General features: G+C 52.3%; 10 protein-coding genes across 10 annotated transcripts in view; 9 read left to right on the top strand and 1 right to left on the bottom strand.

The window, feature by feature from the left end:
* The window catches only part of LOC137160052 (B-cell receptor CD22-like), a 10,008-nt gene extending 233 nt beyond the window's left edge, over positions 1-9,775 (top strand). The window contains 12 exon segments of the mRNA XM_067558504.1: positions 319-717; positions 1,527-1,823; positions 2,245-2,505; positions 3,624-3,887; positions 4,434-4,697; positions 6,324-6,587; positions 6,768-7,031; positions 7,191-7,290; positions 7,476-7,539; positions 8,011-8,150; positions 8,799-8,892; positions 9,517-9,775. Of these exon segments, the coding sequence (XP_067414605.1) occupies positions 319-717; positions 1,527-1,823; positions 2,245-2,505; positions 3,624-3,887; positions 4,434-4,697; positions 6,324-6,587; positions 6,768-7,031; positions 7,191-7,290; positions 7,476-7,539; positions 8,011-8,150; positions 8,799-8,892; positions 9,517-9,690 (2,585 nt within the window). The 3' untranslated portion in view covers positions 9,691-9,775.
* Positions 9,776-12,819: 3,044 nt separating this feature from the next.
* Positions 12,820-13,806, top strand: LOC137160051 (free fatty acid receptor 1-like). Its single transcript, XM_067558503.1, has one exon. It carries the CDS (start codon positions 12,820-12,822, stop codon positions 13,804-13,806), a length of 987 nt encoding a protein of 328 aa, XP_067414604.1.
* Positions 13,807-20,327: 6,521 nt separating this feature from the next.
* LOC137160060 (free fatty acid receptor 3-like) lies at positions 20,328-21,287 on the top strand. The gene has a single exon (XM_067558511.1). It carries the CDS (start codon positions 20,328-20,330, stop codon positions 21,285-21,287), a length of 960 nt encoding a protein of 319 aa, XP_067414612.1.
* Positions 21,288-29,333: 8,046 nt separating this feature from the next.
* LOC137160059 (free fatty acid receptor 2-like) lies at positions 29,334-30,371 on the top strand. The gene has a single exon (XM_067558510.1). The coding sequence runs from the start codon at positions 29,334-29,336 to the stop codon at positions 30,369-30,371; it is 1,038 nt and encodes a 345-aa protein (XP_067414611.1).
* Positions 30,372-34,004: 3,633 nt separating this feature from the next.
* On the top strand, positions 34,005-35,039 carry LOC137160050 (free fatty acid receptor 2-like). The gene has a single exon (XM_067558502.1). The coding sequence runs from the start codon at positions 34,005-34,007 to the stop codon at positions 35,037-35,039; it is 1,035 nt and encodes a 344-aa protein (XP_067414603.1).
* A 3,657-nt stretch (positions 35,040-38,696) lies between these two features.
* LOC137160049 (free fatty acid receptor 2-like) lies at positions 38,697-39,731 on the top strand. The gene has a single exon (XM_067558501.1). It carries the CDS (start codon positions 38,697-38,699, stop codon positions 39,729-39,731), a length of 1,035 nt encoding a protein of 344 aa, XP_067414602.1.
* A 1,772-nt stretch (positions 39,732-41,503) lies between these two features.
* On the top strand, positions 41,504-42,541 carry LOC137160058 (free fatty acid receptor 2-like). Its single transcript, XM_067558509.1, has one exon. The coding sequence runs from the start codon at positions 41,504-41,506 to the stop codon at positions 42,539-42,541; it is 1,038 nt and encodes a 345-aa protein (XP_067414610.1).
* Positions 42,542-65,443: 22,902 nt separating this feature from the next.
* LOC137160048 (free fatty acid receptor 3-like) lies at positions 65,444-66,457 on the top strand. The gene has a single exon (XM_067558500.1). It carries the CDS (start codon positions 65,444-65,446, stop codon positions 66,455-66,457), a length of 1,014 nt encoding a protein of 337 aa, XP_067414601.1.
* A 15,959-nt stretch (positions 66,458-82,416) lies between these two features.
* Positions 82,417-84,184, bottom strand: LOC137160047 (hepcidin-like). The gene is made up of 3 exons (XM_067558499.1): positions 84,055-84,184; positions 83,525-83,590; positions 82,417-82,657 (listed from the first exon to the last, which is right to left on the bottom strand). The coding sequence occupies exons 1-3, from the start codon at positions 84,136-84,138 to the stop codon at positions 82,574-82,576; spliced, it is 234 nt and encodes a 77-aa protein (XP_067414600.1). The 5' UTR covers positions 84,139-84,184; the 3' UTR covers positions 82,417-82,573.
* Positions 84,185-90,654: 6,470 nt separating this feature from the next.
* On the top strand, positions 90,655-91,687 carry LOC137160046 (hepcidin-like). Its single transcript, XM_067558497.1, has 3 exons — positions 90,655-90,763; positions 91,227-91,292; positions 91,447-91,687. The coding sequence occupies exons 1-3, from the start codon at positions 90,680-90,682 to the stop codon at positions 91,528-91,530; spliced, it is 234 nt and encodes a 77-aa protein (XP_067414598.1). The 5' UTR covers positions 90,655-90,679; the 3' UTR covers positions 91,531-91,687.
* The last annotated feature ends 49,023 nt before the right edge of the window (positions 91,688-140,710 follow it).

Here is a 140,710-nt window from a genome sequence, read left to right as displayed (position 1 = left end):
AGATTTACTTCACTTGCAGCAAATCAATGGGATCTAGTGATATGGGGGGGAGCTGGGAGCCAGGAATCCTGGGTTCTATCCCCGGCTCTGGGAGTGGAGTCTAGTGGTTAGAGCAGAGGCAGTTGGTAGCCAGGAATCCTGGGTTCTCCCCATTGTACAGATGGGGAAACTGAGGCCCAGAGCCACACCATGAGTTGAACAGGGTGTTTTGTGCTGGGAATCAAACCCCGATCTCCTACGTCTCCGTTCACCACCGGCAGCGCCTCACCAGCCTGCCCCTCGCTGCCACCTCTGTCACTCTCTGCTTCCACCTTCCAGGCATCCTGAGTCAGTGCAGCACACCCGTTGCGGTCCCCGAGTCCCTGATCGCTTGGAGGGGGGCCTGTCTGTCCATCCCGTGCCACTATAAACCCTGCCTCTGGTCCAGCGGAGTCCAACCCAACTCAATCAAATCCCTGGTCTGGTACCTGAACCCTGTGTATGACGCTGAGAAGAAAGATTTCAATGGCACCGTCCTGTATGAACACAACACCGCCAACAGCCCGGCCTTCAATGGGCGCGTGAGCTTCCTGGGGGACCTGGAGAGACGTTGCAGCCTGCAAGTGTCTGACCTCCAGGCCAGCGAGGACGGCTCCTACGGGCTGAGGTTGAAAGCCTCTGGCCAAAAGCAGAAGGAGCCGCTCAAGTGGATGACTGAGATCAGAGTGAACATAGCAGGTAAGAGCTGGGAGGGCGAGTCCTGGATTTCCTTGTAAAAACTGATTGACGACTCATAGACGCCCCTGCTCTAACCACTAGACCCCACTCCCCCCGAGAGCTGGGGAGAAAACTCCAGAGTCCTGGTTCCCAGTTCCCCCAACTCTAGCCCTAAACCTCACTCTGGTAGCAGCCGTCCCAGGCGATGCAGCTTGATGTGCCTGTGATGACATCCAGGCTGGCAGATCCTATTTTCACATTAGCAAGAATTGAACTGCCCCTCTTTGTCGCCACAGCACAGGGGCTCTGCCACACGAGCTAAGGTATATGGGCCTTGAAGGAGTGGAAGTAGAAGGTTGTTATCCTCCATGCTGTTCAGCAGCACCTCTAGAAAAAGAAAACAATGGGTGGAAAATTTCAAAGTTGTTTCCATTTTATGATGTTTTTCCAAATTTGTCCTGAAATATTTTACCCCCAAATTTTGAATTTTAGAATTCCATTTTTCCACTCCCTTTTCACCCCGAGTGCAGCGCGAGGAAGGTTATTGGGGACTGGGCTTTGTTATTTCACATTTTCCTTTTCCCCCATGTGCCTCAGAGTAAGTCGATTCATTGCACTGTGCCTCAGTTTCCCCACCTGAAAAAAAGGGAGAATAATCCTTTGTCTAGTTCCACTATGGTCTCTTTGGGGCAGGGACTGTCTCCAGCTGTGTGTCTGTGCAGCGCCTGGCACAATGGGCCTGATCTCAGCTGCGGCAGGGACTCGACCATATTGCACCTAATAATCAGGTATTTTCCTTAACAACTTTCCCCTTCATCCCCCTGACACAGATTCGCCTCCAGCGCCTCAGATCCAAGCACCCAGTGAGTTCAGGGAATCAGACCGGGACAGTGTGGTTTGCTCCGTTGCCTATCACTGCCCTGACCACCCCGTAACCCTCACCTGGGGGGGTTTGGAGCATAGAACCCCTGAGATCTCCATGAGGAGCACTTACGAGAGTGGAATGACCAAGAACACGCTGACTTTCACACCCACCTGGCAGGACCATGGAGCCAATTTAACCTGCCGGCTCAGCACCCCGGATGAGACACAGCACTCCGAGAGCAGATTGGTGCTGGACGTGAAATGTGAGTGGAGGGATCTGAACCGGGAGGCTCTGGGTCTGACAGCACCTGCCCCCCGAACTCAGGATACAACAGCAGCAGGGCCAATGTTGGCCCATAAACCACTGGGGGGCGCCAGGGAGGTGGGCTGCAATCAAGGTGGGAGAAGCAGATTGGCCAACGGGGCGGGTGCTCATGGCACTTTGAAGGAAGAGTGGGGACATCCCACTGGGCAGGGGATGGGCACAAGGATCGGAGCCAGCGCCCCCTAGAGGGGAAAGGCCCCAGTTCCCATTCCCCACTCCCCAAAGCCAGCCAGTCCCCCACTCTGGGGCCAGGGGAAGCCGGCGCCCCCTAGAGGGGAAAGGCTGCATGGCCCAGTCCCTGCCCCACGTCCAGACAGGGTCCGTATCTCAGCTGTTCACCCGTGTGTTGTTTGCTCCAGTTGCCCCTAAGAACGTCCAGTTGAACGTGACACCCAACCAGACCATCCAAGAAGGGGGCAGACTTGTGCTGGCCTGCGTGACCCAGAACAGCAACCCCCCCGTCTCCACGTACCAGTTGTATAAGGACGGAGAGTGGCTGCACACGGAGCAGATGCTGGAGCTTGACGCCAAGGGGGATGAGCATTCTGGCTCCTATCACTGCGAAGCCAGCAATGAAATAGGCACCATCTCTTCCCAACTGCTGTGGATAGATGTCCAGTGTGAGTGTGTGGGCTGGGGCCAGAAGGGAAGGCAGGGTCTGTGGAACTACCCGAGACTAGATAGCTCTGCTGAGTGCAAGGAGAGAGGCTCTGTCTTTTGGAGGGGCTTTATTCCAGTCCCCTGGACACTTGTGATGTGGTCTGCAGAGGAGGTGAAATAACCAGGGCTTGTGGTTTCAGAAAAGACAGGCCCTGAAATTAAAGGGGAATCTCCAAGAACTCTTAGCAGTACATGGCCTCTAACACACAGTGAGGCAGTTCTGGTTCCAGCCAGCAGAGGGCAACGTGCATAGACTCTCACACACACATACAAAGGTGGATCTGACCCATTCCCTCCAACAGGGGCAATGCTAAAACACACAGAGATGCACACAGAGCAGGGCTCAACCCCTCCAGCAGAGGGCAGCAGGGACACACGCGCACACACATCCACACCCACACGCATGCATCGTTGTGGCGGGGAACAAACCCCAAACCCTAGAACGATTTATTTATCTTGTTGCTCTCAGTGGAAAAAGAAGAAAAACAAAACATTTGTCATTTCAAAAATGTGACATTCTTCCTTTCCTCCCCCCCCCCCCCAAATCGTCCCATTTCGAAGCAGAAACAACTTGCACATTTCAAACGTATACATTTTTTTTCAATCCAAATGAATACGTTGGGTCACACGCTTCGTCCATAGCACATGCAGAAAACTACGTGTCACGCAAGAGGAAGATTCACTTTTGTTTTTGGGAGGTTTTTTTTGTTGACAAAAACGCCCCAAAATATATTCAGGGTTTTGAACTCTTCCCGAGACCAGAAAATGATTTTTTCCACGGGAAACGTCTGGGAACTTTTCGTTGAAAATGTGATCATTTCAAATGTAACCCTTCAAAATTTCCTGAGACAAATAATGGCCATTTTCTCAAATTTGGCAGGGCTGTGTATTGACACTGCCTCGGTTACCCCACCCTACCTCTAGAGAAAGGATTGCTCCATGGATCAGGTGTTCACTGGAGAACTAAAGTCGGTTCATTCTCTGCTACTGGACTCTCAGGGTGACCTTGATCAAGTCACTTAGGGTTTCCCATGGAATAGTCCAGACCCACGTGAATCAGGGCCTTTTGATTCCCCAGATGCCCCAAAGGACGCTCGTGTTGAGCTGGTGATCAGCTCTTGGATCCAGGAGGGGACCACGGTTGTGCTCAGTTGTTCCTGCAGGGCTCACCCATCTGTCAGTAGATACACGTGGTACAGAAATGGCCAGAGCATCCCAGCCCAAATCGAGAAGGAGCTGCACTTCGACAAGATCCGTCCTGACCAGTCCGGTTCCTACCACTGCAAGCCTCAGAACAGCATCAGAGCATCAGAATCGCCGGCCCTTACGGTTGACGTGAAGTGTGAGTAGCCAGGGACCAGCAGGGGGCGCCACAGCTGGGTGGGGTATTGTACCCAGAGGTGATCTGGGATCTGCAGCCCAGCTTGGTATGGCAGAGCCTCCCCCGACTGAATCCCAAATGGGCAGGAGCTGTAGCCTCCCATGGGGCCTCCTTCCTCCTTGTCAGAGAGGCATTGGTGTGAGCGATGGGATCCCAGCATGTACCCAGCATTCAGGATGTCCATGCACAGGAGCACTCTCCCCTCCTGCCTTATAGAGCCCCTAGCTGGGGCACTGGGACTCAGCACAGCAGGCTTGGAGGCTAAAACCCCATTGGGATGATTCCCCCCTCTCAGAGCGATGGGCTCAGGCTCTTGGCAGACTCAGGCAGCGTCATTGCGGTGGTCACACTCAGGGCAGCTCCATCCTCTCCCAGCAAGAGGCTCAGGCTCTCTGCAGACTCAAGCAGGCACCGGCTACATTCAGGGCATCTCCCTCCTTTTTATTTCCCGGTTATTACCCCCACCCGCGATCACTGAAACACACCCCGACCTCGGTTCTTTTCCAGATGGCCCCAAGGAGGTAAGACTCACCCTCGAAAACCCCCAGCGCATCCTGGAAGGCGACTCTGTGACACTGAACTGCTCCGTGGGCAGCAGTAACCCCCTGGTGACCAAGTATACGTGGTACAAGGATGACAGCTGTGATCAGGTGACCACGGAGAGCATCCTGACCTTCCCTGCTACAGATGAGCGGTCCGGTACCTACAGGTGTCAGGCTGAGAATGCGGTCAGCTATACGCAGTCTTCACCTGTCTCTGTGAACGTGCTCTGTAAGTAATAACTTCTTGTCCTCTCAGACAACGTTTTCTTTTACTTTCCCACTGCAAAATTTTGAGGAAAATAAATAATTTCGTTTTTCCGTCTTGAAATTTTTATTCCATTTTTGCTTTTCGAAGAGCAAAAAAAAATCAATTTTCTCCCATTAGAAAAACGTTCTGTCTTTCATTAGTTAGCCCTTCAAATTCTTTTCATACTTTTCTAATGAGCAAAGTGACTTAAAAAAACCTTTTTTTCCTCCTTTGATTATCTAATACAAAAGTAGGGGTAAAAAAGTGATACAAATTGTGCTTTTGTTGCATGATTTAGCCTTTTTATTATTTTAAAAAAACTTTTTCACATTTTCCAGTGAGAAAATGACCTTTTTAAAAAACTTTACCTGCTTTATTATCCACTAGAAAATTGAGAAAAAATGTTTTAAAAGCTTAGGTTTTTTCTCACTATTTAGCCTTTTAAAATAATAATTTTTTCATGATTTTTCATGGCTTTTTCCATTTTATTTCTCACTGAAAAAGTGTGTGAAAGTTTTTGAATGTGTTATTTACTTTCACAATTTAGTCTTTTATTTAAAAAAATCTTTTCATGCTTTTTCATGGCTTAATTCACTTAATTTTTCACTATATAAGAAAATTTTTTAGAAGTTTTATTTTGTCTCACTATATAGCTTTATTTTTTAAAAAAACAACTTTTTCATACTTTCCCAGTGGAAGAAAGTGACAGTTTAGATGTTGTTCCACTGAAAAAACTGGGGGAAAGCTTTTAAAAATGTTTAGCAATGAGAAGAAAGTGTTTTCCCGCCCATTTCTCCCCACTTTTTACCCCTTCCCAGCTTTTTCCTGTAAATAACTAAATAATTTATAACTAAATAACCACAATCAACATTTGTCCAAAATCATTAAAAAAAAGATTCCTCTCCCCCCCCAAAAATGTTATATTTAGAATATTTTTTCCAAACAATTAATTTTTTTGGTCAGAAATAATCATTGTTCCCTGTGAGACAAATCATTTGGGGTGAAACCCCAGTTTTCTGGGGGGGGAAAAATCTGTTGAAAGAAACAACTTGCAGGAGTGCTGGGGCTAGGGGTTGTTGAAGCTAAGCAGTGCTACTTTGGGATGCCCCTTGGAGAGGAGACCACTTTGGGAAGTGTTCACAAAAACAGAGCCAGGAGGAAATGAGCTTTAGTGGACTCTTGCCCCATATCTCGGGCCAAATGACCTCAGGGCCGCACCGTCCGTCCACGGAAACGAGATGTTTTCCGGTGATGGGCCTAGAAAAATAAAGGCGCAGAGAACTGGTTTATTGTCCCACCTATAAAGCTAAGCAGGGAGAGGCTGGGCCAAGCGGCTGCTTGGTCCCCGAGTCACGCGGCTCTAGTTCTGTCTCTGGAGCTGGGCCGGGACCGACGGGGCCAGGGGCTAGAAGGGAACCTAGCAGGCAAAGTCCTTCCCGGTATTGAAATATAATAACCAGAGGAGTGTTATGGGCTGGACTTTAAAATCCATGGCGTGTCAGCTCCCAGCAGGCGTCAACGGGCCCTGGCGTCACTGGGGCCAGATCCCAGCTGGTCGATCAGCCGTGGCTCCACCGGGCGGTCAGGGCGCTGTGTGTCTCTCTGCAGATGGGCCCAAGGGCGTCTCCGTGGTGCGGCAGCCGATGAGGTCCCTCAAGGAGGGCGACGCCGTGACCCTGAAATGCTCCGTGACCAGGGCCCAGCCCCAGGCCCTCCAGTTCGCCTGGTACAAGGACGACGCCCTGCAGGGCGAGGGCTCCCAGATGCTGCACCTGCCGGCCGTGGCGTCGACCGATTCGGGCTGGTACCTCTGTGAGGCTCGGAACGCCGTGGGCACCACCCGTGCCAAGGCCATCGTGCTGGACGTCTGGTGTAAGTAGCCAACCTCCAGACCTTTCCCAGAGCCAGGGAGAGAACCCAGGAGTCCTGGCTCCCAGCCCCCCTTATTCTAACCACTAGACCCCACTTCCCTCCCAAAGCGGGGGAGAGAACCCAGGAGTCCTGGCTCCCAGCCTCCACTGCTCTAACCACTGGCTCTGACTCTCTTCCCAGATGCCCCCCGGGATGTACAGATGTCCGTGGCCCCGTGGGGGTGGATCGTGGAGGGGATGGAGGTGCAGCTGCAATGCCAGGCCAACGCCCACCCGCCCGTGCTGCACTACGACTGGTACCGGGACGACCAATTGCAGGAGCGCCAGACCCAGGCCACGCTGCTCATCCCGGACGTGAAAGTCGTGGCGTCCGGCCGCTACCACTGCAGGGCCAGAAACCAGATCGCCTACAGGAACTCCCCGCCCGTCACCCTCACCATCTACTGTAAGGGGCCGTGTGCTGCGACCCCTCCCTCCCTCCCGACCCGCAGCCCCCTGGAATCCCCACCCCCACAGCTCTGCTGGTGCCCATCATACCCGAGCTGCTCTAACCACTAGTCCCCACTCCCGTGCACCCCATTCCTTGCTCTGTGTTGTTTTGCAGACAGCTCGATGACGATAGTCAAGAACTCGGTTCTAGGGGTCGGCGTGGCCTTAGCGTTTCTCCTCCTGCTGGGCGTGCTGGTCTTCACCCTTAAGCGCTGGTAAGCAGAACCCTCCCCTCACCCCCACCCGGCCACCCCTAACCCCCCGAAATCAGCTGCCCATGGAGCCAGGCCTGGAAACTCCCCCCCCCCCCGCCCTAACCACTAGACCCCACTCCCCTCTGCGTGTTGGGGATAGAACCCAGAGTTCCGGCTCTTTACCTTACTCCACATTGTCGTTGTAGGAGGAAGCGGAGTTTTCCCGAGGTGGTTCTGGCACCTGTGGGCAGCAGGAGGAGATCGTTCTTTGTGAGGCATTTTTTATAGAGGGTGCTGGGCTGCGGGAGGAAGGGGGGCTCCCCCCCGGCAGTCAGGGCTAGCCCCGATGCCTCAGAGCAGCGCGAGGGGGCCTGTGCTGCAGGGAGTTGCCCTATAGCAACTGAGCCTTGGGGTCATTAAAGATTCCTGAGACCGTTCCCTAAAATTTGGGACGTCAAACCTGGCATGCAGGTGAAACCCCAGCGTGGGAAATTCTGTTCTGCCTCTGCGAATCCCTCTTAGAAGTTACAAGAAGAAAGGAATTTTCTTCACTTCCAATCCTAAACACTGTGCAGCTGTTCCCCACCCCAGAGGTGGCTGCATCTCAGCCCTGTTTGAGCCATCCCATTGTGGTGTTATGTGCTGCTGTTCCCCAGCTGCCCCACCCCAGAGCTGGCTGCATCTTGGCCCGGGGGCAAGCCATCCCCGTGCAATCAATGGAATGTTTTGTCTCTCTCTCAGCCTAGGAGGCAGGAAGCTTTTACCACCCAGCGTCCCATCAGCTCCGGGGGGTGCCCAGATGGAAGCTCTGAAAACACTGTCAATTATGCTTCACTTCAGTTCCCTCCTAGCCACGCCTCGGGGCCAGCTGCCCCTGCCAGGTACAAAGGAAAGGAACTGGGGGAACGGAAATGGGTTACCCTGCCTTCAATATGGAATCCTGGCTTCTAGCCCCCTCTGCTCCCCCAACCACTCCCCCCACCCCTGGGCCAGGGACAGAACCCAGGAGTCCTGGCTCCCGGCCCCCGCTGCTCTAATCCAGCGTCTCTCCACCTGTCCAGACCACTGTACCCCTTTCAGGAGTCTGATTTGTCTTGCGTACCCCCAAGTTTCACCTCACATCAAAGCTACTTGCTCACACAATCAGACATAAAAATACAGCCGGGTCACAGCCTGCTGGTCCTGAGCAAGTGCTGACTTCCTCATTTTTACCCCTAATTATAAATGAACTCAGCTGGGCGATAAATATGGCCCTTACGTTTCCGTCTACAGTACACAGAGCAGCATAAACACGTCACTGGCTGGAGGAAACGGGCTGCTTTCGCGGGGGCTTTTTATGCCGCCTGTTGTAAACCTAAGCACCGCTCTGCATGAGCTGATGTACCTCTGTGTAGCCCTGGTGGAGAATCAGCGCCCAAACCCCCTAGAGCCTCCTCCCAGAGCTGGGGAGATCCCAGGAGTCCTCCCAGAGCTGGGGAGATCCCAGGAGTCCTGGCTGCTTCTAATCAGATCTGTTGATCTCCTCCCAGGGTGCCGGAAAAGTCGAGGCAGCGAGCGGACCTGGCGGGTCCGGACGAGGGCGTTATTTACAGTGTGGTGAAGAAACCCAACCTGCTGCCCAAGGTACCAGCTCGGGGTTACCCTGAGTCCCCCCAGAGCCCAGGCACTTCTGAGGCTGTGTCACCCAGGCCCCTTTAACTGGGGTCCTGGCAGTGACGCGTGGGCAATGCCCGGATGTGGTTGAATGAGGGGAACCCAGGGCCGGGCTAGCAGGGGGCTGCAGGTCGGGGTTGAGGGGCACTGGGAGCGGGGAGCCCAGGGCCGGGCTGGCAGGGGTTACGGGGCTGTATCTCCCTGAATATACGGCTAAGACACCCAGGTATAGGGCTGGGCAGGTTGTTTTTCTGAGCCGAGTTCTCCTTTCCGTGTCTCCCACGTGATTTAGAATAATTTTTTTGCTCTTTAAATAAAATTATTTGTCAAGATAAGATAAAAATAGCTCCCCCTTGCCCAGAGCAGATGGGATCTAAACCAACCAGAAAACACCCTGGGGAGCCTGCAATTTACCTGCTACGCGTGCTGCATCTTCACTGAACCTCAGACCTCCTCTGGGGTGGGAGAGCCCAGGGCTGGGCTAGCCGGGGGCTGCGGGCTGGGAGCGGGAGGGCTTGGGGGGGGGGTCTCTGCAGAGGGTGCTGGGGCTGGTGTTTGTAGCTGCCCCTCTCTGACCCCTGCCTCCCTCCCCAGAGCGATGTGAAGGGCGACTACGAGAACGTGGGGCCCCCGCCGGCGGAGGAGGAACTGAACTACTGCACCCTGGTGCTGCCCAGCCGCTGCCCCCGCGCCCCACGCAGCCAGTGGGAGACCGACTCGGACTCGGAGTCGGAGGAGAGCCTGCAGTACGCAACCTTGCGGCACTGAGCCCCTCCCTGCCGGCCATGGAGCCCGGCCACTGGACCCAGGGGGCCTGGCCCCAAACCTAAGGGCCCCAGACCCACAGAGCCGGTCCCGGCCCATTCTGGACTCTCGGCCCTATCTGAACTCTGGCCCCACGTGGAGACCCAGCCCCTGGGGGGTTCAGTGGCTCTAGCGCTGGGTCTGGACAGGGGAGCAGAGCGGGGGGAGAAGGGGAGCAGGGGGGGCAGAGTCTGTTCAGCTAGAGATAAACAATTCCCTCCAGCAGGGGGCAGCAGTGACACACACACACACGGCGCAGGGCCCATCCCCTCCAGCAGGGGGCAGCAGTGACACACACACACACACACACACACACACACACACACTTCCCCAGCTGGCTGTAAGACCCTCCAGTCTGCATCAGGGGGCGCTTTCCCTCCTACCAACCCCCATCTATCCCCCTGGCTCTCCAGGTGCTGCCCCCTGTGGGTTCTGCCCCTGAGCACGGCGCCCCCCTAGGACACAGGCTGTGGGTGACTCCCCCAGAAGCAGAGCCTGGTTTAGCCCAGTCCCACTCCTCTGCCCCTGCATGATAGGGGACCCCCCCGGGGAAAGGGACCCCACACCTATCGCACAAGGGCAGGATCACCCTGCTGTAGCTTTTCCAGTCTGCTATGGGGAGGAGCGGGGAGCCAGGACTCCTGGGTTCTATTCCAGTGTAACCCTCCTTGATCGGTGCCTCAGCTCTCCACATGCCGGTGGGGTTGGGAGACTCACTTCCCTGTGTCTGAGCAGTCTCCGTCTGACATCACACAGCGAGGCCACACAGGGCCGGCGCTGGGATGCAGCCACCTCTGGGGAACAGCCGCACGCCAGCACTCAGCGCTTCCCTTTCTGAGCAGCGAGCGCTTCTCCCCCTCTCGCCCCCCCCCCCACCCAGCTGGCCTAGCATGCGCCAGGCACGGGGAATCAGGGATGTAATTGGCATCTCTTCCCCGCCGTAGGATCCGCAATAAAAGCACTTTGCAGGGTATTAACCGCAGCAGGGGCTGGTCAAAGAGCAAGTCAATAAACAGCTTGAAAGCCTTGGCGCGTTCGGCCCCCCGCCGCCCGCAGGAAGCTGGCGCAGCTGCTGCAGCAGGCGGAGAAATAAATTGATCCATGAGTGTTTGCCAGGATCTGTGTTTATCAGAGGGTCCTGCAAGTCCTGTGGGAGGGGGTGCAATGCCCCTGGGCGGCGCTAGGGGGCGCTGTGCTGTCGGGAGTGGGGCTTGGGGGGGGGGTCTCCCCCGGCAGCCAGGGCTGGCCCCCATCTCAATGCAAGTTTGCTGGGGTTAGAGCAAGGGAGGCAGGACTTCTGCGTTCCCCTCCGTTCTGCCCTTGCCTAAGCCGCGCCTCAGTTTCCTGCTGATTTCCTGGTATCATGTGGGTGTGAGTGACTTCACGTCCCTGTGCGGTGGGGCCTCTGGGAACCAGCCAGAGTCCAGTGATGCTGCACGGGCCTGGTTTGATCGACTCCAAGATGCAGCCATCTCTGGGGTGGGGCAGCTGGGGACGAGCCTCACGTAACGTCGCACGGGCACAGCTTGCCCACGGCCGAGATGCAGCCAGCTCTCTCATGGGGTCATGCCGGGGGGTTTCCTGCAGCATCACTTTGGAGGCAGCGAGTTGCTCTTGCAATCTGACCGGCCCTCCTGTGTCTCTAAAGCCACCTTATCTCTCCCAGCGGAAATAACACGCAGTCAACAGAAACATACAGAGTGACATGGATCTTGGGGTAGTTCTCCCATGGGGCTTTTTATTGGCCATTGAAATGACAGGCCCGGACAGCTGAAGGGCTAGCTCCTGTTTACTGAGGCCAAGTAGGAGAAAAGAAATATCAGCGGGGGTCACTGGGAGCCAGGACTCCTGGGTTCTCTCCCCGGCTGTGGTGGCAGGAGAAGCCACTCTCTTGGAAATTGGGCAGAGCGTGCCAGTAGCACACACGCGGGCCCAGCTTCTCTGCTCCTGAGGCACAAGGGGCGCCTGCAGGTTCCCCAAGAAATGCGGCTGGCTCTGGGGTGGGGCAGCTGGGAAGCAGCTGCCTGGGAAGCAGTGAGCGGCAGCTGCCTCTGAAATGGGGGACAATCTCCTCCCGGGATGAGGAGGTGAGTCCCATTTATCAGGGCACGTTGGCAGGGGGCTCTGGGGCTCTGGCCTGCTTCGGGGTCCCAGCTCTGGGGCCACACAGAGGGATCCGGTCCCCATGGGAGATAGTCCAGCCATGCCCCCACCTCGGCTCTCAGCTTCTCCCTCGTTCCAGCTGGGGGGGCACGAGGCAGAAGAGCCTGAGGGACAGAGCGGCCCCCAACGCCTCCCCAGGCTTTTATGGCTTTATGGCCCAGCCACGTAGCTGGGGCCCAAAGCTGACCTCACTGAGCAATTTCTTCTGGGCAATTTCATCCCAGCTGGGAGCGGGTGGCTCCACGTCCCCAGCAAACGCTGGCACAGCAGCTCGCCACAGCCCCCGAGCCTGGCCAGATGGGAGCACAGGTGCGGGCAGCTGAGCCAGAGAGGTAGGATCTGGGAATGCGGCGATGGGGCGGGGATGGGGGGATTGATGTAGGGGACACGGGTGGGGCAGGGATGGGGGATGGATCTAGGGGACGTGGTGATGGGGCAGAGATGGGGGTGGATCTAGGGGACGTGGTGATGGGGCAGAGATGGGGGTGGATATAGGGGACGTGGTGATGGGGCACAGATGGGGATGGATCTAGGGGATGTGGTGATGGGGCAGAGATGGGGGTGGATATAGGGGACGTGGTGATGGGGTAGGGACGGGGCTGGATCTAGGGGACGTGGTGGTGGGGCAGAGATGGGGCTGGATCTAGGGGACGTGGTGATGGGGCAGGGACGGGGCTGGATCTAGGGGACGTGGTGATGGGGCAGAGATGGGGCTGGATATAGGGGACGTGGTGATGGGGCAGGGGATCTAGGGGATGCGGTGATGGGGCAGGGACGGGGCTGGATCTAGGGGACGTGGTGATGGGGCAGAGATGGGGGTGGATCTAGGGGACGTGGCGGAGAGGGCTCATCCCTGTCATCGTTCCAGCCCCAACCGTCTTGGCCCCACCTGAGATGCCTCCATCCTCCACCCCCCATTGAGCCGGCACCATGAGCCCACTGGACACCCTGGCCCTGGCCGTCTACTCCATCACCATCCTGCTGGGCTTGCCCGCCAACACCTTGGTGCTGTACATCTTCTACCGCCGCGCCCGCGCCCGCCTCACCCCCAGCCTCATCTACATGATCAACCTCTGCCTCTCGGACCTGGCCTTCGTCCTCTTCCTGCCGCTGAAGATCCTGGAGGTGGCTGTGCCCGACTGGTCCCCGCCCAGCGTCCTCTGCCCTCTCTACAACCTGGCCCACTTCGGCACGCTCTACGCCAGCGCCTGCTTCCTGACGGCGGTCAGCGTCGGGCGCTACCTGGGCGCCGCCTTCCCCATCCGCTACCAGCTCTGCAAGAAGCCCCTTTACTCCTGCCTGGTCTGCCTGGCCATCTGGACCCTGGTGAGCTGCCACGGCGTCCTGCTGCTCGTCTTGGAGACGTCGCTGGGCGCCAACGCCTCCCTCTTCACCGGCAACGGCTCCGCCTGCTACCAGGAGTTCAGCCCGGAACAGCTGGCCCTGCTGGCTCCTGTCCGCTTGGAGCTCTCCGTGACCCTGTTTTTCCTGCCTTTGGGGATCACGGCCTTCTGCTACGTCAGCTGCATCCACGTCCTCATGAAGTCCCGTCTCCACGAGCAGAAGAAGCGCCGGGCGGTGCGGCTGGCCTTGGCCACGCTCGCCGTCTTCGTGCTCTGCTTCGGGCCCTACAACCTGTCGCACGTGGTGGGCTACGTCCGTGGCGAGGACCTCTGGTGGCGCAGGGTGGCCCTGCTGCCCGGCGCTTGCAACGCCTTCCTGGACCCGCTCATCTTCTACTTCCTCTCCTCGGGCACGGAGCATGGCCTGGCCCAGGTGTGGCGCTCGGTGGAGCAAGGTTGCAGCTCCTTCCAGCGGAAGATGACCATGGGTCACAGGGAGGCGGGCAAAGGGCAGCGTGAGAAGGGGGCTGCGTCGCAGAGGAGTACGGACCCCGGCGTAGGGAGCTCCAAGTGACCATGGGACAGAGAGACACCAAACTCCAGTGGGCCAGGATTCGGAGAGAGATTGGCGAGCTTGGATGGGCTCTGGGACCTGGCTGCTCATGTGCGTTAAAAATTCCCCATGGGGCTGGGGGGCCTCCAATCTTGTATGGGATGTGTACGACCAAGGACTGGGAAATTCATGGCCATTACACATCCCTTATGGGACGAGCAGCCACCACGCTTGGACAGCACCTGGAGATCCATGTGTCAAAGAGCTGGACATTGATGATCATTACAGATTCCCCATGGGACTTGCAGCGTCCAACCTTGGATGGGATGTGACACCAAGAACTGGGGAATTTATGATCGTTACAGATTCCCCATGGGACCCGGGACCTCTGATCTTGGATAGGACGTAAGACCAAGGACTGGGAAATTCCTGATCATTACAGATTCCCCATGGGACAAGTAGTCTCCAACCTTGGATGGCATGTGAGTCCAAGAAGCTTGCCTATCCATGGGTCAGTGCACATCCCCCTTGGAACAAGGAGGCTTCTGGTTTTGATGGGACTAGGTGGTGAAGTAGCCATTTTCCACTGAGATATGAGTGTATGGTCCTGACCTTAACCATTGGTGGTCATGGAGGACCCTATAGGATGGGGACATCCCAGACTTAGCTGGGACTGGGGTTGGGGAGATGCCAGGTGGGATGTGATGGCAGAGTCCAGATGTCTCATGGTCATTATGTACCCCTACAGGATGGATCCTGCCATGGGAGAACTGGATGTAGAGGATGATCCCACCCCCCACCCCAAAAAGGTGAAATAGACTGTATGGGACAATCCCGCTACTGGGGGAATAAACTAAACTCTGTCCTGTGGGTCTGCATTAGGCAAGCCATCCCCATGCAGCGTCGCTGTGGGGCTGTTGCCCAGCTGCCCCACCCCAGAGGTGGCTGCATTTTGGCCCTGAGGCCATAATTCTTACCCTTTGGAGAAGGAAGGCCCTAGTGAAAGGTCTGAGGTCACCGTGATGTCTATGCAACTTGGATGTGGAAATATTCCAACTCACAGTTCAGTGGCAATCATAAACCTCCGGGCAATGCAAATCCCAGCTCTCAGAGCTGGGATGTTTGTATAAACACCTGCAAGCCTCTGGGAGAGATTAAAGCCAGGAATATCCCAGGACGGATCAATGAGTTAGTAGGAACGGAGTCAATGGGGCCAGACCCCCAGCTGGTATCAATTGGGATCGTCCAGGGGTCTCCCCATTCCTGCCTAGCACTGACTGTTTTGCCCAGTGGGTGTAAATTGCATTCCGTCTGTGTTGATTTAATAAATAAAGTTTTCCCAGATCCAATGGGGTCGTTATTATTAATATTGATATTGTAATTATCATTCGACTAAGATCAAGTCCCCACTGACCTGGGTGCTCTGCACTCCCGGCACAATGGGGCTGGGAGCCAGGACTCCTGGGTTCTAACTAGGCTCTGGGAGGGGAGGGGGATCTAGTTGTTAGAGTAGGTGGGGGTTGGAAGCCAGGACTCCTGGGTTTTATTCCTAGCTGCCTGTGTTACTCTGCCTCACTCTGTGCCTCAGTTTCCCTCTGTCTAAATGGGGAGAACGACACATTGGGAAGTGGAGCTGACGCAGCCTCTTTCCCTTCCAAGTGCCATTTCCCTCTCAACTGCCCCATTCGGTCTCTGAGCCCCTCGGACGCTCTCTCTGCCTGCATTTGGCACTGCCCCGTCCAGGGTACCCAGGCAGGTGAGCATCAATGACCGCACCCTCTGGTCTGCCCCTTGCCAGTCTCCCATAGACAGGGGCATTTCTTCTGCTGGCAGCTGTGCTGAGCTCTGCAGCAGGCCAGGCCGATCCCTGCCCTCCCCCATTTTGGTTTCACTTTCGGCTGGGGGCGAAAGCAGAAGTTGCTTGAAACTACCCAATGTCCCTGCGGTTTGGAGGCGAGGCTGGAAACCTGCCCGGACCCTGCTAGAAACTGCCACAGGAGGGGACGCTGGGCACCTCGAAACTGTCCAGAGCATGAACTGGGGTTCCGAGGAACTCCTAGGAGTGGAAGCTGAGCTGGGTTCCTAGAAACTGTCCGGCTGAGGCAAGGGCTTCTTAGAAATCACTAGGGGGAAAACTGGGCTCCCTGGAAATGATCACAGAGGGCTCAGGGTTCCCTCAAAACTGTCATGGGGGGCTCCAGGCACCCTGCGAACATCAGGGTTATCTCTAGGGTCCCTAGAAACCATCAAGGGAGCTCAGAGCTCCCTCGAAACTCTTATGGGTGGGCTCTGGGTTCCTTGAAACCGTCGCAGCTCCCCAGGAGCTACCGGATGCTCCCCTCCCCCCAATTTCCCTCTCCACCTAAGCGTTATAGCCAGCTGCGGTTGACAAGGGGTCAGAGTTTGGGGAGGAGGGAAGGGGGATTGGGGTACCAGGGAGGAGCTGTGCACTGGGGACCCCGGAACCAGCAACCCCCACTCAGATCCAGTTGCTCAGGTCTTCCCTGGCAGCCCCATGTGTCGCTGTCTGTCCACATCCGCGAACGAGCAGGAAGGCGGTTTCCCAGGGCCCAAAGCAGTGGTCCCCAAACTGTGGGGCGGGGGGCACATAGGAACATTCAGGGCGGCGCAGTGGGGCCCGGGCCAGACCTCACAGTGGGGCAGGAGGGAGCGCCGCTCTGCCCCCAGCTCTGCCCCTGGCCCCGACTGCGGCCCAGACACAGTTCCGCTTCCGGCCCCCACTCCCAGCCCCGCCCCCCCAGACTCAGCCCCTGGCTCCCAGCCCTAACTGCTGCCCCACTCCGAGTCGCAGCTCCAGCCCCAGCTCCTGGAGGTGGGGTGGGGTGGCCTGGACAGGGGCAAGGGGGGTGGGGGCGACTCAGTGTAAAAAGTTTGGAGATCACTGGCCCAGAAATTCTTCACGACCTGGGACAGAGGCAGGGGGAGGGACAGCTGCTCTCTGAGCCACTGGAGCAAAACTAGAGAGGAACGGCCCCAGGTGCCATGCCCTGCCTGCCCCAGACCTGCCAGTCTCCCACCCTGGGGCTAGATTGGAGCTGGTACCCCCTAAAAAAGGGAAAGGCCCCATGCCCCATTTCCTACCATCTCTAAGCCTTCCAAGTTCATGGTGCGCATCTCTTAGATGTGCACAGGGTGTCCAGGCAGTGCCAGGCAAAGTGGGCCCCGATTCTGGTCAGGGGGAGGGGGTCTATGCAGTGTCAAGAGCCCAGCTCCCAGCCCTCCATCCGGAACCAGTGGCTGGCTGGACGGGGATACTGGGCTAGCTGGCTGATCTGGCATCAGGAGAGCTGAGAGTGTGAGGGACTGTGCTCCAGTGAGGAGGAAAAGGAACTAGGGAAAAGGAGACCTGGGTTCTGTTCCTACAGCGCAGGAGATGTGCTGTTAGTTGGAAGAGAGCGAGGGCGGGGTGTCAGGACTCCTGGGTTCTATCCGTGGTGCTGGCAGGGGAGTGGGCTCTAGTGGCTGAATAGTTGGATTCTCCCTATTCTGAGGGGTAGTTTCTCTCAGTGGATGTCAGTGGTGGCTACAAAGATCTGGGGGTCTATTTTGGTGCTTCGATCACCGCTTCGTGCTCAACTTTTGCTGCCCGAGGTATCCACACCGGTGTTTATTTTGAGTTCCAAAGTGTCATCTCTATCAGCTATCACATCGACCCAGCCCTTGACAGGAAACTGATTTACCCAGCCAGAGCACAAGGAGGAGATCATCTGTGCTGCGAGAATCAGTCTGGGAGAGAATCGGAGATGGAGATGGGGTAAGGGACTGCAGTGAAGTTATCTGTCTGTCTATCCCCATCCACCCCTCTATCCATCCACCCATCCCCATGCACCCCATCTAAATATCTATCTATCCATCCACCTTTCTATCCATCCATTCCTCTATCCATCCATCTATCCCCACACAGCCCCATCTATCTATCTACCCTGGTAGGTTTTTTAGATCAGGAAGAAAGCTGTGAATTAACAGCTCAGAGGTGATACAGGTAGGGAATGGGACGGGGGGCCTTTCCCCTATAGGGGGCCCCAGCTCCGATCCAGCTGCAATCCCTGGATCAGATCCCACGGTGGGGGATGACTGGCTCTGGGCACGTCCCCCCCGGCCCAGGCTCCGTTCCCCATAACCCAGGGGCCAGCTCAGTGTTGTGGTTTCTCAGAGAACTCCGGAGTTTTGGTTTCTCAATCCGCCTGGGTGGCGGCTCCAGACTTGGTGGTCACAGGGCGTCTGTCTGCCCTTGATCTGCTGTCTGGACTCAACCACTAAACCCCATGGCCCCCTGAGGGCTCCCCAGCTTCCCCCCCCCTCCTGGGAACAGCTCGATGCACATGGAGCACTGGGCATCTCTGTCTGTTGCTTTGCCCTGCAGGGCTATGACCAGGGATGAGTGTGGATGTGGTGGAAATCCAGGCACAGACGGTCTCCGGGAGGGGCGTGAGTGGGGGCTGGTGGTTAAGTGCAGCGGAGACCAGGGTGACTGGCTTCCCACTGTGGCTCACAGGTGGAGTCCTTCGAAGTGCACTCTGTGGGGTTCGGACCAAGCCTAGCAGCTGGTGTATTGCAGCTGTGATAACAGGGAACATTAGGCAGTGCTGTAGCTGGCATGAATCTGTCACCAGGGCCATAAACACAGCCAGCCCTGAACGCAAGTCTCACAGGTGTTTGTCTGGGTCCTCAGAGCCCTGGGACTTGTGCTACTTGGAGAAAGCTAGAGAGCAACCGGATTCAGGACCCCCAAATTCCTCATGCCCCTCCCAGAGCTGGGGATAGCATCCAGGAGTCCTGGCTCCTAGTCCCCTGCTCTAACTGCTAGATCCTACTCCCTCCCAGAGCGAGGGATCGAACCCAGGAGTCCTGGCTCCTAGCCCCCTGCTCTAACTGCTAGATCCTACTCCCTCCCAGAGCCAGGGATAGAACCCAGGCATCCTGGCTCCTAGCCCCCTGCTCTAACTGCTAGATCCTACTCCCTCCCAGAGCCAGGGATAGAACCCAGGCATCCTGGCTCCTGGCTCTAACTGCTAGATCCTACTCCCTCCCAGAGCCAGGGATAGAACCCAGGCGTCCTGGCTCCTAGCCGCCTGCTCTAACCACTAGATACCACTTCCTCCCAGAACCAGAGATCAAACCCAGGAGTTCTGAGTTAGCAGAGCCTGCCAGAGGCAAGACATATGGGGGTGGAACACGCAATATTCCTGCCATACCACGGTGGGGGGAGGCATGAAGCTACTGGGCTAGGTGGATTTAGAGCGGCTCATGGGGAACACGAACAGTTGTACTCCAGGCCAGTAACTATGTAAACATCTTAGAGTGCTGGAACGGAGATGAAAGGCGGGGTCACGAGGGAGTGAGGCTCCATGGGGCACTGGGTCCAGGAACCGGATGCCTCAGCGGGGGAGTGAAAGTGTTTCTATTCCCCATTTTCACTCACTGTTTTAATTTCACCTCCCACTCTTTTTGGGGTGGGGAAAATAAAAAGAGGGGGAGGCTGAGACAGAGGGTGGGGGCTGCTTTTCGGTATTTTCTCCTTATTCTTCGGGAAAAATAATCAAAACTCGCATTCAGAAAACAAAGTTTCGAGTGAAGGGGGTGGGCCAGGGCTTTTGAAAAATTTCAACCACATGGAATTATTATTAATAGTCTTATCTGTATTGTGATAGGATCTAGGAGCCTCCAGTCATGGGAGAGGACCTCCTTGCGCTAGGTGCTGTACATTATTAGTGCAATTTATTAGATGTATACGGTATCACACAGGGCTTCAGTGCACCAGGTGCTGTACCTTATTAGTGCTATTTCTTAGGTGTGTTATAGTATCGCCCAGGTCCCCCCAGTGCTGGCCCAGGACCCATTTGCACCAAGTGCTGTATATTGTTAGTGCTGTTATTAGATGCATTACAGCATTGCCCAGGCACCCCAATTCTGGCCCAGGACCCTGGGGTGCCAGGCGCTGTACATTATTAATGCTATTTATTTGATGTATTACAGTATCGCCCAGGACCCCAAGGCACCAGATGCTGTACGTCATTAGTGCTATTTATTACGTGCGTTATGGTATCGCCCAGGTGCCCCAGGACCCCACGGCGCCAGGCGCTGCACAGACAAAAGGACGCCCCTGGCTCCAGGGAGTTCACCATCTAACGGACTGATCTTGAAGGAGGCTCACTAACCCCACCTGCAGGGCCCAAGCATAATTTTTCCGGGCCCAGAACAAAAGTGTAACACGGGCCCCCTCCCACACACATACCACAATCCCTCGGCCCAGACATACAAACTTATGAGCCATGACAATTTTTTTTCTCCTAGTAATGGGGGTTGCAGCCTGGGCCGGGCCCCCCAGGGCCTCTGGGCCCTGGTAAAGTGTACCTTCCCCCCCCATGTGGGGGCCCTGCTCACCTGTCTCTCCTCTCTCTGCAGTGAATGAACCTTCCTGGGACCCCAGCTGCCATGGCAACCCCGCACTACCTCCAGCCCCAGCTCAAGGCCTAGAGGCTCCCTGGTTACTATTGGCGACCCACCTCCTTCCTCCCGCCATGTATCCCATCAGCAGCCACCAGCTCTCCCTGGCCGTCTTCGTGGTGACCTTCGTGACGGGCCTGCCCCTCAACCTGCTGGCCTTCTGCACCTTCGTGGTGAAAGCCCGGCGGCGCCTGCTGCCAGCCGACGTCCTGCTCCTCAACCTGACGGTGGCCGACCTGCTGCTGCTGGCCTTCCTGCCCGTCCGCATGGCCGAGGCCTCCTGGGAGATGACGTGGAGGATGCTGGATTTCCTCTGCCCCCTTTTTAACCTCCTCTTCTACAGCAGCATCTACCTCACCACACTCTCGCTCATGGGCGTCAGCATCGACCGCTACCTCAGCGTGGCCTTCCCCCTCCGCTACAAGGCGGGGCGCCGGCCGGCCTACGCCATGCTGGCCGTCGCCTTATTCTGGGTGCTTGCCTTCTCCCACTGCAGCGTGATCTACGTGGTCCAGTACCAGGGCAGAGGCAATGACACAGAAGGGAACCTCACCCGCTGCTACGCCACCTTCACCGATGACCAGCTGGCCGTCTTGTTGCCCGTCCGCCTGGAGATGTTTCTGGTCCTCTTCTGCCTCCCGCTGGGCATCACCGCCTTCTGCTATGCCCGATTCGTCACCATCATACGCTCCCTGCCGCTGGTGAGCCGTGGGAGGAAGCGCCGGGCCGTTGGGCTGGTGGTCGCCACGTTTCTCATCTTTGTGGTCTGCTTCGCCCCCTTCAACATCTCCCACGTGGTGGGCTACGTGGAGAAGAAAAGCCCTGAGTGGAGAAGCTATGCCCTGCTCCTCAGCACCTTCAATGCCAGCTTAGATCCCATCATCTTCTACTTCTCCTCCTCGTCTTTCCAGAAGATCTCCCTGGAGTGTCTGCAGGCTGTCTGGGAGAAGCTGCAGCTCAGCCGGGTCTGCCCTTGCGTCTGGTTGGAGTCCCCGGAGAAGGTGGCCACAGAGGATTCGCAGATTCTGCAGTGAGATGGGTGGGGTGGGGAACCACAGCTCCATCTCCATCCGGTCTGGGACATATCATGGTTCCTGCCAGCCCTGAACTGAAGGCGGGGAAGGAATATTCCCCAAATGAGGGTTTGTTTATGCTTGCAAGTTATTTCAGCTTCAATGTTTCCAATTCAATCAGGGATAACGCGCCCAAAGTTAGGTGTACACACTGGCTTGTGCCCGCTTATGCTACTTCCCCTTTGAGTCACGGTGTCCACACAGCCCCGCGCTCTGATGAAATAACCACACAGCCTCCGAGGAAAACGTCCTTTGATGCAACGTCCCGCCATTCGCCTCTGTGCATCCGGAGATTTCTCGCACGTTGGGATGCCACTGGAATTCTGGGACGTGGGGCTGAGCTAACATCTGCCCCTGACGTCTCATGGGTCCTCTGGTTTTGGCCCGCCAACTCCATTTCCAAAGCGCTGGCTAGGCTGAGCGCCGGGATCCTGATACAAATGGGCTGATGCCCATGTATCGGGTGTCACATAGCCGGAAGGCCCTGGGGACAGCCACAATGATATAGACAGAGGAGGAGATCAAGCAGCTACTAGTGCGCATGGACTCCCCTGGGAGCGACTTTGCTTGGTGGACCAGCTAGTGGAGCAGGACTATCAGTCCTGGGATGACCAGCAGTGAACTTCAGGACATTAAACCAGTTCCCTAGAGATCTGTGCAGAGCTCACCCTGGAGCTGCGGGGGGGGGAATACCTACATGAGACCATGGCCCATCGCCATCTGGAAATTCGTCACCCACAACTGCTGCTGGTCAAGAGTTAATCAGTTTGGGGTTGGTAGATTAACCACTGGGGCTGTTGTCATGCAGGTGCGTGCTCCTATCAGGAGGGCACTGATCCCCTGCATCACAAAATTCAGGAGGTTATTGATGGTTTGGCATGCAGAGGGTTCCTGAATTGGGGCCATTGAGGGGACCCACCTGCCTGTTATTTGCTTCCCATGACAAGCCTCAGAGTTCACCAAGACAGGGTCTCTCTTCAGGGGTCTCCAAGACGTGGCAGATCTCCATGGCAGATCTACCATATTGGGGTGGGCTGGACGCTGGGATCTTTAGAAACTTAGCCTCGCTTGCAATGAGCAATGGACCCAGGACGGGAAGGGTGAAGCGACTTCTCCTGTGGTTCCAGGAGGCCCAGCCAGTGGCGTACTGAGGGGGCCGCGGAGGGTGGGGCCAAGCCCCTGGGCTCCAGCCAGGCCCTCGGAGGAGGAGCTGCCCTCTGTCACAGGCAGGTGACAGAGCATCCTCCTGGCCCCTCCGCCCCTGCACTGGGCACAAGGAGGGAGCTGCGGGGACCCCCAGAGCCCGTCACACCCCTCCCCCACCAGCTGCCGAGCAGCCCCTGCCGCCCCACAGCGGGGGGGGGAGCGGGAAACTGGTCCATGGATGCACCCCCTGTGGGGCGCTGCTGACGCTGCTGCTGCCACTGACCAGGGGGGCGGTGGTGGGGGAGAGCGGGACACAGCCCACAGACCCCCCCCCCACGTGGAGCACTGCTGCCAACGGTGGGGGGACGTGGGGGGGAGTAGGACATGGGCTGCAGACCTCCCCCCCCATGGGGCGCTGCCTCCGGGGGGGTGGGTGCCAATGTAAGTATGGCCCCCCGCGTGCCAGAGACCCACAGTACCCCGCTGGACCCAGCTTCTCTGCTCCCCCCGGCTGATGAGACCTTCCACCGGACGCTCGGACTGGAGAAAGGAGCCCGCCCTGTGCGGCTGCAGAACCAGAGCGGTGCGTGCACCAGGAAGGCGGAGGCGACGCGAAGCTGCTGAGCAATACTGCCCTTGTGTTCCAGCCGCTTTGCTGCGTTTCACACCACCGCGGAGGCAGGGCCTCGCCGGCGGCCCGGGGAATGTCAGGAATGGCCCCCGAGACACCCTCTGCTCAGCCGCAGCACTTGAGCGGAGCTATGGGATCAGGGGCCTGGGGCTTGGTCTCTCCCCGGGGGCACAGGGTTTAGTCCAGCGAGGACAGGAGTGTTGTAGTCCAACTGGAGTTTTGGGGCTTCTCACAGGGGGAGCGGCCCTTTAAAGGGAGACGGGGGGCCCAGCCCCACCAGCAACACGGCCAACAGGCCTCCCTAGATGATGAAGAGGCCTCAGCAGCGAGATGTGAGGCAGGCAGAGATTTCTGGGTGGCCTGGAGAAGGCTCCTGCAGGAGGTCCTCAGAATCCAGGCGGGTAAAGATTCCAGCTAGGGAGGGCTGAGTCGCTTCCCAAGTCGGGGGCTGGACGAAGAGCCGGCAGGACAAACATCTGCACAGCGAGGACTTTATCTTCAAGGCTGTGTGAGCTCAAACCAGGAGGGGGTGAGCCGCTGAGACAAAAGCCAGGGTGCAGTTTGTTGAGAAGCCCTGAAAAGAGTCAGAGCAGAGCCGACCCTGTGCCAGCAGAGGGAGCCCTGGAGGCGGCAATCCTGTCCCCCGGCTTAATGTGGGTGATTTAGGGAGCCGGCGTCCCTTCGGGCTTTAAATTCTATGCCCCGGGGGCTGGTGCAGAAAACCATCCCCGTCCCCAGACGGGGCCCTTTGCTCACGAGGATTTTCATGACCCTTTCGTGCAACGTTCTGATGTGATTTTTTCCCCAGCCGGCTCGTAAAGAAATAATAAACCCAGGCGTCAATCATTTAAAAAACAAACCCCCACCCCTAAACCATTGACAGAACATAACGTGGGGTGAATGTGCGCTGCGGGGGGCCGGGGCACACGTGGCCCTGCCAATGAGGCCACCGCCGTGAATAAGGTTCGCCGCGTCTTGGGGCGGGGAGGGAAGGGTCTGTTTCTCAGGGCTGGGGAAAGGAAGGGTGGGGGGCACGGCGTGCTCGGTGTTGGGGTCCTTGCACATAGACCCCGCTATGTTCTCCAGCGGGGCCGGCTTGCCTCCGTGCCATGGCCTGCAGCCGGGCGCCTTCCCCAGCCTCCTGGGGTCGTGGCGAAGGCAGGGGTGTGACGTGAGAGCTTGGGAAACAGTGGGGCCCAGTGGGTTAGAGCTGGGGGGCTGGGAGTTGGGACAGGCAGGGGAACAGAGGGGGCGTTCAGGGCCAGCCCCGCCCTCTGGCACTCGCTGGCTAAATACTCCCCACGAAACCCCTCGTGATTCCCCTCTCTGTGTCCTATTTCCTCCCTCCCCACAGCCAGCCAGTCCCCCGCCTTGGGGCTGGATGGGAGCTGGCACCCCTAGAGTGGAAAGACCTCGGTCCCATTCCCCACACACGAGCCGGCCAGCTCCCTGTCCTGGAGCTGGATCAGAGCCAACACCCCTTAGAGGAGATCTGTGGAAATTTCTTGAGCAGAAGCGTGTGAGCTTCCCTTTTTGATTTCCCAGAAGTCTGGGTGCTGGGAAGGGGGAAAGAAGGGGGGAGGCCACCTACCATGATGGGGCAGGCAAGATTCGGCTCCTCTGCTTGGGGGGTCTAGTGGCTAGAACTGGGGAGGGGACTGGGAGCCAGGACAGCTGGGTTCTCTCCCCAGCTCTTGGAAGGGAGTGGGGTCTAGTGGTTGGAGCAGGGGGAGGGGGGAGGCTGGGAGTCAGGCTATCACGGCTGAAGGGGCATAGGGTAGGTGCTAAGGGCATACCTTGCAGTGAGAAACGCCCCACCTGAAACCCGTCTCCCCTCTGGAAGGACAAATGAGCCAGCCTGGCTGAAAATCCCTCCGTCCATCTTTGCACGCGCCAGGAGGACAGGAGCCCAGGACGTCACCACCTTTGTTTCACAGCGTGGTTGCTATCAGAACTATGCAAATAGTAACCTCTGCGGTACTCCGAGGGTGGGGTGTACGGTCTGCATTGATGGTTCACTCGCCCCCCCCCCCCCCCCAAAAGCAAGGGCATGAGGGGAGGGGTCAAGACGAGGGCCCCTCTCACCCCACCCCTTTAGCCAGGATGCCTTGGGGTAGCTTGCAAAGTCTTGGGATGTCTCATTGTTTTCCCAGCACTGGCCCGTCGCCATCAGAGAGTCCCTCCCCGCCCCCAACGCTACACCACATCTGACCTGGGGATTCCATCAACTCTGGGGTCCTGGCTATGGCTATGAAGCGACAGCCCATTGACCCCAGCTGGGGGTCTGGCCCCATTGACTCCAGTGGAGCGATGGCAGATTCCCAGCAGGTGGGGAACTGGCCCCATTGCTTCTGTCTGTAGCAGTGCCGGGAGTTAGGATTCCCCCCCCCGCTCAGCTGTCGTTGCTATGCATCTGGCTGTGCTTGGTGCAGGGATTTTCCACATCCCGCGCGAAGAAATATGCACTAGGATTTGCTTGTTTAGTTAATACCGCATGTCTGAGAGAAGCTGCGGCTCGGGACATCAAAGACACAACCATAAATCCAGCACACTAGATCCCACTGCACTCCCAGAGCAGGGGATAGAACCCAGAAGTCCTGGCTCCCAGCCCCCCCTGCTCTAACCACTAGACCCCGCTCCTCTCACTGAGGAGCGTAGAATCATAGAAAATTAGAGTTGGAAGGGACCTCAAGAGGTCATCTAGCCCAACCCCCTGCTCAAAACAGGATCAACCCCAACTAAATCATGCCAGACAGGGATAGACAGGAGTCCTGACTCCCGACTCCCAGCTCCCCCAGCTCCGATCTCTCCTACTGGGCCCCAATCCCCCCCCCAGATCCTGGCCCCCAACAGGGTGCAGTAGCTGACGAGGGAGGGCAATCACCCCCCCCTCCCGGATGTGACAGCTCAAACGTCCCACGGGTCATGAGAGCATCTATCACCCTTTCTGCGTGAATTTCCGAGGAGTGGGGCCAGCTGGGTTTCCTCCTTGGGGCACAGCCACAGACTCAACCACAACTTAAGAGCTGCCCTGGGCTTCAGAAAACTCACTACCCAGCCTGGTCGTGGGTGATCAGCCACCAGCTATTCCCTGACCGCGCCCCGGCCCGGATTCCTGGGTTCCATCTCTTCTGAAGACTTTTGGCTGCTGGAGAGGTGAGAACGGGTTCTCTAGCTGCCTGGGTCGTGTCGCATAAGGAGGGGGAGGGAGTCTAATGGTTAGAGCAGAGGGGCTGGGAGCTAGGACTCCTGGGTTCCATACCCACCCCTGATGGGTGCGCATTTGCCTTTATCAGTCATGTCCAGGCCTCTGTGCAATGTTTAGTTTTGTTTTTAAGAAATTAAAAAACAAACAAGCAACAAAGTAAAAGGGAAGTAACTGTTTCAGCTGACCACTGGGCTCTGTGCCCGGCTCTGGGCGGGGAGTGGGGTCTAGTGGTTAGAGCAGGGAGCCAGGATTCCTCCGTTCTTTTGCCAGCAGGGCCTTCTCCTTTCCCTGCTCTGACTCTCTGTTCTTCCACCCGTAAAATGGGGTTGAAGGTTGGTGACCTACTTTTGCAAAGCGCTCACCCATCACTGGGCAATCAGGGCTGAGCGAAGTTGGCTGGTGGGGGGATCAGCGGGAATTGAAATTTCTCTAGCTCAGCTGAATGAGCGCACAGTGGGACAGGGGATCCCAAGAGAGGAGAAAACAGCACAGGGGTCCACATCCTGGCGGCATCCAGCACTGGCATGGGAGGTGCCAGTCAGAATGTGTGTCGTGGTCTTTACATCCCCCACGGGAATGGGTCCCACACTCGGAGGAAAAGACTGGAGGGGACAATCTCCCTCCGCTTGGTGGCTCCATCACCCAGGGTTCTGGGGACTCGACCGTCGGTTTCGGTCTCATCTTGGTTCTACATCATCCCACCACATCTGAGCTGAGAGCGGTCGGAGGGGAAGCGGGTTTTCCTCTGAAAGCGGAAGGACTGGTGCTTTCTAACTGCGGGAGGGATGTTCTAACTTGTGGAGAGATGTGCTGGCTGTCACATACACCCTGCCTTATTTCTAGAACCCAGGAGTCCTAGCTTCCATCCCCCCCGCACTGATCACTCAACCCCACTCCCCTTCCAGTGCCAGGGAGAGAACCAGGACTCCCAGCCCCCTGCTCTGATCACTAGACCTCACTCCCCTTCCACAGCTAAGGCGAGAACCCAGCAGTCCTGGCTCCCAGACCTCCCACTCTAACCACTAGACCCCACTGCCCTCCCCGTACCAGGGATGGAACCCAGGAGTCTTGGCTTCTGTCTCCCAGTCCCCTGCTTTAACCCATTAGACCCTACTCCCCACAGAGCTGGGGATAGAACCCAGGAGTCCTGGCTCCCCAGAATTATCTCAGAGTGAAAACAAGCCAGCCAAGCCACATAACAGGATCTCTGCAGGAGGTTAGACCAGCCCTGCGCTGAAGGCACCTGATTTTACGAGCTGGCTGAAATGACAGGGGCAAAGGATGTATTTCCATTCGAGGCGGGGGTTCTGGTTATACGGCCTCTCAGACGTCGCTGGGTGAATGACTGGCAATCCCGTCCTGCCGCCGAGATCTGACTTGGGCAAAGAGCCGGGAGCCACAGGTTTAGGGGTGCGGGGGCAGTGGGAACCAGCCTAGCTGGGATTCAAACTGGTGGCTTGGCCTGGCGCCTCTTGAACAGAGCTGGGGCGAGTGAGTGCAGTATGGGGTTGTGGACACTAGGGGGAGATGCGGGCAAGAGAAAGGCATGGGGTAGGATAGATATACTGCTGTTAAGAGACATGGATGGGTGTCTATGGGGCTGGATGGGGGCCTGGATAGCGAGGTGAGGGGGTGCATATGGGGAAAGAGGGATAGATGGTCGGGGTGGGGGGGATGAGTATGGAGAAAGATGGATAGAAGGGTCTGGGTGGATGGATGGATAAAGGGACAGCTCCACTTTCTTTCCATCCATTCCCATGTGCCCTGTCCTCCAGAACCCAGCAGTCCTGGCTCCCAGCCCCCACCCCTGCTCTAACCACTAGGTCCTGCTCCGCTCCCAGAGCTGGAGATAGAATCCAGGAGGAGTCCTGACTTCCAGGCCCCTCCCCTCCCCGTCCCCCCCCACCCCAGCCATTGATAAGGGAGCCATGGACAATGACTACAGGGAGCAGAATGACTGGCCGGGCCCTGGGCAATCGTTTACTTTATGGGAGAGGTTTATTAACGTCTCCTTAGTGAGGATATTTAACCAGTGATTCCCCAGAGTGAGGAGGCAGGGATTAGCGCAGCCTGCACCCCAGGTAGGGAGGGGCCAATCTCAGGGGCAATGGCACTCACAGCCCATCTGGAGCAAGGGTGCAAGACGCCCCTAGGAAAGCTGGTGGGCCGCTCTTCAGAGTCAGTGGGATGGATCAGTGGCTAGAGGGGGGAGCCAGGACGCCTGGGTTCTCTCCCCACTCTGGGAGGAGAGTGGGGGCTAGTGGTTAGAGCAGAGGGGCTGGGACCACCTTCTCAGAACCAAGGATAGAACCCAGGAGTCCTAGCTCCCAGGCCCCGCCCCTGTAATAACCCACTAGGTCCCACTCCCCTCCCAGAGCTGGGGATAGAACCCAGGAATCCTTGCTTCCAGCCCCTCCCCCCCATAACCACTAGACCCGACTTCCCTCCACCGTAGAGGATGATATTTCTGAAAATTTCCCAATGAGTAACAGCCACTTCCCTGTGTATGAGCTGCCCGATTAGTTCCCATCAGCCCTGATTGTTGGCTCACGCAATCTCGTGCATCCCAGCCCCTCCGATCTCTGTGCCACTGCCCCCCCCCCCCCTGCTGCTGCACCCGCCACAGCTAAACAGGAAACCAAGTTAAATAAATACAGGAGCGGGCGGGCTACATCAATTCCAGTCATATATCAAGCGTCAGCTAATACTAGGGGAGCCTTGAGATCGTTTTAAATGGCTACAGGTAAGGAGGGCTGGAAGCCAGGACCCCTGGGTTCTGCCCCCACCTCTGGGAGGACCTGGGGGGTCTGGTGGGTTATAGCAGGGGGGGCTGAGAGTCTGGACTCCTGGGTTCTATCCCCGTGCCTGGGGGAAGTGCGGGCGTTTGGTGGGTCACAGTGGGGGAGAGGGCTGGGAGGCCACACTCCTAGGTTCTTCTATCCCCATATCTGGGGGGTGGGGGGCTAGTGCGTTAGAGCGAGGGTGCCGGAGAGCACGGACTCCTGAGTTCCTTAGGCAGTTGATGACTCCATGCTCCTCTCTAGAAGTCAAGACGATGGATGTGAGCATTTTCTGCAAGCTGGTTCTCGCCGTCTACATCTTCACCTTCCTGATCGGTCTCCCGTCCAACCTCCTGGCCTTCTACACCTTCCTGGTGAAGGTCCGCCAGACACCCACCCCCATCGACGTCCTGCTCCTCAACCTCACCATCTCCGACATCTTCCTCCTCATCTTCCTCCCTTTCAAGATGGTGGAGGCCACCTCAGACTCGAAGTGGACCTTGCCCGCTTTCCTCTGCCCGCTCACCAGCTTCTTCTTTTACAGTAGCATCTACACCAGCAGCCTCTTCCTCATGGCCGTCAGCATTGAGCGCTACCTGGGGGTGGCCTTCCCCATCAAATACAAGCTACGGCGCCGGCCAGTCTATGCTGTCGCCGCCTCCGTGATCTTCTGGGTGGTGTCCTGCGCCCACTGCAGCATCGTCTACATCGTCCAGTACCATGTTCGGACACCCAATGAGACCGTGCAGCTCAACGAGACTCCCCACTGCTACGAAAACTTCACCCAGGAGCAGCTCCAGATTCTCCTCCCCGTCCGGCTGGAGCTCTTCCTCGTCCTCTTCTGCCTCCCCTTCACTGTCACCGTCTTCTGCTACGTCAACTTCGTCCGCATCCTCGTGGCCTTGCCCAACATCCCGGCCCGGAAGAAGCAGCGGGCCGTGGGCCTGGCCGTGGCCACCTTGTTCACCTTCGTGGTCTGCTTCGCCCCCTACAACCTGTCCCACGTGGTGGGCTTTGTCCAGAACCAGAGCCCCACCTGGAGGGTGTATGCCCTTCTCCCCAGCACCCTGAACACCGCCTTTGACCCCGCCATATTCTACTTCTCCTCCACCGCCGTCCAACGGACCTTCGCCAACTGCCTGGCCAGCCTGAGGTGCAAACTCAGAGCGACCGTGACTTGGTGCTCTCTGCCCTGCTTGACTCGCTGCGGGGAAGGGGAGAGAAAGGTGGAGGTGCCCAGCAGGGACGAGACTGAGGGGACGACATGTGGACTGCCATGATGAGATCGCTTCTTTGCTTCCCCCACAGAGCCTTCCTTGTCCCATGCTGCGCAGAAGCAAGAGATCCCCACTTGAGCGGAAAGAGCATCTCCTGTCCTTCCCTGCACCTCCAGAGAGGGCTGTAGGCCTTTCTTAGACGCCAGCATGTGGCAAGGCCTAGAGTTGGTGCCAACTTCTACAAGGCTTTGGCCTACTTGAGCTTCAGAGTGGTTGGCCAAACTTGCACAGGGCTTTGGCTGACCTCAACGCCGGGGTCACCAAGGGATCAAGGGCCTTACTTTGCCGCTGCCAGGCCACAAGCGGATGGTCAAGCACCCACCAGACTTCAGCCTACTTCAGTTTTGGCGAGAGTGGCCCAAGTTCGTTAAGGATCCGGCCTCCCAAGGTCGCCATGGCTTCAATGGCCTTCCTTTGCTGCTGCTGGCTCACGAGTGATTGGCTGAACATAGACCGAGTTCAGCTTCAAGGTCCCCCTGGCACCATCCACCTACTCGTGGTCTCTCCTTCTCCCTGGGTTAGGCCCACAGGCAAGCAAGCGACTACGGGCCGCAACTGCATGGGGGGAGCCAAGCGCGGTTGCTTGAGGGAAGGTAAACAGGCCAGGCTGAGCGTGTCTCCTTTCATGGCAACCATTTCATGGCAGATAAACAAGGGCCAGGCCCCGGGAGGGGCACGGAGCCCCGAGTTTGCCCTTGTTGAGCTGTGGAGAGCTCCTCTTCTTTGGCCACCCGTATCAGTGCCTGTTGGAGGTGTCTGCTGTCGAAATGCAGCTACTGCCTCGGTGGGATCGGAACTCAAGACGCGGCAGCCCAGAGCTCTGCTGCTTCAGCTAACGGAGCAGTGTTGTGTGTTGGTGGCAGTAGTAAGGCTGTTAGCGGCTATGTGGACGGGAAAGGTTTGGACTCTGGAGCTTCACCATCAAGGCACAGCTCTCCACACTAGCTGAAGGGCCTGCGCCGCTTGGTAGCAATGGTGGGAATGCTGTAACTAAGTAGGATCTGAACACGGGACGTCCAGAACCATTGTGAAGGGCTTGTGTGATGTAAAGGTCTTTTGCACTGTTAATAGGAGACGGACGTTTGGCAGGAACATGTACAATGGACACTGGTCCCCGTGGGTCTGTTCCAGGTCCGGACGTGCAGCTGAGATCTCCCTCCAGCAATTTCCTGAACTTCCTGCCTTTGCTGCCCCCCTGGGGCAGTGGCTTTAACTGCACATTAAATACAATTAGTTATTTATTATCCTGTCATTGTGATATTTTTCTTAGTATTCTTCAAGGCTGGAGTAGAGTCTAGTGGTTAAAGAAGGAGGAGCTGGTAGACAGAACTCTTGGGTTCTAGCCCTGACCCTGGGAGGGAAGCAGGTCATATGTCTACTTCATTAATAGCCCAAAGTCATTTAAAAACTAGCCAGATCTGTTTATCGGGCTGCTAGTCCTAACATAGTCCAATCCATTTATTGAAACAAAGTTTTTTATTAACACATTGGTCCACGCACCGAATAACAAATGAAGGCTTTCATTAGTTACCTAATACAGAGCAGATTTTAAAAAAGTATTAATTAAAAAATTCAAAACCAACATTATTATGTATTTATTTTTAATTGTATTCAAAGATGGTCATCAATGTCCTTTATTCTTCTGCACAATATTTGGGGAGATCTTTCTAATCCATCGTGAAAGAAATTTTCTGCTCAAGGGTTGTAATCTGATCTTTCACCACTAACAGAAATGAGCGGATGCTAAACTACAGGGGTTAAGATGATACACAATTATCAGTTTGTCAAGGAGGAAAGTAGTAGAAGAGAGAAAGTATGTGCATTAATTAGCAAGTGAACGGGGGATGCAATTAACGATGGATCACTGAGATACCAAAGTTAAAAAAAAAATCTCAAAAACATCACTATTTGGAGTGTGATTAAATGCTAGATGTCAGCAGGACGGATCTATAATGAACTCATTTTGGCAGCCAAATCTTACAAATTGTTCAGACTGGCTTGGGTTCAGGTGCACGGAAGGGTTTATAAAATAGTCATCATACATACAAAGGATTACGTTGGAAGGAGGCTTCTAGCGTGTTGCTGTAAGAATTTGAGGGAGTAAACATCACCGCAATGAACGTCACAGAAGGTCCTCACGCTGGTGGGACTCCGCCCCTCTCAGAAATACTAAAGCGCAAGTATAAGGGAGCTGGAAGAGGACAGACGGCGCAGCAGACACACAGCTGCAAAATGGCTGTGTGGGGGCAGCAGCTCCCGCCTGTGTCTGCACATATAAAGGACCAGCAGCTCCTCAAAGGGTTTTTCGGGAAGAAGGTCCCAGAAAAGTGCAACCCTGGGGAGTGTTAGATCAAAGCGTTCACAGAGGAATCAGTGTTACTGGGTCACAGCCCACCTGGACCGACCTGGTAACCTGACAAAGCCCATTGTAGGCAAAGGAAAGGTTCTCACGGACAACTGGGACTAACTGGCAGAATAAATGGCCACCCTGGGGGTCCTGCCACTCACAAGAAATCAGAGCGTTGGAACAAAGGGGGAACGATTTCAGTGTGATGTCAACAATAGTGGTGGTGGTGACAGCACGTGCTTGTTTCCTCACAGCAGGGCAGGATTCCCGGTGGCGGTTCTGCGGCGCGGCTCTTGCAGACTCCAGCTTCCAAAGCTGGGCTGGCTGTGAGGAAAATGAACCGGGGCCCAAACGTGCTGGGGGCAGCAGCCCCAAAGCCTTGTCCCGGTCGCTCTCATGTGGGGAGGGGCGTGCTCTGCCCGCCTGGGCACACGGTGGACAGGAGAGGGACACCCTGAGATCAGCCACTGCCGCCTGGCTCTGCCTAGACTAGGAGCCTCCCGGTCTGGAGCAGGTGCGAGCAGCAGGGCAAAAACAGCCTCAAATAGCTCACCCCGCACCTGCTAACAAACCCCACAGCGGTCTGTTAGAAATAGCACAACTGGGCAGGATAACCACATACCTGGGTACTATTTCTTCCCTATTTTAACCACAAAATTACAGCTGCAGAATCAGGAATAGAACCCAGGTGTCCTATTTCCCACCTCTGTCCCTGCTCTAACCACTGGACACCACTCCCCTCTGCCTTTGATAATGATATTTATGAAAATTTCAAAGCCACCTGCTGACAGCTCCTCCTTCTCCACTCCTGCCCCACCCCAACCTGCCTGTGCCTGCCCCTGGTTAAACTGCAACCAGAATAAATATCGGAGCGGGCGACATAAACTCCATATATGTAGTGTCAACTAAAGGAACAGGATCCCTGCTTGCCGGCATGGCTACGGGTAAGGAGGGCGGGAAGCCAGGACTCCTGGGTTCCCTCTCCAGGCCTGGGAGTAGGAGAGGACTGTCTGGTGGGTTACAGCGGCGGGGATGGGACTTCAGATTCCTGGGTTACATCCGCACTCCTGGGTTGGGATGGGGCTCCAAAGGATAGCACAGGGGTTTGGGTCTCGGAGCCAGGACTCCTGGGTTCTATCCCCCAGGGAAGTGGAGTGTACAGAGTTAGAGACAGAGGCTATGGATGCAGGTGTGGGGTGAGGGATCCTGGGTTCTATCCTCCAGCTCTGGCAAAGGATTAGACCCTCCTGTGGCTGGACACAAGGACTTCTGGGTTTCCCCAGCAGCTAATGACCCCTTTCTTCTCTCTAGGAGCGAAGACCAAGAAGATGAGTTCGGACATTTACAGCCAGCTGGTTCTCGCCGTCTATATATTCACCTTCCTGACCGGCCTCCCGTCCAACCTCCTGGCCTTCTACACCTTCCTGGTGAAGGTCCGTCACAGGCCCACCCCCATTGACATCCTCCTCCTCAACCTCACCATCTCCGACATCTTCCTCCTCATCTTCCTCCCTTTCAAGATGGTGGAGGCCGCCTCAGACATGAAGTGGCCCTTGCCTGCTTTCCTCTGTCCACTCACCAACTTCTTCTACTACTGTAGCATCTACACCAGCAGCCTCTTCCTCATGGCCGTCAGCATTGAGCGCTACCTGGGGGTGGCCTTCCCCATCAAGTACAAGCTACGGCGCCGGCCAGTCTATGCTGTTGCTGCCTCTGTGATCTTCTGGGTGTTGTCCTGCGCCCAATGCAGCATCGTCTACATCGTCCAGTACCAGGTCCAGAGCCCCAACGGGACAGCGCGCTCCATAAACGCGTCCCACTGCTACGAGGAATTCTCCCCCAGTCAGCTTCAGATTCTCCTCCCCGTCCGGCTGCAGGCCTTCCTCTGCCTCTTCTGCCTCCCTTTCACCATCACCATCTTCTGCTATGTCAACTTCGTCCGCATCCTCGTGGCCTTACCCAAAATCCCGGCCCGGAAGAAGCAGCGGGCCGTGGGCCTGGCCGTGGCAACCTTGTTCACCTTCATGGTCTGCTTCGCCCCCTACAACCTGTCCCACGTGGTGAGCTTTGTCCAGAAAAAAAGCCCCACCTGGAGGGTGTATGCCCTTCTCCCCAGCACCCTGAACGCCTCCTTTGACCCCGCCATATTCTACTTCTCCTCCACCGCCGTCCAACGGACCTTCGCCAACTGCCTGGCCAGCCTGAGGTGCAAACTCAGAGCTGTTGTGGCCTGGTGCTCTCTGCCCTGCTTGACTCGCTGCAGGAAAGGGGACAGTGAGGTGGAGGCGGCCAGCAGGGATGAGACTGAGGGGTCGACGACTTGACCCCCTTAATGGGATCGTTTCTCTGCTTCCCCCACAGAGCCTTCCTTGTCCCATGCTCGGCAGAAGCAGGAGATCCTCCACTTGGGCCAGGGAGAGCATCTCCTGTCCTTCCCTGCACCTCCGGACAGGGCCCTAGGCCTTCCTTACGGTCTTGGAGCTGGTGCCAACTTCCACAGGGCTTTGGCCTACTTGAGCTTCAGAGTGGTTCGCAAAACTTGCACAGGGCCTTGGCCGACCTCAAGCTGGGGTCGCCATGGCGTCAAGGGCCTTCCTTTGCCGCTGCTGGCTCACGAGTGATTGGCTGAACTTAGGCCGACTTCAGCTTCAGTGTCTCCCTGGCTTTATCCACCTACTCATGGTCTCTCCTTCTCTGTGCTTGGGCCCACGGGCAAGCAAGCGACTACGGGCCGTAACTGCATGGGGGGAGCCAAGCGGGGTTGCTTGAGGGAAGGCAAACAGGCCAGGCTGAGCGTGTCTCATTTCATGGGAACTGTTTTCGTAGCAGATAAACAAGGGCCAGGCCCCGGGAGGGGCACGGAGCCCCGAGTTTGCCCTTGTTGAGCTGTGGAGAGCTCCTCTTCTTTGGCCACCCGTATCAGTGCCTGTTGCAGGTGGCTTCTGTCGAAATGCAGCTACTGCCTTGGTGGGATTGGAACTCAAGACGCGGCAGCCCAGAGCTTGAGCTAAAGGAGCAGTGTTGTGTGTTGGTGGCAGTAGTAAGGCTGTTATCCACCATGTGGACGGGAAAGGTTTGGACTCTGAAGCTTCACCATCAAGGCACGGCTCTCCACACTAGCTGAAGGGCCTGCGCCGCTTGGTAGCAATGGTGGGAATGCTTTAACTGAGTAGGATCTGAACACGGGACTTCTAGGACCATTGCGAAGGGCTCGCGTGAGCTAAAGGTCGTTTGCACTGTTAATAGGAGATAGGCATTTGGCAGAACCACGTACAATGGAGACTGGTCCCCACGGGTGTGTTCCAGGTCTGAACAGACAGCTGAGATCTCTCTCGTGCAATGTGCTGAACCTCCTGATTTTGGTGGTGGAATTGGTGCCCCACAGGGCCAGTGCCTTTAACTGCGCATTAAATACAATTAGTTATTTATTATCCTGTCGTGATTTTTATCTTAGGATTCTTCAAGGCTGGAGTGGGGTCTAGTGGTTAGAGCAGGCAGCTCTGGGAGCCATGACTCTTGGGTTCTAGCCCTGACCCTGGGAGAGGAGCAGGTCATGTATCTACTACATTAATAGATCAAAGTCACTTAAAAATTATCTAAATCTGTTTATCGGGCTGCTAGTCCTAACGTAGTCCAAACCATTTATTGAAACAAAGTTTTTTATTAACACATTGGTCCACGCACCGAATAACAAATGAAGGCTTTCATTAGTTACCTAATACAGAGCAGATTTTAAAAAAGTATTAATTAAAAAATTCAAAACCAACATTATTATGTATTTATTTCTAATTCTATTCAAAGATGGTCATCAATGTCCTTTATTCTTCTGCATGATATTTTGGGAGATCTTTCTAATCCATCGTGAAAGAAATTTTCCGCTCATGGGTTGTAATCTGATCTTTCACCACTAACAGAAATGAGCGGATGCTAAACTACAGGGGTTAAGATGATACACAATTATCAGTTTGTCAAGGAGGAAAGTAGTAGAAGGGAGAAAGTATGTGCATTAATTAGCAAGTGAACGGGGGGATGCAATTAACGATGGATCACTGAGATACCAAAGTTAAAAAAAAAAATCTCAAAAACATCACTATTTGGAGTGTGATTAAATGCTAGATGTCAGCAGGACGGATCTATAATGAACTCATTTTGGCAGCCAAATCTTACAAATTGTTCAGACTGGCTTGGGTTCAGGTGCACGGAAGGGTTTATAAAATAGTCATCATACATACAAAGGATTACGTTGGAAGGAGGCTTCTAGCGTGTTGCTGTAAGAATTTGAGGGAGTAAACATCACCGCAATGAACGTCACAGAAGGTCCTCACGCTGGTGGGACTCCGCCCCTCTCAGAAATACTAAAGCGCAAGTATAAGGGAGCTGAGATGACTTACCAGCTGGAAGAGGACAGACGGCGCAGCAGACACACAGCTGCAAAATGGCTGTGTGGGGGCAGCAGCTCCCGCCTGTGTCTGCACATATAAAGGACCAGCAGCTCCTCAAAGGGCTTTTCGGGAAGAAGGTCCCAGAAAAGTGCAACCCTGGGGAGTGTTAGATCAAGGCGTTCACAGAGGAATCAGTGTTACTGGGTCACAGCCCACATGGACTGACTAACTGGCAGAATAAATGGCCACCCTGGGGGTCCTGCCACTCACAAGAAATCAGAGCGTTGGAACAAAGGGGGAACGATTTCAGTGTGATGTCAACAATAGTGGTGGTGGTGACAGCACGTGCTTGTTTCCTCACAGCAGGGCAGGATTCCCGGTGGCGGTTCTGTGGCGCGGCTCTTGCAGACTCCAGCTTCCAAAGCTGGGCTGGCTGGGAGGAAAATGAACCGGGGCCCAAATGTGCTGGGGGCAGCAGCCCCAAAGCCTTGTCCCGGTCGCTCTCATGTGGGGAGGGGCGTGCTCTGCCCGCCTGGGCACACGGTGGACAGGAGAGGGACACCCTGAGATCAGCCACTGCCGCCTGGCTCTGCCTAGACTAGGAGCCGCCCGGTCCGGAGCAGGTGCGAGCAGCAGGGCAAAAACAGCCCCAGATAGCTCACCCTGCAGCTGCTAACGAACCCCACAGTGGTCTGTTAGAAATCGCACAATTGGGCAGGATAACCGCATACCTGGATACCATTTCTTCCCTATTTTAACCACAAAGCCACCCCTCCAGAATCAGGAATAGAACCCAGGTGTCCTAACTCCCACTCCTGTCCCTGCTCTAACCACTAGACCCCACTCCCCACCCAGTGTCCAGGATAGAACCCAGGAGTCCTGACTCCCAGCCCCACCCCATTCAAGTCACTAAACCCCACTGCCCGCCTAGATCCTGGCTCCCAACCCCTCGGCTAACCCACTAGACCCTGCTTCTTTCCAGAGCGGGGTATAGAACCCCGGAGTCCTGGCTCCAGGGCTGCCACTCTAACCACTGGACACCACTCCCCTCTGCCTTTGATAACGATATTTATGAAAATTTCAAAGCCACCTGGTGACAGCCCCTCCTCCCCCCGCTCCTGCCCCACCCCAACCTGCCTGTCCCTGCCCCTGGCTAAACTGGAACCAGAATAAATATAGGAGCAGGCGACATAAATTCCATATATCTAGTATCAGCTAAAGCGACGGGATCCCTGCTTGCTTGCATGGTTACGGGTAAGGAAGGCGGGAAGCCAGGACTCCTGGGTTCTATCCCTAAGCCTGGGAGGAGGAGAGGACTGTCTGGTGGGTTACAGCGGCGGGGCTGGGACTTCAGATTCCTGGGTTACATTCGCACTCCTGGGTTGGGATGGGGCTCCAAAGGATAGCACAGGGGTTTGGGTCTCGGAGCCAGGACTCCTGGGTTCTATCCCCCAGGGAAGTGGAGTGTAGAGAGTTAGAGACAGAGGCTTTGGATGCGGGTGTGGGGTGAGGGATCCTGGGTTTTATCCTCCAGCCCTTGCAGGGGATTAGACCCTCCTCCGGCTGGCCACAAGGAGTTCTGGGTTCTGTTAGCAGTTAATGGCCCCATTCTCCTTTCCAGGAGCGAAGACCGCGAAGATGAGTTTGGACATTTACAGCCAGCTGGTTCTCGCCATCTACATCTTCACCTTCCTGATCGGCCTCCCATCCAACCTCCTGGCCTTCTACACCTTCCTGGTGAAGGTCTGCCAGACACCCACCCCCATTGACATCCTGCTCCTCAACCTCACCATCTCCGACATCTTCCTCCTCATCTTCCTCCCTTTCAAGATGGTGGAGGCCGCCTCAGACTCAAAGTGGACCTTGCCTGCTTTCCTCTGCCCACTCACCAACTTCTTCTACTACAGTAGCATCTACACCAGCAGCCTCTTCCTCATGGCCGTCAGCATTGAGCGCTACCTGCGGGTGGCCTTCCCCATCAAGTACAAGCTATGGCGCCGGCCGGTCTATGCTGTCACTGCCTCTGTGATCTTCTGGATGGTGTCCTGCGCCCACTGCAGCATCGTCTACATCGTCCAGTACCAGGTCCAGAGCCCGAACGGGACAGCACACGCCATCAACTCGTCCAACTGCTATGAAGAGTTCTCCCCCAGTCAGCTCCAGATTCTCCTCCCCGTCCGGCTGGAGCTCTTCCTCTTCCCCTTCTGCCTTCCCTTCACTGTCACCGTCTTCTGCTATGTCAACTTCGTCCGCATCTTCGTAGCATTGCCCAAAATCCCGGCCCGGAAGAAGCAGCGGGCCGTGGGCCTGGCCGTGGTCACCTTGTTCACCTTCGTGGTCTGCTTCGCACCCTACAACCTGTCCCACGTGGTGGGCTTTGTCCAGAACCAGAGCCCCACATGGAGGGTTTATGTTCTTCTCCCCAGCACCCTGAACGCCTCCTTTGACCCCGTCATATTCTACTTCTCCTCCACCGCCGTCCAACGGGCCTTCTCCGACTGCCTGGCCAGCCTGAGGTGCAAACTCAGAGCGATCGTGACCTGGTGCTCTCTGTCCTGCTTGACTCGCTGCAGGAAAGGGGACAGTGAGGTGGAGGCGGCCAGCAGGGATGAGGCTGATGGTTTGACGACTTGACCCCCTTAATGGGATCGTTTCTCTGCTTCCCCCACAGAGCCTTTCTTGTCCCATGCTCGGCAGAAGCAGGAGATCCTCCACTTGGGCCAGGGAGAGCATCTCCTGTCCTTCCCTGCACCTCCGGACAGGGCCCTAGGCCTTCCTTACGGTCTTGGAGCTGGTGCCAACTTCCACAGGGCTTTGGCCTACTTGAGCTTCAGAGTGGTTCGCAAAACTTGCACAGGGCCTTGGCCGACCTCAAGCTGGGTCGCCATGGCGTCAAGGGCCTTCCTTTGCTGCTGCTGGCTCACGAGTGATTGGCTGAACTTAGGCCGACTTCAGCTTCAGTGTCTCCCTAGTGCCCTCCACCTACTCATGGTCTTTCCTTCTCTGTGCTTGGGTCTACGGGCAAGGATGTGAATACGGGCCATAACTGCATGGGGGGACCAAGCGGGGTTGCTTGAGGGAAGGCAAACAGGCCAGGTTGAGCTTGTCCCATTTCATGGGAACCGTTTTAGTTGCAGATAAACAAGGACCAGGCCCCGGGGTCCCCAAGTTTGCTTTTGTTGAGCTGTGGAGAGCGTCTCTTCTTTGGCCACTGGTATCAGTGCTTGTTGGAGGTGGCTTCTGTCGAAATGCAGTTACCGTCTCAGTGAGATCGGAACTCAAGACTCTGCAGCCCAGAGCTCTGCTGCTAGAGCTAAAGGAGCAGTGCCGTGTGTTGGTGGCAGTAGTAAGGCTGTTATCCACCATGCAGATGGGAAGGGTTTGGACTCTGGAGCTCCACCATCAACACTTGGCGCGCTATGCAAGGTGAAGGGGATGCATCGCCTGATAGCAGTGGTGGGAAGGCAGTTACTGAGTAGGACTTGAACACGGGACTTCTAGCACCACAGCAAAGGGCTCACGTGATCTTAAGGCAGAGTGCCTTTTGCAGCAGTAGGAGGGCTGTTATCCTCCAGGCACACTGTTGGGGGGGACGGCATTTTGTGGGCACGTTCAAAGGACACTGGTCCCTGCAGCTCTTTTCCAGGTCCAGACACAGAGCTGAGATCAGCCTCGCGCAACGTCCTGAACCGCCTGCCTTCACTCGTGGATCTGGCGCCCCTCTGGGGCAGTGGCTTTAACTGCATTTGAAAATAAAATGATATATTTATTATCTAGTCACTGTGATTACTTTCTTATTATTCTTCAGGTCTAGTGGCTAGAACATGGGGGGTGGATGTCAGGACTCCTGGGTCCTATCCCTGGTCCTGGGAGGGGAGAAGGTCAAATGGGTTGAGTGGACTGAAGGGTCAAGACTCCTGAGTTTTGTTTCCTAGTTCTAATACAAATTGACTCCGTATTCCCTATTTAAACCACAAAAATCCCTCCGCAGAACCAGGGATAGAACCCAAGAGTCCCGGCTCCCCTTCCCCTTCATTCTAACCACTGGACACTGCCCCCCTCCACCTTTGATAATGATATTTAGGCAAATTGCTTCTGAGGAAAAGCCACTTTCCTGTTGTCTAAGCTGTCTCCTCAGGCTCCCACCCCACCCCCATAGCTGCGGCAACCGCTAGTTAAACAGGAAACTGAGATAAGCAAATATGCTGCAGGTCTACACAAATTCCAGTCATTTGTTTAGTGTCAGTTAATGCAAAGAGAGCCCTGAGCTTGAATGGTTACAGGTAAGGATAACTGGAAACCAGGACTCCTGGGTTCTATACCCACACCTGGAAGGGGGTGGAGGGGTCTAGTGGGTTAGAGTGGGGTAGCTGGCCACCAGAACTCCTGGGTTCCTTCAGCAGGTGATGACCCTTTTCTCCTCTGTAGGAAGTGAGAAAATGGGTTTCAAAGCTTACAGCCAGCTGGTTCTCGCCGTCTACATCTTCACCTTCCTGACCGGCCTCCCGTCCAACCTCCTGGCCTTCTACACCTTCCTGGTGAAGGTCCACCAGAGACCCACCCCCGTCGACATCCTCCTCCTCAACCTCACCATCTCCGACATCTTCCTCCTCATCTTCCTCCCTTTCAAGATGGTGGAGGCCATCTCAGATTCGAAGTGGACCTTGCCCGCTTTCCTATGTCCGCTCACCAGCTTCTTCTTTTACAGTAGCATCTACACCAGCAGCCTCTTCCTCATGGCCGTCAGCATTGAGCGCTACCTGGGGGTGGCCTTCCCCATCAAATACAAGCTCTGGCGCCGGTCGGCCTATGCTGTCGCCGCCTCCATGATCTTCTGGGTCGTGTCCTGCGCCCACTGCAGCATCGTCTACATCGTCCAGTACCAGGTCCAGAGCCCCAATGGGACAGCGCGCTCCAACGATACGTCCCACTGCTACAAAAACTTCACCCAGGAGCAGCTCCAGGTCCTCCTCCCCGTCCGGCTGGAGCTCTTCCTCGTCCTCTTCTGCCTCCCCTTCACTGTCACCGTCTTCTGCTACGTCAACTTCGTCCGCATCCTCGTGGCCTTGCCCAACATCCCGGCCCGGAAGAAGCAGCGGGCCGTGGGCCTGGCCGTGGCCACCTTGTTCACCTTCGTGGTCTGCTTCGCCCCCTACAACCTGTCCCACGTGGTGGGCTTTGTCCAGAACCAGAGCCCCACCTGGAGGGTGTATGCCCTTCTCCCCAGCACCCTGAATGCCTCCTTTGACCCCGCCATATTCTACTTCTCCTCCACCGCCGTCCAACGGACCTTCGCCAGGTGCCTGGCCAGCCTGAGGTGCAAACTCAGAGCGACCGTGACCTGGTGCTCTCTGCCCTGCTTGACTTGCTGTGGGGAAGATGACAGAAAGGTGGAGGTGGCCAGCAGGGACGAGACTGAGGGGACGACATGTGGACTGCCATGATGAGATTGCTTCTTTGCTTCCCTCACAGAGCCTTCCTTGCCCCATGCTCTGCAGAAGCAAGAGATCCCCACTTGAGCGGAAAGGGCATCTCCTATCCTTCCCTGCACCTCCAGAGAGGGCTGTAGGCCTTTCTTAGATGCCAGTATGTGGCGAGGCCTAGAGTTGGTGCCAACTTCTACAAGGCTTTGGCCTACTTGAGCTTCAGAGTGGTTGGCCAAACTTGCACAGGGCTTTGGCTGACCTCAACGCCGGGGTCACCAAGGGATCAAGGGCCTTACTTTGCCGCTGCCAGGCCACAAGCGGATGGTCAAGCACCCACCAGACTTCAGCCTACTTCAGTTTTGCAGAGGGTGGCCCAAGTTCCTCAACGATCCGGCCTCCCAAAGTCGCCATAGTGTCAAGGGCCTTTGCCGCTGCTGGCTCATGAGTGATTGGCTGAACACAGGCCGAGTTCAGCTTCAAGGTCCCCCTGGCACCATCCACCTGCTCATGGTCTTTCCTTCTCCCTGGGTTGGGCCCACGGGCAAGCAAGCGACGACGGGCCGCAATTGCATGGGGGGAGCCAAGCGCGATTGCTTGAGGGAAGTCAAACAGGCCAGTCTGAGCGTGTCTCATGTCATGGGAACCGTTTAGTTGCAGATAAACAAGGGCCAGGCCCCGGGAGGGACCCGGAGCCCCGAGTTTGCCCTTGTTGAGCTGTGGAGAGCTCCTCTTCTTTGGCCACCCGTATCAGTGCCTGTTGGAGGTGGCTTCTGCTGAAATGCAGCTACTGCCTCGGTGAGATCGGAACTCAAGACTCGGCAGCCCAGAGCTCTGCTGCTTCAGCTAACGGAGCAGTGTTGTGTGTTGGTGGCAGTAGTAAGGCTCTTATCCACCATGTGGACGGGAAAGATTTGGACTCTGGAACTTCACCGTCCACTCACGGCGCGCTACACAAGGTGAAGGGGCTGCGCCGCTTGGTTGCAGTGGTGGGACAGCTGCTACTCAGTAGGATTCGAACCCGGGACTTCTAGCAGCACAGCGAAGGGCTCACATGATCTAAAGGCAAAGTGCCTTTTGCAGCGGGAGAAGGCTGTTATCCTCCATGCGTACTATTGGGGGGATGGGCATTTAGTGGGAACACATACAATGGATACTGGTCCCTGCGGGTCTGTTCCAGGTCCAGACGTAGAGCTGAGATCCACCTCGTGCAACGTCCTGAACCTCCTGCTTTTGCTGGTGGATCTGGTGCCCCCCTAGGACAGTGGCTTTAACTGCGCATTAAATAAAATAATTTATTTTTTATCAAGTCAGTGTGATTATTTTCTTATTGTTTAGGGTTGGGGTGGGGTTTAAGGGTTTAGTAGGTTAGTATCGGCGGTGGGGGTGGGGGTGGTCTGGAAGCCAGGACTCCTGGGTTTTATCCCTGGCCATGGGAGGGGAGTGCGGTCCAGGGGAGTGTGGTCTAGTGGTTAGAGCAGGGGCGGCTGGGACTCAGGACTCCTGGTTTCTATCCAGGGGAGAGGACCATCACTAGGAAGTAGGACATACACATATTGTTGCTGGTGTCTTTTAATTAACTGCAGGGTGTGAATCGGGAGCCACAAGTCAGCAAACAGCGTCTCCGTGGAGCGGATATTAACCAGGGGTTAATGGATAACTGGGCCCGGCAGAGCCTCAAGCAGGCAGCTGAGGGGAACCACTGGGTCTCAGGCCACGGGCTGCTGTCATGGAGCTAACTTCCCCACTCCTGGCTTCCCCAGCACACAAGCCCCCCTTCCCCCACAGTGCCCCCTGTAAACACACACACACACACACACACACACCCCTCCCCTTGGCTCAGTCACGGTGGCCTGTGGAGCTGTTGGGATAGGAGTGGTGCTAGGTGCAGTTCGCCTCCTGCTACGAACTGGGCTGAGACCCAGCAAATCTCATTACACAGCGAGCTTCCCCAGAGCAGCTGTGCGTGAAAACCCAAACCCGCCGAGCACAGCACGGACACGCACAGAGTCAGCGTGCCCCACTCCTCCCACCCCAGACTGCATTGCAACCCCCCCCCCCCCACACACACACACACACACATCCCGCATGCACAGAGGCAGCAGAGAGGAGAGCTGTGGGGGGGGGGAGGGGGCAGAGCCCAGGGCTAGAGAGTAACACTGACCACAACAATTGACATTAGGGGCTCGCTCTTCCTTGGACGCCAGTTCCCATCCTGGCACTGGGGAGGGTAGGAGGAGGCGGTGCAGCTGGCTGCACGGGTGTGTGTGTGTGTGTGTGTGTGGCAGAGATTGCTGTGCGCCAGTGGAATTTGGGGGGGGGAAGGAGTGTGGGGGGGGGCTGACGGGGAGGGAAGTGTGTCTGTTTACACAGCACGCACGCACACAGCAGGGCTCATCCTTTCCAGCTGGGGCAGCAGGGACGCACACACACACACACGCACACACACACGCACACAGCTGCACAAAACCTCTCCCCACAGTAACATGCTCCCTTGCTAACACACCCATTAGACATTCACACGCCGCATGCTCACAACCCTGGCAATATGGAACAGGGTGTGTGCGCTCGGCGAGGGGTGGGGGCAGGGGGAATCACTGCTGCGCCCAGGGTGGCACTAGGGGGCGCTGTGCTGCAGGGGGCGGGGTGGGGGGGCTCTCCCCTGGCTGTCAGAGCTGACCCTGATGCCCTAGGGTGGCACTAGGGGGCGCTGTGCTGCAGGGGGCTGGTGGGGGGCTCTCCCCTGGCCGTCAGGGCTGACCCTGATGCACTCGGGGGGCACTCGGGGGGCGCTGTGCTGCCGGGGGCGGGTGGAGGGCTCTCCCCTGGCTGTCAAGGCCAGCCCCAGGCTGGCTACACCCATGGTTTATCAGCTACAATCTGCCCTCATTTGCAACTGGGGATTTCTTCCCTGCACTTCGGCACGTAGCCCTAAATCTCCGGGGCCATCTGGCGGCTAGCGGTTGAGAGGAGACTGATGCCTGTTTGCTTCTGTTTAGCGGCGACGATGCCTCCACGAGCCGCACGGCTGGCCTAGAGCGTCCCAAATCGTCCCATTACATCGGAGCACCGGCAGAGCCGGGGGGAGCGCAGGGCTGGGCTCGCCGGGGGCTGCGGGTCGGGAGTGACGGGCACTGGAACAGCTGTGTGTCAGGACCAGTGCCAGAAACTGCGACCTGGCAGAATTTGCCAAAATAGTGTGTGCGGGGAGAGGAACTTTTTTGTTTCCCCTCTCCCAGGACATTCCCTGGCCTTCCCGCCTGGGTTTTTAAAGGCACAGGGCATCCAATGCCTAGACACGGGCCGCGCCTCTCCAGCTGATATAATGTGCTGAGCGGCTAGAAGAGGCTTGATTCAGTGAGACGTGTTATATGCACCCTCTCAAAAACAATGTGCCCCACACCTCAAGTATTTCAAAGAACCCCTTCTCTGTGTCTGTCTCTGCGTCAAATCTCCTACCAGATCACACATTCTTATCTGCGGTGATCGCCGGAATTGCAGCCTTTCCTCCTCATCCATTTCAAGTACAGTTTCGCTCCTTTTAAAATGTTATTTTTATTACTCTCACCACTTCCCCATTTACCTTTGCGATCATTGCACGGCTGCATGTCACGGTGCTATTTCATTTTTTATTTTAATAGCAAATACTCATCGAAAACACGTATAAGTAAATAGGTGGTGTTCATTTTAGCAATGAGATCTGTGTTTCTATTGCAGCGCTTGCTAGGGTGTTTGCTGTGATTCTTCATTTGGGATGATCAATTCTAACTTTTACTTCTTATTTTTATAGCACAAGTTTTTCTGTTGGCTCGTGTGATTTCCAGGCTGACTCATGTCCTGGCCTGGAATCAAAACTTCATTTGCATTTGCTCCCCCAATGAGGATTACCTTTTCCGACTGTTATTTTTGCCTCACAATCCGCCCCTTAGTGCTTTTCACACTGTGACCCAGCCGTGCCTAGGGCAGCCCACCTGACAATGCCAAGGTCCGGGCAGGCTGCACAAGGAGAGCAGATTCTCCCAGAATTGGTGGGTAACATTGACATTAGACTCCCCAACCAGTCACAGACAGGGTTTCTGATCCCTCGCACAGGTTATCAAGAAGCTAAAAACAAGAAGCTACCCAACCTCACCCCTGATTGCATTTCAGTCTCAGGCTCCCAATCAGCCCCTATGTCCAGTAAAGGGATAAGTGATTAAAACACTATTCCCTTTACCAAAACGTTCTCCTGACCCCGAAGGGTCAGCCACATTGCCAGGTCAACAAAAGTTTGGATCTTACCCAAAATACCACACTGGCAGCCAATCCTTTAGTAACTAAAAGTGAGGTTTATTATAAACGGAAAGAAACAAACGGGACAAGAGCTGTTAAATGGTCAAAGCCATCAGATATATACAAATGACTGTAAAGTCCATATATAGCCAAGTCTCAGTAGAGTTGTGGTGTTTGCAGGCTGGTGCGGTCCCTCTTGTGGACAGTCCTTTGTTTCACAGCTTCAGCTGTAGATGAGTTGATCCAGAGGTAGGAAGCAGGAACGAAGACAAGATGGGGATGGCGCAGCTGCCTTTTATGTCCTTCACCACGTGCCTTCTTCCAAACACAGCCACACAGCACATGGCCTGGAAAATCCCGACAGAGTCCCCTGTCCGTCGGCATGTTCTTACGTGCCCCGGTGATTCATAAGGAGCAGTCTCTGGGTTCTCTCCCTACCTTTGAGTTCCCTTGATGGGCCATTAAGTAGGCTAGTGAGTGCTGCAGTCTGCGCTGACCTTGGCATTTTCCAGTGGGCTATTCCGTCTGGGGTGTCACCCAGAGACACAGTGCAAGTGTTTGGATATCACAGATTTAGCACTCAATACAACACCGACAAGAAGCTATGAACGTGCTTATCAATCTTAGAGAATTATAACCTCTCCATGGATGCATGGCAGAGTTCACACAAATGACTATTGTAATTGTGCAATATGGATATCAATCAGATTATGACTGGTCAGTCATATTCCACCCCGCATCACGGAAGGATCTGAAATACTGTAGCTGATTGTCTGAGTGAGTTTTGCTTTTTATTACAGTTTCTAGCCATGTGTAGTACTCCTTTCTCTCTCTCTTCACTAAATAGTTGCAATGACTTAGTTCTCATATATATATATACAGGGGGTTTCCTATTATCGTTTCAGTCTTACGCTATGTATCACTTGATGGGCTACGCCCCATCTCGCTAACAGCACCTTCTGAAGGAAAATAATTGTTTGCTTGACCACAGTTACTCCATTTTAGTTTCTTTAAGTGTTCTGCTCTCTGTTGAAATCACCCACCCCCTTTTTTCTTTTATCCTTACAGTGCTTATCTTGGGCCAGGAACGGAGAAAGGTTTCCTAGAAGAGGCAAGGAGACACCCCCAACTGGTTTTAATTGGTTACACAGCCTTGGGAGATAGATCAGACAACTTTGACAGATAAGCTGAAATCTTCTGTTAACATGTTATCTGTTACGCATACCTTTATAATTAGTAAAAGTAGAAAAGTATAAGCCAATAGCAATAGTAGTAGTAATTTGAATATACCTATAAGCATTAAGAATCTATGCATATGTAATTTCTTTGTCTTGTTTGTATAAATATGCAAAAGAGCATGCCTTCGAGATCTCACACTGACCACTTGCTGGGAAGTGTTTGACCTCTGCAGAAATAAAGCTTGGAGACTGCCCAACTACCTGCGTGGATCTCTTTTCTATCTGGTGCAGGGTAAACGAACCTCATTTGGAATCTTTTTTTTCCAACACTTCTCACTCATGCTACATGCTACTCAACAATGAAGTAGAAACAAGCCACATGGCAATCCACTATAAAAGGCAGCTGCACCACGTTGTCTTGTCTTCTGCTTCCTCCCTCTGGATCAACTCATCTGCTGTGAAACAAAAGACTGAGGCCCATCCAGGTACTGGGTGTCCACCAGAGGGACTGTACCAGCCTGCAAACGCCACAATTCTAAAGAGAAACTGATACATTTGGACTTTCAAATCATTTGCGTGCATCTGATGGCTTTAATCGTATAACACCTCTCACATTGTTTGTTTCTTTCCTTTTATAATAAACCTCACTTTTAGTTACTAAAGGATTGGCTGCCAGTGTGGTATTTTGGGTAAGATCCAAACTTTTGTTGACCTGGCAATGTGGCTGACCCTTCGGGGTCAGGAGAACGTTTTGGTAAAGGGAATAGTGTTTTAATCACTTATCCCTTTACTGGACCTAGTGGCTGATTGGGAGCCTGAGACTGAAATGCAATCAGGGGTGAGGTTGGGTAGCTTCTTGTTTTTAGCTTCTTGATAACCTGTGCGGGGGATCAGAAACCCTGTCTGTGACTGGTTGGGGAGTCTAACGTCAATGTTACCCACCAATTCTGGGAGAATCTGCTCTCCTTGTGCAGCCTGCCCGGACCTTGGCATTGTCAGGTGGGCTGCCCTAGGCACGGCTGGGTCACAGTGTGAAAAGCACTAAGGGGTGGATTGTGAGGCAAAAATAACAGTCGCAAAAGGTAATCCTCATTGGGGGAGCAAATGCAAACGCAAACGAAGTTTTGACTCCAGGCCAGGACATCAGTCAGCCTGGAAATCACACGAGCCAACAGAAAAACTTGTGCTATAAAAATAAGAAGAAAAAGTTAGAATTGATCATCCCAAATGAAGAATCACAGCAAACACCCTAGCAAGCGCTGCAATAGAAACACAGATCTCATTGCTAAAATGAACACCACCTATTTACTTATACGTGTTTTCGATGAGTATTTGCTATTAAAATAAAAAATGAAATAGCACCGTGACATGCAGCCGTGCAATGATCACAAAGGTAAATGGGGAAGTGGTGAGAGTAATAAAAATAACATTTTAAAAGGAGCGAAACTGTACTTGAAATGGATGAGGAGGAAAGGCTGCAATTCCGGCGATCACCGCAGATAAGACGAACACGTATTAAGAGAAATATTTGTGTTTTCTTGGAATAACACTTCTGGAATATAAATGAGAAATAGAGAAGCTTAATTTTTCTGTTCATTTAAATAGAGGAAAAAAATGTTAATAACTCTGTATCTCTATATATGTTCATTTAGACGCTTGTTTCTGAAGAAACGTTGGAACAAAAAATAAACCGTTCTTGCTTAGATACCTGGTTACAATAATACATTTTTTAAATTTTGAAAAAATACCTCTCTTTATTGTTGTAATAGGCATAACAGAAACTTGGTGGAGTGAGGATAATCAATGGGACACAGTAATATTAGGGGACAAAATATATCGGAAGGCCAGAATAGGTCATCCTGGTGGGGGAGTTGCACCATATGTGAAAGAAAGCAAGCATAGTCAAATGTAGTAAAAATCTTAAATGAACCAAAATGTAACATGGCATATTTCTGGATAGTAATTCCATGCTTGAATAATAAGTATATAGCAGTAGGGACACACTGCCGATCACCTGCCCAGAATGGTGAGAGTGGCTGTGAAATGTTCATAGAGATTAAAGAGACGATAAAAATAAACAAGTCAATAATATGGGGGGATTTCAGCTCTCCCCATATGGACTGGGTCCATGTCACCTCAGGACAGGATGCAGAGAGAAAATTTCTAGACACCTTAAATGACTGTTTCTTGGAGCAGCCAGTCCTGGAACGCACCAGAGCAGAGGCAATTCCTGATTTAGTCGGAAGTGGAGCACAGGATCTGGTGTGAGACGTGACTACAGCTGAACCACTTCATAATAGCGACCAGAACCGAATCAAATTTAACATCGGTGTGGGGAGGAAAAGAGAAAAGCAGCCCACTGTAAGGCTTGAGGCTGTTTTCAGCTAACAAGCTGTAAATTGAAACTCATTTAAATGGCTAACGAGCATATCTGAGCCTCAAGGACAATGGCTAGTTTAAGCATCCGATGGCTCAGGAAGCCAGGTGTCCTCTGAGTGATTCTAATTCCAATGAGAACAGCACATTTGCTTTTAGAATTTCTGTCTGTCTGCCACCTATCTGTAAGGACCCCCCCTCTTCTTCTTCCTCCATCCCACCCCGAGTGTAACCCTAGCATCCTGGATGTAAGTAGGGTGATTAAAGTGTCTCTGCATGTATGTAACCACCATTATCACTGTTCTCTCCGGATGGGACAATGTCTGTATTTGTAAGTGACTAGATAAAGAATTTAAAAGGTACCATGTAATTGATAAGAAAGCGTCTATAACTGACCACTGTGACACCATGAAACTGAAGCTGATTTCTCAGCCTTCCCGGTATCGTGAATAAACCTCTTCAGTATTGTCTGTGCTGCCTGATTCTTGGAGAAAGAATCCTTCGTGCTTTACACCACAACGGTAGCGTTTCATTTCAGAAAGGGGAACTACACAAAAACGAGGAAGTTAGTTAAACCAGAATTAAAAAGCGCAGTGCCGAAAGTGAAATCCCGGCAAGCTGCATGGAAACTTTTTCAAGACACCGTAACAGAGGTTGGGTTTAAATGTATGCCCCAAACTAAAAACCAGAGAAAGAGGATCAAAAGAGTGCCACCGTGGCTAAACGAGAAAGTGAACGGAGCAGTGAGAGGCAAAAAGGCATCCTTTAAAAAGGGGAAGTTAAATCCTATTGAGGAAATACGAAAGGAGCAGAAACGCTGGCAAGTGAAGTGTAAACATGTACCAGAAAAGGATTTGCAGAGCAGCTGGCCAGAGACTCAAAAAATACCCGGGAAAATGTTGGGCCGTACATCAGAAGGAGGAACATCTGTGCGGTGAGGTAGCACTTTGTGAGAGAGGAACCCCACCCGTCGGAATGTGCTACCCCGGGACCACTGGAAAGGGAGCAAATTCTGAAAGGGCAGCAAAAAAAGAGCATCTTTCCGTGCCAGAAACTGCTAGGGGAGCAAAATCTGCCGGTAGCTGTTTCTGGCACTACCCGGGCTAGGCCGGGACGGTGGAGGCGAGGTGCGGGAGCCTGGGAAAGGAGGTCGGCAGGCCGGGGGCAATGTGGTGGGGGGCTGGGGGGAGTCAGGATCTCCTTGGAAGGTGTCACTCAATTCTGGCACTCGTCAGCTTTTCCCAGCAAGGCCCGGAGCCGCCCCCTAAGCATTGCAAGAGGATGGACCCTATGAAGGCACTGCCTGTCCTAGCTACGTACTAGGGCCTGCACTCCATGGACAGACCTCGGGCTGCCATATGCCCCCCCCTCCACCATGTCGCCTCCCACCCCCTGACTGGCTCCCCCCTTTGGAGAGCCACGCCGCCCCACCCCTCAAATTTCCTAAATCCTGCAAAAAAACCCAGAATTCGCTGTGCCCACCGGAGGGCGCCACCACCTCACACCTGAGCCCCAGGAGGCTGGGGGCGGGGGATGGACTGGAGGGGACAGTCCCACCGCACCTGTTCAGAGGCTGCAATGGGAAGGGGGCCCCTGGGGGGTGGTTAGTGGGGGACACACGTGCCCTGGAGCTGCCACAGGCAGGATATCTGGGTTTCCAGGATCCTTGGCACTGTGGGTGGTGGGGGGGGGAGGGGGAGGAGAGGAGTAATCAGGTAATGTCCCAGCCACGCCGGGGGCGCCAAGCCAGAACCGCCGGCCCAGAGCGGTCCCCGTCTCCCTGCCCCCGAGGTGCACAGATACCGGAAGGAAACCAAAAACCGGTGGCGGCTGGTGGGAGGAAGCCACCAAAATTCTCCAGCACCTACTTCACTGTGTGGCCTTGGGGGTTTTTTAAACTACATTCAAAGCCCGGATGAGTCCAGCCATTACGGACCCGCCGGTCCCAAGAAAGCGAAGGGCAGAGAGGGCGTCGCAGCGCAATCCACGGACACAGTTTTACCGGGGCCTTTTGCTTTTCATTTGATTGCTCCACTGCTTCCAGGGGAGCAAGAAACCACCGCGGCCTTTTGCTCTGAATTTTGTACTAAATTCTGCACATGGTATCAGTGTTTAGGTCTAAGCACTCACCACCACCACATTTTTATCCATTTAAATTTTCAGTCGTGGGAAATTACAGGGGATCAGACCATCGGGGGGAGGAGGTGTGGAGGGGGAGAGGGTCAGCCTATAATTTGTAACGACACAGATTCAAGACGTTAAAGCTCGCTAACCATTAAACCACCAGTTGTCAATGTCACCTGTCAAAATGGACAACGTCAACAGCCTTAAATCAAACTCTGCTCCTTCTCAAGGCGGAGCTTTTCTTGCTCTGACTGGCTGTCAATTTCGATTGCTATCCATGGAAATGTTTTTGCCATCGGTTTGTGCGCCTGTGCAGCGAAAGTGACACTGACTGATAAAAATCTAATTCTTCCAAGCCGACACAGCAACAATCGGCTGACACAATCTGAAACAAGGCAAAAAGAAACCCAGTCAAAGGGCAAAGTATTTTTATCTTTAGGGCCCTAGAATTTTGTGGCTGAAATGGAAAGACGTGGGCTTCGATCGCTTCTCTGCTAGAAGGTGATAGCTGCTAGAAAGTTTTCTTTATGGGCAAAGAAAGAAAAAGACCACCCCTTCTTTGACACACAAGGGCCTTAGCCAGTTTCCTCAGCCCTAGATTTGCCCAGAGGCTGCTGGGAAGGGGGCAGACGGCGCAAGCATGGCACACAAGCCGATCTGCTTCTCGGACAATACGAGGACGAGAAGTGTGAGTATCAATCAGTATTCTGCTGCTCCGACAGCTGCTGGCAAAGAAGGCAGAAAAACTGAACCTGTTATGTCTGATCTGGGCACAGAACTTCTGTCCTATCTGTCTTCTCTGAGAGACAAGCACCTTTTGGAGGGGGGGAGTTGTCTCCCGTTTCGAAAACATTTGACAAGCGTTTCATTCACTACATTACAACTCTTGATGACTAACGTCAAGGAAAATCCAGTCACCGTGACATAAGGGGCTGGGAGAAGGAGAAGCTGGCTTTATATAGGACGTAGCCCGTCAGGTAGAAGCCAGTGAGTCTCATCTCCAGCAGGTGGCAGTGTTGCCCTGAAGTCTGCAAAGTCTAGGCCCAAACAGTGACAGGATGAAATAGTGGAAGGATGAAATAATTGAAGGATGAATATTGTAACCGTCTGTGGCAGACCATTGGGACTGCAGAGGTCTGAACGGCAGGCTCAGATGCAGGAAGTAATTGCGATGGCAGCCAGACAGAGCCCCAGGGGGGATATTTTGAACCCTGGTTTAGATAACAAAGAAATGATTTAACTGATTCTGAACAGGACAGAGCAGCTTGGCTTCGCTGACGGGGGGAAACCAGCAAAGAAACTGACCCAGGGATCTTCAGACTGATAGAATAGTGGCAATGTGGACTAGCCTGTCTCCCCACAAAGAGACCAAGGGCAAATCTAGGGAAGGAGGAGGACGGAACTAGAAGAGCTCAAGTCTGCACAGTCAGACCGGTGCGGTGGAGGGAAATGCCCCACGAAGTGTGCTTATTTCTGAACCTAACTGTGGTAGATTTGAAGATCTACAGTGTAGAAGGTTCCCACCTACTGGAGCTTGTCCTCCAGGATGCGCCCAAAACTTGGCGACTGGTTATCATCAAGCGAGGATGTCATGATGCAGCATGGGTGCTACGTGAGGACCCTCCCCCCTCAATATTTGTGGGACTCCATAATATCCTGCAGGAGGCAGAACTGTGCACCAAATACACAACATCCAGGTGTGGATGGCTGGTGACACTAGGGTGTTGATAAATCGGAGCTGCTACCCTAGAATTGAAGGAAGTGTTGATGGAGCTAATCACAGCCATATTGTGTGCATTCACCCACTTGAATTAATAAAACAGAACACCACATTGTTAAAGGTTAATGGGACAGGTAGAGCTTTCGGAGTCAAGGGCAAATACTAGCTGCAGGCTGGCAGTTTCAGCGAATCAGAACGGGAGAAGGGGAGAAAAGAGTCAACACCTTATGAGACTGAAAGAAAATAAGTAGATGGAAACCCTGAGTCTGGAAGCCTTTGATACAGAAGCTTATTAGGGCTAAGATTATTAGGAATGTTTTGTTGATCAGTAGTTTATTGACGGTAGGAGAAGTGATGATCCTGTAGGGGTCACTGTGTTTTGTAAAAGCTAGTTATAAAAAGACAGGACGATAGAGTGTACTTTTGAGCAGTTCTCTGAAGCTATCCTGGGAATCTTTTTCCTGACACCTTTACTCCCCAGCGGGAAAGCGACCAGCCAATGCTGACCTGCTAATTACTCAATATCATCTCAGATTTTAGCTAATTAGTTGGGATGTTCTAAACCTATTGTTTATGTCTGTGTATGCCTAAATCCAATAAATCGTAGTTTTAGATAAGACTTTATTATTTGTATCAATCTTTCATCAGCTGGAAGTGCTGCGTTTCTATTGATTTATTCTTGACACTGCCTGGAGTGAAACAGTTCAGTTACCACGGCTTTGGGTTCTAATACCCCAGGTTACCAGGGATCAGAGAAGAGCCACGAGAAGGATTAAAGGATTAGACAATCTGCATTTCAGAGAGAGACTCAGGACACTCTGTCTGTTTAGTTTAGCAAAGAGAAGGTGAAGGGGTGACTTGATCCCAGGGCCTCAAATGCTTAAGTGGGGAACAAATATTTAACAATGGGATCATCAGTCTAGCTGAAGAAAGGCTGAGCTGATCCGGTGACTGGAAGTTTAATCTGGCTAAATTCAGACTGGGAATAAGGCATGGCGCTGGCCTCCACTACAGAGTTAGGGCAACGCAAGGCAGCTTGTGCCAGCCTAACTCTGGAAGTGTCTACACTAAGATTTCACTCCCGCTGATGTAACCCGCCTGCTACACCGCCACATAACGCCACCTCCCCGAGCAGCATAGCGTCAACGTCGGCGTCATTCGGTCAACGTTGCTTATGTCGACTCTCACTGGGGCTCAGGAGCCGTCCTATAATGCCCCACACTGGTGGTACAATCAGTGCCAGTGCTTCTGGTGAGGACACGCACCGCTGACGCAAGAAGCAAAGTGTAGACGCACCCAAGCAATGTAATTCCGGTGGCGGCTGTATGCCGAGGTACGTTCGGTCACCTTCATTTTGTAGTGAGGACATTTGTCACAGTGAGAGTCGTTAATCATTGGAACAATTTACCCAGGAGTCTGGGGCTTTCTCTATCACTGGCAATTTTTAAATCAGGATTGTCTGGGTTTCGAACAGCTCGGATCTAATGGTTATTTGCGGGACGTTCTCTGGCCTGTGGATGTAGGTGGTCTGGATTGTGGCTGGCTCTGTTCAGGGCCCCGTCAAAAACAAGCCCCATTGGAAGGTTTTATTTATCAAAGGATGAATATAAACAAACAACACAAGTATGCAGGGACAAAATTAGAAAGGCCAAGGCACAAAACGAGATTCAACTAGCTAGAGACATAAAGGGTAACAAGAAAACATTCTACAAATACATTAGAAGGAAGAGGAAGACCAAGGATAGGGTAGGACCGTTACTCAATGAGGGGGGAAGCAATAACAGAAAATGTGGAAATGGCAGGGTGCTAAATGACTTCTTTGTTTCGGTTTTCACCAAGAAGGCTGGTGGCAATTGGACATCTAACACAGCGAATGCCAGAGAAAACGAGGCAGGATCAGAACTAAAATAGGGACAGAACAAGTTAAAAATGACTTAGACAAGTTAGATGTCTGCAGTTCACCAGAGCCTGATGAAATGCATCCTAGAATACGCAAGGCGCTGAATGCGGAGATAGCTGAGCCGGTAGCGATTGTCTTTGAAAAGTCTTGGAAGACAGGAGAGATTCCAGAAGTGGAAAAGGGCAGATCTAGAGTGCCCGTCTACAAAACGGGAAATAAGGACACCCCGGGGAATTACAGACCAGTCAGCGTCACTTCGGTACCCGGAAAGATAATGGAGCAAATAAGGAAGCAATCAATTTGCAAACAGCTAGAAGATAGTAAAGTGATAAGTAACAGTCAGCATGGATTTGTCAAAAACAACTCGTGTCAAACCAGCCTGCCAGCTTTCTCTCACCAGGCAGATGTGGGATAGCTTTCTCTCACAGGGTAACAAGCCTCGTGGATGGGGGGAGGCGGTAGATGTGGTGTATCTTGACTTTAGTAAGGCTTTTGATACTGTCCGGCATGCCCTTCTCTTAAACAAACTAGGGAAATACAACCTCAATGGAGCCACTATAAGGTGGGTGCAAAACTGGTTGGAAAACTGTTCCCAGGGAGTCGTTATCAGCGGTTCACAGTCGTGCTGGAAGGGCAGAACAAGTGAGATGCTGCAGGGCTCAGTTCTGGGTCCGGTTCTGTTCAATATTTTCATCAGTGATTTAGATAATGGCACAGAGTACACACTTAGTAAGTCTGCGGACGATACCAAGCTGGGAGGGGTTTCAAGTGCTTTGGAGGAGAGGATTATACTTCAGAATGAGCTGGACAAACTGGAGAATTGGTCTGAGGAAAATAGGATGAAATTCAATCAGGACAAATGCAAAGTGCTCCACTTCGGTAGGAACAATCGGTTGCACACGTACAACACGGGCAATGACTGCCCAGGAAGGAGCTCTGCGGGAAGGGCTCTGGGGGTCAAGATGGACCACAAACAAAATATGAGTCAACAGCGTAACACTGCTGCAAAACAAGGGAACATGCTTCTGGGCTGTCTCAGCAGGAGTGTTGTAAGTAAGACACGAGCAGTGATTCTTCCGCTCTGCTCCGCGCTGATTAGGCCTCAGCTGGAGCATTGTGTCCAGTTCTGGGCGCCACATTTCAGGAAAGATGTGGACAAACTGGAGAAAGTCCAGAGAAGAGCAACACAAATGACTGAAGGTCTAGAAAACATGAGCTCTGAGTCACATCTGAAAGAACCGGGTTTGTTTAGCTTGGAGAAGAGACGACTGAGAGGGGACGTGATAACAGCTTTCAAGTACATGAAAGGTTGTGACAAGGAGGAGGGAGAAAAATTGTTCTTCTTGGCCTCTGAGGACAGGACACGAAGCAATGGGCTTAAACTGCAGCAGGGGAGGCTTAGGTTGGACATTGGGAAAAACTTCCTAGCTGTCAGGGGGGTTCATAAATTGCCTGGGGAGGTTGTGGAATCTCCCTCAGTGGAGATTTTTAAGAGCAGGTTAGACAAACCCCTGTCAGGGATGGTCTAGATATCCCTTAGTCCTGCCATGGGTGCAGGCGACTGGACTAGATGTCCTCTCGAGGTCCCCTCCAGCCCTCGGATTCTATGATTTTGCCCTGTCACTCCAAAGAAAGGAGAGAGTGAAAAAGGAAACAGTTTCCTCCCCCCACCCTTCCAAATTGAAACTAAGGGTAAAGATGGCGCTTGCCCACCAATCCTGCAAGTGGGCGTGAGGGCGATATACCGCCCAGCGCTTTGCCTGTGGCATGATGCAGAGTAGGATCCAGCCGGCACACTGTACGCGGCAGGACACAGAGGGGGACCTGGCGAGCACGCTGCCCATGCTACAGTGCAGAGGGGGAATCAGCTGGCACCCTGCCCACGGTACGATGCAGCGTGGGACTTGGCTGGCACCCTGCCCATGGCAGGACACAGAGGGGGACTTGGCTGGCACCCTGCCCACGGTACAACACAGGGGGGAACTGGCTGGCACCCTGCCCATGGTACGACGCAGAGGGGGACCTGGAGGTGGCTACATCTTGGCGCTGAGATGTTTAAGGAAGGAAATCATGAGGAGAATTGGGAATTTACAGTCTGAGCGCACATTTTGTCTACGAGTCTGAGTCCTCACAGGGGCAGGGATGGCAGGATTCGCTTGGGTCCAGATTGGTTCCCATTGACTCAATCGCTTGTTTACATTGTGTCATTAATTCTCCAGGCAGCGGCCAGGGGTCAAGGGAAGAGGAGAGACAGGCAGGGATGAAAGGCGAGAGCCGCCGTCTGCGGCAGGATTTTATTGGGGAAGTCGTTGGACGTAATAAAAGGGTTGGATATGAAATGGCAAACACAGAGAGAGCGGTCCAGCAGGCAATTAATAAACAGGGAATTAATAACGATCTGCAGGGGAGAAATCCCAACCCACAGCCCCCTGCCATCCCAGCCCCGGGGTCCCCCTTCACCCCAGCTCTGCCGGCGCCCCTCAGTCCTGACCCTGCCACCCCAGCCCTGGAATACGGGGGGCTGTTTTGTGGCCCAAGGAAGGGGAGCTGGGAGCCAGGACTCCTGGGTTCTCTGCCCAGCTCTGGGAGGGGAGTGGGGTGTAGTGGTTAGAGCGGGAGGGAGTCAGGACTCCTGGGTTCTCCTCTCCGTGTCTCAGCTGATCCCCCCTCCCCAGCTGGGTCCAACTTTATCCTTCAGCCCCCTGGGAGCTGGGACTCCTGCCCCGCCCCGGGGGGGCGATTCCTCGTTTCCTGGGCGCCGGGGGGTGTCCGGGGCTCAGCCCCTCAACTCCCCCGGGCCCAGGAGCTCCCAGCCCAGCCCAGACACGCTCCGCTTCGTGCCCACTTTAGCCCCGCCCCCGCAGCTCCCGGCCCCGCCCCCGGGCGGTCCCAGCCGGTGCGAGCGGAGCGCGGGGGATGCGAGCGGGACGGGCGGGAGGCAGCGCCCAGCCGAGGGACCCAGGAGTCCGGCCACGATCGAGCGAGGTAAGTGCCTGGCGCTGCGGGTCCCGCCGGCCTTAGCTCTGTGCGTGTCCCTGAGACCCCCCCTCCCCTGCACCCCCGTCCCCCGTGCTCCCCACCCCCGGGCACCCCATAACCCTCGCCCCACCCCCGGCACCCCTCCCTCCACCTGTCCCCCAGCCCCATAACCAGCCTTCATCCGTCCCCCTCCACCCTGCATCCCTCCCTCCTTCCCCAACCCCCTCCACCCCCCCACACCCCGCCGCCCTCCGTCCCTCTGCACCCCCGTCCATCCCTCCCCCTCTGCCCCCCGTCCATCCCTCCCCCTCTGTCCATCCCCCCATCCCCCCACACCCAGCTCTCCGTCCTCCCCATCCGCACTCTCTCGTCCTCTAATCAGCCGCTGAGATTTGATTTGGTCCAGCACCTCTCTGAGTTCAATATAATCTCCCCTCCCCGCCGGAGGCCTGTGAGTGAACAGCATGGAGGGGGGTGGGGAGAGATCGGAAACATGTAGGGGAACAGAGAGTGGGACAGAAGGATGGACAGTTAGTGTGCATGGGGATGGATGGATGGACGGACAGATGTTCTGGTCTTCACCAGCTCCGTGGTTCCCTGTGTAAAACAGCTCATTGTGCCCAGGATAGAACCCAGGAATCCTGGCTTCCAGGCGCCCCCCGCTTTAACCACTAGACCCCACTCCCTTTCTAGAGCCAGGGGTAGAGCCCAGAAGTCCTGACTCCCAGGCCGCCCTGCTCTAAGCCACCAGCCCCCACTCCCGTGCCAGGGATCGACCCCAAACCCAGGAAGATCCAAGTTTCATGAGTTAGTGTTTCTTTAGGACTCCTGGTTTCCACGCCCAGCCAGGTATCGGGAGTGGGGTCTAGAAGGGAAAGGCCCCGTGCCCCATTTCCCACCCCACAGCGCCAGCCTGTCCTCTGCCCTGGGGCCGCATGGGAGCCGGCGACCCCTAGAGGGGAAGGTGGCCCCTTCCCAGCCCCAGCTGGCCCAGGCTGGAACATTCTCTGTTTACCTACTGCAGAAAACTTTTTGGCTTCCCAGCAACGCAGGGCTGCGTCTGTCTGCTGCCGGCCATGCCAGTGGCCAGTGCTGAGGAACAGGTGATGGGATCGATTTGTTCCCTGCGTCTCACACAAACCCCTCCCTGCAGGCGAGAGGTGCCTGTCAGCATGGTCAAGGGCTGGGGGACGCAGGGGGGGTCCAGTGGGTTAGAGTTGGCGGGCTGGGAGCCAAGACTCCTGGATTCCATCCCCAGTTCTGGGAGGGGAGTGGGGACTAGCAGTTAAAGTAGGAAGGATGGGAGCCAGGACTCCTGGGTTCCATCCCCGGCTCTGGGAGGGCTGTGATGTCTAATGGTGAGAGCAGGGGGGTTTTCAGGCAATCCTTATAGCTCTGGGGTGACATGGGACCCCCCAGCCGGCACGTACAGAAGCAGGCGAGGATGAAGACCTCCTCTGGGGCGTGCTGCTGAGCTTGCCTGCGACCCCCTTCTCCCGGCCTCCCGTGGGGCCTCGCTGTTGCCAGGCTAACGAGCTGCGTCTGGGAGCTGGGTTTGCTGTAGCAATGAGCTGGCTGCGCTCCTGGTCCTGGCCCAAGCATGCCTCACGACCGAGGGCGCCAGATGCTGAAGGGTCTGGAGGACGGCTCTGAGACGGATCGGGGCGGGATGGGCTCCCAGGGGAGGGGGTGAGATTCTGCCTGCTCGTGTGCGGGCAGCAGCAAAAGTGTATTGGGAGAAAGTCAGCAACCCGCCCCCTCCACTTCACACCCCTGGCAGGAGTTTGCTACACTAAGAACTGTCCTTCGCTGTGTCGCCCGGCACAACGGGGACCCGCTCTCGCTTGGGGTAGGGGCTGCTTCTCGTTGTGTGTCTGGGCAGCGCCCGGCATAGCGGGGCCTGGATCCGTAACCCCACTAGCATCCTGTGGTGGGGAGTTCCCAGGGTTAATGATTTGCTGCGTGACAAATCTGTTTCTTTCCTTCATCGCTGAACATGTGTAAACACAGGCTGCTTTTCTGCTCCAGATTCCAACTCTCCAAGGCTCTCAAGGGAGGGTGTTTATTACATTTTTCTTATTTTTCTGCACATTAGCCCCTAGCAGTGTTTAGATCCATTCCTGGAAATCGCGACGCGCTGTTTGGCTTTAACGTCACACACCCAGCGGATTGGCCATCCCGGACCATTAGCGCCGAGGACTGGCAGAGTCAGTGGGTGAGTGGGGAGGGACGAAGCACTATACGAGATGAAAGACACCTGGATGTTAGAGACGCCTGAGTACGGGGAAGATCCACCCCAAACCCACCGAGAGAAATGTGGAACAATAACACCTGGGTTCTGTCCCCAGCTCTGGGAGGGCAGTGAGATCTAGATTGGGTCTGGCACACAGGCCTCCTGTTTCCAGTTGTACCGGTGACTTTATCTGAATATTTGGCAATTACTTGTTCAGTACAACGAGAACCGGGAATGGAACCCAGGAGTCCTGGCTTCCAGCCCCCCTGCTCTACCCACTAGACTTCACTCCCCTCCCAGAGCTGGGGCCAGAAACCAGGAGTCAGCACTGAGCCACGCGCTGTGTGGCTGTTCTCCATCTGCCCCACCCCAGAGGCAGCCGCATCTCAGTGTTTTGTCACCAGATCCGTTCGGCTCCTGCCTGAGCAGCACCGGAAAGCTTTTCCTCATCGCGGCAGGGCAGGCAGGTGACCCAGGCACAGTGGAGAGTCTCAGCAGATCGGGGCGTTGTTCGCCCAGGAGCCCCTCGCCACGTGGGGGGCATTGGTCTAGGTCTGGATGGGGGGAAAGCAGTGCGGGCATGGCTAGGCTCTGAGGTGCTGAGCTGTGGAGGGAAGGAGACTGGGTAATAGCTCAGAGGGTCCCGTCTTCGCCCTGCCCGCGCTGGCTCAGCAACGCAGAGGGTCTGGCCAGTAAGAGGGCGGCCCAGGGCACTAGCCGGCATTTTCCTGGTAGGAATCTCTGACTTGTGAAGCAATTTAGAGCCAGAGGGGCCTAGTGGTTAGAGCAGGGGGCTGGGAGCCAGGACTCCTGGGTTCTCTCCCTGGCTCTGGGAGGGGAGTGGGGTCTAGTGGTTAGAGCAGGAGGCTGGGAGCCAGGACCCCTCTGTGTTAGGAGGTGAGAGAAGTGAAGTTCCCATGTGTGATCCATGCCAGGCGCCAGCAGCTGTGAATTCTGCTGGCTCATCGGCTCCTCCAGGACTGTCAGAGCCCCTGGTGATTCATTCGAGGGACGGGAAACTGGATTTCCCACTTAGATTCCAATTGCAATGAGGGAGATGAGAAACACTCGCCCCCACGGCGCCTTATCTGCCCTCATTGGATCCATCTGTCAGCCTGTCCCACTGCCATCTTCACTAGCCAGCTAGCTCTTCCAGTGTCCCTCGGCCCCAACCCACCCCCCCGCCATGCCCAGATCCACCGGCACAGTGCCACTCACTAGCCTGCCGGGGCTGGGCCTGAACCAAGCTGTTATCGCCCATCGCCAGCCGTGCTGGGCGTCTCATCACCTTCCTAACGGCTGGAGAGGCGCCACGACTCAGGGAGCGTGTCCACACTGCGGTTAGACACCCGTGGCTGGCCCGGGCCAGCCGGTCCCTTACCCTGGGTCCGGATCGGAACCAGCACCCCCTGGAGGGGAAAGGCCCCCGTGTCCCTTTTCTGGAGCGTTTTATTCCATCCCTGCCGATTTCCGAGGGCAGAGCCGGCTCAGAAGGGAGCCGTCAGGAATAGCTGCAGGGTGCTGGGGCATTTGGGGACGGTCAGCAGAGATTGGGGGGGCTGAAAAGAGGGAGGATGTATTCCCCCTGCTAAGAGCAGAGAGAGAGAATTAGGGAGCAGCAGAGCCTTTATCCCAGGAGGGTCCCTTTAGATTGGCACGGCTGACCCCACCCGGGCCCCGGAAGAGCCCTGGCCGTTTTCAGGGTGCTCTGTGCATGCCCGCGGGTTTTCGCAACTCCGCCGCTAACAGAGGAGGTTTGTTCAAAGCACGTGGCTCTCTCTAATCTTGGTTCTTGGCCAGCCCCTGGCAGCGCTTCTCAGCTTTCACCTCACCCGGGGAGGCAGAGAGGGACTGCTCCCGTTCGATAGACAGGAGAAACTGAGGCACAAAATGACTTGCCCGGGACAGAGCTGGGATAGAACCCAGGAGTCCTGTCTCCCAGCCCCTCTTGCTCTAACCACTAGACCCTACTCCCCTCCCGGAGCCAGGAGTCCCGGCTGCCAGTCCATCAAGGCCGGGTTAGGCTCCGCTCCTAGCTAGAGAGGCGCACGCGGCGCCCTGCGTCGTCTCCCCCAGCCCGCGGGAGGGAGGCGTGGGGCGTTCCATCCCGCAGCCCGCGGTTCAGCTGCGACTTCGTCTCCTGGCAGAGGAAGGGCCGTGGGAAAGTGTGCAGTTGTCAGCCAGTGGCTTTCAGGCAGGGGTGGGGGGATCTTGCCTTGCAGCAGTTCCCACATTCTCCCCCTGCCTCCCCCCGACAGTCTGACAGATAAGGGAGCCGAGAGATGGCCAGGCCAATCGGGGGCTGCAAATGCGCCGTCTCCAGAGGACATAGATAAGCAATGTACGCACGTGACGTGGGCTGACCTGCCTCACAGCACCTCCTGGTGGTGCGCTGGGGCATGGGCATGGGGGCCAGCCTTGACCGCCAGGGGAGAGCCCCCACCCGCCCACTGGCACAGCGCCCCCTAGTGCCGCACTGGGGTATGGGGTCCAGCCCTGACCGCCAGGGGAGAGCCATTGTAGCTAATCTATCCCCAACCCTGGGAGGGGACTTGAGCCCCAAGCCAGACAGGGGAAATGCAGCTCTGGGAATAAGTCATGCACTGTCTGGCCCTGGAGAAAGATGAGCCGAGCCGCTGGATTGCGTTAGGCCATTATTACGTGTGTGTGTGGGGGGGGGAACCTTGTAACTAACCTTCTGTCTGTCTCTTGGGAGACAACACCACACTCGAGCTCCTGGTGTATAGATGCCGACAGCGGCCTGACAGAGCTGACCCCGGCTCTCACCGGTATTCTCTCACCACCAGGGACAGAACCCAGGAGTCCTGGCTCCCAGCCCCTCCTCCTCTAACCCACGAGACCCCACTCCCCTCCCAGAGCTGGGACAGAACCCAGGAGTCCTGGCTCCCATCCTCCCCCCTGCTCTAACCCAGGAGGCCCCACTCCCGGGGACAGAACCCAGGGATCAGCATCGATCCCGTTCCCCAGCCCCGAACGAGCCATCCCTGTGTGGTGTCACTGTGTGGCTGTACCCTCCCAGCTGTCCCCCCCCCCCCCACACGTAGCTGCGTCTTGGAGCCAGGTGAGCCCTCCCCTGGCCCAATTGTCCTAAATCAAGGTCTTGTTTAGACGGTGACAGAGGATTTAGTCAGCTGCTGCAGAGACTAACTGGCGGCTCCGGTGTCCAGGGCAGTGTGGGGCGGATGCGTGCGGTTAAATTGCAAAGCAATGTTATCATCCAGCTCTTGGGTGTTGATAAACAATGGGCTCCAGGCAGCTCATCTATTAACGCTTCGAAGCCTGGCGCACTGGGCGCAGACTCAGCAGAGCCCCCCCCCCCCACTCTTTGCAGCAGGGTGGCAGGAGGGGGATACATAGGGAGGGGGCAAGGGGAGTTATTGGGGTGTCCTGGTCGGGAGTGTTGCTGCTGCCCCCTGCTGGCCAGAACAAGCCTGTGTCTTGCTCGCTGCTGCCCCCTGATGGCGAGGACAAGCCCAGCTGTGAGTGAGTGTGTGTGTGTGCGCGCTGCCCCCTGCTGGCGAGAATGGGTGTTAGCCCTGCCCCCTGCTGGACACGCTGCATCAGACACCTGCTCGGGGTGTGTGCACACGCATGCGTCCCTGGCCGTGCACGGTTCGTTCTGCGCATTCCCGGCTACGCGGGGCTGCCTGGGTGACGCCTGTCTGGGACGGAGGCGATGGAAGTGCAGTGGAGGTGCTTGGCTTAATGCTGATGGGGGGAGGTGGGGGATGAGCTCCCTCCAGGTCCAGACAAGCTCAAGAGACAGGAGTGGGGCTGAGGAGGGCAGCCGCGTCCAGGCTAGGGCTGTTCGGCTCCTCCGGGCATTCGGGATCTCGGTGTGGCCCACGCTCCTGCAGGCCGTCATGCCCCAGCATGCTCCGACCGGGGTGGGGAGGGAAGGCGGGAGGGGATGCGAGCGGCTGCCAAGGCCAGGTGGAGAAACAGGCTGAGGGCCGCAGATTTATTCATCCACGCGAAATACCCCGCTGGATCTAGGTCCCAGAGCCAGCCGGTCCTCCGCCCTGGGGCCGGATGGGAGCCGGCGCCCCCTAGTGGGGAAAGGCCCTGCCTCCATCTCTGACCCTTTCCCCGCTCTCCCACCAGGTGCGATGCCCCCAGCATGGCCCCGCAGCCCGAGGAGCGCGCTCTGTACCTTTCCATCTACCTGCTCACCATCCTGACCGGCTTCCCCACCAACCTGCTGGCCCTGCACGCCCTCATCCGCAAACTGCGGCGCAAGGCCACCCCCAACTGCATCCTGCTGCTCAACCTCACCCTCTCCGACCTCTGCTTCCTGGCCTTCCTGCCCTTCAAGGTGGCCGAGGCTGTGGCCGGTCGTTGGCCGCTGCCGGCTTTCCTCTGCCCCCTCAGCGGCCTCTTCTACTTCAGCACCATCTACTCCAGCACCCTCTTCCTGACGGCCGTCAGCGTGGAGCGCTACCTGGCCGTGGCCTACCCCATCCGCTATAAGCTGCGGCGCCGGCCGGCCTACGCCGCCCTGGCCAGCCTGGGCCTGTGGCTCTGCTCCTTGGCCCACTGCAGCATCGTCTACGTGACCGAACTGCAGCCGGGCGGGGGGCCGGCCAATGCCACCAGCCTCCCCTCCTCCAGGGGCCTGTGCTACGACGGCTTCACCCCCAGCCAGCTGCGGGTGCTGCTCCCCGTGCGCCTGGAGCTGGGCATTGTCCTCTTCCTGGTGCCCTCCTTGCTCACCTCCTTCTGCTACTGCGCCTTCATGTGGGTGGTGGTCTCCTCGCCCCACATCTGCCGGGGGAAGAAGCAGCGGGCCGTGGGTTTGGTGGCAGCCACCCTGGCCATCTTCATCATCTGCTTCACCCCCTACAACGTCTCCCACGTGGTGGGCTTCGTCCAGCGAGCCAGCCCGGCCTGGAGGGACAAGGCCCTGCTGCTGAGCACCTTGAACACCTGCCTGGACCCCATCATCTTCTACTTCTCCTCCTCCGCCGTCCAGCACTCCTGCCGCAGGTTCCTGGCCTGCCTCCGGGGCCTCTGCTCCCTGCCCCCCTTGGCCAGGCAGGTCTTCTACAGACGGACGGAGAAGCTGGCGCCGGAGAGGCCCTGGGAGCAAGGCATGGGCCTCGGGGGTGGCCAGGATTGCTGCTCCAAACTGTGACCCCAGCAGCCGCTCCCCTCCCACCAGGGACTGACTTGGTCCAGTGGGTTAGGAAGGCAGGACTCCTGGGTGCTACCCCCGGCGCGGGAAGGGGAGTGGGGTCTAGTGGTTAGAGCAGAGGGGCTGGGAGTCAGGACTCCTGGGTCCTCTTCCCAGATCTGCCACTGATTGGCTGTAACCTCAGGGCAAGTGCCCCACCCAGACACCGTGTCCCCTGGTGAGGCACAGAGAGCCCCTCCCCCACCTCCGAATGATCTCCTCTCTGGTCCAGGGCCCCTCCAGCCCCACTGCCCAGGCTGGCAGGGATGGGCACCTGGCTCTCTGGGCAGCCCCCCTGCTAAGGACCAAGTTGAGAAGCACAAACCTCGTGACAGGACAGGCTCGGGACTGAAACCTGCGGCTGAGCCATGTCTAGGCCCCAAAGCTCCTTCCTCTCTGCATCACAGGCCTCTGCCATTCGCAATGTAGACACAATCCCTGCCCGGCGAGGCCGAGCAGACAGGGCCCAGCTCTCGCGGCCTGCTGCATGACCCCCAGGCAAGTCACTTCCCTGCTCTGTGCCTCAGTTTCCCCTGCTGTACAGTGGGCTAATGACACTGACCTGTAAAGCACTGCGGGAACTAGGGCTGAAGATCCAGTTACTATCATCATCCTGGGACTCTATGGGGCCAGAACCCCCCTTTCTGTCGTAAATATTAGGAAGTGCAGCCCTCATCTCACAGATCCACTGCTGGGACTCAAACCCGCCACCCTTGGCAGCGCAACACGTACCTCGGCCTCCTGCTGCAAGGCAGTGCTGTGGTGGCATGTGGCAGTAGTAAGCTGTTCTCTGCGCCCGTGCGATAACGCACGCCAGCAGTGCACCTCCATGGCAATAGGGTGCGACAGAGAGCGCTGGCTGTCATGGACCACGGCGGTGGGAGGCGTCCCGCTGGCATTGCAGGGCATGGGTTTGTGCTGTGTGAGCCTGCAACACCGCCCTCTGGTGGAGTCGCTGGGTAGTGTGTGCCTCAGGCACACACACCGCCCCCCTGGACTCTCCTGGAAATGCATCCCACTGATGGCCTCATCTCAGACTTTGATGATTTAATTTGCTGCTACTCCCCCCCTCCCCCAATTTGTCCCCATCTGTGCATGTGGGCGGGTATCCAGCCGAAGGTGCATTAGCCTCTGTAATCACGGCAAGGAGGAGCTAATTAAAGAAGCCGACCCCAGGCATTGAAGCAAGAGGCTTGGATTCACTCAGGGGCCACTGGTTTCTATCCTGGAGAATGTGCCATGAGTCGGTTATCGGCAAGATAATGGAGTGTGTGAATGTGGCAGAGAGAGAGAACGGTCACAGGACACAGACTGGTCAGCATGGGGAGGGGAGGGGAGTCAGGACGCCGGGGTTCTGTTCCCAGCTCTGTCCCTGGTTGCCTGTATCGTAGCCCATCTCTATGCCTCATTTTTCTCCCTCTTTGTACAATGTGGAGAATAATATTTATCCAGTCCCCGGAACAATAATAATATTTAATTAGCTAATGTTTGCAAAGCACTCTACGCACCTGGTTGAGAGACTAGACGAAACCTACGCTGAGTGCAGAAGGGCTTTAAAACAGGTGCTGTTTGCTAGCTCTGCAATATGCATGAAATACTGTTAGTATCCAGAGGGGAAACTGAGGCACAGAGCATGGATGGGACTTGCACAGGGTCACACAGACAACCAGGAATAGAACCCAGGAATTCTGGCTTCCAGCCCCAATCACTAGATCACACCCTCTCAAGCCATTACAATTTGTAAAGTGACCTCAGATCTTTTAGGCTGAAAGATGCTATGGGGCCAGATCCCCAGCCGGGGTCAATTAGCCACTGCTCTGCGGATTTGTCACCGGCCGGGGATGCAGCCTTGTAGGTTGATTTATGTCTCCTTCCAGATGAGAGGAAGTGGCACGACGCTCTGATTTCCGTGCCAAGGGCTGTTTGGAGATTAATTTATCTGGAGACCCAGGAAACCTCAAGGGTTTAGATAAGAGCCTGGCAATGAAACCAGATTGCAGGGAGGGCGCAAGGTGAGCAGGGCTGTGTTTGTCTCCTTTAATCTGATTTCGTTTTTAATAACAGTCGCTGCTGTCGCCCACTGCGCAGACAGGCGCTGAACGTCGCCAGGTCAGAAATCAGCACAAACCCCCGTGGCAGAATTTGAATCCCTAATCTTGAGAGTCCACTGCTTGAGCCGACGTAATAAGGCTGCGGTAGTAGGCTATTATCCCGTTAAGGCGGTCTAATGGAGTCCCTTCATTAGCTGACTGGAGTACTAGGCTATTATCTCATTATATGTTTAACAGCCAACACAACTAAGAGATGGCATGCCTGGTGCTGAGATGCAGTCACCTCGGGGGGGGGGCAGCCGGGTAACAGCCGTACAGGGACATTGCAGGGCAATGGCTGACCTGGTGAGAAGATGCACCCACCTCTGGGGTGGAGCAGCTGGGGAACAGATGCACAGCAGCGCTGCAGGGGATTGTGAGATGCAGCCACCTCTAGCAAGGCTGGCGGTGGCATTTGGCCAGGACATCAGAGTTCATGTCCTCATTCCTGCAGACCGTGCCAGGGAAGCAGTGAGCACTGGGGCGTCTGGGGCCAGGAGCACGCTGTTCCCAGGGCTGTCAGGCGGCAGGATGCTAAGCAGCGCACAGGCCAGGGGGCAGCTGGCTGGCAACGATGCCGAAGGAGGGGCTGAGGCTGCAGCGGGAACGCAAAGGCTCCCAGGAGTGTGGTATCTGCAGCGCGGACACTGCTCGGAGATGGGTGCAGTTCAGCCTGGGCGCACGGCGTGCCAGAGCCGAGGCAGCGGGGGCGAGGCAGGGTGGGAAGGGAGGGACTGAACCTTTCAGGGGTCCACTCGTCCACTCTGCCTGAGCAGTCACTCTCCCATTCGGATGCATCCTCCCGACCCCGGCTCCCTGTGAGTCGCAGGGATGCTGAGAGTCAGGACTCCTGGGTTCTCTCCCTGGTTCCAGGCCAAGTGTGGGGTCCAGTGAGTTAGAGCTGCGGTGGTTGGGGGCTAGGACTCCTGGGTTCTATCTCTGGCTCAGGGTGGGGAGTGGGGTCTAATGGGTTAGAGCAGGGGGGCTGGGAGTCAGGACTCCTGGGTTCTCTCACAGCTCCAGCAGGGCTGTGGCAGCTGGTGATTAGAGGGATTGGGCTAGCCAGGACTTTGGGGTTCTCTCCCCATGTGCATGACCCAGGCCAAATCCTTTCCCCACTCCCTGAGTCTCAGTTCCTTCTATTGGAATCCACAATAGAAGAGGCAATTTTTTATTTACTCCTAAGTGGAACACAGGCTCAGGTCCAAGAGGTGCGTATAGCTGAACCGCTTGGGAATGGAGCCATAACATCATAAAATTCAACATCCCTGTGGCAGGGAGAGGACACCAAAGTAGCCCAGCATGGCAGCATTTAATTTCAGAAAGGGAACTACACAAAAATGAGGAAGTTAAAATTAAAAGGTGCAGTGCCAAAAGTGAAATAAATCCCTGCAAGCCGCACAGAAACTTTTTAAAGACGCCATAATAGAGGCTCAATTTAAATGTATACCCCAGATTAAAGCACATAGAGAAAGGACCAAAAAAGTGCCGCTGTGGCTAAACAACAAAGTAAATGAAGCAGTTAGGGGCAAAGAGCAATCCTTTAAAAACTGGAAGTTAAATCCTATTGAAGAAAATAGAAAAGAGCATAAACTTTGACAAGTGAAGGGTAAACATGTAATTAGGAAGGCCAGAAAAGAATCTGGAGAACAGCTGGCCAAAGACTCAAAATATAGCAACAAAAAATGTTTTTAAGTACATCGGAAGCAAGAAGCTGCCAAACAACTGGTGGGTCCACTGGACGATCAAGATGCTAAATAGCTCTCAAGAATGATAAGGCTACTGTGAAGAAACTAAATGAATTCTTTGCATCGGTCTTCAAGGCTGAGGATGTGAGAGAGATTCCCAGATCTGAGCCATTCTTCTTAGGTGACAAATCTGAGGAACTGTCCCAGGTTGAGGTGTCATTGGAGGAGGTTTTGGAAAAAACTGATAAATTAAACAGTAATAAGTCACCAGAACCAGATGGCATCCACCAAGAGTTCTGAAGGAACTCAAATGTGAAATTACAGAACTACTAACTGTGGTACGTAACCAATCATTTAAATCAGCTTCTGTACCAGCTGACTGGAGGATAATGTGATAATGTGACACCAATATTTTAAAAAGGCTCCAGAGGCGATTCACAGGCCGGCGAGCTTAACTCCAGTACTAGGTAAATTGGTTGAAACTATAGTAAAGAACAGAATGATCAGACACATGGATGAATACAATTTGTTGGGGAAGAGTCAACATGGCTTTTGTAAAGGGAAATCATGCCTCACCAATCTACTAGAATTCTTCAAGGGGGTCAACAAGCATGTGGACAAGGCTGATCCAGTGGATATTGTGTACTTAGATTTTCAGAAAGGCTTTGACAAGGTCCCTCATCAAAGGCTCGTAAGCAAAATAAGTGGTCCTAGGATAAGAGGGAAGGTCCTCTCCTGGATCAGTTACTGGTTAAAAGACAGGAAACAAAGGGTAGATATAAATGGTCAGTTTTCAGAATGGAGAGAGGTAAATTGTGGTGTCCCCAAGGGCTCTTTACTGGGACCAGCACTGTTCAACATATTCATAAATGATCTAGAAAAGGGGTAAACAGTGAGGTGGAAAATTTGCAGATGATACAAAACTACTTAAGATATTTAAGTCCAAAGCAGACTGTGAAGAGTTACAAAGGGATCTCACAAAACTGGCTGACAAATGAAATTCATTGTTGATAAATGCAAAGTAATGCACATTGGAAAACAGAATCCCAACTCTACATACAAAATGATTGGATCTGAATTAGCTGTTACCACTCAAGAAAGATCTCGGAGTCATTGTGGATACTTCTCTGAAAACATCCACTCAATGTGCAGCGGCAGTGAAAAAAGCTAAACAGATTATCAAGAACCATTAAGACAGGGATAGATAATAAGCCAGAAAATATTGTATAGATCCATGGCCTCTTTATAAATCCATGGTACAGCCACATCTTGAATACTGTGTGCAGATCTGGTTGCCCCGTCTTAAAAAAGATATATTGGAATTGAAAAAGGTACAGAAAAGGGAAACCAGAATGATTAGGGGTATGGAAGAGTTTCCATATGAGGAGAGAGTAATAATAATACTGGGACTTTTCAGCTTGGAAAAGAGATGAGTAAGGGGGGATATGACAGAAGTCTATAAAATCGTGACTGGTGTGGAGAAAGTAAATGAGGAAGTGTTATTTACTCCTTCCCATAACACAAGAACTAGGGGTCATCAGATGAAAATAGGCAGCAAGTTTAAAATGAACAGAAGGCAGTAGTTCTTCACACAAGGCATAGCCAACCTGTGGAACTCCTTGCCAGGGGATGTTGCAAAGGCCAAGACTATAATGGGCTTCAGAAAAGAACTAGGTTAAGTTCACAGAGGATGGGTCCATCAATGGATATTAGCCAGGCAGGGATTGCTGTTTGCCAGAGGCTGGAAATGGCCAACAGGCTGGCTCACTTGACGACCTGTTCTAGTCACTTCCTCTGAAGCCCCTGGCAGCAGCCCCTGTCGGAAGACAGGAAACTGGGCTCCATGGCCCATTGGTCTGACCCACTCTGGACATTCTTATGTTATTGACTGAGCCCACCCGGAAGCCAAGGAGCCGGCGCAACTGCTGGCGATGGGGACCTCATGGAAGGGCACCCCCCAGTGGCGAGTCCCAGAATTGATTGAACCGGTTCCCTCTGTGACATGGCCTCACCCTCTGGAGCAGGTGGCGTCGCCCTAGGCCAGGCCTCAGACACGCTAGAAGGAAGGACCAAGAAGAAAGGGGGTGTGAGTGCAGCTGGGACTTCCGTGAGTCTGCAGCAGCCCCTCCCATCGCAGGGTCTAGCCCCCAGCATCTAACCCCAAGGGATGGGCCCCAGCGTCAGTCGCCCCAGACACCCACCACAGGGAGTGAGACCTGCTTTGGGTCCGTGTCAGAGACAGAGCCAGCGCCCCATAGAGGGGAACGTCCCCATGTCCCATTCCCACCCCCTGGGGCCAGATCAGAGCCGGCACCCCCTAGAGGGGAAAGGCCCCGTGTCCCGTTCCGTGCCCAGCCAGGCTCCCCCACCCCTGCCTTTGGAGTCTGATGCAGGGGCCCCATGGCTGGGGGGGAAGGAGTCTCTTACCAGCCAGGCCCAGGCCCAGGCTGAGCGCCCCCAGCAGGGCGATCTTCAGGAGGTTGAGGCCGGCGATCAGGGAGGGGGATGCCTGGCTCTGGAGCTGCGGGTCTGGAAGGGGAAATCCCAGGGTTAAAGACGCAGGGGGATGCCCAGATCCCCAAGAGGCTCCCGGTGTCTCTGAGGAGCCCAGGGCCGGCAGGGGACTCTCGCCAGGGTGGACGAGTTTTACCAAGCTGCAAGCAAAGGGAGTGGCTCCCCCATTAAAGACCAGTATGGCCGCCTGTGGGCAGAGCTGGGGGCTGGCAGTCCGGACTCCTGGGCTCTCTCCCTGTCTAGCCTGGCCTGTGGGTTTCCCGCAGCATGTGCCATGTGGGGCCAAATCCCAGAGGTGTCCCCTCTCCTCAGATACCCACCCGCCCTGCAGCCCCGTCCGCTCACTGTGTGAGATGCGCTGCATCTAGCCAGCAGCCTCCAACCACCCCAAAACCTTTCCCCAGCACCACCTGGGAGAGCCAGCATTGCCCTGACCCATGGGACTCCCTGACGCTGGACGTGAGCGGCGCCAACCCGCGGGACTCCCCGCAGCTGGACACGAGCGGGGCTAAGCCATGAGACTTCCCGCTGGGTGACAGGATTTGGTCTCCCCCCCGGGATGTGCTCTGTGCTACTCACCATGGGTGTAGTCAGTGCTGAGGGGGTCCTGCAGGGACGGGTGCCCCACCTGACAGGTGTAGGTGGCTCTCGGACCCCAGGAGGGTAAGTCCAGGGTGCTGGAAGCCTGGAGGGGCCCACGCTGGTCCCCACACTCCTGCAGTGGCAGAGCTGGGGTCAGGCGGACACTCTCTCGGTACCAGGAAAGCTGGACGGGTGGAGGGTAGAAGCCAGCAGTTGTGCAAACCAGGGTCCATTTCGGCTCTGGCTTAGGGTGGAACTGGAGGAAAATAACTGGCTGGGAGGGTCGGGCTGCGGGGAAATGGGACAGACAGACGGGAGAGACAGACAGAGAGGGACAAAAATAATCAAACTGACGCATAAAGACTTTGCAAGAGGGGAGATGGGACATGGGGCGCCAGCTCTGACCTGTCTGCAGGGCAGGGGACTGGCTGGCGCTATCTCACATACATGAGTAGCTGTCACTCACACACACACACTCACACACACACCTCAGGGAGGTGGGAAATAGGCTATGGGGGCCTTCCCTGCTGGAGGGCGCCGTCGCCAATCAGATTCAGCAGTTCTCATCCCTTCCAGCAGAGGGCAGTAGGGACACACACACACACACACACACACACACACCGAGCAGGGTGCATTCCCTCCAGCAGGGGGTAGCAGAGGGACACACACACACACACACACACACACAGTGCATGGCTCGTCCTCTCCAGCAGCAGGTCCGCACACACACACACACACACCAGCTGAGCACAGCTAAGCCAATAGTACAAAGCTCCCAGTCCCTGCCTGTGCCCTGGCGCCTGTCCCCGGCGGCTGAAGCCAGCTCCCCTTACAATAAACATGCAGCCACGTCCCGTTGCCTCGTGCCTCCCCAGCGTCCCACAGCAGCACCCGGCAGACGTAATTCCCGGCGTCCTCCAGGCTGACGTTGGCAATGGCCAGGGTCCCTTCCCCTCTGTGCAGGAAGGTGTCGGGATAGGCCAGCACGAAGCGGGATCTCAGGGGCACAGCAGACTCTCCCCCAGGCCCGCTTCGGAACCAGGAGACGGCGCCCTTGTCCGGGGAGAGGCCCTGGGAGAAGGTGCAGTTCAGGGTGGCGTTGTCTCCCTGGCTGACTCCCACCTCAGATGGGGCCTGCAGCACGGTGAAGTTGGCATCTGTGCAGAGACACAAGAATGGGGCTACAGCGGGGGTCGTGCGGAACTCCCTGCCACTAGACATTTGTGAGGTCGGTCTCTGGGACTCCCTGCAACATGATGCTATTGCAGCTTCCCTGGGGGACTCCTAGGTTCTAGCCCTGACTCTGTATGACCTTGGGCAAGTCACTTAACCACTCTGTGCCTCAGTTTCCCTGTCATATGAGTCGAACCCCGCTTCCCTAGCTGCGAGTGTGAAATGGAAGCAGGTATTTCTGTGCCCGGTGCTCTCTGACCCTCAGCTGCCTGCTATGTTTTTACGTGAAGGCTGCAGAAATAGCAGCTCTCCCCCCGCCCCCAGTAAATATTTGTAATTCCATGCATCAGTCTCAACACGCAGCCAGTTTAGTTACAGGGAATCGCTGTTGTCAGGCAAAGCCAGGTAATGCAGCCATTCAGCGCAGACGAAGCGAGACCGAAACCCGAACTGCAGCGATTTCCCTAACGAACCGAATGGGGTAATTGCCCAGCCGGATTCGCGCCGCCGGATTATACCTCTCGGTCGGTGACCTTCGAACGCTGACAGTAGGAAAATGCAGGGACGGTCCCGGGCTTCGCCGGGCAGACGTCTCTTGATTTGGGGGGCAATCACAAACCCAGACGGGGGGAAACTGAGGACACGCGCAGCCCCCCCAGCCAGCTTCTGGCACTGACTGCAGAGTGGCAGCCCCTGATGACCTCCATTCTCCACCCCCCACCTCCCCTCATCGCAGCTCAGCTGTGCCCAGCGTCCCCACACGGCTCACAAACATTGAGGGAGAGAAAAGTAGAAGGCGGCCCAGAGAGAGCCCCTGGCGTGGGAGAATCGAGGCCCCTGCTATGGGGGAGGAGGATAATGGGGTGCACAGAGCCCCTGGCAGAGGAGGAGAATGGGGGGACTCTGGCACGGGCAGGGCAGCCTGGTACCGGCGTCAGATCCCGCTGGCGCGGCTGGCAGCGACGTTGCGGTGGGAGGCCGGCGTGAACCTCGGCTGCCTTTGTTTTCCTGCTCGGAGATTTTCCACTGCCCCCGACCGCCCCCGCTTCAGACCACCTGGGAGAACCCGACTCTTCCGGCCCAGCGCACCCACCGTGGGCCCCACGCCAAGCCAGCAACGTGAGCAGCTTCCTCTGTTCGGTCTGCAGCTTCCTCCAGCCGGGGGCAGCTACGGGCCAGCCCAGGGCTGACTCACGGACCCGCACGCGGCGTCCTTCGCTGAGGCAGCGATTTCCTAACGTTCTCCAGGATTCGGAGAGCGCACGGAGACACCCCGAGTCATCACGGGCGGGCCACGGAGCCGCTGGCGTGGGGAGAGAGTGGGGGACCCTAGCGTGGGGGGAAGGGCAGAATGGAGGGTACACAGAGCTCCTGGCATGGGGGGAAGATTAGAATGAGGGGCACCCAAAGCCCTTGACATGAGGGAGGAGTTGGGGGGGGGGCGGTTGTAAGGAGCCCAGAAATAGAGGGGGAGGGAACGGGCACCCAGGGAGTGGGGGTGCAATGAATTCACCCCCTCTGTGTTCCTCTCAGCAGCATAACCCCCGGCCCAACCTCCCGGCCCTGGCACCTAACGCTGGGATTACGAAGATTTCGGCTTCTTTGTCTTACAAGGACAACTAGAAATCCGAGGCTGTGCCGGGCTCTGCCCAGAGCCAGTCCCGGCCCCAGCTGAGATCACGGCCCCGTCGCGCTCGGTGCTGCACGGACACAGCAAGAGCCGGTCCCTGCCCTTTAGCAACTGACTAGCTTCCCGTGGGAAGGGAATATTTCTAGCCGGCCAAAGGTTTTTTCTGCAGCTAACTGGCCCGTTCACCACAGATGAACCTAGAGCTAAGCTGGGCCGAGGTGTCCGCGGGGGCTGAGGAGAGCGAGGGAAGAGATCGCAGCCTGCTGGTCGGCTCCTTCCCTGCTCCGGGAAGCAGGGCTGCGTGTTTCCAGCCCTTGTCAATAGGCAGGATTGCCCCAAGGAGCAGAGCGGCCTCCCTCTTCGCTCCCTCCGCCAAGCGGAAACCATCCGCTAGACGCCGAAGACTGGTGAACTGCTAAACAATAGCTTCTTTCCCTTCCCGGCAGGTAGAGCTTTCCCGGTATGAGCCCCTTTGTCCCTGTGTCCACACTAGGGGCTGAATCGCCTAACTGGACCGAGATCGCTGCAGCGGGACGATTTTTGTGTGTAGACAAGGGCAGAGTTACGTTAGAGGAAATAAACATTTCAGACGAGATAAAAACACAGGGGTCCTGACTCCAGTCCTAAGCACTAGCTCTCACACCTCTCCCAGAGCTGGGGACAGAACCCAGGAGTCCTGACTCCCAGCTCCCACTACTCTAACCACTAGACCCCACTGCCTTCCCAGAGCTGGGGACAGAACCCAGGCGTCCTGACACCCAGCTCCCATGACTCTAACCACTAGACCCCACTGCCTTCCCAGAGCTGGGGACAGAACCCAGGCATCCTGACTCCCAGCTCCCACTACTCTAACCACTAGACCCCACTCCCCTCCCCAAGCTGGGGCTAGAACCCAGGAGTCCTGGCTCCCATCCCCGCTGTGCCGATCACACTGGCTGTCTATGGCGAACACACTGCCCCGGCCCCCCTGGGATGGGATGGGGAGGTGGTGCAGCTTTCCAGCACCCCAGCGAAGGAAGGTCACTGACCTGTGAAGGAACCGGGACCCCAGAGCAGGAACTGGCTCCATAGGAGCAGGCAGCCCAGCTGCAGCCTCATGGTGCTCAATCGCTCGGCGCAGCTGCAGGGGGGACTGTCGCTGCCCCAGCCAGGCAGACGAGTCGCTGTGAGTGTCACGTGCTGGGCTCACCCCTGCGCCATTGAGTCGGGGCTGTGCTCTGGGGGGGCTGGACTGACAGAAGCCGCTAGGGAGTCAGGACTCCTGCGGTCTCGCCCCAGCTTCGGAGAAGAGGGCCTGCTGCTCAGAGCAGAGCTGGGGAGCCAGAACTCCGGGGTTCTCGCCCAGCTCTGGGAGAGGAGTGGGGTCTAGTGGTTAGAGCAGCAGGGGCTGGGAGCTAGGACTCCTGGGTTCTATCCCTGCTGGGGAGGGGAGTGTAGTGGTTAGAGCAGGGGGTTGGGCACACAGGGCTGCAGAGACCTATTCCTCACTCAGCTGCTTCTCTCTCATCTGTTTCCAAGATTTCTCTCTTTCTTACCAGGGGCAGTTCGTGAAAATTCCTGCCTGTGGGACGCGTCCCCTGCCCTGTCCCTGCCCCGTCTGCAGCCACATGAACTCAGGCCTTGAAGCTGAGCAGTGGGGCTGAACATCCGCAGAGTTAGTGGGAAGGGCGCCCAGGGCTGGGCTAGCAGGGGACTGCGGGTCGGGAGTGAGGGGCTCCGGCAGAGCTGGTGGGGGTGGGGAGCCCAGAGACGCTCACCCTGCGTAGACCTGACCTATTAAAGCGGAGCAGCAGGCGCTGTCTTTACACCCCGACAGGATCTGATCAGCCCCCGCTGTCAGCAGCAGAGCAGGGCAGGGGAGCATGTGTGCTCAACCGCACAAACCAGGGACCTTCCTTTGAGCGGTCGGCAGCTCTACGGCTCCTCCCGGCACTGATAGTCCCAGCTGTAACCAGACAGCAGGAGGCAGCAAGCAGGGCCTGCGGCGCCCTTCCTAGGCCAGCAAACACCAGGGGTCCTGAAGCCAGGGTTAGAGAACCCAGGAGTCCTGACTTCCAGCCCCAGCGCCTAACCCACCCCCACTCAACCCCACTCCCCTCCCAGAGCCAGGATAGAACCCAGGAGTCCTGATTGCCAGCCCCACACCCACTACATCCCACTGCTCTCCCAGCGCTGGGGCTAGTCCAGACTCCCAGCCCCTGCCCCCCTCCAGCCATTCTTGGCACCTCCACGGGGGCATTCCCAGATTTGCAGCCCCAGTGCTGGGAATCTTGGCCCGTAACCGGAACACGCCTGGTTAATGATCAACCCCTGAACCCGCCTTGGAGCCAGTGAGGGCTGGGGGGAGGGGGATATTTGCTTTCTGCCCCTCACCTGCTCGCCGCAGTGTGTCTGAGAAGTGGGGTGACCTGGCCTTGGAATTGAGGGGTGTCTAGGGATCTGGGCCGTTTTTAAGTTAAAAATGAGTTAAGGGGCGAATGCCCTGCCAGGACGTGCAAACAGGGAATGGTGAGCAGGGCTGTGATATCACCTCTGTGCATGACATTAGTGAGAGTCAGGGGGTAAACCAGCTAACACCCAGGGGCAGGGAGTCCTACAGGTTAACGCCACTAATACCCAGTGGAAGAGAGTCCAAAAGTTAACAGCACCACTACCCAGTGGCAGGGAGTCCCACAGGTTACACCGGTGATACCCAGCAGAAGAGAGTCCTGTGGGTTAACCTGACCAATCCCTAGTGGCAGGAAGTCCCAGGGCTTAACCAGCCTGCCATACAGAAGCAGCCTTTTCAGTCGTGGCGTGGATGGCAGGTCGCCATAAGCTCACTCACTGCAGCGTGCTGCAAGGCACCGCGCGCCGGCCCCGCACTGCAGGCGAAGACGCGGCTCAGCATTTCAATAACTCTGTCAGTTTGTAGCCCAGAGCTCTGGGCCGACGGGGCCGGGTTAATCGCACCGCGGGGCTGCGGTCTGGGGCTGTTTCTCATCCAAACCCCAGGCTGTGCTCTCAGCGCCTGGCGGCCTAGATTCGAACAGAGATAGCAGGCCACGTGTGACACAAACTCCGTACAGCGCCTTCAACCTGGGAGCATGAGACAGAGGGCAGGGGAGAGGACGTGACCCAACTCACAGCCAGCTACACCGTACGCTGCTCTCTGAGCGCAGCCCGCTCTGAGCATTCACCTCCCCCAGGTGGGATCTCGCGGTCGGCCACTCAACCCGGGGTCTAGACATGCTCCCCGGTGGATGAGCGGCATCTGCTCTGCAGGCCCCACTGGATCCGATCCCTGCCAGGAGACCTGTTTGAAACTGGGAATTTCCATTCACAGGAAATTGGTGTCCAAGCGTCCCACTGGTTCATCGCAACACGAACAGGAGACGCTCCAGCCAGGTCGCCACTTGGATCTGGAGGGGTGATTCCCAGCTCGAAGAGCCATCCCGACCCGAGCTGCTTGGAGTGACAGGAGAAGGCCAGGGGTATCAATCAATGCTAAGAAGCCGCTGCCCTGAAGGATCAATGGCTCCGTGTCTAGCTGGCAGCCGGTCACAAGCGGAGTGCCCCAGGGGTCGGTCCTGGGGTCGGTTTTGTTCAACATCTTCATTAATGATCTGGAGGATGGGCTGGATGCACCCTCAGCAAGTTCGCAGCTGACACTAAGCTGGGGGGAGAGGTAGATATGCTGGAGGGCAGGGATAGGATACAGAGTGACCTAGACAAATTGGAGGATTGGGCCAAAGGAAACCTGATGAGGTTCAGCAAGGACAAGTGCAGAGTCCTGAACTTAGGATGGAAGAATCCCAGGCACAGCTACAGACTGGGGACCGATGGGCTAGGCAGCAGTTCTGCGGAAAAGGACCTGGGGGTTACAGTGGGCAAGAAGCTGGATGTGAGTCAGCAGGGTGCCCTTATTGCTCAGAAGGCCAACAGCATATTGAGCTGCATTAGTAGGAGCATTGCCAGCAGATGGAGGGAAGTGATTGTTCCCCTCTATTCAGCATTGGTGAGGCCACATCTGGAGTATTGTGTCCAGTTTTGGGCCCTCCACTACAGGAAGGATGTGGACAAATTGGAGAGAGTTTGGTGGAGGGCAACAAAAATGATGAGGGGGCTGGAGCACAAGACTTATGAGGAGAGGCTGAGGCAACTGGGCTTGTTTAGTCTGCAGAAGAGAAGAGCAAGGGAGGATTTGATAGCAGACTTCAACTACCTGGAAGGGGGTTCCAGGGAGGATGGAGCTAGGCTGTTCTCAGTGGTGGCAGATGACAGAACTAGGAGCAATGGTCTCAGGTTGCAGTGGGGCAGGGCTAGGTTGGATATTAGGAAAAACATTTGCGTAGGAGGGTGGTGAAGCACTGGGATGGGTTCCCTAGGGAGGTGGTGGAATCTCCATCCTTAGAGGTTTTTAAGGCCCAGCTTGAAAAATCCCGGCTGGGATGGTTTAGTTGGGTTTTAATCCTACTTTGAGCTGGAGGTGGTCTAGACACCTCCTGACGTCCCTTCCAACCCTCATCTTCCATGATCCTATGATTTTAAGAACAAAATCAAATACATGAATGGAAGATTTCAACTATTGTGTCATGTTATAAAGAGGTAATGGTTCATGTACGCTAGTCTGTTATATAATAACATGCCACTAGTCGTTCATAAGCACCTGTCATAGCATACAAGTGGTCTTGGAAGATTAAATTTTTATCAGTAAACGTCGGTAACCGTCAGTTTCACCATTCACACACAAATGGATGAAAAAAAGTATTTCCACCAATCACATTAGAAATGTACAAACAGGTAAAGACAGAAAAACACTCCTTGAAAACCTAGTCGAGTGTATTTACTTTGACATGTAATCTTGACAGCTTGTCTTTAAACAGGCAATTTCTAAATCAAGGTGGGATGTTTTTCTAAAAGCTCTGTGCTGTGGATTATTTAGGGGCCGTTCTCAGGCCTGTGTGACACAGGAGGTCAGACTAGATGATCACAACGGGCCTTTCTGCCCTTGAAATCTCTGAATCTAGTGCATATTATGCCCTGCTGTTACTGGCATGTTCTGAAGTCACCGGCATAGCTGAAATAATACAAACATGAAAAATATACACACAAAAACAAAACACAATTCAAAACGACATTTCAAACAGATATTTTGCAAGTTCTCTTGATGATCTGGGCATCCCCCTGCGTCCTTATCCTGAGATTTCCCCTTCCAGACCCGCAGCTCCAGAGCCAGGAGCCCCCCTCCCTGATCGCCGGCCTCAACCTCCTGAAGATCGCCCTGCTGGGGGCGCTCAGCCTGGGCCTGGGCCTGGCTGGTAAGAGACTCCTTCCCCCCCAACCATGGGGCCCCTTCAAACGCTGCAGGGTAAATGCCAACGGGCCTCGGACCCCAAAGGCAGGAGTGGGGGGTCTGGCTGGGCAGCGACTGGGACACGGGGCCTTTCCCCTCTAGGGGGTGCCGGCTCTGATCTGGCTGGCTCAGGGGCAGGGAACCGGACCAGGGATCTCTGCAAGTTAAACTGGGAGTAGCCGGGATCTCCGGCTGGCTGTGAAAGTGAGGAGGCTGCACTAAGACTCTTGTCCACTGGGGGGTGACGTGGCATTGCCGGCTGCTGGAGGCCAAGGACCGTCAGCCCTGGGTTGTGTTCGGGGGTGGCCCGTACTGGTTAGACTGGGAGGTGATCCTGATGTCGGCTATAGATCGCTGTAGGGAGTCAGAGCAGCTAGGAAGCAGGGCCTCCAGCACAACAGAGCCGTCTAGTGGGAAATAGTGGGGTCGAGTGGGTTGGATCAGGGGGGCTGAGAGCCAGGACTCCGGGGTTAAGGCCCCAGCTCTGAGAGGGGAGTAAGGTCTAGTGATTACAGAAGGGGGGAGGCTGCGAGCAAGGACTCCTGGGTTCTCCCCCCAGCTCTGGGAGTAGGGTGACCAGATAGCAAGTGGGACGCTATTTTGGAGGAAGGTCTATAGGTGCGTATGTAGCACAAAGCCCCTCACATCGGGACGAGTGGGACTCTCCCGTTGCATGACCAGACTTAGCTCTGAGACGTGTTATCTCGAACAAATGCCTTCAAATCTCTGCACTTGCAGTCAGCGGCCCAGTGAGGGGGACCCTCCCTTTGCAGGCAGGGCTGGCTCCGATGCCCCAGGGCGGCACTAGGGGGTGCTGTGCTGCAGGGAGCGGGGTGGGGGCAGCGCACAGGGAATGGGTGACAAGCACGTGGCCCGTGAGAATAAAGAGCCAAACTCCATGTCTAGGTAGCCACTTTATTGGGGTTGAGCAGGAGGGTTCGCGGCAACCGCCCTCCCCGAACCCAGTCTTTGGTGCCAGACGATCTCAGCCCCCGGCTGGCTTGGATCTGCTGCCAGGAAGGGCTGGGGAGTCTCGCGGTGCTCCCAGGTGACGGGCGAAGGGGGTCAGAAGTTGCAGCAGATCCCACAGCCCATCATCCCAGGACAGCAGCCACAGCAGAAACGACAGCCAGCGACACCCTGAGGCTTCTGGACGAGACGGAGAGACTGGAGTGAGGCCTACCGCTACCCGAACCCCCATCCCTGCCCCCCAAGCCGCTTCCTCTCCCAGCGCTGGGGACACACCGCAGCAGTCCTGACGCCCAGCCCCCCTGCTCTACCCACTGAACCTGCCACAAGTTCAGGAGACTGGACTCGATGACCCCTCAAGGTCCCATCCAGTCCTACAGTTCTACGACTCCACTCCCCTCCCAGAACCGGGGATAGAACCCAGGAGTCCTGAACTGCAGCCCCTCCCCCCTCCCGCTCTAACCACTCAACCCCACTCCCCTCACAGGCTTTTCCCCAGCGTGTTATTCCCACGTGCTGTTGGAGACACTTTTTGATCTGTATGGAAAAATTTAAATTTTAAAATGCTTCCAGGAGGGGAATGCGGTCTAGTGGTTAGATCCTTGGGTTAGGGCGAGGGAAGGATGAGTCTGGAAACAAGGAATGTGGGGCTCCTTTTCGGACTCACAGCAAGAAGTGAGTAATGAAGTGCTATGTTCTCTGCAGGACGTCCGAGTTCCCGGGCAGGAGAGATGCTTGTTGGTAGGAACCTGCTGTGAGATATTATCGGTGATAACCCATGGGATATTATTGGTGTGAAACTGTGCACCTCAGTGCCACAGGATATATTGGAATTAACCCAAGGGACTCCCTGCACAGGGTTTTGGCTGGTTAGCCTGTGGGGCTCCCTGCCACTGGACGTTAACGCAGGCACCTACGGGATATATATGAGGCATTCATCTGTAGAACTCCTGGCCACTGGCTACTATTGGGGTTAGCTACCAAACATCTCCCCTCCCCCCATCAGTCCCAGCAGTGACACGAGCGAAGCCACTTCCCCCTACTCACCACTTCTCTCTTCACCATCACCTTGGATTCGCCTCTTCCTTCCTGCCAGTCCTGGGACTCCAAGCCCTGTAAGAGAGGGAGAGACGGGAGTCACCCGTGCCCCACGGGTTTGTTGGCCACGCGGTCGCTGCTCCGGAGGGATCATACTAACGTCCATCTCTAACGCACGTCCTGAATGGAGTGCTGGGCTCTGTTCCCAGCTCTGGCTGGGGACCGGGGTGGTCTAGTGGTCAGAGCAGGGGCAGTGGGAGTCAGGACTCCGGGGTTGTATCCCTGGCTCGGGGAAGGGAAGGGATGGAAATCCACCGCATTACAACAGCTGCGGTCTGACAGTCAGGACTGCTGACTTCCATTCCCAGCTCTGCTACCGATTTGCTGTGTGACCTGGAGCGACTCATTTCCCCGGCGAATGCCTCAGTTTCTCCCGCCACCCTTTGGTTGATGGGAAGCTCTGTGGGGCAGAGTCTGTCCCTCACTGTGTCTGGACAGCGCCTGGCACACCAGGAAATGGAATAGTCTCCCGCACTCACCTCAGCCAGGGACGCTCCGTGGATTCCCTCGGCGCAAAGGAGGGACACAGACAGGAGCATGAGAGCCAGCATCTGGAACCTCATCTTGTCTCGGGGTCGGTTCTTCTCCGTGAGCAGCTGAATGGGGCTGGGAGCTAACGGGACCTGTATTTATTCACTAGCTAAGTGCCCTCTTGGCCAATGGAGTCAGCGATTGCTAAAAGACGGGAGATTTCCAGTAAGGAAGGTGCTGGATAAATAGTTGTTTGGCTATCAATCCATGTCCTTCTGGTAAAAGACACTTGTAATTACAAAATATGGGACTTTTTTTTGCCAAAATACCTTCCATCTCTAGCCAGGTGACACCCATCTCTTGGAGACAGAGTTAGAGTAACCCAGGAGTCCTGACTCCCAGCCCTTCTGATCTAACCATTACACCCCACTTCCTGCGCTGAGCTGGTGATGGAAGTCAAGTTTTCTGACTCCAATTCTCTTTAACAGCCTGTAAAACCACTCCACAGTCAGGCCTTCTTGTTTGGAGGACACAGGCCAATATTTCCAGATTGACTCCATGTTTAGCTGGATCAGCTTGGAGATGATTCCCAGAGGTGCTGCTCTCCCAGACGTCAGTGCCATGGGGACTTGTCCTTAGTTTCATTTCAGTGTGCACACATAGATGCTAATGGATCACGGTCCCTTTGTGCCAGGCGCTGCACAGGCACAGTGAGAGACCATCCCTTCCTCAGCTCAGATCAGGACCCCGGAGTGCTGGGCGCTGCACAGACAGAGCCAGAGATAGGCCCTGCCACAGCTGCGGAAACATTTTGAAACAAATAAAGAACCTTCATTTCAGGCACTTCCAGAATATCTGTTTGAAATGTCGTTTTGAATTGTGTTTTGTTTTTGTGTGTATATTTTTCATGTTTGTAGTATTTCAGCTATGCCAGCGACTTCAGAACATGCCAGTAGCAGTGGGGCATAATATGCACTAGATTCAGAGATTTCAAGGGCAGAAAGGCCCGTTGTGATCATCTAGTCTGACCTCCTGTGTCACACAGGCCTGAGAATGGCCCCTAAATAATCCACAGCACAGAGCTTTTAGAAAAACATCCCACCTTGATTTAGAAATTGCCTGTTTAAAGACAAGTTGTCAAGATTGTAAATACACTCAAAGTAAATACACTCGACTAGGTTTTCAAGGAGTGTTTTTCTGTCTTTACCTGTTCGTACATTTCTAATGTGATTGGTGGAAATACTTTTTTTCATCCATTTGTGTGTGAATGGTGAAACTGACGGTTACCGATGTTTACTGATAAAAATTTAATCCTTCCAAGACCACTTGTATGCTATGACAGGTGCTTATGAACGACTAGTGGCATGTTATTATATAATAGACTAGAGTACATGAACCATTACCTCTTTATAACATGACACAGTAGTTGAAATCTTCCATTCATGTATTTGATTTTGTTCTTAAAATCACAGGATCATAGAAGATGAGGGTTGGATGGGACATCAGGAGGTATTTAAAACCACCCCCAGCTCAAAGCAGGATCAACCCCAACTAAACCATCCCAGCCAGGGCTTTGTCAAGCTGGGCCCTAAAAACCTCTAAGGATGGAGATTCCACCACCTCCCTAGGGAACCCATCCCAGTTCTTCACCACCCTCCTACGCAAATGTTTTTCCTAATATCCAACCTAGCCCTGCCCCACTGCAACCTGAGACCATTGCTCCTAGTTCTGTCATCTGCCACCACTGAGAACAGCCTAGCTCCATCCTCCCTGGAACCCCCTTTCAGGTAGTTAAAGGCTGCTATCAAATCCTCCCTTGCTCTTCTCTTCTGCAGACTAAACAAGCCCAGCTCCCGCAGCCTCTCCTCATAAGTCCTGTGCTCCAGCCTCCTCATCGTTTTCGTTGCCCTCCACCAAACTCTCTCCAATTTGTCCACATCCTTCCTGTAGTGGAGGGACCAAAACTGGACACAATACTCCAGATGTGGCCTCACCAGTGCTGAATAGAGGGAAACAATCACTTCCCTCCATCTGCTGGCAATGCTCCTACTAATGCAGCCCAATATGCTGTTGGCCTTCTGAGCAATAAGGGCACACTGCTGACTCACATCCAGCTTCTTATCCACTGTAACCCCCAGGTCCTTTTCTGCAGAACTGCTGCCTAGCCCTTCGGTCCCCAGTCTGTAGCTGTGCCTGGGATTCTTCCATCCTAAGTTCAGGACTCTGCACTTGTCCTTGCTGAACCTCATCAGGTTTCCTTTGGCCCAATCCTCCAATCTGTCTAGGTCACTCTGTATCCTATCCCTGCCCTCCAGCGTATCTACCTCTCCCCCCAGCTTAGTGTCAGCTGCGAACTTGCTGAGGGTGCATCACCCCATCCTCCAGATCATTAATGAAGATGTTGAACAAAACTGGCCCAGGACCGACCCCTGGGGCACTCTGCTTGCTACCGGCTGCCAGCTAGACACGGAGCCATTGATCCTTCAGGGCAGCGGCTGCTTAGCACTGATTGATACCCCTGGCCTTCTCCTGTCACTCCAAGCAGCTCGGGTCGGGATGGCTCTTCGAGCTGGGAATCACCCCTCCAGATCCAAGTGGCGACCTGGCTGGAGCGTCTCCTGTTCGTGTTGCGATGAACCAGTGGGACGCTTGGACACCAATTTCCTGTGAATGGAAATTCCCAGTTTCAAACAGGTCTCCTGGCAGGGATCGGATCCAATGGGGCCTGCAGAGCAGATGCCGCTTGTCCGCCGGGGAGCATGTCTAGACCCCGGGTTGAGTGGCCGACCGCGAGATCCCACCTGGGGGAGGTGAATGCTCAGAGCGGGCTGCGCTCAGAGAGCAGTGTACGGTGTAGCTGGCTTTGAGTTGGGTCACGTCCTCTCCCCTGCCCTCTGTCTCATGCTCAGAGGTTGAAGGCGCTGTACAGTTTGTGTCACACGTGGCCTGCTATCTCTGTTCGAATCTAGGCCGCCAGGCGCTGACAGCGCAGCCTGGGGTTTGGATGAGAAACAGCCCCAGACCGCAGCCCCGCGGTGCGATTAACCCGGCCCCGTCGGCCCAGAGCTCTGGGCTACAAACTGACACAGTTATTGAAATGCTGAGCCGCGTCTTCGCCTGCAGTGCGGGGCCGGCGCGCGGTGCCTTGCAGCACGCTGCAGTGAGTGAGTTTATGGCGACCTGCCATCCACGCCACGACTGAAAAGGCTGCTTCTGTATGGCAGGCTGGTTAAGCCCTGGGACTCCCTGCCACTAGGGATTGGTCAGGTTAACCCGCAGGACTCTCTTCTGCTGGGTATCACCGGTGTAACCTGCGGGACTCCCTGCCACTAGGTACTGGTGCTGTTAATTTGTGGACCCTCTTCCACTGGGTACTAGTGGCGTTAACCTGTAGGACTCCCTGCCCCTGGGTGTTAGCTGGTTTACCCCCTGACTCTCACTAATGTCATGCACAGAGGTGATATCACAGCCCTGCTCACCATTCCCTGTTTGCATGTCCTGGCAGGGCATTCGCCCCTTAACTCATTTTTAACTTAAAAACGGCCCAGATCCCTAGACACCCCTCAATTCCAAGGCCAGGTCACCCCACTTCTCAGACACACTGTGGCGAGCAGGTGAGGGGCAGAGAGCAAACATCCCCCTCCCCCGAGCCCTCACTGGCTTCGAGGCGGGTTTGGGGGTTGATCATTAACCAAGCGTGTTCCAGTTACAGGCCAAGATTCCCAGCTCTGGGGCTGCAAATCTGGGAATGCCCCCGTGGAGGTGCCAAGAATGGCTGGAGGGGGGGCTGGGAGTCTGGACTAGCCTCAGCGCTGGGAGAGCAGTGGGATGTAGTGGGGGTGGGGCTGGCAATCAGGACTCCTGGGTTCTATCCTGGCTCTGGGAGGGGAGTGGGGTCGAGTGGGGGTGGTTTAGGTGCTGGGGCTGGAAGTCAGGACTCCTGGGTTCTCTAACCCTGGCTTAGGGACCCCTTGTGTTTGCTGGTCTAGGAAGGGCACTGCAGGCCCTGCTTGCTGACTCCTGCTGTCTGGTTACAGCTGGGACTATCAGTGCCGGGAGGAGCCGTAGAGCTGCCGTCCCCTCAAAGGAAGGTCCCTGGTTTGTGCGGTTGAGCCCACATGCTCCCCTGCCCTGCTCTGCTGCTGACAGCGGGGGCTGATCAGATCCTGTCGGGGTGTAAAGACAGCGCCTGCTGCTCCGCTTTAATAGGTCAGGTCTCTGAGAGCCAGCGAGGTAGAGACACACAGCCCCGGCTTCTCTGGGCTCCCCACTTCCGCCAGCTCTGCCAGGGTCCCTCACTCCTGACCCGCCGCCTCTCCACAGATCTGTTGGTACTCCTCAGTCTCGACCTGCACCCCCTGCTATCCCAGCCCTGGGATCTCATGATTGGCCACTCAAACAGGGACCTAGACTACACTGCCCGGTGGATGAGCGGCACTTGCTCTGCAGACCTGACTGGATCCGATCCTTGCCAGGAGACCTGTTTGAAACTGGGAAAATTTCCATTTCACAGGGAATTGGTGTCAAAGCGTCCCCCTGGTTCATCGCAACACGAACAGGAGACGCTCCAGCCAGGTCGCCCCTTTGAGCTCAAGGCATGATTCCCAGCTCGAGGAGCCATCCCAACCCGAGCTCTGATCAAGCGAGCGAGCTGCAAACAGAGTCCAGCTGCTTGGAGTGACAGGAGAAGGCCAGCGGTATCAATCCGTGCTAAGCAGCCGCTGCCCTGCAGGATTTTCAGAACAAAATCATACAAAAGAAAGGAAGATTTCAACAACTGTCCTGTTACAAAGAGAGAATCGTTCACGTATTCTAATCTGTTCTACGATGACATGCTGCTAGTCGTTTATAAGCACCTGTCTTCGCCGACAAGCAGTCTTGGAAGGATTAGATTTGTTCAGTAACCGTCAATTTCATGATACACACACAAAGGGATGAAAACATATTTCCACCATTAACATTAGAAATGAACCAATAGGCAAAGGAAGAAAAATGCTGCTTGAGTATTTATTAGGGTTTGATTTCAGGCTGTTTACTTTGTATCATTTGACATGTGATGTTGACAAATTGTGTTTTAATGGTTATAAACCTTTAACTTTTGGAATCTCAACGCCTACTGTCATTTAATTATTACTGTCTGACTCCCCCCGCATAGTTTCCCACCACAGGGATAATTTAAAATCGATAGATATAAAAAAATGCTTAAAAATAAACATTGATATTATCAATCCAAGTTATTAAAACATCAGATTCCCTTCAGCCTATTTATAAGTACCTACATTGGGAATAAATATTTGATAATCAGCTCTTCAGTCTCTCAGAGAAAAGTATAACATGATTCAATGACTGGAAGATGAAGCTAGAGAAATTCAGACTGGAAATGTGTAGATTTTTAGCAGTGAAGATAATGAATCACTGGAATGATTTACAAGGGTTGTGGCAGATTCTCCATCACAGGCAATTTCTAAATCAAGGTGGATAATAAAGTTCTGTGCTGGGGATTATTTTAGGGCCATTTTCAGGCCTGAGACACAAAGGGGTCAGACTAGATGATCATAACGGTCCCTTCTGCCCTTGAAATCTCTGAATCTTGCTCATATTTTGTCCTGCTGCTACTGACATGTTATGAAGTCGCCGGCATAGCTGAAATAATACAAACACGAAAAATACGCACAAAAACAAAACACAATTCAAAATGACATTTTAAACAGATATTTTGCAAGTACCTGAAATGAAGTTGTTTTATTTGTTTCAAAATGTTTCCTCAGCTGGGGCAGGGCCTGTCTCTGGCTCTGTCTGTGCAGTGCCCGGCACAATGGGGACCTGATCTGTTGGCGTCTACGTGTGCACCCTGTAACGTAATTAATGACAAGTCCCCACTGCACTGACATCTGGGAGAGCAGAACCTCTGGGAATCTTTTCTAAGCTAATCCAGCTAAACATAGAGTCAAAGTAAGTGACCAACTTTGGAAAATTTTGGCCTGTGTCCTCCAAATAAAAGGGCAGACTGTGGGGTGGTCTTAAAGCCTGTTAAAGGGAATTGGAGTCAGGATTCCTGGGTTCCATCACCAGCTCTGGGAGTGGGGGGTCATGGGTTAGAGCAGAGGAGCTGGAAGCCAGGACTCCTGGGTTCTCTAGGGTTGCCAACCCACAAGGATTATCCTGGAGTCTCCAGGAATTAAAGATTAATCTTTAATTAAAGGTTGTCATGAGATGAAACTTCCAGGAATACGTCCGATCAAAATAGGCAATTCTAGTTCTATCTCAGTTTGGGGGGGTCTAGTGGGTGAAGGCAGGGGGGCTAGTGGGTGAGGGCAGGGGGGCTGGGAATCAGGACTCCTGGGTTAGTCTATCCCTGACTCTGGCAGATGGGTGTCACCTGGCTAGTAATGGAAGCTGTTTGGTAAAAAAAAAGTCCCATATTTTGTAATTACAAGTGTCTTTTACCAGAAGGACGTGGATTGATAGCCAAACAATTATTTGCCCAGCACCTTGCTTACTGGAAATCTCCCGTCTTTTAGCAATCGCTGACTCCATTGGCCAAGAGGGCACTTAGCTAGTGAATAAATACAGGTCCCGTTAGCTCCCAGCCCCATTCAGCTGCTCACAGAGAAGAACCGACCCCGAGACAAGATGAGGTTCCAGATGCTGGCTCTCATGCTCCTGTCCGTGTCCCTCCTTTGCGCCGAGGGAATCCACGGAGCGTCCCTGGCTGAGGTGAGTGGGGGAGCCTATTCCATTTCCTGGTGTGCCAGGCGCTGCCCAGACACAGTGAGGGACAGACCGTGCCCCACAGAGCTTCCCATGAACCAAAAGGTGGGAGGGGAAACTGAGGCATTCACTGGGGAAGTGAGTCGCTCCAGGTCACACAGCAAATCGGTAGCAGAACTGGGAATGGAAGTCAGCAGTCCTGACTGTCAGACTGCAGCTGTTGTAATGCGGTGGATTTCCATCCCTCCCTTCCCCGAGCCAGGGATACAACCCAGGAGACCTGACTCCCACTGCCCCTGCTCTGACCACTAGACCACCCCGGTCCCCAGCCAGAGCTGGGAACAGAGCCCAGCACTCCACTCAGGACGTGCGTTAGAGATGGACGTTAGTATGATCCCTCCGGAGCAGCGACCGCGTGGCCAACAAGCCTGTGGGGCACGGGTGACTCCCGTCTCTCCCTCTCTTACAGGGCTTGGAGTCCCAGGACTGGCAGGAAGGAAGAGGCGAATCCAAGGTGATGGTGAAGAGAGAAGTGGTGAGTAGGGGGAGGTCTACGGGTTAGGGCAGGGGGGCTGGGCGTCAGGACTGCTGGGGTGTGTCCCCAGCGCTGGGAGAGGAAGCGGCTTGGGGGGCGGGGATGGGGGTTCGGGTAGCGGCAGGCCTCACTCCAGTCTCTCCGTCTCGTCCAGAAGCCTCAGGGTGTCGCTGGCTGTCGTTTCTGCTGTGGCTGCTGTCCTGGGATGATGGGCTGTGGGATCTGCTGCAACTTCTGACCCCCTTCGCCCGTCACCTGGGAGCACCGCGAGACTCCCCAGCCCTTCCTGGCAGCAGATCCAAGCCAGCCGGGGGCTGAGATCGTCTGGCACCAAAGACTGGGTTCGGGGAGGGCGGTTGCCGCGAACCCTCCTGCTCAACCCCAATAAAGTGGCTACCTAGACATGGAGTTTGGCTCTTTATTCTCACGGGCCACGTGCTTGTCACCCATTCCCTGTGCGCTGCCCCCACCCCGCTCCCTGCAGCACAGCGCCCCCTAGTGCTGCCCTGGGGCATTGGAGCCAGCCCTGCCTGCAAAGGGAGGGTCCCCCTCACTGGGCCTCTGACTGCAAGTGCAGAGTTGAAGGCATTTGTTCGAGATAACACGTCTCAGTGCTAAGTCTGGTAATACAACGGGAGAGTCCCACTCGCCCATGTCCTGCCCACTAGGCCCCACTCTCCTCCCAGATCCAGGGATAGGACCCAGGAGTCCTGACTCCTAGCCACACCCCTACTCTAACCCCCTACGCCCCATTCTCCTTCCAGCATCAGGAAGGGAAGTCAGGACTGCTGGCTCCCAGCTGGCCCTTTTTAAGCCATTAGATTCCACCGCTCCCCTGTACAAGTCACTCTTGCTCAAGAAGCACTGCTTCCTAGCTGCTCTGCCTCCCTACAACCATCGAGAATGGACCGATATCACCTCCTGGTCTAACCAGTACACATCACCCCATGGAATACAACCCAGTGCTGGCCCCCTGCCAGCAATACCACAGCACCCCCTTGTGGTCAAGAGTTTTAGTGCAGCCCTGTCACTTTCACAAGCAGCCAGGTTTCCTGGCCACTCTGAGTTTAATTTGCAAAGATCCAGAAATGTTTCAGTTCAACAGAGATTATGCTTTGTCCAAGGAGAATCAGGGATGGGACACGGGACCTTTCCCCTCTAGGGGGTGCTGATGCCAATCCAGCTCCAGGGCTGAGGGCAGCGCTGGCTGGCTCAGAGACTGGTATACGGGCCGTCTCTCTGTCTCAGCCACCCGCAGTAGGGTGTCCTAGGCGCAGAGAGGTAACAGCATGGCAAGTAGAGAAGAGACATCTGGTGGTTTGGAGGGAACTGGCAGCAAACTTTAACATTTCCTCCCACTCCAAAGTGCAGCAGTGGAGGCAGAAACATGAGCAGAGAAGCCAAAACAATCCAGCAATCAAAGACCTGGTTACAAAGTTTACCCCATACCTGCTGCTTCAGAGGAAGCATCTACCAGAAACTAAATCTGCTGTTGCTGTCAGCTCTGGGAAGGAGGTACTGTCTAGTGGTTACAGCAGGCCAGCCTGGGACCCAGGACTCCTGGGGTCTATCCCCAGCCCTGGAAGGGGAGTAGGGACTAACCCAGGATCTTCAGAGGTGAAAGCATGAAACTCAACTGCTTGAGCTGCATATTTTAGTACACTCATCCAACAGTCATTTCGGTAGTGCTGAGATCAGGAGCCCAATGTGCTGGGTGCTGCACAGGTACACAAGACACAGGCCCTGCCCCAATAAGCTAACAGACTAAATGGATGAAGCATTAATATCCCAGGGGAAACTGAGGCACAGGCTCATAGACTCTAAGATGAGAAGGGACCATCATGATCACCTAATCTGACCTCCTGCACATCGCAGGCCACAGACCTTCGCCCACACATTCCTGGAATAGGCCCACAACCTCTGGCTGAGTTTGTGAAGTCCTCAAATCTTGACGTAAAGACTTCAACTTACAGAGACTCCACCATTTACTCTAGTTTAAACCTGCGAGCGACCCATGCCCCGGGCTGCAGAGGAAGGCGAAAAACCCCTAGAGCCTCTGCCAGGGCCGGATTTAAGGGCAGGCAACCGCCTGGGGTGCTGGGGTTGGGTGGTGCCACGCTCCGGGCGCTGTTTTTCTTGTTAGCAGCAAAAGGGAAAACAGAATAGCACTCGCCACTCCAAGTTCTCCAGTTCACTCCTGATGCAGAGCTGAAGGACACTTCTCTGAACATGTGGCTAGCTGGAAGGATTCTGCTCACGCTGCCGGTCACGGTCGCGCATAGTGAGAGCAGTTTTTCAAAGCTCAGGCATATTAAAACATAACTTTGATTGATAAGGGACTGACATTGCTCGCTATTTTATTGCTTAAAAAGGCCATTGGCCGGTTTTTGCATCTCTCTAACATGGTGCTTCAGTTTGCGAGGGCAAAGGCGAGAAAAGCGACCTTGTGAGCTCAAGGACTAGGGTTAAAGGCTGTCACCCACCATCACACTATTTAATACTGGTCCCCCCAATGCTGGGGTACCGTTCAATTTCTTGATGCTAGTACGGGTGAGGAGCAATAGTGCCATCTTCTGGATAGAATCAGATCTGCTCTTGTGTCTGTGTTTTCAGCATGGAGGAAGGGCTGAGATCCAGGATTCTACCCCTGGCTCTGGGAGGGAAGTGGTGTCTAGTGGTTGGAGCGGGGGGGCCAGGAGCCAGGACTCCTGGGCAGTGGCGTACCAAGGGGGGTGAGGTGGGAGGGGGCCATGCCCCTGGGCACTGGCCTGGGGAGAGCACTAGCTGGGCTGGAGGAGCCACCCCCGCTGTCGGAGGCAGCAGAGGCCGTCGAGCTTTGAGATCCCCGGCAACCACATTGACCCCAGCTCAGGCCTGCCTGTGGTCAAGGAATCTCACTGTGACGGGGTGAGAAAGTGTCCTCCTGGCCCCTCCACCTCCACACTGCGCACAACAAGGGAGCCACGGGGACCACAGCCTGTCATGCCCTCCACCCCCCCCCCCCCCACCGCCAGGCAGCCCAGAGGCATCTGGCCGTCACTCCCACTCCCCCACAGGGTGGGGGGAAGAGAGGAGGGAGTGGAGGACAGCAGGAAACGGGCCTGCAGACCCCCACCCCCCAGGGGGTGCTGCCACTGCTGCCACTGCCGGGAGGGGGCCACAAATGCAAATATTGGCCCCCGAGTGCTGGAGACCCACAGTACGCCACTGCTCCTGGGTTCTATCCCCAGCTCTGGGAGGGGAGTGGGGGCTAGTGGTTGGAGCTGGGAGCCTGGACTCCTGGGTTCTATCCCCGGCTCTGGAAGGGGACCACGTGACCCCATGGCTCTCCCAATGAATTGCTGGTCCGTGTCGTGCAGTCCTGCCACCTAGTGGACACATGCGTTCATTATATGCACTGGTTATCTTCGCACTAAGGCTCAGCTTGGGTTTCGACTCAGCAGGCTGGGAAGTCCAACAAGTTCTGCTGCTTCTGCTGCAGGATCCACCAGTGGGGCTGCTGCACTGTAAGCCTCGAACAGGCTCCCAGGAGCCCTGTGGGATCTTCTCTGACTCCCCTGTCCTCCTCGGGGGATGCCTTTGCAACACCAGCTGAATGGGAACAGGAGTCTGGAGATGCCCTGACTGATAGCTGCTGCCTGCTCTGATGTGGGAAACAGGCCACGTCAGGCTCTGGTGGGGCCAGGCAGGCGTACGTCTGTAACCGACTCCAATACACTGATAACGGTGAAAGAGTTTCTCTTATGTGCAAGGGACTGGCTCGTTCGGGGAGCAGGGAGTGGGGCATGGGGCATCTCCCCTCTAGGGGGCACTGGCTGCAATCCAGCCCCAGGGTGGGGGACTGGCTGGCTCAGGGGACAGGGAATGGGACACAGGCCCTTTGCCTTCTAGGCAATGACAGCTCTCATCTGGTCCCAGGGCGGGTATTGGCTGGCTCAGGGGGATGGGACACAGGCCCCTGGAGGCACCTCTTTCTAACACTTAGATTTAAGGTCCATAGGACTTGTACCGGCTCTCGGAACAAGGGTGAACGTCAGCGTATAAGAATAAGAGCTCTCAGTATCAGGACAGCTGGGTGGAGAATGTTGCAAATCTTCTTCTAATATTTGTTTCATTCCCGAGCGCTTTTCAGTTCCACCCTGTTGCCTTTCTGTGACCCACTGAGCTTGGCGACCCTGTACGAGTGGGAGAGTGAACTCTCAGCTAGCTAGTGCATGGACCTTTGTGACATATCAGTAGTTTGCCAGCTAGCGCCACTCCCAGTGAAGAGTAATACACCACTGACTCACAAAGGGGGGCAGGGTCTCACCTAAAGTCACACAGCAGAGCTGGCAATTGTGGTCTAGTGGTTAGAGCAATGGAGTCCAAGCAGGACTCCTGGGTTCTATCCCTAGCTCTGGGAGGGGAGTGGGGTCTAATGGGTTAAAGTAAGGGGGGCTGGGAGTCAGGACTCCTGGATTCTATCCCCAGCTCTGTCATTGACTTGCTCTGTGATCTTGGGCAAGGACACATCCCTGCTCTGTGCCTCAGTTTCTCTTTTGTGCAACATGAAAAGAACCACAGGCAGTATCAGGAAAGTGTTAATCATGCTGCGTTTCCAACATTTGACCTTAATCTATTGTCAGTTCCCTGGAACTCTCTCTGATAAAACTTGCTAACACCTTTAGTCAACACAATTTCAACAAGTAAGATTAACGGCCAGGTCCCAGGCTGGTGAAAATTGAAATAATTACACTGAGGCCAAAGTTGATTTGCATAATGGGGCTCTGGTCCATGACTAGCGCTTCAACAGTCCATGGTAACACAAATAATAGTAATAAACTCCAATGGAGTGATGGCCGATTGACCCCAGCTGGGGTCTGGCCCCAGTGACTCCAATGGAACTACAGCCAACTAACACCAGCTGCGGATCTGGCCCCATTGACGCCACTGGGGCTACAGCTGATTCACAGCACCCAGCTTGTGACTCGATCAATCCATGTTGGTGTCACTAGGTTATCTGCTCTGAGTTCGAAGGAAATCGTCTGCTTTGGGGTCAGGCAGACAGGTGGCACGCTGTGCGGTATGTAGTCATAAATGTTGCCAGGTTTTTTTTTTTATTGTTCTCCAGAATTGAGGGCAGATTATCTAATCTGTGCCTGGTGAATACAGGCTTTCAAAAATGAATGCCACGCCCCTCTCGTTCCCCAGTTCCCTGGAATGGCAACAGTGGCTGTGTATTGCAGGTGACCTGCCATGAAGCTGGATGTTTATCTTTTTGACACTTCACTTCATGTGAATATATGAGGACCGTAATACCAGTGGTTCAGAGGAATTTGGTGTGTGACCTGGCTGCTATCCAATGTTCACAAACACACGGGCCAAGGTCTGTTGCAGGCTCCTGACTTCCATTGATTTCAATATGTAGTGTTGTTCTAGCCAGGTTGGTCCCAGAGAGACAAGATGTATGAAGGAATATCTTTTCTTGACAAGCTTTCAAGCTACACAAAGCTCTTCCCCAGGTCTGGGAAAGGTACTCAGAGTGTCCCAGCTACATACAAGGTGAAACAGATTTTTAGCCCCATACATGAGCCTCGCAAGTTCAAGTCTGCAGACCCAGGGGAAATGAGGGGAAAGATCCCCTTCCTCAGTGACTGTTAGGGCTTGTCGAAAAATCCACACGAATTGCCGTAAAAAGTTTTGATGGAAATGAAAGTTTTTCGTTTAACAGCTTCAATTCCCTCCTCAAACCCACCTCTCCCATAACACTTACAGGAAGCTGCAACCAGATAACAGCTCCCTGATACTGGCCATCTAAGAATTGTACACAACTTATCCAGTGTATTTGTCGCCTTGTCCCTTCCACCCCTCTCCTGGACTGTATCTTCATCCTGTCCACCCATCACAGATGGATGTTTGTACATGTTCATTTTGTTAGGTAAATGTGTTTATGTTAATAATAAGTTAGTTTAAGTGTACATGCGTTGCTGTCTATTAAAGTAAGGCGATGTAGTGGAAAATACACACGTGCATTCGTGTGCTTCTGTGTACATACTGTTAATGTACAGTTCATTAAATAAGCTACAGCATTAAACTACTTTTACTTGCAGTATTCTTGGAAACTTTTTCTCTATTTGTTGCTCTTTTTCTGTCCTTCCATCCCCCAAAACTAACCTTGATATTTACCCAGAAAACTCTAATTTTTTGCGCTCATTTTCACCTGTTTTTGTATTTTTGTAATAACCACTGATATATTCCAAGGACATTTTAAATAAAATAAAAACTGAGAACAAAGGGCCTTGTTTACGATATACACACTAGTCCTGGAACAGAAGCGTCACAAATGGCATGAAGGCAACTCCCACTCCAAAATCCCAGCCCACACACCAACGCTTGGTTTCCAAGGACCAACCCTGACCCAAGAACTGACTCTGGTTAGAGAGATTAAAGTAGGGAGCAAACTCTCTCACTGCTTGCGTCAGCTCCTTCCTGAAATAAACTCCATCATAAAACAAACGACAACCCACAATGGCTAAGGAATAGGACTTGGAAGAATATGTGTAACAGCGCCACCTGGTGACTCCTGATGTAATAATTAGTTTGCACAGTGTCCAAGTGGTCCCTTGTGACAGATGTGAGACCTTGGAAACGTGGAAAGTTAAAAAGACTGATACGTTAAGACGTGTCAGCTGGGATCTGCCCCATTGACTCCAAATGGAGCTATGGCCAACTGACACCAGCTGGGATCCATGGGATATTGATAGCTTTTTGTATCATCAGGACGTGTTCTATGTAGCTGTGTGTTCCTGGCTCCCTCGGTGGGTTTCCTGTGGAAATTGGAATCAGAACACCACAATGCTGGTTATACTGAGCCCAGCCTTTGAAACTCTCTCTGGGCAGCAAAGGCCCAAACTGTATAAAGGGGAAGTCGGAAGTGATTCGGGACCCTCGTTTGATCCTTCAGCTGACATGAGACTTTAACCCAGAGGGCAGTGCCCTGCTGGAGGGATTGGAAGAACTGGAAACCCATTAGAGTCTCCTTGTGGGGGCTGGTAGAGTTGCCAACGGTCCCATAGTATAAGCCCCATCATCACACACGCATTGTCTACTGAGGACTGCTGCGCCAACCTGACTGACCATGGCTGATGGCATCGCATCAGGCATTGTTTAGCGACGTTCCCAGATCTGGATCAATGCTGCGAATCCATGAATCTCTGGGACAGCCTGATAGGCAGTGGCGGGTAGTCAGGGCTTGTGCCCCTTCACGTGTCGATGGAGAGTTGGAGAGCACATTATGCCGGGGTGTTTCTGTCCATCCCGGCGATGTGGCTAAGAGCACGCAATGCTGGTTTTGAATATAGTGAGCAACTGAAGGAGGCCAGATCTCTGCAAAATCATGACATTTAAGAGGTGCCACCCCTGCGTTCGGTTTGCGCCACCGGAATGGAGGAAGGTTGCTCCTTCCACAGTGATTTGATCGCTTTGTGGCAGAAACACCTCTGCGCTGCTGGATCTGGTGTGGGTGAGTTCTTTGACAAGAACTGTCTTGTACCCAGCACTGTTCAGTGCTGCCTAACACGTTCCATGTGGCAGCATGGAACGCACCTGTGAGGTCTGGTTTGAGATTCCTGTATTATAAGGGAGGGATGTCCCTTATTTAAATAACAAATTGCCTATCCCATACTGATTATATGGGATGCCTTTCATCCCATGTTTCATCAGGATTGCCTCCTGGCTGGCTGCCAGTGAAAACATGCCATTTATTTTTTCACTGGGTCCAACTGAGGGAACACTGGCCCCATTGAAAAAACCCCAGAAGATAAGCTGGGCACATGCCAACCTGACAGCGATACCGTGCACGTCACACATGGCTGGGAGCACAGCCGGCGCCGGGTGCGGTACCCCGGACCAGGAACAAGAGGTAAGGAGTGGGATGGTATGAAGAAAACTGTCTCGTATTTCTAAAATACAGTGTTGGCAATACTATGGGGGAAAGCTGGTGTGTGGGCATGCGCGCAGGCTGGTTGCATGATCTATTTTGTCTGTAATGTTTTTGTCCTAAATCTATGTCCTGGGCCCAGGGAAAGCCGGCTGGTCACTGGAGCCCATCCATAAGTATAGGCCCTGCGCTGGGATACTGTAATATAGGCCTGAACCAAAGCAGGCCTGAACCATGGATACTATGTGAAGCTTAAGGGTTAATCCTTACACTGAGAAAGAGAATAAAAACTAGGCATTATAGATAAGGATGTTCTGGACACCTTGATTGTTTGTTCATGCCATCCCAGGCTCCACTATGATAGGTCCCCGCCCATAGATAGGTGACTTCCAGAGGCTTTACAGATAGGGAGAGAGGGGAGTGGGCAGAAGGAGAGTGTGTACATAACGGGGAGGAGGAGAAAGGAGAATTGGGATAGGGACAGAGAGGGGAGGGATAGGAAGGGGTGACACTCATCTGGTGGAGGGCACTTAGGTTCAATATCATGTTTCCTGCAATGTCACATATGTACAGATATGAAACTCTGCTATGTCATATCCCCAAATGTGTGTCTGACATGTTTTGAATAAGAACACAGAGCTGTGTTTCTACATCCAGCAGAGGCATGCACACAGGAACAATGGACTGGCCTAAGCACCTGTGAGCACTTTGGTTCAAGTGGAAGAAATCACGCCCATTGCCAGACACGGCCAATCACCTGACCCCAGGGGGTTTTGGGGAAACTTGTTAAAAGCTGGGGCGTCTTTGTCTTGGGCTCTCCCCTGGAATCCATCTTCTAAGCAACACCAAAGACTGAGAATGGGGGAAAAGGGCTGGTTGCAAGAGGCATTGCAACCAGCCTGTGTGAATACCATGCTGAATACAGACGGACATTTTAATCTGATTTGTTTGTTTTATCTAAAACAGTGCATGTGGATTGAGTGTGTGCAGAGACCTCACTTAGAGTGACAGAGCTGGTGCATGACCACACTTTGGTTTGTTATGAAATATACTCAGGAGATCAAATAACCAGTTAGAGACAAGGTGGGTGAAGTAATATTTGGACCAACTTCTGTTGGTGAGAAAGACAAGCTGTAGTCAATAAACTTATTTGTTTGTTTTATCTAAAACAGTGCATGTGGACTGAGTGTGTGCAGAGACCTCACTTAGAAAGACAGAGCTGGTGCATACCAATTTCTTTGATAAATTAACAGACAAGTGTAAATGAGCTTGCAGCCTGCAAGACGGCAAGTCGCAAGGTTGCCTCTGGGACTTGGGGTGTTTTCTGGGAGTCTACCCCATGGGTGGCTGGCCAGAAGCGCTCCTTCACTAGGTCAGGGACTGATTACTCGCAGGAGGCTGGGCGTGTGCCAACCCAGGAGTGGGTGGTTCACACAGCAAAGTGGGGTAAATTGGGGCCCAGGAGTGAAGAATTGGGGTGACACAGCTACACAGCAGTCCAGATTGCAGGGGGGAACATCACAGTAAGCCTGGGACTTCTGCTAAGAACAAACTCACTTTCATCTGTCCCCATGGAATCAGCTTTAGACAGATGGTTCCACAGCAATGTCAGCTCTTTGGGGCAGGGACTGTCTCTGGCTGTGTGTCTGGGCAGCTCCCGGCATAATGGGCCCTGATCTCAGCTAGGGCAGGGCCTGTCTTTCACTGTATCTCTGCAGTGCCTGGCACAACAGGGTCCTGATCTTAGACAGCACCTGGCACAATGGGACCTTGATCCTCAACTGGGGCTTCTAGGCACTACTATAATCCCTACAATTAAATAATGATATCCATGCAAAAACCCTATGAATTATGCTAAGGCCACAAAAGCCAGGGGGCAGATAGATAGATAGATAGATAGATACTGGATGACTGGATGGATGGTTAAACAGAGGGATGGATGTATAGATAATGAAAGTCAGTGGAGCTACACCAGTTTACAACAGCTGCAGATCTGTCCCGTTATTTTTCTCATGGCAACATTAACTGGCCTGCGTTAGGTCAGATTTTGCTCTCACGACAGAGTAAATCAGGAGCAAATCCATTGTAATTTATGGAGTTACACCTGGTTCACATGGTTGCGTTACTCGGAGCTGAGGTAATAGCGTCTCTTCCACACCTTTTCTAAAAGACACTCTAACTCAACCACCAGATATGGGCTGGATGCAGGGATCCCAGGAGTGGTTTTCTGACCTGTGTGATGCAGGAGGGCAGAGTGAATGATCATAATGGTCTCTTTTGACCTTAGACTCTATGATTCTATGACATGGGAGGAAGAGGGAGCAAAGAAGTGACCCTTGGCTGTTTCTTACAGGATTGGCAGTATGGATCTGATAACTATTATGACCCCCAGGTAAGTCTCAGACATTCTGTTGAATAGGAGATCCTCTTATATGCCTCATGATGAGAGATCAGACACAACTCTTGGGCCTTTCATGTGGAAAGTGAAGGGGACAGGTTAAATGAAAGAGCCCTGATGCGTCAAACCCACAGAAGAACCTAGATAGCTAGATGGTTAGACTCAAGAAGGATGCCAGTCTACCTCCCTGATCGTTCAGGGACCCCCATTATGTGTCCATGGCGGGGAGGGTCAACCTAACGGAAAATGGTTCCTGCAGTCTCTGGAGCTGGTCACCAGCACCAACTGGCTGACAAGTGCTTCACCATAAAGGCCAGCTAGAAGCTGTCAGGAATGGTTACGTAAGTGTTAGGCTCAGCTAATATTTTCATCCCTCTGTACAGAGGGCAGGTGCTGGGTAGAACTAAAAGCATGTGTCTGTGTCGCAGGTTTTCAAATATGTGTGTGAGGAGATAGATAGTGAGATAGCCAGATATGCAGGTGCATGGATGAATGGATGGATAAGTATATATGCAGGTAGATGGATGGATGAACGGATGGATAGATGACTTTGAATGTAGGTGGATGAATGGACGAATGATATGCAAGGGGATGGATGGATGGATGAGTACATATCGTGACGGGGCCAGCCCTGATGGCTATAGGAGGGTGGTGGAAGGCATATATATCAGCCCCAGGCTTAGCAAATCTTTGTTCCCTGGGTGATCCAGCTGCGGCCACTCCAGGGCAATTAGGCCAATCAGGCCAGCTGTGGCCACTCCAGGACAATTAGGCCAGCTGGGGCCAATCAAGGAACTTGCCCCAGCAGTTAAAAGCCTCCCAGTCAGGCAGATGGGGGCAGCTGAGAGGGAGTTGAGTAGAGCTGCTACAAGGTGTGGAGTCAGTAGAGGAGCGGAGCGGAGCAGAGCTGAGCTGCTGCTGCTGCAAGGTGTGGAGCCGGTGGAGGAGCTAGTGTGGGTGTGGTGAGAGCACCCAGCCATGGGAGGTAAGAAGGAGCCTGTGCAACCAAGACCAGAGGAGAGCCTGAAGGAGAGCCACAAGCCGGGGGGGGGCTACAGAAGAGCGACCCAGGGAAGGTAGTAGCCCCTTGGACTAAGCTGTTTGAGGCTACTCCTCGCAGGGTCCCTGGGTCGGGGCCCCGGGTAGAGGGCGGGACCGGGCCCCCGCTCCCCCTCCCCCCCCCACTTCCACCAAGCCGCACCACCGGCGTAGCCGTAAGGAGTGCAGACCCACGGGGCAAAACAGGCCCACCTTGCCACAATATGCAGATGGATGGATGGATGTGTTGATACATTGTGTAGTCAGTTCCTTGACCACACTTTGGTTTGTTATGAAATATACTCAGGAGATCAAATAACCAATTAGAGAGACAAGGTGGGTGAAGTAATATGTAGACCAACTTCTGTTGGTGAGAAAGACAAGCTTTTGAGGCACAGAGCGCTCTTCTTCAGGTCTCAGAGCATGTCTCTCTCACCAACAGAAGTTAGTCCAATAAAAGAAATGACCTCATCCACCTTGTCTCACGAATATCCTGGGACCCACACGGCTACAACTACGACTACTCTGCATACAAATAACCAGTGTCAGTCAGGTTTATCAATACAATACAGGAAAATGGTTCTTTATGATACCAGTCTCCAAGAAGCCATCTCGTGCCATGATATTACATTCACCTTACACTGAAGGAGTGCTCCCCAGGTTACACATTTCAGCTGGTATTATTTATATGATGATTTTACAATTTTCACCTCTTTTTACACATCACTAAAATTCAATCCATCAGTTTGTCCCAGTTCCCTAACTTGTTCCTTTCTTTTGTTGAGGAAAAATAAAGTCACACTGCTACATTTTAGAGTTGGATCGGGTGCAGCTTTAATTGTGACACACACACAATCACATAACCATAGCTATGGGGAATACTATAGCCATAGGGAAAACCCAGGTGGCTATAGGGAAGTCAAGCAGCATGTCTGGATGCTGGGCAAATGTACTTCACCTGGCTACCAGATACAAAAGACTTATATAGGGGTTGCTTAGGTTCATGTACATGTTGATCGTATAGTGGAATTTGATTAACAGTTCAGGAAAGACAATTATATGTACAATGGGGTACACCAGATGTTTTCACAGGAAAGACCAAAGAGCCACTTGATTATACAATGTGTTTCAGGTACCCTGGCTATCACTCGAAGATGGGTGGCTACACAATACATGTTAAAATGCTAATCTGTATGGAGTAAGTTCCTATGGGGCCAGGAAGACGGGGGGGGGGGGGGCACATACCCCCGATACTTATCAGAACAGGAGATGTCTGTTCACAGACTTCAAAAGGGCTAGAGTTCACAAAAGGAGTTTGCATTTAAATTGTGGTCCTGAGACATCAGGGATTTTAGCATCTTTATTTCAGTCTCAGTTTGGGGCATCCTGTCAGTGATTTAACCTGAGGGCTTCCATCACAGTTCAGGCTACCCAGTTTCAGGCCAGGCCCTCTATAATCAATTTCAGGCCAGGCATTCTACAATCAATTCTATGATTAATTCTTTGATTCCACACTTTCTTTACCTTTGTTTTGGATATTAGCATTCCGGGTGCTTTACTTCCCTAGCTTGTACAAACACATCTTGATTTTGACAAGTTTCCTATCTGCTTATGCCAAATGCTTACTTCAACAAAAATGCAAGGAGTTATGGGATACTTAGCATAAGTGAACAGGATTATGGTATAGACCAATTTAGGGTATATCACTGTTACTATATTTATGCTTAATGTTACTGGTACTTAACACATACTAATATATATTGATGGTGCAAATAATATATATATATATATATATATATATATCCATCCACCCACGTGCATACGTACTCATCCATCCATCCGTTACAGATATTATTCAAGAAGTGGATGGATGAGTACATGTCCAGATAGATGCATGTTGGATGGATAGATACATAAGTACATATGGGAATGGGTGGGGCAATGGATGAGTGCATGGATAAGTTCGTATGCATATGGGGTGGATGGATGATTGGATGTGGGTAGATATGGAGAGAGATGGATATCGATGGATAGGTACATATGAACATGGGCAACTAAATCTCTAATGCTTGCATGCCTGCATCCGTGATTTCTGTGCCTATGATAGGGCAGCCATCTTTAAATTTCTGGGCCCAAATTTTTGTACACCAAGGGCTCAGTTCCAATCCCCAGAATGCCCCCTGCCTGCGGTCACTCACTGGAAATTGTTTAGAGCACAGAGTGCAGCTCTTGAAGCCTGTGGAGCCAGGCATGACTCCGCAGGAGCCCCTAAGGGCAGTTTAACAACTAACACAATTCACTCCTTTTGAATAACAAAAGGAAAGCTAAATTAAAAGTAATGGTAATGGTTTGACCAAGAAAGATAAGCTAAGGACTGCTGCTTGCAATAGCAAGGGGCAGAAGTTCCAGCAACCGTCAGAAGCGGAAAGAAGGAACTGGGGACCCGCGGTGCCGGCGGTGCCCTATATACCGCGACATGAGCGCGGCACTCCAGGGGGCGCCGTACCCGGCCCTGCTGGTGTGCTAAGGAAAAAGGTTCCGGGAATCTGTGCACGGGGCGCGCACACACCTAATTGGAATGCATATGAGCAATCACTCGAAGATAGAATGAATGTTCCCATTGCGGGGTCCCCTGCTGGCCAAAGTGTCCCCAGAACAGAAGGGAAAGAATGGGAATCAATTAACTAACCTCTGGCTCCTTTTCACAGAAACCTTTTGACTTGGGCATCAATGTGGTAAGCGGTTGTGAATTTCCCTCTGCTGTCGAGTCTCTCCCATGGCAGTGTTTCCTCTCACAGAGGAGACCCTTGCCCTAAAGGAAAGGGATATGAGGATGTTAGGCTGAGCAACTTGATTGAAGGTCGGTTGCAGTGATGAGTCCTGTTCTTCAAGAGAGGATTGGGGAGCTCCTATGAGCACTGACCTACACAAAGGAACAGAGGGTAGTAGCAAAACCAAGGGATAAGCTCATCCTCTACTATCAACACGAGACAGACTTTGGGGAGGCCAAAAAGCTGGACAGATCTTACTCATCCATGCTGGATCAGCTGCTGCTGTAGAAAATGGACCAGATTCTGGCTCTACTTCTCATACCTGTGGCTCTGTTTTCCTGGCTGTCTGCCAGAGATGAGAGATGCTGTTATTTTTAGTTATGTTCATCAGATAAAGCCAGCAGATTTCACTGACATTTGGCTACATCCTTTGTGATGAGTTTTCTCAGAAAACCATGAGGCTGATGAAATCTCTAGGGATGAGTCTCAATGACCCAAATATCCGCTGCCTCGTCTGTTTTGACTTCCATCATCTATGTTTGGCCCAGCAAGGTCACTGCTATGAAGTGTACTTACAACTAGGGGAAAATCAGGGAGGGGAGGAACTGCCTGGTGCCGGGCTCAGGCATGGTGGGATTGACAATCAGTGTAAGAACCTGGGGAGATACATTCCCAGCAGGCTCCCCAGGCAGCCTTTAGCGCTGTTCTGGGTCTCATCCTAGATACAAGAGAGGAGGACTGAAGAGAAATAACCCTTAATTGTTTCTTTCAGGGCTAACAACAAAACCAAGCAGCCCAGGTGAGTTAGGGATTGGATGTTATTTATCATCTGAGTGTCTCCCAAGAAGGGAGGTGAGATCAGAACCAAGAGCCCCAGTGGGTCTATAGGAGTCCTATTACTTCTCATGGTGGGTGAGCAGAGGGGTTCATCTTAACAGGAACCAATGTCAAGCCCTATCAGCTGGATTCCAGCTGTGACTGCAAAGGGATCCCCAATGAGGTGACACGGGCAGTCATGGTGATCGGTGCGCAAAGAGCATCTCAGCTGCTGTGTTCTCTGTAAAGTCCAGGCTTCACAGCTGGGACTCCAGGCACTTTCCCAGGTGGCTCCTCCTACACCCCACTCTGTATGAATGGGTTGCCTAATACTCTGCCCTACCTCATGTCTGGATCAGCCAAGGGCAATGCCAGGAGATTAAAGCCTGGAGATTGCTGGAGTCTTTAGAGCCAAATCCCAATGTCTCAAATATCTATTGCCTCGTGTCTGTTCTGACTCCTCTGTTCTACTGCTTTGCCCAGCAATAAGGAACCAGAGAAAGGTTGCTGCTGTAGCTATGGCTAGAAGGGAAAACCAACACAGCTGGGGGAAAATGATTGCAGAGGGGCTGAAAAACACTGGGGAAGGAGGCCAGTATAGTAGCTTGGAGATATATATCCCCACACCAATCCTTAGCACTATGTTGGGTTTCCTCCTGGACAAAAAGTTGGAGTGAAGGGAAATAACTCCCAATTACCTCTTGCGGGGCAGAGAACAAAACTCATCAGGGCAGTTGAGTTATGGGCAGGATGTTATTTTTTGTCATCTATGGGTTACACTGCCAGACAGGGAGATGAGGTTAGATTCCAGGGTTCCTTCGTGGCAATGAAAGTCCCATTGCTTCTCATGGTGAGTGGGCAAAGGATCCAGCTAACAGGAAAGAGCCCACCCAATATCAAGTTCTGGCAGCTGGATTACAACTGTGATTGCAAAGGGATCCCCCAGAGGGATAGCACAGTCAGCCACGGTGATCATTGTACTAAGGGGCATCACAACTACATGTTCAAGGATCCACAGCTTAGACTCCAGGCACTTTGCCGGTGGCTTCTTCTATGCCTCAATCTGTATGAAGTGGCCACCTGAGATCAGCCCACACCTGTCATTTGATTCGGCACATGGAGACATGTCTATTCGGACTCCCCTGGTCTGTTGCTCTGTCCAGCAATAAGGGACTGAGGCAAGCTCTGTGCTATGAAGGGAAAACCAACAGTGCTGAGGGGGAAATGCTTGGGGATGGGTTCAGACATGATGGGGTAGAAGGCCAGTATAAAGTCTGGAGAGATACTTTCCCAGCAGGCTCCTCTGTCAGCACCTAGAGCTGCGCTGGGTTTTCTCCTAGACAAAACTGAGGAGGAGTAAAGAGAAAAAACCCTGAATTGTTTCTTGGGCTGTGGACAGGCTCAGGGGCAAGAATTTACGGCTCGGATCTTGCTGCTGAATTCTAGCAATGGGTGCCTACTGGGATGCATATGAATTCTAGCAATGGGTTCCCAGGGACAAGCATCAGGCAGCCCCTTACTAAGGCTCCTCATTTCAGAAGATGCACATAAAGCCCATAGACCTGCAAATGCACCATAGGCCTACCTAGGGTGGTGCTCTATCGCCATCTAGTGGTGGCCAGGCCACACACAGAGCTTTATTCAGTAAACATCTATTTCACTATACACACACAAAGTGATGAAAAGATATTTCCATTGATAACTGAAATTTACAGATTGGCAAAGTAAGAGAACTCAGAGTTTGATTTAAGGATATTAAATGTATATGTTTTGACCTGTGATGTTGACAACTTCTGTTTTAACAGTTATGAAGCTGTAGCTGATTGATTCAATGTCTACTGTCATTAAAACATTATTTTCTGACCCTCCCATAACTTCCCACAACCGTGAAAATTTAAATCAATAAAAATTCGGGGAAAAATGCTTAAACATAAACATTTCTACTATCTGTTGAAATTATATTTAAAACGGAAAAAAAAATGCCACCAAGCCTACCTATAGAGTAGATGAGCCTGTAACAGACTTGTTTAACAGATATGGGTCTTCTAGCTCAGGCAGTAGACACAGCTGCTCTGAGATTGAGCTGTACCAGGTTGGATCCTTGCTGATAACCCGCTCCCTCCCTGCCCCCGGGCAAGGCATTATAAATGTTGCCTGTATTTATTCTGGAAAGACAGCATCTACATAGTCGATTATACCAGCATAACTATATTGGTTTAAATTCACACTTTAGTTTACAGTGGGAAAACTTTCCAGTGTAGACAAGGCCTTAAATTGTAAGCTCTTTGGGGCAGGGGCTTTCACTTATGTGTCTGTACTGCATCTAGGCCAGCGGGGCCCTGAATCATGAGTGCCCCCCACCCCACATGATATGCTAACACAACTGCTAATAAAACCAGTAGGATTCATCTTGGAGAAAGCTATAAAATTGTGTACAGGGATCTTATGTCTAATTCCTGCTAACTCAGTTTGTCTCTTTATCCCTGTCTAGCAGTTGGTGCAGGTAGAGAGGTTTATGAGTCTATCATTAGCTGTAAACGAACAGGCCTGGATGTTTAGCTTCAGTGGTTGGGACTCAGGGCCGGCCTGAGCCATTCTTGCACCCCAGACAGACATTATAATTGCGTCGGGTGTCAGTTTCAGGGATGTCAATTTCAATGTGAATTTCCTTACTCTCCCCTGAAAAGACATGTGGCTCCTTCAATTTCCCCCTGGCTTTTTTCAGGAAGGTGTCAGTTTCACAGCACGATCATTTTTGCGCCCCATACAATCAGGCTATTGCCCGGTCGGACCGTAGCTTGGGCCGGCATTGTTGGGACTCATACTTTGAGGTCAAGCCCAACAACCAGCCATGGATGTTGTGTGTGCTATGAAACATCATGGGCTGCATAGATCCTGATGTAAATCAGAAGGGGCTGCTCCCCAAAATATCTCCTCTCCCTCCTGTTATGCTGATGCCCCTGTCCAATCAATAAGAGAGCTTGCAAGAGTGTCCTGTATTCCATAAGGGGAGGGGTAGTTGCAGAGACACTGACACCCTGCTTGCTGGGAGAAGCTAGGTATGAAATCCCCCCTCTAAGCATTTTTTGCCACTTATGATATGGCTTATTAGCTGGTGTCTTGATTACCGTGTATAAGGACCTTCATGAGGAATACCAGGTACCAAAGGGCTTTTTCATCTAGCAGAGTAAGAACCAACGGCTAGGAGTTAAAGTCAAACAAATTCAAATAAGAAATAAGCCCCAACAGTGATGGTGATTAAACCTCCGCAGGGCAGTGCTGGATTCTCTAGCTCCTGATGTCTTCAAATCCAGACATGATGCCTTAGTCAAACACAAGTAGCAGGCTCACTAGCAGGGTAACTATAAAAAGTGCCCTGTACTTCATACTTGTTTTGTTTTCCCTTCCAGCCTTAGAGGTTCAAACAGCAGCGTGATCACTGAAATATCATCTGGGAACCTGGATATGATAAGAAGGCAGATCTATTTTCCACACTGTCTCATAAATCAAATGCTAGCAGCAAATCATGTACTAACAAGGGCTGTGGGTAGCTGGGGGAGGAATGATGTTCTGAGAGTTGATTTTGCTGCCTTTAATCAGCAAGTAGATGATGGGGACATTCACTAATGATTATACCAGGAATAGCAGAAGCTTCACAAAGACTGAAAATAAATCTGATCAACAAACAATTTCTCTCCTCTCCATTTTCATGGGTGATTAATTTGATATTTTTCGTTGCATCAAAACGGAATGTTGTTCCATTTAAGATAGTGCCAATTCCTACACAAGAGTGACATGAAAGCTGGTCTGGGTTCAGGCACTAGGACTCAGAACTCTTGCTCTCAGCTGTTGACTCTGCGACAGAATCTCTGTGTGACCTAACGCAAGTCACTTATCCTTTCAGCGTCCTCACCTGTCAAAGGGTGAGAATAATCCTTAGCTGGTCTGCTTAGAGTGTGATCTCTTTGGAGCAAGGACTGTCTCTCGCTGTGTGTCTGTGCAGTGCCCAGCACAACTGGGACCCGATCTCAAGTGGAGACTCTTAAGTATTACTGACATAAAAATCATGCCCTCAATAATAACAGGGTGGTTTGGGGGCTGATAAGGAGTTAATATTTGAAGTTATGGAGTAGTATTGGCTGCCCATATTTATTAAGGGTGCATAAAAGATAAGGAGCCCCACTATGCTAAAAGATAAGGAGCCCCTTTTGGCTTGGCTGCGGACTGATGCCAAGTATTGAGTCACCCGCCCTGTTAGAATTTTTCAAGGGCGTGGACAATTGTGAAAGGGAGAAGTCCAGGAGATATGCGATAAAGCCCCATACTACAGACTATTGAGGAGCCTTGTCTCTGGGTGAGAGGTACCCATGGATCAGTAAGAACATAAATAAGTGTAGAGATAAATGGTCAGCTTTTATCACAGAAGGGGTTCAGCAGTGGGGGTTCCAACTTGCACCCTGCTAGGGCAGTATGGACTAGTGGTTAGGACAGGGGTAAAGACTCCAAGGTTCTATTACTGGGAAGGGAGTGAAGTCTTATAGTTAGACTATGCAGATGGGAATCAAGCAGGACTCCTGGGTTCTATCCACAGTTCTGGGTAGGCAGTGGGGCCTAGTGGGTTAGAGCACAAAGGGTAGCAGATTCTTCGGTTTTATTCCCAACTCTGGGAGGGGAGTGGGAATAAAACCCAGAATGTCTGTGTACATGTGTAAAACAGGCTCCCAGTAGTGACCTGCTTTTGTAAAGTGATGTGGATGAAATGTACCATTTAAGAGCTAAGTATCATTCGTCAGACCAGTCTGGAGGACGGAGGAATGGACAATGAGATGGCATCATTTACCAATGATACACATTGGTTTTTTGGGTGTAAAGAAGATTGTGAGGAATTTCAGAAGGAGCTAACAAAGCTATGTGATTAGTCTAGAAGTGATGGATTTTCCATCTCTCTAGAGACCTGTTGGGTTCTTCAGCATGTGAAATCTTTAAGACTGGGTACCATTCCAAAAGATCGGCTCTAGTGCAAACAGAATTGACGGGACTGATGCAGGAATTATTGGGTGAGGTTCTCTGGCCTATATTATGCAGGAGGTCAGATTGGATGATCATAAGGGTCTTTTCTGGCTTTCAGATCTTGTTGTCAGAGGTGTTGCCGAGACACACAGTTGAGATCAGGACCCCATTGTGCCAGGCGCTGCACAGACATGTAGCAGGAGACAGTCCCTTCCCCAGAGGAGATCAGGGCCCCATTGTGTATGATATAAATTGTTGTCACTCCACTGGCATCAACGGGCCGGATCCACAGCTATGGTAAATTGTCATTGCTCCATTGGAGCGTATGGAGAAGCATTGGTTTACACCAATTGAAGATCTGGCTGATCACCATACATGGTTGTCTTTTAAAACATGGCATGAGGGTGTGAAAATTATTATTATTATATGGTGCAAAGGTCTTTATGCTAACCCTAAACACTGGTATTAATCTCACCTCACGTGAATTGCCAGATTAACTCACTCGGCCAGATACTCTATGGCTCAGAGTATCCAGAGCTCTGGAATTATGCCAGCTCTGGATCTGATCTTCTTGACTCCACTGAAGCTACTCTGATACACACCCACTGGAGACCTGGCTCACTGACTCCAACAGAGCTATGGTTGATTTACATCAGCTAGGAATCTGGGCCTTAAAATGTATTTGCGTGAATAACACTATGATCTAGTCAATAGAACATTGGCTTCACAGTCTGGAGACCTACACTCTTCTCCTGGCTCTTGCACTGATCTGTTATGTGACTATGAATAAGGGTTTGTCAACACAGAGACAGAAAGAGTGGGACAGAGAGGAGAAGTAACTTATTGCTTAGCCACATGGAGGCTCAGTGCATGGCAAGCCAACGTAAAAATCTATAACTCACTAGCTCGCTGTGCACTACGTGGCCGTGCAGACCCTGCTACTGCACTTTAAAACTTCCATACTGCACTTTGATGTACTGCTATTTCACACAACAGACTGCACAGGGTAGCAGGGTCCACACAGCCACTTAATGAGCAGTAAGCCAGTGTGCTGTATATTTACACCCCGGCTTGCTACGCACTGAGTCTTCATATGGCTAAGCAATAGCTTATTTCCCCTCTCTGTCCCACTGTTTCCTCTCCAGCCCTTTGCCCACAGTGACTTTTGAGCCTGTAAGTTTTTCTGGGCAGGAACTGTCTCTTACTCTTCTTGAAAAGCATGTATTTTCATCAGCTGGGAGGTTGGCCCTCTGAATTTAATGGAACCATGCCAATTTGTGTCTCTTGGGAATCTTGGCCAAATTCAGCTTTCTACACAGAATGGGTTTAATGCCCTGGTTCTAACCTACCACAGAAACTTATGGGACAGATCCTCAGCTGATGTCAATTGGCATTGAGTCCAGTGGGACTACAGCGATTTACAGCGGCTGAGAAGCTGGGCCCTACCACTCAACGTGCACATGCTTACATTTTGTTAGACAGCCTCTTGTGAGACGCTTTCTCAAAGTTTTCTCATCCATCACCAGCTCTCCTTTATTAGCTGCTTTGCTGACTTCTTGGGAGAACTGTCTGACAGCGCTTTCACAGCTCCAATTCTTTCACAGCCCAGTCTTTATCAATATGCCAGGCCAAATCCTACCTGTGAATGAACACCCATAAAACCTACTGGACCAGATCCACAACTACTCTAAATAGGCGTTGACGTTAATGGAACTGTGGCTGATTCACACCAGCTAGAGATCTGACCTATTTACCTCAGAGGCACTACGGTCTACTTACACAAGTTGAAATCTGGCCTATTGATTCTAATGGAGTGACTGATTTTATACCATTTGGGGATCTGGCCCTACTGACTAAAATGTAGCTACACTGATTTACACTGCCTGGCGATCTGGCTCTGTGACTTCAGTGCAAGGTGCTGGGGATTTGGTCTGGTATCTATATGAGAACCACCTTCTAGCAACCGTCCACAAATAGCAATTCCAGCCTATCGAAGATAAACATTTAGTGTAAATATTTAATATTGCACCTTCCCTCCTGCTTTCTGAGTCAGTGCCAGAGGCTTCCCTCTGATTTGTGGGTCTTATTAATGCACACACCCAACTCGTGGGTGAAGCAGGTAGGACAGTGGGGTTCCAAAGCTCTGAACTGTTCATATCATAGGAGTAAGGGGGGCTCCCATCCTACCCTCAGCGAGGAAGGCAGTTGGAATCAGATGTCAGCCCATCCCAGGTGGGGCTAGTTAAACATTTTGCACCAAAGAAGTTTCCTGTTGGAACACCTGATTTCATCCTCATAAAATTTTTCTGTGGGCAAAGATTGATTTCAATGACCTTTTCCAATGGGGAGAATTAAAACAAACAAAAATTTAATTTCAAATTTAAATTTTTGAATAAAAATTTCATTTTGTTTCAAAATATGGATTCAAAATGAAAGATTCCATTTCAAGCCATCAAAATGTTTCATTTCAACCCCAAATGTCAGAAAATCCCTCTTTTAATGCATCAGAGGAAAATGGAAACCCCCTCCCTTCAAATTACAATTGTGCATCAAGGAAAACATTCCTTCCTGTCCCCTGCAGGTGATTGGCTGTAGCCCTGAAGCATGGGACTAGATGACAGACGTTATCAAATGCAACAAGAGCTATGAATATGTTAAGCAATTGTTGTCTTCAAGACCCATGAAGAAAGGGGAGGAACATGGGGAATTATAAATTCACAGATTTCAAGATCAGAAGGGACTTCTGTGACCATTCAGCATGACCCTCTACAGGGGTGTGCACAAGGGCGGGGGCAAGCAGGGTCACGGGCCCCCTCAAGCGAGGGCACAGAACTCTTCCATCACCGGGACCGCTGAGGGGAGAGCAAGCTCCTCTGGCCTCAGGGCCGCAGCAGGAGCACAAAAGATGCCCTTCCAAAAGGGTGGAATTTAAATTCCTGTGCATGCCCCTAACCCTCACATAAACAGCTACAAAATTTCTCCCAGAAGCTGGATTAAAGCATATCTTTCAGAAAGACATCTGATTTTGTCTTACAGACCCTAAGGGTACATCTACCCTGCATATGGGAGAGACCCTTCCAGCCCGGATCAAAAGACTTGTGCTGGTGGGACTCGTGGGACTGCACTACAAATAGCTGGATAGATCAGTGGTTTTCACATTTTTTTCATTTGTGGACCTCTAAAAAATTTCACATAGATGTGCGGCTCCCTTTGGAAATCTTAGACACAGTCTGTGTGCCCCCAGGGATCCATGGACCACAGGTTGAAAACCAGTTTTATGATAACAACCTTTTGTGGGCCCCTTAGACATAGCCTGTGGGCCTCCAGGGGTCGGCAGTCCACAGATTGAAAACCACTGGTGTAGATGTTGCAGCTCGAGCTGGAGCTCAGGCTCTCAAGCCTGAGAAGTGAGAGGCTTGAGCTCCAGCCCGAGCACAATGTCCAAGCAACGTCTATACAGCTATTTGCAGTGCACCAGCACAAGCCCCATCATCACAAGCCTATGAACTCTGGCTGGGGGCTTGTTCTCAGATGCAATGTTGCCATATGCTACATGATGGTGAGTTCACTAACTCCCCAGGTAAGCTGTTTCAAAATTTAATCACCCTTGCGGCTAACAAACTGCATCTTATTTCAAGGATGAATTTGTCCAGCTTCAGCTTCAAGCCATTAGATATTGTGATGCCTTTGTCAGCAAAACTGAAAAGCCTCCTGCTACCAAATTTCTTTTTCATGTGTAAGTAGCTACATTCAGTAATCAAGCGGTCCACTCTACCTTCTCTCTTTGCAAGGCTTGTTTTCCAGCCTTTTTGCAGCCCCTCCTTTGAACTCTTTCCAGTATTTCCACATCTTTCTTGAATAAAGACCAGTCCCTTGCACTCATGACAGGACTAAGTAATATCTAGACCATCCCTGACAGGTGTTTGACTAACCTGCTCTTAAAAATCTCCAATGATGGAGATTCCACAACCTCCCTAGGCAATTTATTCCAGTGATTAACCACCCTGACAGTTAGGAAGCTTTTCCCAATGTCCAACCTAAACCTCCCTTGCTGCAGTTTAAGCCCATTGCTTCTTTTCCTGTCCTCAGTTGTACCCAACCTTTTTGGCTCAAGGGCCACAGATATCATTTTTACAACCCTAAAGGACCACCAGTCTCGGCCAGCAGCTCCCCTCCCTGCACTGCAGCCAGATGGAAGGAGTTCAGCGAGGACTTCCTCACTGATCTACTGTCCCCCTGGCTGCAGTAGGGAAACCGCATGCGTTCTGTAGCCCCATGCGCTCCCATGGGTCCCTTGGCAATGGCTCCCTTCTGCAGCCAGCGGGATTGGAGATCAGTGCTCCCCTCCCTCTGGCTCCAGCAGGGACCCTAGCGTGCCTACTGAGCCAGGCAGAGCGCTTTGCTCTCTGCTGGAGCCAAGAGATGGGAATGCAGATCTCCCATCCCCTTGGCTGCAGCAAGAAGCCTGCACCAGTCTTGTAGCTCCACGGCAACATGCTTCGCCTGGGTCCTTAGGTAGCGTCTCCCTTCTGCAGCCAGCGGGAAGAGAGCAGCGGGCCACTTTTGAAAGACCCTGCCAGCCACTTTTGGTCCACGGGCTGGGAACCACTGGACTAGATGATCATAACAGTCCCCTTGAGCTTTAAAATCTATGGATGTATGAAATGTTTGCTGGTCAGTTGGCATCCAGCCACTCAAAAAATGAAGCACCAACATCACATGCCAACCATCACACTAAATGCTGCCTTGGAGGCTCAGAGGACCAGAAAGAAGGGCCCTTCCTCTGGTCACCCTCTGCTAGGGTGGCCAGATAGTAAGTGTGAAAAATCAAGACATGTTTTTTTTCAAGGATGGGGGGGTACTGTTGCATATATAAGACAACACCCCTAATATCAGGATGTCTGGTCACCCTACCCTCTGCCCAATGAGCTCTCCTAAAGTCATTAATATGCATTTCCTGCACTCCCGCCATACCCAGGTCCAGCTGCTACAAAGCACCTCCTGGTGTTGGTCCTCTATGGGACCACAGTGTCACAGACAATGTGTGTATAAGACCCCAAATTGCAAGACAAGTCACCTGTGACATTAAGTGAGAAGGCAGGAAGGAACATGAAATGTTTAATATTTAAACTAAATATTTATGCTCTAATTCAACCTGAAGCCATTGAGCTTAAAGTAGGAACCAGTGGGAAGAAATTCTATGGTCTCTGCAATGCAGATCAGACTAGATGGTCATAATTGACCCTATTGGTCTTAAAACCTATGACTTGGATTCTCAGCTTGAATCAAAATAGCACTCCAGTAAAGGATCTGGCCCCACTGACTCCAATGGAGCTATGGCCCATTAATAACAGCTGAGTATCTGGCCCAGTGACTAGATGGGCCCATTAGTTTGATCCAGTGTGGCAATGCCTATGCAGTGTCGACAAACCCACACAATTAAAAAATCATGACTCAGGCCCTCAAAATCATGAGATTGTCTTAAAGATCATGAGATTTTTAAAATACCCTTTTGGTTCTTTTTCTTTGCTTTCTGAGATTTGAAAATTTTACACTGGACTAGGGTCATATTTGTAACCTTTTCTAAAAACCAAAAGCGGAGATTCTCATAAAGCCATTTGACACCCTGAGGGAAAAGGAAGAATTAATAATAATTCCGTATGGGAATAAGCAATACCATTAGGGAAGTTGTAACACTTTAATTATACCAACACAAAGTGCCTGGGTGATTTAGGAACCCAATCCCCATTTTCAAATGGTCCTCCAAATCAACAAGCACCGTGGTTGTGACCTGTTTCCTATGGCCTGAACTAGCTCAGCCTCTCTTGATTCTAGAAAATCTGGGATTGCTGCAGAATAAAAAAGTGAGTATGAAAATATAGGCTAAAGCAGGGTGTGGTGGAGGAAAGATTAAGAGGGAATGAGGGTGAGATAGGGAGGGGGAGAAGTGAGAGAGTCTAAGGGAGGAGAGAGAAGATATTGGCACTCACTGCAATCATGTTATCAGGGTTTGGCACAATGAGGTCTGCAAAGCCACACACAGTGTGCAGTATAAATATAGTGCTCAGCCTTCCCATCTCGCCATTGAGAGTGCCAGCCCAGAAACATCTCAATCCCAGAGAGAGAAGAGAAGCAAAGATGAAGGTGCCTTCGTGCATAGCCACTTTCCTCATAGGGCTCCTCTCCTTGGAGGGCACCAGAGCAGCTCCATTGGTGAGATGACACGTATTATTTGTATTACAGTAGGACTTAAGAGGTCCCATCTGAAATCAGTACCCCATTTTGCCGGGCCCTACCCGGGCACAGAAGAGAAAGTCCCTGTCCACATTCCAGTGAGGACTCATTGTGCTGTGTGTTCAACAGACACACAGCGAGGGACAGACCTGGACTCAATAGGAATCAGGGCCCCTTATGCCAGGTACTTCACAGACATGCAGTGAGGGCAGTACTACAATACTGACCACAGTAGGAGGCAGGATACTAGACTAGAGGGGCCCATATTTCTGCCTCAGTATTGAGAGGGAAATCAGGGTGGACTAGCCCACTGTTCTGATAAACTTGGCAATAATCCAGTTGCTAAGTGATACGCCTGGTTCCCTTGTGGGGAGTTGAACAGGATGCATTCATAACTCTTCTTTCTGTTGTAGAAGGAAAACCAACTCTGGTCAGTGGTGAGTATCAGCAGTCATCTTTGCTATCGGATTTTTATGCCTTGGCTCAGCCGTATCCTTCATGGCTGCTTTCTAATAGCCCAATCCTTTCCTGGCAAAATTCTTTAGACAACTGCCTTCCTGCCCCATCCTGCCCCATCACTCAGGCTTAGAGTAACAAATTATACAGCCTTAGGAAATCTGAGCTTTTACAACCCTTATCTATTGGTCTCCAAGGGTGGATGAGAATAATGGTGGGGCCAGATCCCCAGTTGATGTAAGTTTGCCATAGCTTTATTGGAGTTAATTTGGCACGGTCCCCGGCCAATGTATATCGTTCATAGAAGCACTGGAATCAACAGGGCCAAATGCACAGACGCTGTAATTTGTCCATAGCTCCATCGGGTCAATGGGTCATCAGATGGAAGTCTGTAGGTGTTACCACAATACACATAAAAATATTCTCTTTCTTACAGGGCTCTGGTAGCGTCAATACTGGCAATGTGGGCGCCGGAAGCTTTGATGACAACAGCGTAAGTAGCAGGGATTACCTCTCCATGCCATGTAGCCTCACACAATTTAGGTGAATCGACCCTGTTTTGTGTGGTTGGTTGTCTGGCAAAGCTTACCAAGTAAGGGGCATTGGCTGTGTTTTCCCATGTTGTGAAGGCAGTAGGGAAATGTCTCCCTCTCCAGGGGCTTAGAAAAATCTCCACGGATTTATGGCAAGTCGACCGCATCTCACCGAGTCCCCCTGGGTAGCCATGAATACGCCACAAGAGGCTTTCTGATATCACCTAGAAGCACTGTGCTGGCAGCTATCTCAGATAGTCCCCAAGTGAACACACAGTCCATTTCAGGTAGCTTGTGGGAGCATGCCAAGGCTGATGGGAGGCTGACATCTCCACAGTTCCCTTCAGTACTCATGAAACAGCTCGCAAGAAGGTCCTCTGAAATCACCCAGAATGCACTGCACCTGGGAGATGTCTAAGGAGTTCTATGACAGAACAAGCTGGCAGTGGGGGGGCCTCATGACAATTTTCTATGCCTTATGGGAGGATGACCTCCTCTCACACCAGTCCACTGGACAGGCATTAAGTGTCCCACAATATCTTTTGGGCACCCATACAAATATCACAGAAGAGAGCATTCTAAAGACACACAGCATATAGTGCTGTCGACCACTATTCTAAGAAGTCAGGGTTAATTGCTTCCTACCACGGATGCATTGGCTGCCTCCTTTGCTATTATATTGAATGTTCATCATGTCATCAGAGTGGGAATAACACATGGCTTTTTTCTTCCACAATAACAAAGGAGATCCAACTCTGTATGGATCAGAACCTACCTTTGCTGTGAGGGTATCTACCAGAGGGTAGCATAGCGGGGTGGTGATATTGTTTCTGTCTATGGCAGTAATGAGTCCAGCACTGGAAACCTGGTCACTGTAGGAGGCAGGAAAGAAGACTAGAGGGGCCCATTTCTCTGCCCCAGCTTAGAGAGGGATATCGGGGTAGACTGGCCCATCGTTCTGAGCTGATGTGGCAATTATTTAGTTGCTAAGTGATAGAAACCATGGTTCACTTGTAGGGAGTTGAACAGTATGCATTCCTAACTCTTCTTTCTATTGTAGCAAAACAACCAGTTCTGGTCAGTGGTGAGTATCAGCAGTCATCTTTGCTATCGGATTTTTATGCCTTGACTCAGCCGTATCCTTTCTAATAGCCCAATCCTTTCCTGGCAAAATTCTTTAGACAACTGCCTTCCTGCCCCATCCTGCCCCATCACTCAGGCTTAGAGTAACAAATTATACAGCCTTAGGAAATCTGAGCTTTTACAACCCTTATCTATTGGTCTCCAAGGGTGGATGAGAATAATGGTGGGGCCAGATCCCCAGTTGATGTAAGTTTGCCATAGCTTTATTGGAGTTAATTTGGCACGGTCCCCGGCCAATGTATATCGTTCATAGAAGCACTGGAATCAACAGGGCCAAATGCACAGACGCTGTAATTCGTCCATAGCTCCATCGGGTCAATGGGTCATCAGATGGAAGTCTGTAGGTGTTACCACAATACACATAAAAATATTCTCTTTCTTACAGGGCTCTGGTAGCGTCGATACTGGCAATGTGGGCGCTGGAAGCTTTGATGACAACAGCGTAAGTAGCAGGGATTACCTCTCCATGCCATGTAGCCTCACACAATTTAGGTGAATCGACCCTGTTTTGTGTGGTTGGTTGTCTGGCAAAGCTTACCAAGTAAGGGGCATTGGCTGTGTTTTCCCATGTTGTGAAGGCAGTAGGGAAATGTCTCCCTCTCCAGGGGCTTAGAAAAATCTCCACGGATTTATGGCAAGTCGACCGCATCTCACCGAGTCCCCCTGGGTAGCCATGAATACGCCACAAGAGGCTTTCTGACATCACCTAGAAGCACTGCTGCTGGCAGCTATCTCAGATAGTCCCCAAGTGAACACACAGTCCATTTCAGGTAGCTTGTGGGAGCATGCCAAGGCTGATGGGAGGCTGACATCTCCACAGTTCCCTTCAGTACTCATGAAACAGCTCGCAAGAAGGTCCTCTGAAATCACCCAGAATGCACTGCACCTGGGAGATGTCTAAGGAGTTCTATGACAGAACAAGCTGGCAGTGGGGGGGGGCCTCATGACAATTTTCTATGCCTTATGGGAGGATGACCTCCTCTCACACCAGTCCACTGGACAGGCATTAAGTGTCCCACAATATCTTTTGGGCACCCATACAAATATCACAGAAGAGAGCATTCTAAAGACACACAGCATATAGTGCTGTCGACCACTATTCTAAGAAGTCAGGGTTAATTGCTTCCTACCACGGACGCATTGGCTGCCTCCTTTGCTATTATATTGAATGTTCATCATGTCATCAGAGTGGGACTAACACATGGCTTTTTTCTTCCACAATAACAAAGGAGATCCAACTCTGTATGGATCAGAACCTACCTTTGCTGTGAGGGTATCTACCAGAGGATAGCATAGCGGGGTGGTGATATTGTTTCTGTCTATGGCAGTAATGAGTCCAGCACTGGAAACCTGGTCACTGTAGGAGGCAGGAAAGAAGACTAGAGGGGCCCATTTCTCTGCCCCAGCTTAGAGAGGGATATCGGGGTAGACTGGCCCATCGTTCTGAGCTGATGTGGCAATTATTTAGTTGCTAAGTGATAGAAACCATGGTTCACTTGTAGGGAGTTGAACAGTATGCATTCCTAACTCTTCTTTCTATTGTAGCAAAACAACCAGTTCTGGTCAGTGGTGAGTATCAGCAGTCATCTTTGCTATCGGATTTTTATGCCTTGACTCAGCCGTATCCTTCATGGCTGCTTTCTAATAGCCCAATCCTTTCCTGGCAAAATTCTTTAGACAACTGCCTTCCTGCCCCATCCTGCCCCATCACTCAGGCTTAGAGTAACAAATTATACAGCCTTAGGAAATCTGAGCTTTTACAACCCTTATCTATTGGTCTCCAAGGGTGGATGAGAATAATGGTGGGGCCAGATCCCCAGCTGATGTAAGTTTGCCATAGCTTTATTGGAGTTAATTTGGCACGGTCCCCGGCCAATGTATATCGTTCATAGAAGCACTGGAATCAACAGGGCCAAATGCACAGACGCTGTAATTCGTCCATAGCTCCATCGGGTCAATGGGTCATCAGATGGAAGTCTGTAGGTGTTACCACAATACACATAAAAATATTCTCTTTCTTACAGGGCTCTGGTAGCGTCGATACTGGCAATGTGGGCGCCGGAAGCTTTGATGACAACAACGTAAGTAGCAGGGATTACCTCTCCATGCCATGTAGCCTCACACAATTTAGGTGAATCGACCCTGTTTTGTGTGGTTGGTTGTCTGGCAAAGCTTACCAAGTAAGGGGCATTGGCTGTGTTTTCCCATGTTGTGAAGGCAGTAGGGAAATGTCTCCCTCTCCAGGGGCTTAGAAAAATCTCCACGGATTTATGGCAAGTCGACCGCATCTCACCGAGTCCCCCTGGGTAGCCATGAATACGCCACAAGAGGCTTTCTGATATCACCTAGAAGCACTGCTGCTGGCAGCTATCTCAGATAGTCCCCAAGTGAACACACAGTCCATTTCAGGTAGCTTGTGGGAGCATGCCAAGGCTGATGGGAGGCTGACATCTCCACAGTTCCCTTCAGTACTCATGAAACAGCTCGCAAGAAGGTCCTCTGAAATCACCCAGAATGCACTGCACCTGGGAGATGTCTAAGGAGTTCTATGACAGAACAAGCTGGCAGTGGGGGGGCCTCATGACAATTTTCTATGCCTTATGGGAGGATGACCTCCTCTCACACCAGTCCACTGGACAGGCATTAAGTGTCCCACAATATCTTTTGGGCACCCATACAAATATCACAGAAGAGAGCATTCTAAAGACACACAGCATATAGTGCTGTCGACCACTATTCTAAGAAGTCAGGGTTAATTGCTTCCTACCACGGACGCATTGGCTGCCTCCTTTGCTATTATATTGAATGTTCATCATGTCATCAGAGTGGGACTAACACATGGCTTTTTTCTTCCACAATAACAAAGGAGATCCAACTCTGTATGGATCAGAACCTACCTTTGCTGTGAGGGTATCTACCAGAGGATAGCATAGCGGGGTGGTGATATTGTGTCTGTCTATGGCAGTAATGAGTCCAGCACTGGAAACCTGGTCACTGTAGGAGGCAGGAAAGAAGACTAGAGGGGCCCATTTCTCTGCCCCAGCTTAGAGAGGGATATCGGGGTAGACTGGCCCATCGTTCTGAGCTGATGTGGCAATTATTTAGTTGCTAAGTGATAGAAACCATGGTTCACTTGTAGGGAGTTGAACAGTATGCATTCCTAACTCTTCTTTCTATTGTAGCAAAACAACCAGTTCTGGTCAGTGGTGAGTATCAGCAGTCATCTTTGCTATCGGATTTTTATGCCTTGACTCAGCCGTATCCTTTCTAATAGCCCAATCCTTTCCTGGCAAAATTCTTTAGACAACTGCCTTCCTGCCCCATCCTGCCCCATCACTCAGGCTTAGAGTAACAAATTATACAGCCTTAGGAAATCTGAGCTTTTACAACCCTTATCTATTGGTCTCCAAGGGTGGATGAGAATAATGGTGGGGCCAGATCCCCAGTTGATGTAAGTTTGCCATAGCTTTATTGGAGTTAATTTGGCACGGTCCCCGGCCAATGTATATCGTTCATAGAAGCACTGGAATCAACAGGGCCAAATGCACAGACGCTGTAATTCGTCCATAGCTCCATCGGGTCAATGGGTCATCAGATGGAAGTCTGTAGGTGTTACCACAATACACATAAAAATATTCTCTTTCTTACAGGGCTCTGGTAGCGTCGATACTGGCAATGTGGGCGCTGGAAGCTTTGATGACAACAGCGTAAGTAGCAGGGATTACCTCTCCATGCCATGTAGCCTCACACAATTTAGGTGAATCGACCCTGTTTTGTGTGGTTGGTTGTCTGGCAAAGCTTACCAAGTAAGGGGCATTGGCTGTGTTTTCCCATGTTGTGAAGGCAGTAGGGAAATGTCTCCCTCTCCAGGGGCTTAGAAAAATCTCCACGGATTTATGGCAAGTCGACCGCATCTCACCGAGTCCCCCTGGGTAGCCATGAATACGCCACAAGAGGCTTTCTGACATCACCTAGAAGCACTGCTGCTGGCAGCTATCTCAGATAGTCCCCAAGTGAACACACAGTCCATTTCAGGTAGCTTGTGGGAGCATGCCAAGGCTGATGGGAGGCTGACATCTCCACAGTTCCCTTCAGTACTCATGAAACAGCTCGCAAGAAGGTCCTCTGAAAAAACCCAGAATGCACTGCACCTGGGAGATGTCTAAGGAGTTCTATGACAGAACAAGCTGGCAGTGGGGGGGCCTCATGACAATTTTCTATGCCTTATGGGAGGATGACCTCCTCTCACACCAGTCCACTGGACAGGCATTAAGTGTCCCACAATATCTTTTGGGCACCCATACAAATATCACAGAAGAGAGCATTCTAAAGACACACAGCATATAGTGCTGTCGACCACTATTCTAAGAAGTCAGGGTTAATTGCTTCCTACCACGGACGCATTGGCTGCCTCCTTTGCTATTATATTGAATGTTCATCATGTCATCAGAGTGGGACTAACACATGGCTTTTTTCTTCCACAATAACAAAGGAGATCCAACTCTGTATGGATCAGAACCTACCTTTGCTGTGAGGGTATCTACCAGAGGATAGCATAGCGGGGTGGTGATATTGTTTCTGTCTATGGCAGTAATGAGTCCAGCACTGGAAACCTGGTCACTGTAGGAGGCAGGAAAGAAGACTAGAGGGGCCCATTTCTCTGCCCCAGCTTAGAGAGGGATATCGGGGTAGACTGGCCCATCGTTCTGAGCTGATGTGGCAATTATTTAGTTGCTAAGTGATAGAAACCATGGTTCACTTGTAGGGAGTTGAACAGTATGCATTCCTAACTCTTCTTTCTATTGTAGCAAAACAACCAGTTCTGGTCAGTGGTGAGTATCAGCAGTCATCTTTGCTATCGGATTTTTATGCCTTGACTCAGCCGTATCCTTCATGGCTGCTTTCTAATAGCCCAATCCTTTCCTGGCAAAATTCTTTAGACAACTGCCTTCCTGCCCCATCCTGCCCCATCACTCAGGCTTAGAGTAACAAATTATACAGCCTTAGGAAATCTGAGCTTTTACAACCCTTATCTATTGGTCTCCAAGGGTGGATGAGAATAATGGTGGGGCCAGATCCCCAGCTGATGTAAGTTTGCCATAGCTTTATTGGAGTTAATTTGGCACGGTCCCCGGCCAATGTATATCGTTCATAGAAGCACTGGAATCAACAGGGCCAAATGCACAGACGCTGTAATTCGTCCATAGCTCCATCGGGTCAATGGGTCATCAGATGGAAGTCTGTAGGTGTTACCACAATACACATAAAAATATTCTCTTTCTTACAGGGCTCTGGTAGCGTCGATACTGGCAATGTGGGCGCTGGAAGCTTTGATGACAACAGCGTAAGTAGCAGGGATTACCTCTCCATGCCATGTAGCCTCACACAATTTAGGTGAATCGACCCTGTTTTGTGTGGTTGGTTGTCTGGCAAAGCTTACCAAGTAAGGGGCATTGGCTGTGTTTTCCCATGTTGTGAAGGCAGTAGGGAAATGTCTCCCTCTCCAGGGGCTTAGAAAAATCTCCACGGATTTATGGCAAGTCGACCGCATCTCACCGAGTCCCCCAGGGTAGCCATGAATACGCCACAAGAGGCTTTCTGATATCACCTAGAAGCACTGCTGCTGGCAGCTATCTCAGATAGTCCCCAAGTGAACACACAGTCCATTTCAGGGAGCTTGTGGGAGCATGCCAAGGCTGATGGGAGGCTGACATCTCCACAGTTCCCTTCAGTACTCATGAAACAGCTCGCAAGAAGGTCCTCTGAAATCACCCAGAATGCACTGCACCTGGGAGATGTCTAAGGAGTTCTATGACAGAACAAGCTGGCAGTGGGGGGGCCTCATGACAATTTTCTATGCCTTATGGGAGGATGACCTCCTCTCACACCAGTCCACTGGACAGGCATTAAGTGTCCCACAATATCTTTTGGGCACCCATACAAATATCACAGAAGAGAGCATTCTAAAGACACACAGCATATAGTGCTGTCGACCACTATTCTAAGAAGTCAGGGTTAATTGCTTCCTACCACGGACGCATTGGCTGCCTCCTTTGCTATTATATTGAATGTTCATCATGTCATCAGAGTGGGACTAACACATGGCTTTTTTCTTCCACAATAACAAAGGAGATCCAACTCTGTATGGATCAGAACCTACCTTTGCTGTGAGGGTATCTACCAGAGGATAGCATAGCGGGGTGGTGATATTGTTTCTGTCTATGGCAGTAATGAGTCCAGCACTGGAAACCTGGTCACTGTAGGAGGCAGGAAAGAAGACTAGAGGGGCCCATTTCTCTGCCCCAGCTTAGAGAGGGATATCGGGGTAGACTGGCCCATCGTTCTGAGCTGATGTGGCAATTATTTAGTTGCTAAGTGATAGAAACCATGGTTCACTTGTAGGGAGTTGAACAGTATGCATTCCTAACTCTTCTTTCTATTGTAGCAAAACAACCAGTTCTGGTCAGTGGTGAGTATCAGCAGTCATCTTTGCTATCGGATTTTTATGCCTTGACTCAGCCGTATCCTTCATGGCTGCTTTCTAATAGCCCAATCCTTTCCTGGCAAAATTCTTTAGACAACTGCCTTCCTGCCCCATCCTGCCCCATCACTCAGGCTTAGAGTAACAAATTATACAGCCTTAGGAAATCTGAGCTTTTACAACCCTTATCTATTGGTCTCCAAGGGTGGATGAGAATAATGGTGGGGCCAGATCCCCAGTTGATGTAAGTTTGCCATAGCTTTATTGGAGTTAATTTGGCACGGTCCCCGGCCAATGTATATCGTTCATAGAAGCACTGGAATCAACAGGGCCAAATGCACAGACGCTGTAATTCGTCCATAGCTCCATCGGGTCAATGGGTCATCAGATGGAAGTCTGTAGGTGTTACCACAATACACATAAAAATATTCTCTTTCTTACAGGGCTCTGGTAGCGTCGATACTGGCAATGTGGGCGCCGGAAGCTTTGATGACAACAACGTAAGTAGCAGGGATTACCTCTCCATGCCATGTAGCCTCACACAATTTAGGTGAATCGACCCTGTTTTGTGTGGTTGGTTGTCTGGCAAAGCTTACCAAGTAAGGGGCATTGGCTGTGTTTTCCCATGTTGTGAAGGCAGTAGGGAAATGTCTCCCTCTCCAGGGGCTTAGAAAAATCTCCACGGATTTATGGCAAGTCGACCGCATCTCACCGAGTCCCCCTGGGTAGCCATGAATACGCCACAAGAGGCTTTCTGATATCACCTAGAAGCACTGCTGCTGGCAGCTATCTCAGATAGTCCCCAAGTGAACACACAGTCCATTTCAGGTAGCTTGTGGGAGCATGCCAAGGCTGATGGGAGGCTGACATCTCCACAGTTCCCTTCAGTACTCATGAAACAGCTCGCAAGAAGGTCCTCTGAAATCACCCAGAATGCACTGCACCTGGGAGATGTCTAAGGAGTTCTATGACAGAACAAGCTGGCAGTGGGGGGGCCTCATGACAATTTTCTATGCCTTATGGGAGGATGACCTCCTCTCACACCAGTCCACTGGACAGGCATTAAGTGTCCCACAATATCTTTTGGGCACCCATACAAATATCACAGAAGAGAGCATTCTAAAGACACACAGCATATAGTGCTGTCGACCACTATTCTAAGAAGTCAGGGTTAATTGCTTCCTACCACGGACGCATTGGCTGCCTCCTTTGCTATTATATTGAATGTTCATCATGTCATCAGAGTGGGACTAACACATGGCTTTTTTCTTCCACAATAACAAAGGAGATCCAACTCTGTATGGATCAGAACCTACCTTTGCTGTGAGGGTATCTACCAGAGGATAGCATAGCGGGGTGGTGATATTGTGTCTGTCTATGGCAGTAATGAGTCCAGCACTGGAAACCTGGTCACTGTAGGAGGCAGGAAAGAAGACTAGAGGGGCCCATTTCTCTGCCCCAGCTTAGAGAGGGATATCGGGGTAGACTGGCCCATCGTTCTGAGCTGATGTGGCAATTATTTAGTTGCTAAGTGATAGAAACCATGGTTCACTTGTAGGGAGTTGAACAGTATGCATTCCTAACTCTTCTTTCTATTGTAGCAAAACAACCAGTTCTGGTCAGTGGTGAGTATCAGCAGTCATCTTTGCTATCGGATTTTTATGCCTTGACTCAGCCGTATCCTTTCTAATAGCCCAATCCTTTCCTGGCAAAATTCTTTAGACAACTGCCTTCCTGCCCCATCCTGCCCCATCACTCAGGCTTAGAGTAACAAATTATACAGCCTTAGGAAATCTGAGCTTTTACAACCCTTATCTATTGGTCTCCAAGGGTGGATGAGAATAATGGTGGGGCCAGATCCCCAGTTGATGTAAGTTTGCCATAGCTTTATTGGAGTTAATTTGGCACGGTCCCCGGCCAATGTATATCGTTCATAGAAGCACTGGAATCAACAGGGCCAAATGCACAGACGCTGTAATTCGTCCATAGCTCCATCGGGTCAATGGGTCATCAGATGGAAGTCTGTAGGTGTTACCACAATACACATAAAAATATTCTCTTTCTTACAGGGCTCTGGTAGCGTCGATACTGGCAATGTGGGCGCTGGAAGCTTTGATGACAACAGCGTAAGTAGCAGGGATTACCTCTCCATGCCATGTAGCCTCACACAATTTAGGTGAATCGACCCTGTTTTGTGTGGTTGGTTGTCTGGCAAAGCTTACCAAGTAAGGGGCATTGGCTGTGTTTTCCCATGTTGTGAAGGCAGTAGGGAAATGTCTCCCTCTCCAGGGGCTTAGAAAAATCTCCACGGATTTATGGCAAGTCGACCGCATCTCACCGAGTCCCCCTGGGTAGCCATGAATACGCCACAAGAGGCTTTCTGACATCACCTAGAAGCACTGCTGCTGGCAGCTATCTCAGATAGTCCCCAAGTGAACACACAGTCCATTTCAGGTAGCTTGTGGGAGCATGCCAAGGCTGATGGGAGGCTGACATCTCCACAGTTCCCTTCAGTACTCATGAAACAGCTCGCAAGAAGGTCCTCTGAAATCACCCAGAATGCACTGCACCTGGGAGATGTCTAAGGAGTTCTATGACAGAACAAGCTGGCAGTGGGGGGGCCTCATGACAATTTTCTATGCCTTATGGGAGGATGACCTCCTCTCACACCAGTCCACTGGACAGGCATTAAGTGTCCCACAATATCTTTTGGGCACCCATACAAATATCACAGAAGAGAGCATTCTAAAGACACACAGCATATAGTGCTGTCGACCACTATTCTAAGAAGTCAGGGTTAATTGCTTCCTACCACGGACGCATTGGCTGCCTCCTTTGCTATTATATTGAATGTTCATCATGTCATCAGAGTGGGACTAACACATGGCTTTTTTCTTCCACAATAACAAAGGAGATCCAACTCTGTATGGATCAGAACCTACCTTTGCTGTGAGGGTATCTACCAGAGGATAGCATAGCGGGGTGGTGATATTGTTTCTGTCTATGGCAGTAATGAGTCCAGCACTGGAAACCTGGTCACTGTAGGAGGCAGGAAAGAAGACTAGAGGGGCCCATTTCTCTGCCCCAGCTTAGAGAGGGATATCGGGGTAGACTGGCCCATCGTTCTGAGCTGATGTGGCAATTATTTAGTTGCTAAGTGATAGAAACCATGGTTCACTTGTAGGGAGTTGAACAGTATGCATTCCTAACTCTTCTTTCTATTGTAGCAAAACAACCAGTTCTGGTCAGTGGTGAGTATCAGCAGTCATCTTTGCTATCGGATTTTTATGCCTTGACTCAGCCGTATCCTTCATGGCTGCTTTCTAATAGCCCAATCCTTTCCTGGCAAAATTCTTTAGACAACTGCCTTCCTGCCCCATCCTGCCCCATCACTCAGGCTTAGAGTAACAAATTATACAGCCTTAGGAAATCTGAGCTTTTACAACCCTTATCTATTGGTCTCCAAGGGTGGATGAGAATAATGGTGGGGCCAGATCCCCAGCTGATGTAAGTTTGCCATAGCTTTATTGGAGTTAATTTGGCACGGTCCCCGGCCAATGTATATCGTTCATAGAAGCACTGGAATCAACAGGGCCAAATGCACAGACGCTGTAATTCGTCCATAGCTCCATCGGGTCAATGGGTCATCAGATGGAAGTCTGTAGGTGTTACCACAATACACATAAAAATATTCTCTTTCTTACAGGGCTCTGGTAGCGTCGATACTGGCAATGTGGGCGCTGGAAGCTTTGATGACAACAACGTAAGTAGCAGGGATTACCTCTCCATGCCATGTAGCCTCACACAATTTAGGTGAATCGACCCTGTTTTGTGTGGTTGGTTGTCTGGCAAAGCTTACCAAGTAAGGGGCATTGGCTGTGTTTTCCCATGTTGTGAAGGCAGTAGGGAAATGTCTCCCTCTCCAGGGGCTTAGAAAAATCTCCACGGATTTATGGCAAGTCGACCGCATCTCACCGAGTCCCCCTGGGTAGCCATGAATACGCCACAAGAGGCTTTCTGACATCACCTAGAAGCACTGCTGCTGGCAGCTATCTCAGATAGTCCCCAAGTGAACACACAGTCCATTTCAGGTAGCTTGTGGGAGCATGCCAAGGCTGATGGGAGGCTGACATCTCCACAGTTCCCTTCAGTACTCATGAAACAGCTCGCAAGAAGGTCCTCTGAAATCACCCAGAATGCACTGCACCTGGGAGATGTCTAAGGAGTTCTATGACAGAACAAGCTGGCAGTGGGGGGGCCTCATGACAATTTTCTATGCCTTATGGGAGGATGACCTCCTCTCACACCAGTCCACTGGACAGGCATTAAGTGTCCCACAATATCTTTTGGGCACCCATACAAATATCACAGAAGAGAGCATTCTAAAGACACACAGCATATAGTGCTGTCGACCACTATTCTAAGAAGTCAGGGTTAATTGCTTCCTACCACGGACGCATTGGCTGCCTCCTTTGCTATTATATTGAATGTTCATCATGTCATCAGAGTGGGACTAACACATGGCTTTTTTCTTCCACAATAACAAAGGAGATCCAACTCTGTATGGATCAGAACCTACCTTTGCTGTGAGGGTATCTACCAGAGGATAGCATAGCGGGGTGGTGATATTGTTTCTGTCTATGGCAGTAATGAGTCCAGCACTGGAAACCTGGTCACTGTAGGAGGCAGGAAAGAAGACTAGAGGGGCCCATTTCTCTGCCCCAGCTTAGAGAGGGATATCGGGGTAGACTGGCCCATCGTTCTGAGCTGATGTGGCAATTATTTAGTTGCTAAGTGATAGAAACCATGGTTCACTTGTAGGGAGTTGAACAGTATGCATTCCTAACTCTTCTTTCTATTGTAGCAAAACAACCAGTTCTGGTCAGTGGTGAGTATCAGCAGTCATCTTTGCTATCGGATTTTTATGCCTTGACTCAGCCGTATCCTTCATGGCTGCTTTCTAATAGCCCAATCCTTTCCTGACAAAATTCTTTAGACAACTGCCTTCCTGCCCCATCCTGCCCCATCACTCAGGCTTAGAGTAACAAATTATACAGCCTTAGGAAATCTGAGCTTTTACAACCCTTATCTATTGGTCTCCAAGGGTGGATGAGAATAATGGTGGGGCCAGATCCCCAGCTGATGTAAGTTTGCCATAGCTTTATTGGAGTTAATTTGGCACGGTCCCCAGCCAATGTATATCGTTCATAGAAGCACTGGAATCAACAGGGCCAAATGCACAGACGCTGTAATTCGTCCATAGCTCCATCGGGTCAATGGGTCATCAGATGGAAGTCTGTAGGTGTTACCACAATACACATAAAAATATTCTCTTTCTTACAGGGCTCTGGTAGCGTCGATACTGGCAATGTGGGCGCCGGAAGCTTTGATGACAACAGTGTAAGTAGCAGGGATTACCTCTCCATGCCATGTAGCCTCACACAATTTAGGTGAATCGACCCTGTTTTGTGTGGTTGGTTGTCTGGCAAAGCTTACCAAGTAAGGGGCATTGGCTGTGTTTTCCCATGTTGTGAAAGGAGCCTGGAAATGCCTCCCACCTCTAGGGGACTTATGAAAATCTACATCGATTTATGGCAGGTTTACCTCCTCTCCCACAGTCCCAGAGGGTAGCAATGAGGCATGCCACAAGAGGCTTTCTTATATCACTCAGAAGGCACTGGTGGTATGAGCTATCTCACAAGGTTCTCATGTGAGCACATAGTAGGAGACTTGTGGGAGATTGTCAGGGGCTGATCGGAAGTTAATATCTCCAGTATTTGTTTGGGCAGCCACAAATCAAAAAGTCTTTTGTAATCGCCCATAATGCACTACAGCTGGGAGATTCCCAAGTATTTTGCAGTAAATCCCCATCCACAGTGGGGGAGTCACAAGAATTTCCCACAGCCTTATGTGAAGATGACCTGTTATCCCACAAGTCAACTTGGCAGGCATGAAGTACCGCAAAATTCATCTGGGCACCCATGAAATCTCATAAGAACGGCCATATTGGGTCACACCAACGGTTCATCTAGCCCAATATCTTGTCTTCCAACAGTGGCCAATGCTAGGTGCTTCAAAGAGAATGAACAGAACAGGCAATCATGAAGTGATCCATCTCCTGTCTTTCAGTCCCAGCTTCTGGGCAGCAGAGGCTAGTGACACTCAGAGCATGATGTTGCACTCCTGCTCATCCTGGCTAATAGCCATTGATGAACCTATCCACCATGAACTTATCTAATTCTTTTCTGAACCCTGTTATAATTTTGACCTTCATAACATCCTCTAGCAACAGGTTCCATAGGTTTATTGTACATTGTGTGAAGAAATACTTCCTTCTGTTTGTTTTAAATCTGCTGTCTATTAATTTCATTGGGTTATCCCTAGTTCTTGTGTTACAGGAAGGAGTCAATAACATTTCCTTATTTACTTTTTCCACACTAGTCAAGGTTTTATAGACCTCCATCATATCCCCCCTTAGTTTTCTCTTTTCCAAGCTGAACTGTTCCAGTCTTTTTAATCTCTCCTCATACGGAAGCTGTTCCATACCCCTAATCATTTTAGTTTCCCTTCTCTGTACCTTTTCTAATTCCAATATATCTTTGATGAGATAGGACATACAGATCTGCAGAAAATATTCAAGATGTTGGTGTACAATGGATTTGTATAGAGGCATTATATTTTCTGTCTTGTTATCTATCCCTTTCCTAATCGTTCCTAACATTCTGTTAGCTTTTTTGACTGCTGCTGCACATTGAGAAAATCTCTCATAAGAGGTCCTTCTGAAATCACCCAGAATGCACTGCTCTTGGCTACTATCCCAGGAACTCAGGGTAAATTGTTTCCTACCAAAGATGCTTTGACTGATTTCTTTGCTGTTAGATTAAATCTGTATTGTGTCATCTGAGTGGGAATAACATATGGCTTTTTTCTTGCAGAATAACAAAGGAGAACTAGATATCTACGAATCAGAAACTAATTTGGCTGTGAGGGTATCTCACCATAGCATAGTAACTAACGAGGTAGAGTAGCAGGGAGGTAATATCTTTTTCTATGGCACTGATGAGGCCAGCCCTAGAACGCTGGCCACTGTAGGAGACAGGAAACCAGATTAGATGGACCCATTTCTCTGCTCCGGTTTAGAGAAGGATATCAGGGTAGACTGGCTTATAGGTCTGATCTAGTATGGCTATTCTGAAGTTACTATGTCATACAACCTCTGATTCTGTGGTGGGAAATTGAACAATGTACATTCCTAATTTTTCTTTCTGTTGCAGCAAAATAACCAATTCTGATCAGCGGTGAGTATCAGCAGTCATCTTTGCTATTGCACTATCATTTTGCCTCAAGAATATCCTGCATTGCTGCTCGCTAATAGCCCAATCCTTTGCTGGCAAAACCCTCTAGGCAACTACCCTTTTGCCTTCCTATATCTCATCAGTTGGACTTGGTGGAACAATTTATGCAGCCTTGAGACGTATTAATTTCTGTGAGGATTATCAAAGGTTTCCAGGTGTGCATGAGAACAATGGGGGAGGGCTGGGTCCCCAGCTGGTATAAATTGGCTGTAACTGCATTGGAGTCAAAGAAGCCAGGTCCCCAGTTGGTGTCCATTGTCTGTAGCTCCATTAATCAATGGAATATCAATTAAAGGCCTCTTGGCCATAATATACATAATAAATACGCCTCATCTTGAATGGTTCTAATAGCTTCAGTCATGACTCCATTGGTGATAACAGCTTTAACGACAACAGTGTAAGTATCAGAGACTTCCTCCTCATTTCACGTAGCTTCGTACAGATCAGCTGAATAGAACTTTTTGCCTCTGGTTATTATTTCACATAAAGTAAGCACAGTATGGAGCATTTGCTGTTCTTTCACCATCTAGCAGAGTCCTAATCAAGTCCTAATGGTTGGAAGCTGAAGCAAGATAAATTCAGACTAGAAATAAGGTGCATTTATTAACAGTGAGGGGAATTAGCCATTTGAACAAATTCCTTAGGGAAGTGGGTGGATTCTCTGTCACTTGAAATCTGTAAATCAAGAATGGATATCTTTCCAAAATATGCACTGTAGCTCAAACAGATGTTACAGGTTTAATGCAGAAATTATTGGGTGTGGTTCTCTGGCCTGTATTATGCAGCAGGTGAGATTACAGGGTCATGTTGGTCTCTTTTGGCCTTAAAATCTATGATGATTTATTGGGGTCCCATTGTATTTTGGTCCTGACGGCTGTTTCTTTTCTTCTTATCTCCCAGAATTAGGCTCCCAGAAACCCACCGTCAGCTGCCGCTGCTGCCCTGATGCTTTCTGTCATATGCTCTCACTGTCTCCTCCTGAACATGAAGAATCTAACACTCTTCTGTGGAATTTGCTTAGTCATGCCCGGTTCGATTATTTGACTGTAGGGTGCAGTTGTTGCCCTTCCCTTTCCATAGCCTCTCAGATGCCTTTGCAATAATGCAAATAAACCTGTTCTCACTCACATCCTCATCTTGTGTCTTAATTGCTTTTGAGTAGCAGTTTCCCAAGCTTTTGAAAAGGACCCCCTCACCATCTCCATGGCAGCACAATGAAAATTACTCCACTCTGTGACCATAACTCTTAATCACTCAGAATAGATTATTCATGCCAATGGTCCAAACCAAGATCAGGGCCCCATTGCATCTGCACAACACGGCCATATAGTGAGAGACCGCCCCTACTCCATTTGAGGCTGTGTCCCCATTGTGCTAAGTACTGCAGAAGCACACAGTGAGAAACATTCCTTGCTCCAAGTGAGATCTGAGCCCGTTATGCAGGCTGTCATGCAGAAATGACTCTGAGATTCTCTGGCCTAAGTTATGCAGGAGGTCAGACGAGATGATCACAACAATGGTCCCCTCTGGCCTTTAAGAATGTTCTCTTTCCTGTTTGACTTTTAATTGCACATTCACCCCTCAACAATTCTACTTCCTAAGGCAATGACACCAATGGGGTAGAGTTGCTCCTGGAAAAGTCCCAACTGGGGAGATATCAGTATCTTGTCGATGGTGAATCTGTTGAAAGTGAAAACTCCCATGGGGCACTGGAGTGGTTTTCAGCTCTTGCTTTATAATCTGGGGGTCACTGGGTCTCAGTGCACTGGATTGAGTCCCCACCGCTGTGATTTACTGACCCTCCCCAGGTGCTTCCATACACTATAAGATCCCATGACAGTAAATAAATGGAATCATCCCTGGCTACTGAAGAATAATCCCTGTTGCAAACATGGCAGGAATACTGGATCAAATCAAGTCGCATCCACTAAACTCACGGTGGGATCAGAATTGAGGAGGGAGCCTCAGTAGATGAAGGAGAAACCTTGGTGCTCTTAAAATATGAAATAAATCTCAGAAAATAACACACTGTCCCCATAAACCTTGTATTTTTAGTTCCTGTGGCTGACCTTCACAGGAATTATTCAGGAAGGAAGCAGTGATATGTGAGATTAATTTAGAGAAATAAAACATTTATAAAATTTAATCCTTTTCTCTAGCAGGAGTATTGAACTAGTCCCACTTCTCCACAAATGTTCCTATCCCTCTTCTTTTTTCTGACGCAATTGCTGTGAAGTTTCCAGCAATAATGCTCCTTGGACAGAGTAACTAATGATTAGAACAGTCCTCCTGGCAGAGATAGAATTTTGATACAGAATATTAACAAATGGATTGTGGAAGGAGCTAGTGCAACCTTGAGCAAGTTGCAGCTTTGGTTCCTAGTGTATAATCTGATTTGTTGTGGCCTGGTATTCTTTTGTCTTTATAGCTATGGCTGGTGCCCCTTCCATGGTGCTTCCTACTACACCTAAGATAATAAACCTAAGAACATAGACACTGGCTGCAGAAGATATCTTCTAGCAGCACTGCCTTTTGCCTGTTGGTTCCTCTATCTCCCTGGCATCATTAGTGTCGCCCAAAGGCAGAACTTTCTGGTTGAGATGTTTGTGCCAACAGTGGAAGTTTCCAGAGGGAATAAATACTTCCCACTATCACCCAGGGCCTCTCACTCTGCTTCTGACAATTAAATCAACTTTGTTCTTACAATATGGGAGACAGAGCAGAAACAAGGAACTCCTGGATTTATTTTGCAGGAACCTGCTAAAGGGGTAGGGGACAAAGCGCTGGACAAAAGAGCTGTGGTATGTTCTCTTGCCTCTAAGAATCTTTTACCCTGGTATCTCGAAGGGTGAGAAGTCTGCCTCATTGCTCAATTCCAGCATTGACTGAGAAATAATCCCTAATCATCACACCCAGAAACCATTAGCAATGACAATGCTGGTCTCTGCTGCTATGATCCATCCACCCTTAAGGCTACAGCCTTTAGGTTGGAGTGCAAATGTTAAAGGGTCTAGGAAGGATTGCATTAACCCTGTTTAGGTCCAATCTTTCCTCAAAAGGAAATTATTTATTGTATTTTACTCTGCCCTTCAGTGCTTTCCCTCAGAGGATCTCAAAGGGCTTTACAAAAAACAATGAATTAAAGGTAAAAGGGAAGTTCCAGCACATAATCCCCAGAAATCAACAGGTGTCTTTAAAAATGAATCCTTTCCAGAATATTTACAAGGTTTTGGCCTGAACATCACACAAGCATTTGCTCCCATCAGAACAACCCATAAAATGCACCTTAGTCTCACTTCTTCAACGGACACAGGTTAACGGATACATTTATGAGAAGGCTTTATTTATTCTAAGCTGTTTTGGGCTCCAGCCCCTTCCACTGGCTTGCCACCTCATCCACCCCTCTGGCCTACCTCTGACTATCACCATCTATCCTTTACATGAGACTCCAAATCTTTTCCCCAAAAGACATTAAGGCTACGATTTTTCAAAAGGAGTTAGTGGATCTAAACACCTAACTTACACAGGCCCCCTTGAAAATCACATGACAGTAGAACAATATGTTTTGCAAACCAGATGGGTGCAGGACTGCTCTTTTGGATTATTTTAGCAGAAGCAATATCAAATACTATGAAAAATAAATGTGGTAGCTGCTTCCTGAACCCCTTTCCTGAAGCTTACGATGCTAGATGACTGTAACTGCAGAAGCAGCTGCTCCCATACTACTTTTTATGTAGCCACAACAAAATGTTGTAAAAAAAGCTGGGGTCTACCATAAAATCTAAAGAAAATACAACTGTAACTCATGCTTACGCAGTGTAAATTTGTGTCTCCAAGAGGAAGGGCAACATAGACATTTATTAGTTGGTTACTGACTTTTATTTAACAGATGACTCTTTTAGCTCAAGCAGTATACCTTACAGCCACCAAAGGTCTTTAGAGAATTGTAATTAACTGCCTGATGAATGCATCTTGAATTCCACTTAAATGTATTTTCATTATTCAGATTGATACAAAGTATGTTGTTAAAATTCCCCCGGTTACGAGTCTGACCCTTCCAAGGATGTCCCATTACAAGGTGCCTGTGTATATAAAAGCATGAGTCTCTGCTGCATGGGATAAAGAAACCAGCAAGTCTGCTGTTTGCCAGAAGCTTGGAATGGGCAACAGGATGGATCACTTGATGATTATCTGTTCTGTTCATTCCCTCTGAATCACCTGGCATTGGCCTCTGTTGGAAGACAGGATAATGGGCTAGAAGAACCATTGGTCTGATCCTGTATGGCTCTTCTTATATTTTATGTTAGCTCAAAGCAGATTCATAAATCACTATGTGATTCAGCCACCAGAGGGAGTCAGAGAGCAACACTGTAAATATTGATTAGAGCAGTGGTTCCCAACCCATGGCCTGTGGGCCAAGGGTCTTTTAAAGTGGCCCGCCGCTCCCCTCCCACTGGCTGCAGAAGGGAGCCACTGTCTAAGGACCCAGGCGGAGCACATTGCTGCAGGGCTTTAAGACCGGTGCAGACTCCTTGCTGCAGCCAAGGGTACGGGAAATCAGCGCTCTCCTCCCCCTGGCTGTAGCAGGGAGCATAGCAAAGCATTCTGTCTGGGTCCCGAGGTGCTGGAGCCCCTGCTGGAGTCAGGGGGAGGGGAGCACTGATCTCCTATCCCTCTAGCTGCAGAAGGGAGCCACTGCCTAAGGACCCAGGTGAAGCGCACAGGCCTATAGGACATGTGCGGTTTCCCTGTCGCAGCCATGGGGACAGGAGATCAGCGAGGATGAAGGGAGGAAAGGCTGCCAGCAGAGAATGGTGGCCCTTCAGGTTTGTAAAAATGATATCTGTGGCCCTCAAGCCAAAAAGGTCGGGAACCACTGGATTAAAGGAAGTCTAGAGAAAGTTTCATAGCAGAAGACTTTCTTGTGGTTATGCATACACATAGAGACGGCAATAATTACAGCACCCATTAGGAACACAGGGTTGCCAATTCAGTCTTCTGCTCTAACAATGCAGCATTGGATGCTAAGGGACAAATCCAGCCTTAAATTCCTTGATACTTTTAATGCATATTCTGGGAGCACATGACAGACAGCATTCTGTGTTAGTGTTATAATTCAAACTATTTACATGAGATTTTGCGGGAAGACAATAAAAAGCGTAGCGCAAGGCACTGATTGTCAGTGACACTCCATGTAAATGTGATTTACACCCACAATGAGGTCTATTTACACTGCCAGGGTATTTTAAAGTGGCCTTTGTATAACTAAGAAGCGGGTCAGAAATTTCCAGAGTGACTAGTTATTTTGGGTACTTCCATTTAAGGAATCATAGAATCATAGAATATTAGAGTTGGAAGAGACCTCAGGAGGTCATCTAGTCCAACCCCCTGCTCAAAGCAGGATTAACCTCAGCTATATTATCCCAGCCAGGGCTTTGTCAAGCCTCAGCTTAAAAACCTCTACGGATGGAGATTCCACCACCTCCCTAGGTAACTCATTCCAGTGCTTCACCACCCTCCTAGTGAAAAACCTTTTCCTAATGTCCAACCTAGACCTCCCGAGCTTGGGGTTACTGTTTATATATAGGAGCTGTATTACAGCAGCATGTTGAGGCTCCAACCCTGATCAGAACCCCACTGTGCTGGGGGACTGCACAGACACACAGGGACGGTCACTGCCCCAGAGAGTTTACAGTCTAAATAGATGAAGATTATTATCCCCATATTACAGATAGGGAAACCAAGACACAGAGAGATGAAATGACTCACCCAGGGTCACACAATGAATTTGTAGCACAGCTGGGTATAAAGCTCCTGTTTCCTGAATCTCCATCCAGCACCTGAATCATAAGCCATCCACTCTGCTCAGCCCAGAGGCTTCGCTTTATGAGATGTCACTGTAGTGACTGAGACAAAAAACAAAAGGCCTGAGTTAAAGGAATATGGATTAGTAAGTTACAAGAGATTTATATATTGGTTATCAGGGATTTATTGAATAAAAAGAAAATTTCAGCTTCAATATACTTTTATCCAAGTCCCACACAATATCTTATCCCCCAGTCCCTTGCATATGAGTCCAGTTTCAACTCCCCTCTGACCTCCTTGCTGACTTTTCCTTAGTATCTCAGAAGGCTAGGCCCCAGTCCTGGCAGCCCTAGGCTTGGCAGGTCATAGTCCCGGCACTGGCTTGGTGCATCAGTTATGAATGTAAAAAAATTGCTTGAACCCGGTACCTCTACCATTACAAATTAAGCACTGTAAGCCCAGTCCTAACTGAAGGAAAAGCTGGACCAGATCCTCCGCTGCTGTGAATTAGTAAAGCTTCATTGACTTTGGTACTAATTCAAACCAGCAGAGGATCTGGCCCATTGCCATGGAATTTTCTCCAGGCTCTCAACATAGGAGTAGGTTGGTAAATGCAACTTTGATTTTGGTGAGGTATTATCTGTTATTGGACCAACTTCTGCTGGTGAGAGAGACAGGCTTTCCAGCTTACATAGAGCTCTTCTCCAGCTTGTCTCCAACAGATGTTGGTCCAATAAAAGATATTACCTCACCCAACTTGTCTCTATAATAGCCTAAGACCAACATAGCATACTTTATTCTTAGTATATAGAGCATGGATTATTGAATGCTTTTACCTATCCACCTGTATACTCACCTCTCTACTTATTTCCTTCCTTGTTATTATCTATCTGTTGTCTGCTTGGGCACTTTTATGGCCTCCCATCATCACAGGTACTTATAGTTTTTCCCCTTTGTCCCAGAATTCCCCTAAACCATCCACTATGATCTCTGAAAAAAGAAAGTAAAAGTGGCACTTTTGGAAACTGAACTGACTAATCACAACACAATCTATCTGATGCTGTGCTGGCCACATTTAGTCTCAAAGGCCCCAGTCCCACAAACACTAAGGCCATATCTACAACAAAGGGTTTACAGCAGCACAGTTGTAGCAATGCGGCTGTGCTGCTGTAAGATCCATTGTGTAGCTGCTCTATGCCAACAGGAGAAAGCTTTCCCGTCAGCATAATATGACCACGTCCACTAGTGGCAGTAGCTATGTCAGCAGGAGATCCCGCTGACAGCACTGTTCACAGTGATGCTTCTGTTGATATAACTTATGTTGCTCGGGGGGAGCGACATAAGTTATACCAAAAAAGTGGTAGTGTAGCCTATCAAATGTGCTTTAACCTTGAAGCACGATTGTTGACTTTAATGGGACCGCTCACATGCTTAAGGATGGGTGTGTTTGCAAGATAAGA

The sequence above is a fragment of the Emydura macquarii genome, unplaced genomic scaffold, assembly GCF_026122565.2.
Source record: "Emydura macquarii macquarii isolate MOO-44397 ecotype Brisbane River unplaced genomic scaffold, CSIRO-AGI_Emac_v2 contig_2116, whole genome shotgun sequence".
Classification (NCBI taxonomy): Eukaryota; Metazoa; Chordata; order Testudines; family Chelidae; genus Emydura; species Emydura macquarii.
This window is presented reverse-complemented; position numbering and strand designations above follow the sequence as displayed.

Coding starts and splice junctions, on each gene's coding strand:
- LOC137160051 (XM_067558503.1), top strand. CDS start 12,820: ATGAGCCCACTGGACACCCTGGCCCTGGCCGTCTACTCCATCACCATC.
- LOC137160060 (XM_067558511.1), top strand. CDS start 20,328: ATGTATCCCATCAGCAGCCACCAGCTCTCCCTGGCCGTCTTCGTGGTG.
- LOC137160059 (XM_067558510.1), top strand. CDS start 29,334: ATGACTCCATGCTCCTCTCTAGAAGTCAAGACGATGGATGTGAGCATT.
- LOC137160050 (XM_067558502.1), top strand. CDS start 34,005: ATGACCCCTTTCTTCTCTCTAGGAGCGAAGACCAAGAAGATGAGTTCG.
- LOC137160049 (XM_067558501.1), top strand. CDS start 38,697: ATGGCCCCATTCTCCTTTCCAGGAGCGAAGACCGCGAAGATGAGTTTG.
- LOC137160058 (XM_067558509.1), top strand. CDS start 41,504: ATGACCCTTTTCTCCTCTGTAGGAAGTGAGAAAATGGGTTTCAAAGCT.
- LOC137160048 (XM_067558500.1), top strand. CDS start 65,444: ATGGCCCCGCAGCCCGAGGAGCGCGCTCTGTACCTTTCCATCTACCTG.
- LOC137160047 (XM_067558499.1), bottom strand. CDS start 84,138: ATGAGGTTCCAGATGCTGGCTCTCATGCTCCTGTCTGTGTCCCTCCTT. Junction 83,591..84,054: donor ACGGAGCGTCCCTGGCTGAG/GTGAGTGCGGGA, acceptor CCTCTCTTACAG/GGCTTGGAGTCCCAGGACTG. Junction 82,658..83,524: donor TGATGGTGAAGAGAGAAGTG/GTGAGTAGGGGG, acceptor CGTCTCGTCCAG/AAGCCTCAGGGTGTCGCTGG.
- LOC137160046 (XM_067558497.1), top strand. CDS start 90,680: ATGAGGTTCCAGATGCTGGCTCTCATGCTCCTGTCCGTGTCCCTCCTT. Junction 90,764..91,226: donor ACGGAGCGTCCCTGGCTGAG/GTGAGTGGGGGA, acceptor CCTCTCTTACAG/GGCTTGGAGTCCCAGGACTG. Junction 91,293..91,446: donor TGATGGTGAAGAGAGAAGTG/GTGAGTAGGGGG, acceptor CGTCTCGTCCAG/AAGCCTCAGGGTGTCGCTGG.